At 41.1% G+C, this 144,179-nt stretch overlaps 2 protein-coding genes across 6 annotated transcripts; both read right to left on the bottom strand.

Moving 5' to 3' along the window:
• Nucleotides 1-46,425: 46,425 nt before the first annotated feature.
• Nucleotides 46,426-69,462, bottom strand: PARVG (parvin gamma). Its single transcript, XM_080635317.1, has 13 exons — nucleotides 69,230-69,462; nucleotides 65,509-65,610; nucleotides 64,960-65,024; nucleotides 61,899-62,001; nucleotides 60,741-60,881; nucleotides 60,197-60,312; nucleotides 58,152-58,207; nucleotides 57,219-57,241; nucleotides 55,221-55,282; nucleotides 55,037-55,105; nucleotides 53,634-53,735; nucleotides 49,808-49,880; nucleotides 46,426-47,966 (listed from the first exon to the last, which is right to left on the bottom strand). The coding sequence occupies exons 2-13, from the start codon at nucleotides 65,585-65,587 to the stop codon at nucleotides 47,887-47,889; spliced, it is 969 nt and encodes a 322-aa protein (XP_080491443.1). The 5' UTR covers nucleotides 65,588-65,610; nucleotides 69,230-69,462; the 3' UTR covers nucleotides 46,426-47,886.
• A 1,862-nt stretch (nucleotides 69,463-71,324) lies between these two features.
• PARVB (parvin beta) lies at nucleotides 71,325-138,195 on the bottom strand. Of its 5 annotated transcripts, none has more exons than XM_080639198.1 (13): nucleotides 137,991-138,195; nucleotides 112,445-112,534; nucleotides 109,649-109,719; nucleotides 101,060-101,162; nucleotides 97,672-97,812; nucleotides 96,705-96,820; nucleotides 91,085-91,143; nucleotides 89,303-89,322; nucleotides 87,389-87,450; nucleotides 85,658-85,726; nucleotides 83,341-83,442; nucleotides 80,051-80,123; nucleotides 71,325-77,830 (listed from the first exon to the last, which is right to left on the bottom strand). In XM_080639198.1, the coding sequence occupies exons 1-13, from the start codon at nucleotides 138,103-138,105 to the stop codon at nucleotides 77,802-77,804; spliced, it is 1,050 nt and encodes a 349-aa protein (XP_080495324.1). In that variant the 5' UTR covers nucleotides 138,106-138,195; the 3' UTR covers nucleotides 71,325-77,801. The 5 variants fall into 5 exon arrangements, with proteins under 5 accessions (XP_080495324.1, XP_080495323.1, XP_080495326.1 ...); XM_080639197.1 differs by having other exon boundaries at nucleotides 71,325-74,905; XM_080639200.1 differs by lacking the exon at nucleotides 137,991-138,195 and adding an exon at nucleotides 121,065-121,156 and having other exon boundaries at nucleotides 71,325-74,905.
• Nucleotides 138,196-144,179: the final 5,984 nt, after the last annotated feature.

Raw genomic sequence — 144,179 nt, 5'->3', positions numbered from 1 at the left:
TCCTGCTTTCAAAACTAGAACTTCCCTGTGGTAGGGTTTGGATTTTATTACAGCGCTCTACAATTGCCACCTTGGCTCCTACCAAAGTGGTCTTCAGATCTCCAACCCGGGCTAAGACCTTCATGTCTGTTTGCTCAGGGTGACCCTCTCAGTGCCCCTCTGTGCTGAGCAGCTGCACTTGTTTTTTTCTTTTTAGCATGTATCTGGTGAAGCTGAAGGAAACCTTTTCCTTTCTAGATTACACAGCAATTCTGTGATGTGGGGCAGCGCTAGGGCTTGTTGCCCAACTGCAAACCAAAAAAATGGAAGCAACTCTCATTAAGGGCTACAGACTACAGATAAACTTAATCTATGTTGTTACTCCCTCAACATGTCACTCCCTTTCCAAACACTATGGTGGACTTGCGATAGCTTTTTATTCTTTCTTTAAGTTTCTCAATAGAAAATTGCTTTTCTTTCTTCATAGGGCTGGTTCTTCTTGGCAAACCCAGCCACTGTGTTAGAGTTCCTTACTCTAGAGCTCCGCTACTCAATTCCCTTTCCTTCCTCCTGTCTTGGCTCTCCAGGACGTGGCACTTCCTGCAGCTTATTATGGCCTCTAGACAAACAGGTAAACTTTTCACGCAGAAATTTTTCTTTTATAGTGAAAGGAAGTACTCTTACAAGGAGTGTGTTGAATGTATTTCATTTCTTTTTGAAGTTACACACTTTAGTGTAGCCTTTGTAGAAGGGAGGGGGAAAGATCAATAAATAAACTAAACCATAAAGACATCTTTACCAGAGTCAATGGGATGAAGGGGAAATGGCACTGAGGAGGCCATGAGATTATCTGCGCTCAGTGTTCATTGGTCTACCAGCACAGAGTCATAGAATAGTTAGGGTTGGAAAGGACCCTAAAATAATCTTACTAAGCCTTGCACAGAAATTGGGGAACATTGTATCACAGGTCAGGCACATTGCTTAAAGCCTCAGCTCCTGGAAGCATGGGAGTAGAATTTAAATTTTAATATCTTAGAAGAAAGAAAAAAAAACCAACCCACCAAACCCCCCCCACAACCAACCCTGGTTGCTAAGAAAATAGCACACATCTAAGTGTGCTCTGAGAAGACATGAAATGCAAGTGCAAAGCATAGAAAGAAAAAAACCAGTTCTGCTTCCCAAATTAGGCTGTTTAGCCAACTAGAATACATCAGCATCATACAATTAATTAGTTTTTCTTGTGAGACTAGCAGTGTAATGCAATTAGCATTAATTTGGAAAGGAGTAAGGAAATGGCTCACCATGATCACGCATAAAGGACAAATTACTCATACAGGCAGAGTCTCTGGCTATAAGTAATCCAGTCACAAGTGTGAGATGCAGAGTAGCATGGCTAACACTGAAAAGAAAATTTAAATTGGATTTGAAGTTAGCTGACTTAAAGTCAGCATCAATCTTGAAGTGGCAAAGGCATTTAGGGCTGGATAGTAAAGTCAACTGAATGTAACAGAAGATAATTTGGATGAAATTACTTTGTATGGAGGGGATGAAATTAGAAAGCAGGGGTAAGTCTGTGCAGGAAGAGGTGGTGTCAAGCACTGTGGTTCAAACAGGCACAGATAGAAAAGAAATAGCAGCTGTCACAGTGAAGAGGCACTGGCTATGACCAGAAAGACAAATGGTGCCGCCATTTACCTAGAGAAATTTCCCTAGCACCAGTGTTACTGAAAGTGAATTAATGTTGTTTATATATTACCATTTTTTTCAAGAATTCCTTTGAATCTGATGAACAAATCTTAAAGGCAGGGACCAGACCTTTCCAACACCAACCAGAAGAAAAGCGTACTTTGAAGTTGTGTTATAGACCCTTTCCCCTGACAATTTACGCAAAACTTACTGCAAAGGCACCAGATGAAAATTTACCTGATGATATTGGATAAGGAACAGTTTTCTCTTTTGAGTATGTCTTCACATAAATATAAGTGACTGATAAGTCATTTTCATTTTTTATGCCTTTTAATTTTTTTTTCTTTATATGTTCTGTATCTGAACAAATTACTCCCTCAATTTGTAAACCATCTCACGCAGTGTTTTTTCTAACAATACAGGACATCAAATGCTTTGACCTTGTCAAATCATAGAAACTAGGTAGGGGTGGAGTGGAATGACTTGGATGGCATGCCTGCAGCGCATGCCAAGATGCTTGGAACCCAAGAGATGGCTCTAAATAAGTAAGTGGCATCCTTCCCCCAAGCAGGATATAAAACAAAGTTATCAGAAAAAGGGGACTGTAATCTTGATTTGCCTGGATTCTGGGACTTGCTGTATATGGTCCAGCTCAAAGCCAAAATTAACATCTTTAGCTTAAAAACAAGGCCATTTTAAAGGCTTAATATCTGAGCAAAATTCAGATATATTTAAAAAGTTCAATTGAACTATCACTTTGAAAAAAACAAACAACAAAAAACCCCACCCAACAAAATAAGAACACAACCAGCCAGTAATATTCTAGCTCTGGCATCCTAAAAAATATTAGGCCTAAAAAATGTAATTCTAATTATATAGGCCTTTCTAATCACTCTGCTGTGAAACTTGTAGGATTTACAATTTCCCAAGTCAAGAAAATTAATGATTTGTTCCTTTACAAAATGCATGGAGTGCCAGCCCTCAGAAAAACACTCAAGATTAATCTCTAACTCCAGCAGCCCAGGAGAAACCAGATGTTGAAATCAAGTGGATGCAAGTATAAATGATGCAAAGTAGCTTATATTCAACAGACCCATATAAAGGCTTCGAGAAACAGTCAGCATTTCTAAATCTTGGCCTTAGACCAGTGATCACTAAACAAAAAAAACCAAACGAAACCAGAACACAAATCCCTACAATGCAGGTACTGATAGGGCTATTGTTTTTTTGGATGAAACAGAAAAATCAATTCCTGTATTCTTGTGTTAGTTGAGATCCCTGAGCAACCTTTCTAAATTAGGACTGTCCAGCTTTCTGCTTTGCCTCCAATTTGAGCCTTTGCTCTCTCCACTACCCATTGGGAATCACTTAATATGATTGCAATTTTGAAAAGTCCCTTTGCTTCCTGTCCTTAATCTGATATAGCATTGCAGCAAATCAGTATATATCACATCTGTTAAATGCAAGGTATTCAAGTGCAACACATACAGGCTTTAGGAGTTTCAGATCCTGTGGAAGAAACATACTGAAAACCATCATCATATAAGCAAGTAAAACTGCAGACCCAGACTTATTTGAGCAACAATAAAAAGGGATCCATTTATTGCACTCCTTTGATATTGAAGTACACATTTTTCAAAAGGCATCTAAATTAATGCCTCCAAAATCAAGCACAATTATTTGGTGCAAACAAAGCACTTCAACACCTAGCTAAATGGTACACAGAGTTGTTTATAGAGGTAGAGTTCACATAGGGAAAATGTATTCACAGTACTGACTCCTCTTTGAAAATGTCAAGGTACTGTCCTAAAGCTCTAGAGACAAAGCTTCAGCCACTGTATAGTGTCAGCTTCAAAAATGAGGCTGTGAGGAATTTCTGTTTTCACAACTTATCATCCACATCAATTACTTCTAACTTAAAACCACAAGTCACAGAACAAAGACAAGGCTTTACAATGCAGTGCTTTCAGTTCAAAACATCCTAATAATATGGGGGTAAAGAGGTCCCTCTTCCTAGCCATGACCTTTTTCTTATAGTTCAATATAAAAAACTTCAAAAGTTTGAAGAATCGTAGTATTCTTGCTCTGGTGTTACTCTACAGAGCATAATTTCCACTATTCTTATTCTTCATTGTACTCCTGAATTGCTAGGGGTAGTTTCTTCTATCAGAATTGATAGTGGCTCATTGTCTTCCCTAAAGATATGGCAACTTATAACAGCAGAAAGCTTAGCCATTCATAAAGGCAGAATTAGAAAAAGAATTATTGAAAATCCCTTTAAGTCCAAATCCTAGTGAATCATATTTGTATAACAAAATACTAGAAGAAGGTAATTCTCATTCCTTGTCATCTCATAAATTTTCCTGTCATCCTATAAAATGTTTCTACAACACGATTATTTTGGTGAGCAAGCCAACAACTATAACTATGGAAATTAGATGGGATTTTGTCAGCCACAAAACACTGGTATTATTTAGGTGTATGAAAATACAGCTTATCAGAACAGCATGGTCAGATACAGCTACCCCAACTTCCCTGGAAGGAACCATGAGATGTTGAACATATTGAGTGCACTAGCAAGTCGGAATAGAGGATGCTTTATAACTCCATCATATGACTAGGAACTATAATCTTAATTATTCAGTAGTTAAAGTGGGACCAGCCAGCTGTATACACTCCATCCTACACTATAGCATGGGCTGCTGTTGTAACATGCCTCCAGCATCTGACGCAGCTCCAGTTTTTTCACTCATAAGAATTGCTAGCAGTGATGTAGATGGGTGTAGAGTAAGGGTTTAAGCATTTAAATAAATATGGGAGCTACACAAAACCAACATTTCTAAAGAAATTTTTTTAATGGCTTTGCAAAGGGAGTTTGCCAATAAAAAGCCTATCTGCTGAAAGATTTACTGGGGGAAAAAATATCACTGTTAAGTGATTAGCAGAAGAAAAGGCAATAAAATGGATGCTAAAAATGTAAACATTATTTAATTAAAACAAAGTTTGAGAGGGTGCTATGCACTGTTTAGGATTAGCTACACAGATTCCTTCAGAACAAATATGTAGCTTAAGAGGAGTGAGCTTGTTCATATATTCAATCTCTGAAGAACAATTTAATGCAATTTTGTAACAGAAGCCTTCTTGCATTTCTTCCTTTCTGAATAATAAACCAGATAATGAGTATTTAAATCTATTTCAAAGTTGAATAGTATGAAGAAGTGTCCCCTCTAATGATCCATTGCCTCTCCGTGAGAGGCATCCCTGCTCAGCAGTCTCACGCTGATTCACATTTCAGACACTGCTGTCTGTCCCAAGCTCACTTAAAGGTCACACTTGGACTCTAAGGATGCAATTTAAAACTTAGCTGAGCTCTGAAAATAACCTTTCATCTTTAATGATGTCTTATAATCTCCCTGCAAAATACTAATAATTCGTAAGCCTTGTTGTAGTAATTGTGTTTACCCAAAACTATAGGTCTTAAAGTATTGAAATGCTGGGGTTTAGATCCTGATGACCAAACCCCTATGAAAGCACATTAATTTTCATTTAACTGATATATTTATTTTAACTCTCCACACAAGTTCCCCTGCCATTTAGAGCCAAGGAAAGAAGGAAAACAGAAGCTGCTACTCCAGCCAGCCTTCCTCCCTCTTCTCTCTTCTAGATTTATTTCTCTCTTTCTTCTTTCAGAAAAGGTCTCCTGTGACGGATCACATCAACTCAGTGTGGCAGAAAACAGCAGCTGCAGACAAATTCAAATAGCAGGAAGACTATGATAATGTCATGCATTAAAAGGGTCATATTGTTACTGAGAATTTGCCATACCATTTTTATATATCCTTACATACTGATAATTAAGACACTTTGGATACCCATTTGCCATGAAAATAGAAGTAACTCTTGGCTGCTATAATGGTGGCCAGAAGAAATAAAATGCAACAGAGCTATAAGAAAATGGTCTGGGTCCCAGATGTCTGTCATGAAATGGAGTAAACCTGTACCCTTATGTAGTTCTCAATAACATCTGGTGTTTTTTCTAAATGCCATGTCTTGGACTGCATTATTCCAAGAGAATCTTGACATTCACCTGAATGGGGGAAAAAAAAAAAAAAAAAGAAAAAAAGAAAGAAAAACCAACAGCCCCAAAAAAGCATCTGATATTTACCCAAAAGAAAAATTAGGATAATCCAAATGCTCAAAATCTCGGGGGAAGAATCAGAAGTTTTCAAATATTTATTTGTAATCTCCCGACTTCTAAACACCCAGCATTTTCTAGGTGCTCAAGGCTGAAAATTTCGTTACTGCATTTTTTTCAGCCTTTTCTGCTTCATGTTCAGCTAAACGACAGTTATCTAGAACACACTAAACAGAGCAGTTGGGGGTGGTTTAGTGTAAAGCAATAGATTACAGAAGGTTACATAGAGTATGGAATAGGGAAGAGAAATAGTTTTGATGTAATTTTTCCTGTAGAGTAAAATCCAGGCTAAAAAAGGAGTTAAAGAATCTCCTTTTCCATTTCCAGGGAGACAAAGGCATCCAGAGGACCCACACACAGACAGTAAGGAAGCAGGGTGGGATTCTTATCTAACATCAAGATCTGTATCTACACTCCTTTGACAGGTAACGCAGAGAAATCAGTGGTTACAGGCTGGGGTGTACTGGCACCATTTTGGATGCCTGCAGCAGGCAGAGATGCATTTACTGCAGAAGCCTCCTTTCTATCCTTTTGCTGTAATGGGAATCTGAGTAGTTCATAGGGGTACATACTTAGGGTACTTAACCTAGCTGAGATCCTACCTATAGAGGTTTCCAGGGTCTGAAGACTAGTTGTCCAGTTCCTGGAAGGTACTTCTACAAACTACATGTTTTAGGAAAGGGTAGCCAAATCTATCTGAAAACCTAAAATCCCCAACATATGGGCTATTCCATCAAAATAGCATGCGCTTCCCGGAATATAGAAACCATGCAACCCAAATTGTTTCTGATTTTTTCCTCCAGTCATCCCAGAAGAGTTATTAACATACATAAGGATCACTAATCACCAACAGGATTTCGTTTGTCTTCATTTTTATTTTTTTAAGCAAGCTCTGATAAGCTGCACTGTAAAAAGAAGTCCAGATCTTTAGATTCCAGGGACATGATTACAACCCTGACCTTATTTGACAGAGATCACTTCTGGAAAGGATACGATCAGTCCACGTCTTCAAGCACACTTGCTCTTTAAATAAAGTTTGCAAAATTTCTCTGAAATTTTCCATCAGGATTTATCAATTCAGAACTGGGGGCAAAAGCAGACAAACACCATCACTCAGCTGCAGCTGAAAATAAGACAGATGTTCCATGCAGGATTTCCCACCTCTCTTTTTTAAGTTACTACATAAAATCTAATCACACTGTGTAGTTGCTGCAATGTGCACAACATTCATCACTGAAGTTTTCATTAGTTAAAATTCATTCTCATCAGTAAAAACACAGATGGCTCCTAAAAGCTGCTACTTCTCTACCAAACTGTCCTATCCATCTTCACCACACGCTTTTGCAGGCACTTAACAGAATATTTATAAAATCTGGGCTCCTTTTTGGTGCAATGCTGAACATTTTTAAGTATATGCTGTCATTTCATCAGCTGCAGGACCACAGTGAGTTTGATTCAAGGGATGGTGTCATTGGGGTTTTTGAGATCTTACACATCTGAGCAGCATATATAAAAGCCATTAGTAATCCCTGTAAATCAATTCACCAGCAGCATTGGTCAGTGTATAATGAAGAGTCATTTGCTCACTTAGTCTTCCAAATAGGAAATATTACTGCATTTAATGAAATGTCTAAAATTTGTAGTTCTGATACAGTGGGTTTGACAGTTTGCAAAAATTTGCATTACCACCACTTTCTCTGCAAGCTACATTGGAGAAAATTATTTCTGTAGGGGTTTTCCCTACCTGCCTGAGTGGACAGGTTGCTCCATGGGGCTGGCACAGAAGGTGCTGAGTGAGGCACAAATACATGAGCTCCACAATTTCACTTTTCATGGACTCCATTGCAAATGTGCACTCTGCTTTTCTGCAGATGTCTAGTAATGAGGTAAGCACTCACAATACCAGCAGCTGGGTGACTGGCAGCAGAGTGACACAGCTACTAATGAAATACTTGAAAAGGCCATTATTCTTACAGAACTTGGGACAATTAGAGTGGAAAACTGAGACTGAGTCATTCATACACTGATATATTTATACAAATGAGATTTACCTATCTATATGGTCTGCTTCTACCAGCTGCTTTTGTTAAAGGTGGATTGGGTACCAGACTGAAAGAAGATTGTCTTAGTGAGAAATGATGTGCAGAGTAATTAATACTTTTTTCCTTATTTGCTTACAAAATATGTTCACATAAACAAGCATTCTCTCCCTTTTGTTTTTATGCTCATATACGCTCTCATTCCTATTTCCCATCTAAAATATTAATTTCTTCAAGAACTTGTAGCTATAAAACAGTACGCTAACATTCATCAAAAGTTCTCAAAAGAACTACTGATCAGACAAAATTATCCCTGCTTGCACGCAAATTAGCATCAGAATGATAAATATGGGTTAGCCTGAATGTGCTGGTCCAGCAAAGCATAAATAGCTAAAAGGTCTTAATTTGACATCACCCAGATTGCCTCTGTACCTTGTGGTACATCAGCAACAGTCGTGATGCCATCCACATCCTAGGAGTCGAAGTTTAATAGAAGAGCAAAGGGCTGCACTTTGGAAGTGGGTTTCCTTTTCACCAAAACACACATATTCTTCATCTTTCAAGAAAGAAAGTTATAATGAAAAAAAAGCAGTGCAGATTCTAATATGTAATGGGGGGCAAAAGTATTTCAGCAAAATTTCCTCATCACAAAAACAGGCATAGAGGAGAACTTCACTACAAAACTTACTGAAAATATGTTAGCCTTACTATTCTCCCCTCTTCAGTCACATTTCTCCATTAAGCATAATGAAAAATCTTGCAGACCAGGTGCTCTAATGAAAATGGGAGCTTATGAATATAATATAAGATACTGAATATACCGCAAGCAGCAAACCTTTAAAAAAAAAAATCTTCCTTTGTCTCCATGATAAATGATTTCTACTCACAATTGCACTGATACACTAAGTACTAGGCTGCTAAGCATAATACGTGGCACGTATAGCACTGCAACTTAGCTCTGGGTCTGGGTAAAGAGGATGTAGCATCGTTGATTTCAAAAGAAATTTTTCAAGGTTGCCTTTCATCTTACATCCTTGCATCAAAATTAAATAGTAGACTGGTTCTAAAAAATAAGCCACTTCAAAAACAAAACTCTGTTCAGTAGGCCAGAGGCACAGTTATCAACCTGCTGAGATTATCAGAAGCACTAGAAAATCCTACAGAGGCACCCTAACCTATAAAAGTTTGATCAAAATGCCACTGTGGCACCAGAGTGTGAATGGCATTGGCAACTTCCAAATCCTCAGTTTCATGAAGATGCCTGTGAACATGTCCAACTCATTTCTGTAAAACTACATATGCGCTACCAGTTAAGTGTGTACAGGGCCATAACAGCATGTTGTCCAGCTATCCACTGGGAATATCGGCATGTGTGTGAAATACTCACATAGATGCTTAATGAACAGATCTCGTCATTGTTGGAACTGGATGATCTTAAGGTCCTTTCCAACCCAAACTATTCTATGATTCTATGATTCTATGTACCATACCAGAAATGACCAAACCTTTAGAAATATCTTTGTTATGCAAAGGAACCTGAAATCAGATATTTCGACATACAGACCACTCACCAAGTTTTGCCAGCCACTACTATGGTATAGCATGTTCTCTGATGGCTACTCACAATTCATATTCTACAACTGATTACCTAAGTCACTGGGTATTATTTCTCCTCTCAGCAAGCTTTCAAAATGGTTAATTGGCATTTATAGAAGAAATATTTTGGGAACCATTGAGTTGCCTGGATATTTGATGGGAAATACTTTTTTGCACAAACACAAATAATTTCTACAAACTCTAGAAATTAAATCGATTAAAAAGAAAAAATAGTTTCAAAACTAACAAGTCAGTATGTCATATTGTCTTTATTTGTTTTCAGGTAATAATGATATTCTATTAAAAATAACAGCATGAACAACAAGTATAAGAATCATAGAAATTGACATCAGAGTTGCGGGAGAAAGTGAACCAAAATTGGAGAGAGAGGGTGCACTGAAAAAATTATTATTCCAAGAAGAATTTGTTTAATACACGGTTCTACACCTATAATGAAAAAAATAAAAAACCCGAAACCAAACCAAACAATGGAACAAAATTCCCAAACATGCATCTTGATTCTTCCTTGCTTTTCTTTCCCCTGTGACTTCAAAAAATATCTTCTTAGTTTGAACAGTAATTTCATCCAAATAGATGCTGTGCTTCAACCAAAGCTGATGAAAAGTGTTAAGCCACACTGGGCTTTATAAAGTCAGAAAAGAAACTCATTAAGGATTAAATTCTGCTGGCAATCCATCATGCTGCCTTCAAGGGAATTTTGAATTGAGGTATTAGACTTTGGGAATACATCTTTCTACCCATTCGCACAGTGTCATTTTTCAGCTCCCAATAGAAGAAGTTACCCAATGCCTGTTATGCTTCTAGAAGGAGGAAGTCCCCCATCTCAGATATCAGAGTATAGCTGTTGAAAGCCATCGTCCTTGCTTAGGCACAAATCAGTATGTGTGACCTTCAACACATTCCCTTGATTACAAGAGGAACCAAGTGCCTTGACACTCGATGAAACCCCCCTCACTCATACTGGGAATGAAATCACTTTAAAAGCCATGACTTTGGGGTTATCAGTACTTCAGCTCTTTTGCTGCAAAGTGCGACTGACTGCACACTGTTCAAGACAGCATCTAAATAGATAAAAAAGAAATCAGGAGAAAGATAATACCAGAAACCCAACCAAAAATGCTGCAAAAAAAGCAGAATGTGCAATTTACCTCACTTCAGAAGGAATGAATAGCAGAGCTGGGAATTGAAAGCAGAAATCATATCTTCTGGCATTAATTTTGAGAATATCTGTATCCAGCAATACCTTTCCCAAATGAGAATTAATAGAAAAGAAGCTGTTTGATTTCTTCTTTCTCCTAAGGAAAATCTCACTGTAAACAAGATGATAAAGTAAGGCAGGATCTAATCAGGACTGAGACAACGGCTGGCAAGGCTATCAATCTTGATGCTCCAAGAGTTCTTCAAGGGCTCAAGGGAAGGGATTTACTCCCCAGTCCATGAGTCTCTCTCAAAGGCTAGCTTTGCCCAGAAGTTGCAGTAATTGGACAAAATACATCCCTAAGGTAGCTGGGAGGGGTTATTCAAGCGTGGGTGGCAGGCAGTGATTTAGCTTCAGCAATAGCTGATGTAGCTGGGCTTCAAATCCACACTGATCTTCCCAGAAAAAAAAAAAAAAAATCATTAAAAAAGCTTCAATGAAAAAAACAAGTTTAGGTTAAAAGAAAAGATGGAGAGGATGTCCACAATCAGTTTAAGACAATCTGAGTTTTGTTGAGGTTAGAGCCATTCTGCATCTTACAACAGCAAAGAGTCTAGAATTATGACTACAGAAGTCCTTAACTCATTTGATGTTCAAGCAGAATTGCTTTATCAGTTATGTTATGATCTTACTACAACAAAACTGCATCTGCCAATTTTTACACAACTAATCAAGTCTGGAATAAATCAAGCCACAGTCTGACTTCTTTTGCATTGAAACCTCTGTATAACGCATGGACCTTCTCGTATGTAACCTCTATAGCTCCTGCAAAAAGAAACATCCACACTGCGTCAGCATCCAGACATTTTAAAATGCTTTTGGTTCTTCCTCTGGAGCCTGTTTTTCCCAAGAAAGCCTCGCAGTCAGGACCTATTTTTACGACAACCTGTTCTTTTTTATTTTAATTACTTGGAATATGTTGGGGTTTGGTTTTTTTCCCTATGTATTTACAATCACTTGCAAAAGTGACTATAGTTGTTTCTCATATGACTATATTTTATGATATTTTTCAGACTTACATACCTCCTTTTCAGAAAGCTCAGCAGCTTTACAGACTACGGGTCATCCACAGATTTAGATGCAAAAGATGTGAATTCTCTTACTGTGCTTCAAGTTAACCACAGTAGGATAGAAAGATTTTGCTATGGAAAGGTGGACATAAAAGAGTGCAGAGATTTCACTGGCAACAAGATATTATGCTATAGTAGATGAATAGACTCAGGTATTTAGAGAAAATAGATAGGGTGCCCAGCTCAAGAAACAATCAGTTTCTTCATCTTTAAAAATTTTAGACCTACTACAAAATAAAACCAGCTGACAACACCACTAAACTGCTTCCTTGTTGGAGGTGTCACCACCAATAAGAAAAAGAGGAGACACTTAGAGTGCTACATGTCCAGTGAGACAACTTTCCCTACATATTGCTGAGAAGGTGGCAGCACAAACCATTACACAAGGGGAGCATGGCTCTTTTCAGAAGCACAGCCAGCACTATTAGATATGAAAGTATGGACAGTCCAAGCCATGGCAGGCCCAGTCTAATGATTTGCAATGAGAAGCTCTACAATACCAACAGAGGCCTTTGTTCAGGAAGGATGAGGAATCTGGGCTAGGCACATTTTCAAGAATAAGGCAAGTTCTGGAAAATATCTGGTAACGATACTCAAAAAAAAAAAAAAAAAAAAGGCAAAAGCATTCAAAGAGATACAGTACTGTGTTTTCCGTTTACGTTTCCACTGCTAAATGGTAATGAATGGGAATAGGTCAATGGTGGTGGATTGGTGTGGATCACAGCCAACTTGGAGGAATAAGGAACTACAAAGAGTGGCCAACAGCAAAATTTAAAAAGAGAAAGAAAGAAAATCTGTGCATTTGAGATGAATAACATGCCTGATCCCACAGAGGAGACAGATGGGAACATTCCCAGAAAAGCAAAGAGGAAAGCGTTACAGCTAAAACTGAAGCAAAGAACACAATGAAATTTGCACTTGAGAGATAACAAGATGTCATTCCCACATGTAAAATAAGAGGCACCAACTGAAAAGAGTAGCAACTCTGAGAAAGCAGAGGCAAGTTGGCAGTAGTAGAGTCAGCGGTAACAGAATAATATCTCAAATTAGTTTTTTACATTCCTGATCAGATGGGGAGATAATGGACAGGTGTCAAGGAAACTGAACTTTATTTTTTAGAAAGAGGTAGTAGGAACTAGAACAAACCAGGCTAGAAACAAAAAAAAAAAAAAAATCAAGAAAAACACTGTGTCTCTACAAACTTCACCACAGATTCTGGCAGAAGCCCGAGTGGAAATGCTTTTATAGCCAGCGAGTAATCTGAGTGTGTGACAAAAATTCCTACTACATGATGCTGACTGAAGGACATAAAAACTGTTAGAGGGTAAAATTTGATCTCTAGCTGTGAAGAGAACCTCAATTAGAGCAAGAAGATAGACACTAATATACAATTGAGTCTGGAAAAAAGTACATATTCTGAATAAGACGATGAAAGAAGACGCGTCAAAATTAAATCTGATAATGCTTAAGAGACAAATTATAATTAAGGATGCAGGAAAGCCTATGTGGGACTTGCTACACTGGGCTAGAGGTCAAAAATAGGTCCTGATCCCAGCTTGATCTATGATGCTTGAGGGATCACACATGTCAACCTTCTGCTCTTTGCCTTGTTTCATTTATTTGCCAGCAAACTCCCTGGGGCCAGTGCTGTTCCTCACACTCCACAGGCAGCATACCTCCGTTAGAGATCCAGAACATCCTTACTTGTGTCACATAAAAGTGATGAAATCCACAGGCAGTAGGGCATAAAATAAAGCAATTAGTGACTAGGGGAAAATCCTAGAAATATTTTTTATTGAAGGGCAAAAATAAGCACTGCTGTGCCATGGGAGAAAGTAATAAAGGCTGTAGATGTTATCACAGCACATGCTGCCTCCATAGTGAGCTGTGGTAATTGTCTGGGGCAGTGCTGACAACAGAAGAGAGGAGTCAAATTCAGAAGAGCATGGGAGGATTAGCAACACCAGCAGACAGAGGCTGCATAATGTACAGCAATATTCACATATTCACATATTGGGGGAAATGCCAGATGTGGTTTTAGGCTACCCATTTATTCAGAAAAAATGCTCTGAATACTTCTTGACATAGGTGAGTATTTCATGCAAACTTTTCGCAATGTTGTACCAGTGGATGCAAAGCTCTTAAAGAATTATAGAATAGTTTGGACTGGAAGGGATCTTAAAGCTCATGTAGTTCCAGCCCCCTGCTGCAGGCAAAGACAGCTTCCACAAAACCAGGTTGCTCAAAGCCCCATCCAACCCAGCCTTGAACACTGCCGGGGATGAGGGAGCCAGAACTTCTCTGGATTATTATTAGATTCATTATTAAATTATTATTTCATTATTATTAACACTGTATTTCTCTTTTCCAGCCAGCCAGATATAACCCATAACCTTTCCTCTTTAGACCAGTATTCCCCACCCTTTCTTTATTCTTTTTTTTTAATTATGCACTTTCAATCACTTTATAGTAATCTTCTTACAAAATAAAATTAACATGGCATGAGCAAACAAAGCAGAACAAATGCCCTTTAGAACATGTGAGCATTAGTAAAATAATTTTCAGTTAGCTAGAGAAAAAAAGGCAGGTAGATGACATTTTATGTATTCCCTCTGTAAGCTGTAGCACTGTATAGAGTGAGCCAAGCTCACTTTAAAGGAGTTACCTTAGATTTTGCAAGCCCTCCACCAGCAGGGTGCACAGCATGGGGTAGTTCCCCTGCCAGCAGCAAAAATCCCAATTACTTCATTCAGACTACAAGGAGATAAACTGCCTTTTTGCCAGTGGTCTGAGTTAACACCTGGTTAAACTCAGCAGTTACAGGATATTTATTTTTGCTTTTAGTGTGAGCAATTATAGGTGAACAGTTGAGCAAGTGATGAGATAATTTGCCGAGTTAGTGGAAGCAAGAGGCTGGCAATCCCCACTGATGCTGAGGAGGAGTTTCCTTGCTGTTCACAAGCAGTGGGAAAAGTTTCCTCTCAATTCAGCAGCTGGAGCTGACCGTGCTCTTAATGAAAGCTTGTCACCTCTGGGTTACACTGCATTAGGACTCAACACACGCCCAAACTCCATTGTGCAAAACCCTACATACTCTCAAAAGCAAGAAGTAACTTGCAATAATTTTTGAGTGTTAATTTTAATCAAAATAGAGTCTTCAAACTACACCTGCACTTTTCCTTTCAGATCCATGCTAAAACCCCATGTTCCTTCTGGTCTCTGGTGTTCACCGGTCCTTTTCAGCCCCAGTGACAGAGATGGAAGCAGGCACTTAGCCCACACGGGAGTGTGCAGGGATCAGACTGCACTTCTTCTATCACACCTGCACAATTTCTCTGTTTCAGGCTGAATTACTGAAGTTTTCCTGTTTCTTACAGAAAATTTGTCAAATCGTTTGCCCAGTATTTTTAAAAGCTTTGTGTTCCTGGGGAGGGCTCAAAGCATATTCAGTCATCCCTAGCAAACTTTAACCAGTATAAGCACATTAGAATAACATCCTATTTAAAACAGGAAAAAGGGACATAAACTACAGATACAGCTCAGAAAAAAAAAAAAAAAAAGAATAATGTTGAAACCATCATTAACATGATAGCATGTTGGCTGATGTTATAAAATAGTGTTGTCACATTTTGAAGTGTTTGCTCATCCCGGGCTGTCCTATTAAGGATGAGAAATTAAGAAGTTGGAGAAAAATCTAATGAAAGCTGCTAATGTAGAAAGCTCAGCTGTACAGGAAATCCTACCAGCTCTAGCCCTTGTATCATCTCCTCGGGAGGGAGCAAAAAGTTGACCTTATAGTGACACGGAGTGTTCTGAAAGAGTAAAAAAGCCCTTACAGAGAAAAATTTATGTCACAGATTAGAGACTAAATATAGAAAGGGTCAGGTTGTCAAGGAAGTTCAGTAAAATATCCTTTTGTGGAGACCAGCTCATCTCCTGTGCAAGTGAAATGAGAAAGGCTGATAGGTAATTTTGGTGAGCAAGGGTGAAGTGAGTGCACGACTGCCAACCTGAAGATCAGAGGTCTTACCTAGCATGTGGGTATTTTCTACCTTTTTTAGTTATCAGGATTTTAGATCTCATGTCTCTAGCTCAGAGAAGCCAAGGGTTGCTTCTTTCTCTCCCCATATTTTATTTTTTGTTTTAAATATATTTTATTTCTACCTTGCCACAACCTGTTTTAATACCATGATAGACCTTAAGTCCTTCAGGGGAGGTTCCTGTATTAAACAAACTAGTCTAATGTTAAACTGCATAAGCATAGAGAATCACTCTGAGTTGCCTTCCCACATGTAAGAGGCTTGATGAACTGTGCTTTTGTATGTTAATTGTGCCTGACTGTTGAACACGGTGGTTTTGTTTAAAAAAAAATTAGCACACAATCTTCGGCATCTTGCACATTTCAGTATTCCCCTCCCCCACAACCAGTTTTATCTCTCATTGACCTTATGGGAATTCCCCCACATCACTCCCATAAATCTCTGAAATTATGACAACATTATAGTACAATGGCATGTAGAAATCACAGCTTCATCCACAGCCTTATTGTAGCAATCATAGCATGTTCACAAAGTTAAAAATACTCCTTGTTATAGTCTAAATATAAGAAAGAGAGAAAGAGGAGAGATAAATCATCTCATTTTGTAGCCCAGGAACCAAAGCTCCAGGACATTCAGAAACAGCCCCCTGGAGCCAGTTAACATTTTTAACAGTCTTCAAACAAGACTCAGTCTTATGCGACAAAATACAAAAAAAATGCAGTCCGATTTTTAGACATTTTTGCCTCACTGAAACTAAACCACTCACAGAGTCCCTGAGCTGAGCATCACATCATGCACCTTTTTTCTCCCTCAGCCTTATCCAGTATGTTAACTTCAAAGTGGTTTCCCCAGTATTTGGCATAGCTGGAATTATTGGGATCACACAAAGTTTAGATCCCATATTCTACAGTAGCCTTCAGTGGGCCATGAGGAACTACTAGAAGAAACAATGAAATAAAAATCTCTGCCTTAAACCTTTTTCCTTCTGCTTTTCACTTCTCATTTTCAACAGGTCTGTTAATTTGCCCAGGTTCATCTATCAGTCCTTTGGTCTTCAAATCAGCACAAGGTCCAAGTTTATCTCTGTTTTTATCCCTCTTCAACAAAGCAGAGAGATACATATTTTACATTCATCTTTTGCTTGGACCCTGCAGGTCTCAATACCTTCAGAATGTGTTAAGCAAGCAATAAGGGTTTAACTCTTCCTTATTAATGACAGAGAGTTGATAGAAGATGATGACTAGTAAATAAATACATGACAAAAATTCCTTCTCTCTTTATCAATATGAGAGATGATGATGCCTGACTTGCCTTATTAAAATGCTTTCCCTAACACACAAAATCATTGAACATAAAGCACTGGAGAATAAGCTTCTGGACTGCTTTTTGAATGTGACAAGAATAATTATGTTCTTTAACATAACTCAGGGTGGGGAGTTGAGGCGGGGAACATTGCTTTGCCATGTAAAGTTTTGAAAAATTGTGTTACTGAGAAATCACCGAGCTTCCATGATGTCACATAGTTTTAAGGATGATATTATGAATTTTCAGAGGTGATTCCAGTATTTGGCCATGCCTTTGCTCCTCCAGCAAAATATTATATAAACTTGGCTAATAATATATCTCTGAATGCAATAACTTCAACATTATTTTAGAGAGAGACTTTGACAGCTACATTCCCTAAGTGTATTATTTACACTTTGTTTACTCTTTCATAGGCTTGCAAAGGAAAAATCCGGCTTGCCTACCTGGGTGTCTTCTCCGAAGTGCAAAGCGTTGCATAGTAACACAGGGAGCTGAGACAGCATGACTAGGAATGCAGGCACATAAGGATGCTGGAAGGGTCTCCAGCATCATCAAGGCTGTTGCTGCAGGTAATGGTATAAATAATTCTGTAGCTGACTAACCTCTATTTCAAGAATAGTTGCTCCCCCACTATCCTTATAGGAAAGTTACTTCAAAATCTTATCTTTCTGGCAGCTGGATATGTTCTAATTTTCAGCCAGAGTACTTGTATAGCTAACAAACACCTACTATTTTTTGCATTACTCCTCTGTAAGTGCAAAGACTTCTATTACATCCTGCTGCCGGCTACTCTTCCATCCCCAGACTGATAAATGCTCCCAACTTCATGACAACAGCAAATTCCACTAATGCATTCTTAATTTTCTGCCTGCGTTACTGAATAAAATGTTAAATAAATAATTGCAAAAGCAAAAAATGAAGTCCAAGTAGCACGTTTTCTGTCAAAAGAGCCTGATACCTCCCCACTCCTGCTCTCTCCAGCCCACCACCCCAAGAACATACCCAGATTGCCTTCCCCCTTTCACCTGTGTGCCAGTCTTTAACGCCCATTTGCGTCCCGGGGGTTCTTCCCCAGCAGTGAAATTACACAAAATTGCTCAGTGTTATACAAGTATTTTTGAGCAACCACTGACTCCATTGCACAATTTTGCTGATAAACTGTAATAGCTTTGGAAAGAATGTACCTTTGGCATTGCAAGGTATCTTTTCTCAAGTCCAAACCATTCCTCAGAGATAAATAGCTCCATGTGCCTGCATGCATTCCTTCCACAAACCAAGAAATCAGAGGCTCTTTCAAGTGTCACTGATTACATACATATCCATCGGTCAGAGATCATATTATACCTTTAGTTTCAGGAATGTCATCAACTAGCTACCTAGCAACCATGAAAATACAGGGTCAGGTAATTTGAGCTAATCAAACACACAATCAGTTGATTAGCTCCAATTTATTTGGAGTTTGATTTCTTAATTTTGCAGCCACCTGTTCTCATGGAGATTTCAATGCTCCTCAGGTTCCTCAACAAGAAATAGTTCAGCTAATATAGCTGAATTTTGCATAAATACCTAGCTCTCAGGAATTAAGATCTGTACTGCTCATTACATATACAGGAAGAAGAGAAGAATAAGAAAATCCATGCGCATCTCACAGGAAACCCTCTTGGAGGAACTTCAATACAGTAAACGCTGCAGCAGCACATGATGTTCCTTTGCCTACTGAGTAGAAAATGTTCAACAGTCTACTTTTTCAATCAGTAATTTCTCATCACCTGCACTTGACCAGTTAGAAAAAACAAAGGGCTGTATTTATGAATTTGCTTACATGATTTGCACTCAGAAGGAAACACTGGTTTAGTTTTGTTTGAACATTCCTTATTGTTGCCTGTCTTTCCAACAGAATTAATACATGATTTCTGCAGATAAAAATTCAGAGCTACAGCAGTGAAGTAAAAATGTGCAAAGAAGCCACAGAAGCATTAGAAGGTTGAGATTCTTTGTCCCCTTTTCAAGCACTTGAAAATGTGATCAATTCAAACTATGCATGGTCAAATATACTGCCAAAAACTAAACAAAATTCCACAGTTGCAGTTCCAAATACTGCACAATTCCCCCTCTAATATGTTAAGGTCTTAAAATAAAAGGAGATCATACAGAAGAGTTTTGGCTCATATCTATACAGGTTTCTGAAAATCATTACACTGAAAGTAATTAAGATGTTTTGGGCATATATGCAGGTGCAGTATAACAATTCTAGGCAGCACTGCTCAATCCTGTGAAGGAAAACAAAAACCCTCACAAAACCCACAATGTACATTCCTTTCAAAGATCGAGCAAGTTTTAAACATTATTTCATAGAGAAAGCAGCAACAATTCATAGGTCGTTAGAGAGAAAATGCTATCAAACACAACCTTGTATGCAGAACTTCCAGAGCTAACCCTGGAAATGCACAATGATCTGGGATATGGTTGCTTATCTACAAGGTTTGGATGGTGGCTCCATAACATGCAGTGATGAAGACCCAATTGCACAGACTGCCACTGAGCTCTGTATTGTCTTTCAGCAACAAAGTCACCTGGGTGAGGAAGGATGGATGTTTCATTGCACCAAAGTCACTCGAAGGATTCAGCTGCAACATCCTGGTGAGTCTCTGCTGGAATGTGCAAACTGCAACAGAGCCAGGTCAAGCTAAAAGCACAGCATTAGCGTGGCACTTGTCTCAGCATTAGACATTAAACAATCACATCATCCTGGGTGAGGCTGGATGTCTTGAGTAAATATATATAAGAGTTTTATCCTGTGCAAATCAAGCCATTTTCCTCTTACTTCTTTCTTGAGAACTGCAAAATCATTTTGGCTGAATCTTTCCCACAGGGCTGAGAGAGGAACTGACATCAGCCTTGGGAACCATCAACTGCAGCCTCACAAGGCTGTGGCTGGCCCAAAACAGAGCCTGCAGAGGCATGATGACAGATTTACGTACAAGTGGTACTACTTGCTAGATGGGGTCCTTGGGTGACATGGTCTAGTGTCAGGTGTCGCTGCTCAAGGCAGGGGGTTTGGAACTAGATGATCTTTAAGGTCCTTTAAGGCTCTTTCCAGCCAAAACCATCCTATGACTCTATGAGTTAATGTATATACCCTAAAATACATTAAAATAATATTTTAGTTCATGGTTCTTGATTTTTAAAATGCATTAATGCATTATTCAAAATACATTATCTTCAAGTACTGACTTCTCACAATGAGTAATGAACACACACACGCAAAAAAATCCACATTTATGACACCTTTAGGACCAAAGTACACTGGACCTTGAAATAACTGTGATGTTTGCACAGCAAAGGAACAGAAACACATACGGTTTTAAAAGGGACTGTGTTTTGACCCAAAAAGAAATTATGCACTTTGAGAAAAGCACACTCTAACAGCTCCCAAATATAAAGGCTTCTCTACGAAAAAATAATGAGACCCCAATTCTTTCTTCAAATACCCAATAAAGCTGTTCAGCAGTGTAGTAATAGAAGCTGCTTTTGTGTCATAATCACAGGCAGGTGTGTGCAGTGGCTTGTGGAAGCAGAAAGCTGAGCCAGGGTGTCAGAGAAACAACTCAGCCTAAAACCCCCATTCACGCTGTTACCTGGAAGGAAAAAATGTCCATCTTCCCTGAAACACCACATCTAACCTCCAGACACAAAGTGAAGTTTGGTGGAGACAGAGTCCCTCTTGGGACACCCCTCACCTCTCTCAAAAGCTCTCAAAGCCCCAGAGCAAGTAATGAAAGAAGAGACAGTTCCTAAGGTTAACAACAGCAAAAAATTGAACTTTACTGTTTGTGAAGTACTTTTAAGTGTCTGAGGGCATCATCCAGCTAGTGCTGGATTATCTCTAAAATGGAGGTACCACTACCACTCCAGGCAGCCTCCTGCTTATTTACACTTTCATTAAAAAGAAGGTTAGGAAAGGGATAAAGAAATATAAATATTTTCTGACTTCCTGCCAGTTAAACACATGAGGATATTTCAAATAAATTTTTGGAAAAGAATTCCTGCAATATTGTGGGAGGACTTGAAGGAAGATGACTGCTACCCTTGATTTCATTTCAGGAAAAACATATGCTAAACTGTAGGAATTAATTTTCCCAGCTAATATTTTGACATTTCTACAATATGGTCAAATTAAAATGATAATAACTGTGTTTGGCTTGTTTATCCTGCATGGTGTCTGAATGTATACTGGCAGGGGGGGAGTGTGTGTACATTAATTAGTGATAATTTGCATGAGATGAAAGCATCAGTTGTGTAGAAGTCATGAGGTACATCTCAGAATCTTCTTAACAGCCTGATTTTTATTCATTCGGATTAATCAACAGTTGTGTGTGTGTCACTAAGACACTGACTGAAAGAATAGTAACTCCATCTGTGTCCAGACTTACATGAACTCACTTTGGTGGTGGTGCACACAAACTTGCATTTGATGAGGAAACACGGACCCACACCCTTAGAGCATCTATAGCTCAGTAAAGGGAGCTAACCCTTAAAGGCAGGCTGTGCTCCAAAGATGTGGCTATTTCACCCACTTGTGCAGAATATCCACATCGTTTCACCAAAGAAAGCATATTTTGTTGTAATTTCTGTCCTTGCAAATACAGACCTGGGTATGAAAATCAAACAGTACATAGATTTGTTGTAGATTACAAGCTTCTTTAAATGCATGCATAAAATCACCAGTCTCTATCTCCATTGTTGACCCAGGTGGAATGGTGCAATGGCTCCAGGCCAGAGTTCAAGCTGGTGTTAACACTGGTCTTTCATACAGGATTATTTCAAACAGCTCTGGCTGTTTTCCCCTGCTTGATTTATTGATTCAGCAAGCGTCATCTCTGCTAAGGGCGTACCCTCTCATCCTTACTCATGCAAATAACACATGATTCCAGTGGTTTAATTAAAAATAAGTTCACAGATTAGAAGAGAAAATCATAACAGGACAAAACAACTGCCCAAAATATCTCCATAAGCACAGTTCCTTCTGAAGCATTCAAAAATGCTGACGTATATACTCAAAACTAATTCAAACATTATGGAAAAACAGTATCTCAGTCATGTTCCCTAATTCAAGAGAAGCTGCTTGGCTTCTCTAGAGGGCTGCTGAAGTGGCATGCTTTTGACTTTAGATCCTACAGGTCTGACTGGTAAGAGGCACTATCTGTCCTCTTCTGCACAGATATACGTACAACATCTTGAAGAGATTATCACCTTTTCTTAGGAAATTCTCAGGTCTGGCTGTCAGGCTTTATCAGACACATTTTAAAAGCTATTTTAAAAAGAAACATACAAAACCAAGGCCAATCCCAACATCTTCCAAAATAGCAACCCTACCCTTGACCAACACGGTCTGTTTTCTATTTAGTCTTACCCAATAGTCAAGGTTTTGTATATCAGCATGACTGGATGAAAGTTATAATCAGATTCCTGTTCTGGAATCTGATTACAAGTAAAGATTGTACTACTGTCCTGGGTTCAGCAGCAGCAGTCAGTTTTTCTCCTTCTTAGTAGCTGGTGCAGCACTGTGGTTTTGACTTTCGGCCTGGGAATAATACTGATAAAGCCGATGTTTTCAGTTGCTGGTCAGAATGTTTACTCTGACCAAGGACTTTGTGAGTCTCATGCTCTGCCAGGGAGGAGGGGAAGCCGGGAGGAAGCAGGTACAGGACACCTGACCCAAACTAGCCAAAGAGGTATTCCATACCACAGCACGTCATGGCCCTGGGATATAACTGTGAGTTTCCCAGAAGGGCACGCTCTCTGCTCTGTCGGGCTCATTTTTGGCTGGTGGTATCGTATTCTCTTCCCTTGTTATTTCCCTTATCATTATTATTATTGGTGGCAGCAGTAGTGATTTGTGTTATACCTTAGTTACTGGACTGTTTTTATCTCAACCCGTGGGAGTTACATTCTTTAAATTCTCCTCCCCATCCCTCTGTGTGGGGGGTGGGGAGAGTAGAAACTGCGTGGATGACTTGCCGACTGGCTTAAACCACGACAACTACTTACAAAACTAATTTTACCTCACAGCCAGCTACTCATTATTAAGTTGAGACTAAACGTCATAAATATGGTGTGTAACTTACTTTCTTCAGCAGCTTTGGTCCCACAGGGCCAAACAGATATGCAGCAGTAACAAAAATGAGTTTCCATTATTGACACTAGAAGACACACCTCTGACAGCCCAGCATTTGCTGATGAAGTGAATGTCATATTTTACCAAGCAGCTTGTAGACCTTTTAAATACTATGCATATGCCAGATTAAACCAAAAGAAGCAGCAGGAATTAAATTCTTCAAGTACTGAATTATGTCTCCTGACTGCCAGCCAGCTGCTGCTTATTTTCAGATTAATAGGCAGTATGGCAATCCTCAGACATCCAACCTCATGTGAAAACCAAAGGAAGCAAAGTTTGTCCAGCGGGTCACCGGAGGAAACATGCTGTGAGTTTTATTTCCTTGGGTTTTTTTGCAAGCAGCTTAAAGATATTATACTCTTTGCTGATGAATTCAGAAGACAAATACATTTTCAGCCATCATTCCATACCTTTTCATACCATACAAAAAGCTGCAGCATGTTATAACCACTCTAAGTTAAACATACACTGAGAAACAAAAAGTTGTTCAGATCATCACAGACATCACAAATAAGATTTTAAACTGGCAACTGGCAATTAAATTCTTATAACACATTTTGATATACAGTCTGCCTGAACCTAAATGATCCACAAAGACTTGGAAGCATGATAATTGCAATGTTTTATCTCATGTGATCTTAAATATGCCTTATGTTTTCTAATTTATGCTCAACCCTTTTTTAAAACCTACTAAAGCATCATGTGAGGGCATGAACACTGGTGGATGCATGTCAAGGTTTACTCTTTTTAAAACTTTTGACAACAGTATTTCTTGAGAATGGCAAACGTTTTCTTCTTCAACAGACCATTTAGCAACGTCTTAGCAGAGAACTAACTATAGCCAGGTGTCGTGGTTTAAGCCCCGGCTGTAAATTAGAACCACGCAGTCTACTTCCCCCCCCACACTCCCCAGAGGGATGGGGAGGAGAATCGAAAGAATGTAACTCCCACGGGTTGAGATAAGAACAGTCCAGTAACTCAGGTATAACACAAATCACTACTGCTGCCACCAATAATAATAATGATAAGGGAAATAACAAGGGAAGAGAATATGATACCGCTCGCAAGAAAAGAGCCCGACCGAAAAGAGAACGTGCCCTTCCAGGTAGCTCCCAGTTACATCCCCGGGCATGACGTGCTGTGGTATGGAATACCTCTTTGGCTAGTTTGGGTCAGGCGTCCTGTCCCTGCTTCCTCCCGGCCCCTCCTCCTCCCTGGCAGAGCATGAGACTCACAAAATCCTTGGTCAGTCTAAACATCGGTGTTATCAGCTCTGTTCCGAGGCTGAAAGTCAAAAACACAGTGCTGCAACAGCTACTAAGAAGGAGAAAAACTGACTGCTACTGCTGAACCCAGGACACCAGGACAGTAAATTCAAATTTTTTACATTCCATAAAGTTAAAAGCAAGTGTTAAATCCAGGTCATGCCTTAAAATGTATTCTTTCAGTTCAATATCATGTGATTCAGTGTCTCAGGTAGATCTCCTTGATCGTATACAGTCTGAATTAACTTTCATTAAGAAACTGCTTTCAGTATTTTCCATATTTCCTTGAGTTAACACTTTCCTACCTTGATGATAGTCTTATGTCTAGTGCTTAAAAAGAAATATCAGGAGATATGATCTTTCTCCTGCATTGTCTTTTGATAGTGTGACTTTTAAGTGACTCCAAGCCATTTTAAAAGCTGCGCTACCCACAGACAGCTGGGGTGAAGGAGATTTTTAAACTTGGTCAAAGCCTTTTAATAGTCATTATCTCAAATCATTGAAGAGCTGGTCCAGGCACATTTTAGGTCAGTGTCTCAATGCTTTGACTCCTGCCAGAATTCATGGAAAACTACTTCGGTATTTCAAATCCCACCATATCTGAGCCCTCTTTCAGCCCTGGGTGGGCTGATGGGCAGAGCACCCAGATTGCTCTGTGGCATTTTGCTTTCTGGGGCTCCCATCTGTTAGTGGCAGCTCAAAGAGGTGCAGCCCCATCCCTGAGCTCGCCAGCTCCTGACACCAAAGGAATGGCCAGGCAGGGACCAAGAAGCAGTTGGCAGAAACTCAGCCAGGGTCCAAGTGGCCAGGTACAGGATTTGTATGAGATGTGTGAGCATTAGGATCAGAGAGAGCAAAGGCAAAGGAAATGAAAGAGCCATCACACAACCCTCTGAGAAGCAATCAAACAAACTAATTCCTCTGGGAAAGTGGCTGAGCATTTGTGCCAGCACAGCATCTTCTGAATCTGTCAGACCCAAAGACTCTAGGGAATGGGAGAGATGCTTGGCAGCAGGCTCAGAGCATCCAAAGCAAGGCAGTGCTAAAAGGGGCTTGTTCACTGTCTGCGCCGCAGGTAAACTTGGTCACAGAGAGCAGAACAGGGTAGGAAACTGTTCAAAGGAACATAAGAACTGTTGGAAAACACACTAACATCTAAAGCTTTCTTTTTTTTTCTTTTTTTCATTATGAGCAGCAGCTAACTAATATTATTTGCTTTAAATCTAGTAGTGTAAGGAAGCAGATCTGGTAACCTCCACCTGAGTTGAGTAGTCCTTATGCCTATGTAGCCCCAGTGAAATTAATTGTTCTTTTCAGATAACAGCATAATTGTCTATGTAGGAAAGCCAGAATCAAAATCTCAGGGATTTTCAAACACCGTACATGGGCACACAGTCTCTGGCCTGGCATTAAAAGTAAAAAGAGAGAAAAAAAAAAAAGGGAGAAACAGTGACATTAATGAGAAAATGTGTTTGTTTGTTTGTCACAAACAACATAATCAAAGGAGAAGGAAGAAGGCAACTGCTGACACGTCTTAGCTGCATTACAAGGTAAAAAATGCCTGGCAGCCAAATATTGCATTGTGACAGTTAAAGCAGTAATTGTCTTTATCTACCCCCCAGGAAAAAATCCATTTGCCTTAAGGAATGCAGCAATCATAGAAGATGTTGATATGATAATGAAATGGTAAGAATTACCAAGACGGCAGACCAACCTGCAGACAAAGTTAATACTTTGTCTCTAATTGGAAAGCTAAATAATGCTATATAGTCATGAAGCTCTGCAACTTAAACAAAGCTACATGTTGTGAATATTCTCTGATAACAATTGCTGACAAAGGGGCAGCAGAAGTTCACAGAAGCACACACTTTCTCTGTATTAGATGCATTTCATCACAGAAAATTAGATGAGTCAATATCTAATTTGGTATTTAATATACCATTTGAACATTATAAAGTAAACGGATGATGGCATTCAGGGATGATAGTGGTGTATGAAAGCAAAAATTACTTGTAGCAGAATGCTGCTAATTTGCACATCGTTAATCTTCTGGCCTTTTATTTCAATGCATAATAACAGTAGTCTCTCCCCATACCTCAGCAACAGCTGAATAACGGTTCTGTACTGTAAACTCACACTATGCATTCAATTCTCTAGGAGACAGGGCTGATAGTACCAGCTATTATTGAAATTGCTTAGTATTGCCTGCATAGATCCAGGCTTGTGATTGCTTACAGAAGTGTGCCTTGCCTCAGCCATCTAAACGGGTTTTGGGTGTCTTCCTTAAAGGAGTTTTTTGTGGAGGCTTGGGTTTTCTTTTTTTCGTATTAAGATCTTGAGAGAAGATAATTTATACTTTGGGCTTGTGGATGGGAAATGTGTTTTTCTCTGCTAATCTTTTTGGAAAATCACTACTTTCTGTGTTACAGTCGCAGCTTGAACAGGGCAGAAGGTCCTTCTTCATGATTGCATACTGTTCTTGCCATCAGTAGGACAGCAATGATGTCAGAGCTAAAAAATTACCAAAGGCTCTGCCTCATTGCACCCCAGGAAGTTTCCAGGGTTGAGTAGCCAACACCTGCACTGTCTGCTTGATGCCAACAAGCTCATTTCCACCTTGGGAAGGCTTTACACAGAGAAGCCAGGCTATGTAGGTCCTGAATGTGAAGTTTGGGATCTGTAGCCTGGGGTGGGCTAGGTAGGAATGAGACAGCCCTTGGGAAGGCAGAAACAGACCAAAATAGGGACAAGTGGGAAGCAACAGCAGAGGGGAGTCACCCACTGGGGAAGAAGCTCATGAAGTTCAACAAAGCGAAGTGCAAGGTCCTACTGGGTCAGAGCAGTCCCAGGCACAGCTACAGGTTGGGCAGAGAAGAGATTCAGAGCAGCCCTGCAGAGAAAGACTTGGGGGTGTTGGTCGATGAAAAAATGAACATGAGCCGGCTTCAGTGTGCGCTCGCAGCCCAGAAAGCCAACTGTATCCTGGGCTGCATCAAGAGGAGCGTGACCAGCAGGTCGAAGGAAGTGATCCTGCCCCTCTACTCTGCTCTCGTGAGACCTCACTTGGAGTATTGTGTGCAGTTCTGGTGTCCTCAACATAAAAAGGACACGGAACTGTTGGAACAAGTCCAGAGGAGGGCCACGAGGATGATCAGGGGACTGCAGCACCTCCCCTGTGAAGACAGGCTGAGAAAGTTGGGGCTGTCCAGACTGGAGAGGAGAAGGCTGCGTGGAGACCTCATAGCAGCCTTCCAGTATCTGAAGGGGGCCTATAAAGATGTTGGGGAGGGACTCTTCATCAGGGACTGTAGCGATAGGACAAGGGGTAATGGGGCTCAAACTTAAACAGGGGAAGTTCAGGTTAGATACAAGGAAATTCTTTACTGAGAGGGTGGTGAGGCACTGGAATGTGTTGCCCAGGGAAGTTGTGAATGCTCCATCCCTGGCAGTGTTCAAGGCCAGTTTGAAAGGATCTTAGGTGACATGGTCTAGTGTGAGGCATCCCTACCCATGGCAGGGGGATTGTAACTAGATGATCTTAAGGTCCTTTCCAACCCAAAACATTCCATGGTTCTAAGACTCACACATGGGTGCATACTAGACCGTGATTCCCTCCAGCACAGGGGGGGAAACATAAGTCCCAGGCTTACTGTTTTCTGGTGAGCATACCTCATCCCTTACTAGTTTTGTTTCATACAGAGTGAGCCACCTGCCACCACTACCCTTTGTTACCTCTGCATCATTAGCCCTAGTGTTCTCTTTGGACTGGCAGCCATGCTGGTGGTCCACATCAGCATCACACTGAGGTTGCACGAAGGAAACAGCTTCATTCTCTTTCCCACAACCTCAGGTAATACACAGAAACATACTAAAAATAATATTATAGAAGTCAAAGAAGCAGGCAGCCAGCAGCTGAGGTGCTTAAAACTGAAGGCATGGGAGGGGATCTGAATTCATCTCCCTTACACATATATGTGAAGATGCAGTCTTATAACATGTGCTCACATGCAGGTTTTCTACAGGGTGCCTCTGAAGTCCTCCATATGCAGAAGACCCCTCACAGACAGCCCTCCTCCTTCTGCTGCCACTGCTCCTACCTCTATTTACTGCCTGCTGCTCTCAGCTTCTTCTACAACCAGATAAATTAGCTTTCATATGGAGTCCCTGTAACATTATTGCCAATGGCGCTGTATCTGTTTTTAAATAGCCTCTACCCAGTGAATGAATAATAAAATTAATATACATACACAGTAACCTGTCCTCTGACTCGATGTATTGGAAAGGCCAGAATCTATATATTGAAGGCAGAAATATACTGTTCTGATCAGGCAATCCTCTCTCCCAACAAATGCACCAGAGACACTTGCAGAGTAACTTCTTTTGCTGAAGTTCTACAGCAGAGGGGGAAATGTTTACATGGTGATGATAGCCTTTCTGTAGTTTGTACACAAACCCCAGCATGTTAATTGAGCCAGGTTTCTAAATGATGACACTCCCTGACTTTGAAGCTTTAAGAGTTTTTGTTCTTAAACCCAGTTTAGTGCATATGTTGCTCTCCCCAGTAAGTTCCAGCATTCTGACCAACGCTGCTACTTCTCATGAAGAGTCTTTACTAATTTGATTTTGAAGTAATTTCTGATTTTATGGGTAAAATTTAAATGAGAAACTCTCAGGACAGAAGAAAAATAATATTATCACACTTCCTAACAAAACAACAACACAAGAAGGCAGCATATCTTGATGTCTCCATCAAAGGATGCTCGTCATCCTTCAGCACAAGTTTCTGATACTCAGACTCTCTTCTGTGCCTCAGGTGACCACAGACTTTGTGTAAAGGCAATCAAGGAAAAGAACAGTTAAATGCAACTATTAAAACAGAAGTCAAAATGCCTTAACTTCCTCCCTAGCTGAATATCACTGTTCATTTTGAATGTCTGTAACCTAACACACCCCACCTGTTCAAAAATTTCACTACACCTTTTTGGAAAAAAAAACCACATTAATTTTATATATAGAATATCAATTTAATGTATTTTTAAACACATACGTATAAAATATGTAGAATGTGTTGTGTAAAATACAAACATGCACGCATAAACAGAATCATAGAATTGTTTGAGTTGGAAAGGACCTTAAAGATCATCTAGTTCTAACATCCCTGCCACAGGCAAATAAAGAAATAAAAATCCATGTTCCATCACACACAAATTACCTTAAAAGTATGCCATGGATTTAGGGTCATGTTCATCCCAACGTGATCACCTAAATTACTTTCACGATTCACTGAACAGACTGTCATGCTGACCACAAGTGCCTGAGATTTCTATCAATCGCTACAGTGCTGAGGAGACCCTAAGAATTTAAGGGAAGAAAAGACCCCAAAGTCATCTTCTGATGCCTGGGGCTCCCAGTTTGGAATTTGTGAGATTGTAGTGATATTTGTCAGTATTCCAAAATTTTGTTCATTTTTCCAAGACATTTCTACACAACATTAAGTTAGAACAGAGAGCTAAACCAAGGTATTGTTCCTGTGGCGCACTTATAAATACTCAATTCCATAAGACAGTAGATTCAGAAGGCACTCCAGAGGATTGTCCTCGTTAAGACGTAAGACATCATAGTGGAAATATGCCTTTGCTGCTGAAGTGATTTCCCTGGATTTCAACTGAGTATACGCCAACCAGTTGGAAGAGTTCCCATAGCATGGCAGTGAAGTGTTTGAGGCATGTGAAGTTGTGCTTTAGCACATGTTCCTGCTTAAATATACTCAAAACAGAGGCTTTTTGGAGATGGAGAGAGAGCATTATTAGTAAGTACAGTGATGGTACGTAACCATCATTTGTTGAATACCAGCAATACCTTTCACTCTTACACAAGTTATAGTAAAATTAGAAAACTACAAACAAAAAAAAGTTAATTGAATATAAATAGTTTCTGATATTATCTGGAAAATCTCTCCCAAAAGTCAGAAGTAACAACTCAAACTACTAAGACTTCTGAAGACCTATCAGTTAATCCATTTTACAAGAGAAACAAACTGAAGTACTTGGTTTTTTTCACTATTTTACTGAAACTAGTAAAGGAAGCAGACAGAACTTGGCCCCTAAGCCCTTAAGAGACAGCAGGCTTTGAGAAAGGCCTTTTATTATATCTTTCTTACTACAGAGGCTGAGCACCACAGAAAACAGGACCAGACAGGCAGAATCCTCAAGTAATCGGCTTTGATTTCATTTGGATCCTTTTCACTTCTGCCTCTGCTAACGCTGTAGTCAATAAGTGTGGAAGTCTGGTTTAAACAGATATTAGAGAAAATGCCTATTTGTATGAGAAATTTGATGAAGTATGAAGATTAGTTCAGCTATAAGAGGTGATTGCAACTCCAGCACATTTCAAGTTCACTGCCAGGGTGATTGCTCTCTATAGAACAGATATATTCTGCTGTTGAACTAACAAAAGAAAAACAGGATAAAAATGAGTAAAGGATTAAGCCACTGTAAGGCCTTAAGGTATCTTACAACAATCCACTTCAAAATCCCATTTCCAGCTAAATTAGCCGTAATTTCATAATTAAACAGTCTGTCTGAAAATGTCATTAAAAAGAAACATTCCCCTAAACCCCCCCTTTTTTTTTTACTGTCTTTCTAACACTCCCATCATTTCTCCTTCATGTATGGGTTCTTCTCCATTGGCTGGCTGGTGACAGTAACAGCAGGATTTGAATTTTTTTCCTGCTGTGCAAAGTCTTTATCACTATGTCCATGTGCAAATTCAACCTACCCGACCAGCTTGTGTACCACAAGAGGCTGTCTGTCTTTCATTGCACACCCCAAACCTCTCTCTTGGGTATCAGTGGGTGCAATACATAAATATTCAACAGCTCTCTTGGATCTGGATTGCAACATGCCACCGATGACAGTTCTATCACATCTTCAGAGCAATTCTTTTCCCATGATGTAACTTCATATTTCCAATTACTCTTCACTGTTCTGAGAATTCACGTTTTATAGCTTGTCACCTCTCAGACATCTCACTTGAAGTACAAAGTCTCCTGTGACAATGAAATAGCAGCCACAAAGTTTTGGAGGAAAAGGCAAGAGCAAGCTAAACTCATGACAGGTTTGGTTTGTTAAGAAAAATCCAGCTAGCTAAATGTGTTGGGCTTGACCCAAGAAAACCTAAAAAGCATGTAAAGGAACATTAAATATAAACACTGGAGAACTGCAAAGTTGGCTATTACTGGAGGAAGTGAAATGGAATCAAGCAAAAGAAAATTTCAGTATAATATCAAATTTAAACAGAGTAATGGTGCAATTTGCCCCATAGAATGGCCCTGCCCCACTGACACAAACATCTAGCAGAGGGCAGCTCAACAGGCTGCATCAGGAAACAATTCTGTCATGGTAGGAGATAATATTTATATATATATGTGTGTGCGTGTATATATTTGGGGGGATGTTGTATAATTTTATTCTGTAGTGAAATCTTCTAAGCAGCCACATTTAAAGGTGAAAAGCCCTGGAATAAGCTCAGTAAGTAGCAGGTAGGTGTTCTCAACATCTCTTTAAAAAAAGTTGGGTAGGGTAACTCAGGGTAATTCAGTGTAACTTGAATAAAAGGCAGAGGGAGAAGTAAGTACAATTACCCTTTGTCTTCAACAGGTTGCTTATAAATAATATTTGTGGAGGCATGGTTAGCAAGCAAAGGTCATGTTCCCATGCCTGAGCTTAATTAAGCACAGATTCTGTGAAAGTGAGAAAAAACACCAGTTGTGTACAGTTGCCAGCAGTGGAAAAACCCTGGAAGTTAACCAATAGAGATAGAAGACCAGCTGGCCAACCTTGTAGCTAAAAATTGTCTATAAAGTAGGAACAGAGACCTTGAGAGGAGGATGTGTATGTGAACAGGGGAAAACACCGAAATGCACCTGGAATGTACCCAAAACTGTGTATATCAACCAATCACTACGGGAAGCTGTGTGTACGTGGCAGTTTGACACTATATATACCCATTATTTGAGCACAATAAACGGATCACTTTTATCAATCATATTGATTGTGCATGTGTTCCCTCCGTGCGCGACGACAAATATTGGTATAATATTCATGACTTACCTTATGGAAAAACTGTGCAGGTCAGTGAGCTGCCATTTCTGAAGCACTTTCGGGAGCTTGGCAGTGGCTAGCCACTCTGGGGAGTCCTCCATCCTTGCCATTTGGATACAGAAAACAGAGACTTAAATGGGAGCAAGTGAATACACTTGTAATAGAAGAGGAAAATGCATATGGCAATGAGCCAACGAAGTCTCAGCAAAGCCCAGGGAAGCAGTGACTGCTGTAGCATGGCTGGGAAATTGGCTTCACGCTACACCAGCAGGAACAAACTCTCTGAAGCTGCCATGGGCCTCAGAAAAAGTAGTGTATTGCTGTGTAATTAATAGAAGTAGCTTTCCTTCCACATGGAGGATTTGGACTGGTAGAAGGAGTTTTTTGAGAACCCAGGAGTCCTCTGGCAGCAAAACATGCCAAAGGAAGAGATTCTACAATCCCTTGCTGGTGGTAACTTGTTCTCTGGGACTTCTCCCTCTGTTCAGCAAGGTATTGAGCCATATTCCACATTCTTTGTCCATGTGGGTCTGGGAAATAGGTATGCAGATTAAAAGTGCTTTTTCTGTTACTCTATAATATGGTAACCCAAACAAAAGAAAGCCTAACACAGAGCAATCAGACTGCACATTCCTCACACTTCATTATCCCACGTTCACTTGCAGCAGCTACTGTTCAGCATCAACTGTCCCTTATTAGCCCAAACTGTGGCCACCCCTTTATTGTTGACTTTCTTGGGCAGGTAGTCCTTGCTGATCAGCCTCACTCCATTAGGGATGCTCCAGCAGCCGTGTAAGTACCATCTGTCCCAGGACACAGTGGAGACTGATCTGGTGATTCATTTGTTGACAAAAACCAATGAGTCGGTTGATTTCTTTCATTTGTTCAGAAAAGCCCCTAAAAAGTATGATTTGAGCAAGCTGTGAGTAAAAATGACAGCTTAGAGCATAGAGTCATTTGCTTTCCAGCCCATGAGACCTTGGGCCACCAGCACACCACTAGAAGAAGGTCTCCCATGTTTCTGCCCGCTTGTTTCCATTCTGTGCTACACAAGTATATCTGCAGTTGTATTAACCATGGTCCCGGAGAGTGACCTTGGTGTAGCTGATGTGGGCCTACTTTGCTGCCTGATGCAATTAGCTCTTCTGCCTCAATCCTACAGAAGAATAAGGAAATAAAGAGAAACACTAATAAGCACTAGCTATAGTACCTTGTCAAAAGTATAGTCTTTCAGCACCATTAACCCACCTAGAAAGCAGTTCACCTTCAGGCTGGGAGGAGACTCAGACCAAGTGCCTCAGCACTAAGCTTCAACACCAGTCAATCTGAGGACTGTAGACCCACACAAGAGAAAATTAGGACTCTGTGTACTACCTGGCTCTTTGGCACTACCTGTGTTACCACAGGGTCTGCCCTTCACATGTGTGCAAAGTGAAGGAAGTTGGCGTTTCCATCACACAGCTGTTTTTCACCAGAAGCTTTTATTTTTTTAAATGAGGAACAGTCACACCTGAGCCACATTTTTCCTGCCTGTCCTTCTCCCACCACCCTTCTCTGCTGGAGCACTAGGTTTTTATATTGTCAAGCTGCAAGAGCCTGAAAGTCCAGTAGAAACAGTAAACCCCCCACACCCCTAACCCTCTGCCTCCTTTCCCTGCTTTGAAGCCATTCAGCAGTGCCACTCACCGTGCTGGACTGCTCAGTTCAGATATGTGCATCCAGACAAGACCCTTGCTTTTGTCTCCTCGAAGCTACAGCCCCCTTTCCTCTTCCTGAAGCTGCAGGCTGTGCCGTTCCTCACATCGTGTAAGCAGTGACACAGGCCAGGGTGAATTCACTTGGAGGATGTACACCAGAGAGGTACAGCTTTAGGCTCTCGCAAAGGCCTGTCTATGCACAGTTCCAGGGCTAAGATCAAGCACCCTATGCCTAATACAGACAGCAACACAAATAAGTCCTTCCAGCAAATTATTTTATGTACCATTACATGAGGATTGTCACTTAAAAATAAAGGCAGAAATTCTCACATAGTCCTTTCACATTGTCTCATCATGTTCACCCTATAGCACCTATAGCATCTACAGCAATCTCCATATCAGGAAGTTTGAATTATCATACCGAGTCTAAACCTAGCATCCATAACTTGCTCAGCATGTATTAAACTGGGTTGCTGCACCAATCCTCACTGGTGCTTTTCTTGATTTATAGCACATTTCTCTGTTACTTCACTCCCTGGTGTGAATGTTAAAACATGGTGTTTTGTTTCAGTCTTTTAAATCCTAGCTGCTCAGTACTGACAAGACACAAAATCTCAGCCTTTCACCTGTAAAGATTTCTTTAGCAAAGCTGCAAGCTACAAAGCTACCATTGCCCATCTTAACCATTCTCTTGCATGATTTTTTGATGATTAGCTATCTTTAGAATATTTATAAAGCTGTTTCATTTACCAAGTCCATTTCCCTCAGGCAAAGAAATGTTAAGAGAGAGACCGGATGAAAGCAGAGGAACAGAAACCTTTGTTCTAGTGGCACGGCAGCACCTGGGCTTGAAACACCGCTGTGGGAGGGACCATTCTCCCTTTAAAATACTAACAAAGGCACAAAGGAGGCACGGTGCCTCTCTCCAGTCCCACAAAAGTTCAGGGAGAACTTCAGGATGACAGCAGCCATGTCAGTAATCTCCCTTTTTGCATCCCCACTTCTCTTTTTTTCCCCCTGCCCCAGCCACTCCTTAGTACCAGAGAGTGAAAGACAAGGCAAAGCCAGGCAAAATTAAAAAGCCTGTAGCCAGATTCTGCATCTCAGTGTATTTACTGACATGGTGTAGGATTAGATGCACAGCTTAAAGGAGTGTGTGTGCAGGGAACCAAATCCCAGAAAAAAAGGAAAAAATTGCACATAAATATCTTTCTAATGGCATTAGACTGTGAGCGGCAAAGAGAGGTCAGCAGCTCCTGTCCCCTCCACACCTTTTTATTTCCTTTTTAAAAGTGTAGCAAGCCAGTGGAGTACCCTTTGAAAGCAGATAAGCCTGGCTATTTCTATTAGGAACTGCTGGGAGCAAGTTGCTAATGCTATTATTTTTCTAGACCCATTATCTGGGATTTGCCCTCAGTTGCCCCCCACTCTACTTGAGGCAATTGTTGAAGAATTTTATTAAAAAATAAAAAAAAAAAAAATTACCACATCAAAGGCTTTTTTTTGAGAGAGAGAGAATACAAAGGTGCCACCATCACAATGGCTCTCCCCATGGTAACTATCAGGAATATACCTCAGACACTGGAATCCGGAACACAGAAGAAAGGCTGGAAGTGTGACCACGGTGCCCTAAAAATAATAATCTTCATACACGAACAGCCTCAATCAGCTTGCATAGATTTCGCAGTATTTCCAACCTTATGAATTTGCCAGGCTTGAAAACATTTATCTCAGCAGGTTGCAGAGCTTTCCGCTTCTGCCTTTATTACATATAATTGGACTGTCTTAATTTCTTGTTTGGAAACGGCTGTTTTCATAGGCATCCACTGCTGCTTTGAAAGATTCATGATGTCTCATGTGCCAGTGCACAAGCCGTCTCATCACTGAAGGGTAGGAGGAGATTCAACCCAAATACAGCTGTCCTCCGAGTGTCTAACACTGAGTCACTGTAAAGCAACTCTGCTAAGAGATATTGTTTTACATTAGTGCTTCATTCTTTTTCTCTGTAAATAAAAAGGGGATCTCTGCCTTGATTTGCAATCATGGAGAGATGTGGATTTGCAACTAAACACAATCTTTACAGCAAACTTCGTATATCTGCCCCACTCTCAAGAAAAATTAATTAAGTATGAGTTTGTTCAGATTCTCATTTCACATATCAGAAAATTATTACTGAAATTTCTTATTTACTGGATTATTCACAATTCATTCATTATATTCATTTAGGCACTTTGAAATGAATTTTGTTCAGAATTTAGCATGCAGAAAGCCAGATGAGCACATATACTCACACCCTGCATACACAGCGTCAGACACTACAGATACCCAATGAAAGAGCATTTTAAAATGAAAAATAAAAGAGCCTAAAAAGAAGTTGTTTGATATGTTTGTGTGCACCCATCAAGACTCCTGAGATGATGGATGTTCCCAACCTTGTGTTCCATAAAAACTCATGTTCTGCCCAGATAAACCCCCCCGCCACTGGCTCACCATACTCTACAATCAGATGCATGGCAGCTGTGTGTGATGTTCTGAAATGGTTTCACATTCACCATGCTCCAGCAAATGCCTTCACCACTGCCCAGCCTCGGGAAAAGTGCAAGACTTGGCAGACACTTGCTGCAGAGCCAAACAAGTGCTGGCTCGTGTGCCAAAGGCAGAGACTTCTGGAAAAGCCAGAATTAAAAGAACTGAAAAATAAACCAAGAAGAAACTAAGCAGCAGTAACTTTAAGAGGAGGGAGCTGCAAGGGTTTTATCCCATGTCTCTGAAGCAGTGGAGCTGCTCCCTGGCGTAGGTGAATGTTGTCAAGCACTGGGCTGAGCTTGGTGTATTCCCTATGAGCAGACCCAACATTAGTTGCACTCCTCCATGAACACGCACTCCCTGTTAGAAATGAGCCTGCTTATGTGAGGAAGATGACAACAGCCGCTCAGGGAGGTGCTTGGTCGGAGAGCAGGGGAAGGAGAGCTGCTTCCCAGGGCTGCCTCCACCAGCCCCCCACAAAGACCACCTTTCATCTGTTCCTGAGTCAGGAAACAACACCAGGTCATCTCAGCCAAAACTGAGCGAGGATTTGGGCAGCCCAAGGGACATGCTAACCATGGTCATAGCTCTGCAGCCACTCTTGCCCCACTGCCCCTCCTGTTCCTCCATCTTCACCCACAGCTGGGCCCACAGGGAGCCCCCATAGCAGCGTCATCTCCCCAGAGCCACCTTCCTCCCCACAGGAGTGGTGCCTGGGGCTGTGATGGCACACTTTCCTTAGAGACCATAGCCAGCCATACCAGCCTGCAGCCTATGGCAGCCCCGCACCACCACTGCTCAGAAGGGCATGAGGGTCACCTGATCCAGAAACAGTGGCTTTCCTTGCTATGATAGCAATCTAGTTTGCAAAGCATCTTCTTTTAAGAAAAAAACAACAAAAAAACCCCACCTCATTAGAGGGCACCAGGCCAAAGCAATCGTTAAAACGCATCCTCATGGAAAGATAAATATGAAATTAAACTTACAGCAATTGGATTACTAGCGCTGTCAAATCAATGAAAGAATAATATTGGAGAGGAGCATACCTCCAGCTATTAGTTAATTTTCCAGTACACTAAGTCAGGCTACTAGCTGATGGATTTTTCCATATTTAAATCAATCAGTTAAAAACCAAACCCCTTCCTTGCAAAGTATGGGTTGTCCACACCAATTTCTCCAAAGATAAAGCAGGATTTCCATAAACAGTTTGCTTCAGCTCCCCAATAGGCAATTAATTCTGAAACCACTAATACTGGATTTGCTTCCACGCTCAGATAAGAGGAAATCTGTAATATCGGAAAGTAATAAGGAAATATCCTTGTTTGTGTTCAGATACCCTTTGCTACATGCAAATCTGACTACATATGTGAAGAGGCTGCCACTGAAAAGTCAGCATAATGTCTGCAGTCAATCAAAAATAGCTTAGGTTGGATGAGGCCTTGGGTGGCATGGTTTAGTGTGGAGTGTCCCTGCCCACGGCATGGGGGTTGGAACTAGATGATCTCAAGGTCCTTTCCAACCCTAACTATTCTATGATTCTATGATTCTATGAGCAAAATTGAAGTGAACATTTCATGCAGCTACTAAGATTGCAAAGGAGCCTTTCTTGATTGGACTGGCTCCAGGCCAGCAACAAATCAGTTTTCTAGAGCCATCACGTTTATAATAGATTTTATTCCAGAGAAAAGTTGTGAACAGGAGGTGGATAACCTCCAATACGCATGTCCATAGTTCTCACCATAACAGGTCAGCACCCGGGTGCCCACGCTCATCCCACTCTTGCTTCCATTTGCATCTCACAGGTGGACTCTGTCACTGTCACAAGCACTCTGCGATGTTCCTGCTCAGCTTGGGAGCTGCTCTGGAAGGCGTCCAGGCAACATCCTCACGAACGGCAGACTACATATTTTGAAAAGGCTTTTCCGAAATGTTCTAATTTGGCTTAACTCCCACTGAATTCACAGTTAAATCTACGGTGGGCGACGTGAGAAAAAAACAGCCATGGGATCCACAAAGCACAGATTTTGGACAGTGTCAATGCCTGCTCTGAGTGCAGGGGGTAGGAGGGAAGGCACTGCCTGCCCCAGTGCACACTCCACCTCTTCTCACATACAGTTACCTCTGAGAGACCTTCTTCTCTTCTGTCCTCAGTTCTGTGTGGTCACTTGCTCCTGTGCAAAGCTGCCTGTTTATTACCACTGTTATGTGCTGGCAGCATTTCTTACCCAGTTTCTGTAGAAATAAACTCACAAGGAGCAAGGCAGTGAGAAGTCAGAGAACAGAGATATTTCCAGTGTGCTCAGTAGGGTTGTTTGCTGATGGATTTGATATACCTGATTACCAATCCTTTGAAAAACTTTTTTGGAAGTACTGGCTGCCCACCAGTATGTCCCCAAAAAGATGTCATGAGCATAATACAGACGTGACAGCTTCTATTCAGTAAGGCCCCAGCAAAGAGTCAGCTCTGAGAACCCCTTTCTCAGGCTCTGCACCAGCAAAAGCTGTACAGGATTAGGACCTTAGTAGTTGGCATAAGCTGACATTAAAACAGACTGTTCAGCCTGCTGGTCACTAAGCCCTTTGCTCTAAGGGACCCAAACTTGAAGGCTCCCAACCATCCAGCTTGCTCCTGCTGGGTCAAGGTTTGGGCAGGTTTCTTGCCTATATTACCATGTCCTCTTTGCCGTCACCACCTCCATTGATGGTAAAACATGAAGAACTGTGACACTGCTGAGAAAACACAATTCTTCCCTGTGCACCTTCCAGCTTCTCCCTTCAGGCCCATCCAAGTCTCTTCCTCCTCCAGGCTACCTGTGCCCCCTTATTCTCCAGGTGACACATTCCCCTTTCTTGCAGCCCTTAAGTCTATTTCCCTTGCTGCTCACATCTGTCATGGGGTCTTTGCTGCTCTTCACAGGTTGTATCCTCATAGGGATGCTGATCACCTCCCCTCACTCACAGAATTGTAGACTCTGGGCAGTTTCATTCTCCCTGGAAACCCTGAGAAATGGAAATGACCATGGCAAAGAGGCACATAAAATGGTAGCCCTCTCACCCTACTGAGGGCATTGGCAGCTCCACTGGTGGTAACAAGAAGTGGCAGTCAGGCTGAGCAAGAGAAAACTTGCAAACCATGATTAATAACAAAGTCATAATAAAACCATGCCAGCTGGCAACAGCATCGTCTGTCAGCAGGCTGGATTTGCAGGGAGGGAACCTGCTGTCATCCTTGAAAAATTCAGAGGCCTGTAGGAGTTGTGTATAGCGAGGACACCAGCACACCTCCTCCTTCCTGCACCCTTGTCCTAGCACACAAGTCTTATTTTGCACCTACAGTCAAGTCACAACATCTGACGCAGTGCTGGCCACCAATTTGGCTAAGATACTGACTGGACTAGTGGTCTGCGAAAATACGAAACATGAGGGTTTAGGGCTTACGCTGTAGAACTTAGTAATATTATTATTGACTCTTGTCCTTGGTTTGGTACATACGGATTCACAGAAGACACACCTTGGCAAATGGGTTTTACATGCAAGATGTGCTACAAGAGAATGAAACGTGAAACATGCAGAGTGATTCACAGCTACAGATGTGGTATTTTTTTAAAGAAAAAGTCCATTTTAAAGACTTTAGCACCCCTTGGAATCCCATACACCCTCAGTCTGCAGGACATGTTTCTCCCATTCCAAAATAAAGAAATTATTTCAAAAAGAATATTAAAAAGAGAATGAAAAGATCATTTTAGACCAACTGGAAGGAGATCGTGGCTTTGGAATATGAATCAATTTTATGGATTTAAGATTGTTTTTTCTACTCACACACTCGAGACTCCTCTCTCCACTTCTGCTCAAGAGAACTAGCAGTGACACAACTTCTAGTGCTTTTTTTTATTATTTAAGAAACTTTTGGTATAGCAGATGACATAAAATGTGTTAGCTGCCTACTTCTGCAGAGATGCGCAGTGATCTTCAGTAACATGCTATGAGCTGAGTTAAATTGTCTGCCAAAAGCAAGCAAACTTTTCTAGACAATCTGTTATTTGAGACACAGCAACCAGTAGAGCCTGTTGTACCATCTGCTCTGTATAAAGTGCATGGTACATGTTTTACATGGTTTCTAAACTTAGCAGTGAGCCAGCGTCAACATTTCTACAGTGGGGATCCCCTATCAGAAATTCTATCAACAGTTCTTGCCCTTTTGGCTTCATGTCCAAGATCCTAGAAAACCTCTTTCCCTATAGACTTCATTGCACTTCCAGATGCTCTACATTGTCAAGAGAACTTAAAGTCTTTTCAAAGCACATCTTGCTGATGATCTCATGAGTAACTTCAAAGACTAAGAAAGTACTGAGATCAAAACTGTGGCTCTTCAAGTTCCATAACACTACTAGGATACAAGTCTTACAGGTATTTGCATATAGAAATTACATGTTTACATTTCTTTTACCAAAGACACACTGGTTTGGAAGAGTCTTGGTGTGAAAGCTATAACAAAAAGTCTCCAAGCTTCACCTTAGGAGATGTCCAGCCTTCTGTTACCGTTTGCTATTGTTGAAAGCCATCATCATGACAACATTTTTTACACAGAAGTATGTGCACAAGACCTGCAGAGTGCACAGAGAGCAAATCTGAGGTGTCACAATCATGAGGTGTGTCCTTCACATACCTAATTCTACTTGCACGCTGCAAACCTGACACGTCCAGGAGAAGTTACACTCTATACACAACCATACAGCAGAGGGCACAGTCCCACCAGAGCCGGCTGAGAGACTGGTACCCTGAAATCCCACGCACAACCACAGAAAATCCCAGTGTACAACAGCTGCGTCAGAGGAGTCTGATCTGCTGGAGTTCTCAAACATTCAGAAATTGCCAAAACCTCCCTATTCAACATTTTACTGCCAAAAAGGGAACACATCCAGAAAACTAGAATCACGCACACACACATATGTATATCCTAGCTGTGTTGCATCAAAAGGTAAAATGAGGATGGAAAAACTAACTCAGTACTGTGACCTGGATGTATTTCTCCATCCCTAACATACTAGGTCAGTCAAACACTGTCTTCTGTCTTTGATATTTTTTTCCTGTTGGAGGAACAATAAAGGAATTCTTCCTGCATACCACTGAGGAACATTTTAAATTCTTATACACAGTAGCCAGCTGGTGTTTCCAGATTTTTTTCACAGCTTTTTTGCATTGCAAATATGACTTCTTTAGAGGATACCTTCCCAGTGACACCACAGCAGCTCTGAGAACAGAGTGGTGAAGGAGCAGGTGCTATTTGATCACCTGGGCCAGCACAAGAGGGAGGAAAACTGGGAGGCAAGGGTTCAGAATGACAAAGTATGAAATATGCAGGGGGAAGAACATATAGAAAAGTCAGCTTCTAGAAGAAGGCTGTAAATTGAGGTTGACTCATTTTTTGCATAATTTTAGTTGGTGCATCTGTATAATACCCTGTCAAAATACACAGATCTGCTTCCACTAGGACTTTGTTATATTGCTGTTAGAGTATCAGAACTTAGTGTGGTCCAGACTGTCTAAACTCTTTGCTATTTCATAACAGAATTACATTCTTTAGATGCATTTTTGGTCATATCATATACTTGCAATAGTATTTCTGGTAAAAACATCCATGACAAGAAACTTCCTTGAAACTTGTTGCTTTTTTACTTTTTGGGACAAACTGGCCCCATCAACCCTCTGGACATCTCACTGAAAGTATACTCTGCAGTTTACAATCCTGAGACACACATGCCTTGGCATGAAAGTGATGATTGAATGTAATGGATGACCTTTTTTCATTGCAAGAAAATGCTTCCCCGGTGAGAAAACGAGGTTTTAGACACATCCCAGTCCCTCCCCATCCCCCCTCCAAAAAAAAAAAAAACAATGAAAAAACCATATTTTCATTACACCAGAGGCATTTCAGCTCATACATTTCAAATTCCCATTTAACATCATTGGCACAAATTCTCAGTTTGCTTCCATTTCCCAAAAGAAATTATAGCACTCAACTGCTGTGGAGCAAGGATACTGGGGAGGGACTCTTCATCAGGTACTGTAGTGATAGGACAAGGGGTAACGGGTTCAAACTTAAACAGGGAAAGTTTAGATTGGATATAAGGAAGAAATTCTTTACTGAGAGGGTGGTGAGGCACTGGAATGGGTTGCCCAGGGAGGTTGTGAATGCTCCATCCTTGGCGGTGTTCAAGGCCAGGTTGGCCGAGGCCTTGGGTGGCATGGTTTAGTGTGGGGTATCCCTGCCCATGGCAGGGGGGTTGGAACTAGATGATCTTAAGGTCCTTTCCAACCCTAACTATTCTATGATTCTATGTGCTCCCTATAGCATGAGGACAAGCCCAGCACAGACTGCAGCTCTCTATAGGAGGTAAAGCTTGATGGGCACCTTGCACACAAGTGTACGGGAGAGCATGAAGCACCTGAACTACAACTCTCCAGCATCTCATGACAGCAAGATTTTAAGGACCCAAATTTTGGTAGTTCCTAGTCAAGTGTTGATTTTATCTACAGATAAAATTAATCAGATTTTGACCAAGCTCCTCACTTTTCCTCAAATATTTATCTGCAACTTCATATTATTTTATTGTCTGTTGTTGAGGTGTGTGAAATTTGTTAAACACAGCTTGAGAAATAGCACTAGTGGATAAAATCCTTAGAAACTTCCATTTTAGCTAGCAGCTGGCGTAGAAAGGCTTAGGGGACTCCAGTTGTAATAGAATGACATGGGGGAAAAGGCTTAGAAATGTGGAGGTGCTAAGGAGAAAAGCCAGTGCACTCATGCACTTTGTTCAAATCAAAACGCCAAAGACGGAGGTGGTTTGTTGTGGGTTTTTTTGGTCACTTGTTGTTTTGTATGTTTTCATTTTGAAGTTTTAGAAAGTACAACTGGCTGATGGAGAAGATGGGACAACAGAGATGTTCCAGTCCAGAGTACCGCTCTCTTGATTTTGCTATTTTTAGCCTCAAAACTCCTCTCTCCATATCTTATTCTTTATGTCCTGCACACCTGGTCACCATCCTAGAAAATTCTGAATAGCACAGGAAACCCATCTGTCTGCACAGCAAGCAGAAGGGCTCATATACTCTATTCTGTTCTCTCCAAAGTAACACTTTAATCTATTCTTTATTATATTAATTGACTAGGAGAAAAAAAAATCACGTGTAAAAACCAACAAAGGTTTTTATTCTTTGGGGAAATTTTAGCAGCCTGTAAGAGAAAGAACAGCAAGATCCCTTCACACAGGCACAAACACACACACGCCCTTTTTGCTCCTGGGGAGGAAGAATTTGAATTAGCTGCTTTCATGATTTGAAAGCCTAATTGCCAAAGAGACTTTTGGAAGCAACTGTGCGGATGTCTCCTTGCAAGAAGCAACACAATATAAACCATAGGAATAAAAATGAGAAGAAATAAACCGGCAGATAGTAAGAACAGGCACCATCACAGAGGAGTACAGGTGCTGCTCCCACTCGTCAAGTGCATTTGGGGGCTGCTAGCATTCTCCATCTGGACTTCAACTGCCCCATTTCCAGAGAGGCACACCATAAGGTCCCAGCTAGAGGGCTGCAGCCACACGAGGGTGTGAAAAAAAGGGCAGTGTAAGCCAACAGGAGGTAGCTTCTGAGGGAAAGGGGTTTTGATGGCAGGGACACATCTCCAGTTTGCCTTCCCAGGCTTTACAGCCAGTACCTGTCTTGGACTCTTGATCCCATTACCAAAAATTTCTGGGCATCTGCTGCTTCCCTTACAGTCATTGTGGTAACTGCCCCTTCCAGCTGTGCTCCTCTCCACAAACCTTTGCCACTGACCTCTAGAAAGATCTTTATATTTAAAAGGCCATGTATTTCGGAAGGACAGGACAATGGAAAGATGACAGCAAGCAGGAGTTAGAAACACTGAAGATCTCTTCTATATCCTGGATGTTGCCTTGCCACAAAGCCACCATACCACTTACCTTTGAGACATGGATAACAACAAAAGCTCCTGTAGGACTCTTCTCTGGCTCAGGAGTTCTTGGACCACTTACGGGTTATTTAAAAGATAAACAGACAGAATTTTCTTCCTAAGAAACAGAGTATGACACAGTCCATCAAGGACTTCGTTGGAAAATTGGACAGTTATCCCAGTTAAGCTTGCATACTTATCTATGGAGCACGATAGAAAAAAAATAAACAACAAAAACACCACCTTAATAGTCCATCATGCTGTTCCACCACAAAAGGCTTAGTATCTCAGATTTAAACATGAAAATTGTAAACTTAATTATGTGTCAATGAACAGGCTCCCATAGAGAGAGCTTCTTTTATTCAAAATTTCATAGCGAATTTACCAGCTTAAACAGTAAGCAGCTTTGGTTTTGATTTGCTTACACTTGCAAGAGAAAAAGGGAAATACGTTATCTTGATGTAATGGAAAAGTAACATCTGATAACAGTAGTATATATATCTTTTTTTCTCCATTTTCATTAGGTTTGAATACTCTTTTCAGCTCTGTCTCTTTATATTTATTATTAAAACTATGCCAAGTCTGTGACTACATCTCAAATGTAAACAGTGCATTCGTATACTCTACTCCAGTTTATGGAGTGCGTGCTGTATGACGGATTATTAAAACTGTGTAATATGTTTTCAGAATCAAACACAGTCTCTTTATCAAAGTGTTCAGAAACATCAAGTGTTTTATAAACAGCAGCATAAAAAACAGATTAAAACATTCATTTTTGGTCTCACTGTATGTGTGATTCAAGCACATTAGCTGTTATTTTTTTCCCTTGTATGTTTTTGAAAGAATGACCTGCTTGTAACAAGTTTAGGCAAGCCAGTTTGGGGAAGGGAATATGAGCTTTTCTTTTACTAAATAGCAAGAACTAGACTTCCCCTGCCAAGAATCTGCAGAAGTACAGGCACTGAATTTACTTATGCTGGAGTGGACAACAAAACTCAGAAAACACAGAATAAAACCAGCTGTTTCCTTAAGCAGTAATAACCATCTAACCAGGGCGGTACCAGCTAACCCCCCACCACTGATGTTTTCACAGGCTTCTAGGTTATACCTAAAGTCATGCACTGGAGATGCCATCTGTTCACCAATACAAGGGAAGAGATTCAGGTTGGCTTCCAAGGTAGAAAAGGCCATGCTGTTACTATATCACCACCAAATGCCCTTTTACCCCCTCACCCCTGCTCTCCACAACCCACATCCCAGTTTTATCTGTTCAATAATGATTTATTCTACAATCTGCTTGCCATGTTACAGCAACAGCAGCAGGGATCTGTGAAGCAAGAACACACTTCTCATGTCTCCTGTTCGACTGTTTGATGTCCATTAAGGAATAAAGCAAGACACATATGGAGACTTGCACATGTAAAAGACAAGTATTCTTTATTTAAATCGTTCAAAACAGCACACACAACCAACATCTGCTAGGGAAGCAAGCTGATCTTGCAGCACACTGGCACCACACATTGGATTTTTCTCTGTAAAAACATAACAAGGTAATCATTGGTGCAAAAAGGATAAGGCTTTGGCAGTCTGCAGAATCCTTTCCTCCAGCAGCTGTGCAGTATTACCATTATCAAAGGCAGGACTTGAAGACTTATCAGCATTGCTATCTAAGGATCTTTCTTAGGCCATGTAATCTTCAGGTAGACACAACAAATTCTCATCTGTAAATGTCAGCCCTCGCACTAGGCAAGCTTTGGTTTCCCATTAACACACAGATGGAGGATCAGATCAGAGATCTAATGCCAGAGTCACTGATGACAGGAAATTAAATAAGTTTAGATGGAAGCCAAAATAATATCAAAACATTTTTTTATTAGATCTCAAGCTTTATGCAACACAAACATGACATAATTTTAAGGTCGAGGAAATATATGGAGGTTTTGAAGGAGTTCTGATTTAAAACCCCCAACAATGACTGAGGGTGACAGCTAACATAAATTGTGACTAGCCTCACTGCATCCAGCTGGGATACTTGAGGACAGTTGCTGAACAAATTCAGCCAAGAGTCTCAGAGGGGTTTCAGAGTCCCTGCAGCATGAGTATGCTGTCAGAAGCGGCAGAAGCTGAGAGTTTCATTACTCCCACCCATGATGGCCTCAGCTGCAGAGGAAGACAACATCTATCTATCTCTTATTGGAGAGAAAGCATGGTCGTGTTAGCCACTTCTACAATATGCTTGACACTGGAACTGGCATTCCTGCTACTCAGACATTACACTGGGGCTGCAACAGGCTGGGGCTGGCCACAGTTCAGCATTAGCATGGCAAGGAAACAAGGACGTCTTTCTACAGCTGTGCAGGAGACCTCTCTGTTACAGCACAGTGTCATGCCAGCATGTTGTTCTGAGTCCCTTCTCCGTATTTAAGCAGGCAGACGGTGGAACTTTATCAGACACTTGGTAAGTTCAGCTTTCATCTCTGCTACCTGTGCATATGGCATCCTCTTGTCTGAGAAAGCTGACCATCTGTCTAAAGAAGATTGTGAACTTGAATTTCAAGTGTGTCTGCAGTTTTCGTCTTCCCAGAGGTGTCATGGTGGCTCTTTCCACTCTCTAGTTTCTAGAGTAACTCAAGCAGGAAAAGGGGGAGGTTGCAATTACAGCTTCCAAATTCACCTCCAGAAGCAAAGATTGCAAAGCCTAGAATGCACTTCTTTTCAGCGTTAAAGGGGCTCAGACAGAACAGGAGACAGGGCCTGTAGCAAGAGCTACAGTCACAGAATTACACAGTATACTGGCCCTGGACACACACATACTTAGTTACTCAGGCCTATGTGAAAACTTGCATAATACATACTTGCATATACAATGTTAATACAGCAAGTGTCAGACACAAGTGCATGCACATAAACAGTGGCAAACAGAGCTGGGAATCCAAAAATCTGATCATGAAATGATAGCGAAAAAAAAAAAAAAAAAAAACAACAAAAACCAAAGCCCAAGCTCTTGGCCTTGCTCCTCATGTTTCCTTGGATTTGTATTTGGAATACAAGCAATACAGAATTCTCATTGTAGTCTTCATATCTCCGTTCACGATATCTGTGGATACACAAACCAGAAACAACAAAACCAGATGGGAACCATTAGCAATCCCTGGAATATAAACAGACTGCAATTGCCAAAGACAATCTTCCACCTTTCTTCAGTTATAAACTTAGACAATCTAATTGTAACAAGAAGCAAACCAGGAACTACAAAGCTAGAAAAATTATTCATTAAATGAACTTAAGCAGAAGTTCATTTCACTGCATTGTTTTTTGTTGGAAGACAGGATAAAAAATGCATAGTAAGAAATAATTCTTCACTAGCGGAGAACAGATTGGATCATTTAGGGCTTTACAATTTTATTTTTGAAAGATTCCTGTATGGCAAGAATCATATTGGGAATTAGTTGATACTTTATTTTTCGGTTGTAACATTTCCATTATGTTTCACTGCCATTGGCCGTGTTCTTTTTCACATTTAGTTTTCAGCTTTCATGTTCTCGGCTAAATAAACTGCTCTTGTATTTAATAATTGCAATGGAAGAAGGTAACTGATTTTGAGGTTCTACTGTTCTTACAGTGCTGTAAATCACTGGGAGAAAGACTAATAATGAAACACTAGTAAAGTCTAAATAGTGTAGCTGTAATAATTACCCCTAAATCATACTAAATTCAATCACTAGCTGAGGATTTTCCCAGTGAAGCTAAAGGATCTGCAGGTGCTCGCACCAGTATTTCTTTTACTGATCAACTCTGTGTTTGAGGCAATGCAGAATAGCCAGAGGGAAGGAAAGAAAGCATAGGTTTATCTCTCTTCATACAAAAGGTGGATCTCAGCATGGAGATCTGAGCTCATGCAGATTACTCTTTTCAAAGTTAACATAAATAGCTTTCCAAACTCCTAGCTCTATGCAATATGGCAAAAAGCCTACAATTCATGCATGCCCATCGTACAAATTGCCGACATCACCAAGGCATTAGTGGAAAAAGAAAATAAAAGAAAAAACAAAAATTCTATCTTTCCCTTTCCATGAAGCCATGGGTTATGTACTAAACACATGCACCCACTTGGTCCTAAATAAGTAAAAGGAAAGAGACAATGTTTTCTATTTTTAGTAAAGATTTTATTTCTTTAGTCAACAACAAGCTTTTGAGCTTGATGAAGGAATGATGGGGTGAGGTCATGTGCCCTGCAAAGCGTCAGGCTAAGCAGTCACAGCACCATCCATTAACATAACCATGTGTCTCATCTCACCAGGAGCTGGTCAAAAATTTGTCTTTGGACCATTTTTTACATTGGAAAATTAGACGCATCCAAAAGAAGCACGCATGCACATTGAATTAGTGATGAAAACATTCACTTGGATGCAGGAGATCAAGACTCAGCTCCCAGGTCTGAACTAGGCACAATAGCAACTTAAAACCTATGAATTTCACAGTCAGGAGACTGGCGCATGAGCTCTTCTGGGTTTGAAAAGTGTGATCAGTGTTTCTGACTTTCAGGACATATTCTGCAAGGTATCTGCTCATATGAAATGAGCTTGGTTTTAGTGCACTGTCTTATGAAATAGAAAAATAACTTCCCGTCCAGCGCAGCTGCTGTAATTTCCCTAGGAGCTGCCACTGTTTAAAATCTTCAACAAATACTGACTGACTAAATAGTTTAAGTTTAGTGTAAAATTACTAAACCTGTAACAGTCAACATTTTTAGTATAGAAATATTGTTGGAAAATGATTCTCAGATCTATTACAATTCATTCTGAATGAGGAGCTATGGGCAGCCATAGAATGAAACGTGTCGGTGTCGCACTGCAGAATCTACTTTCTTCAATTCCCCTACCTTTTGCCTAGATATTAGCAATTCTATTCCAGACAAGTTTGCATGTCATGACTCACCTTCAGAGTTCACTGAAAAATTCAGAAGGCCTCCATCTGCCAGCAGGTCCAATGCAAGGTTAACGTTGTGAAGCTGTTGATGGGAGAAAGAGAGAAAGATCAATATAACAGAAAATATTTTTCACCCAGCAATGCAGTGGCCAGGAGGTTTTAAAAAGTATTTTTTTAGTAGCTGAAGATACTGATTCATAAATATGTACTCATATCCGTCTCCTTAGTTTTGATGGAGTGCTCTTCACAATATCTAGCAATTATCATATAAAATTGGATGTGAAATCTTGTCTCCTACAAAATGTATCCCATGAGATGGGCAAAGGAATCCATTTATTTAAAAATAGACCTTGCATGTGAAAGTCTTGTGTTAATGGATGTTTCCATGGGGAAAACAGGATAGATTCATAACAGAATATAATAGATGCATGGAATTTATTTCTATTTCTTTAACAATGCTCATATGTTTTCCATATTTGGTACAAACAAAAAACACATAAGGAAAAAGTTCTCTTTATTTAATTCAAAGTTACAAAGACTGCAAATCTTCTGATCAGCTAATATTTGTGAGCTAAAAGTTTATGCTTTAATACATAAAGATGTCTATACACAGTAAAAACGGTGATGATATCCTTAATATTACTCATGAGAAATTAAGCACACATCTATGACGGAAGGCTGGGGGGTGGTTCTGATTTTTCCTTGCTGGTTGTTCTGTACTTTCCCCACATAAAAGCAGCATCACACATACATGCAGTAGTCATGAATGATTTTTTTTAAGTAATATTACATCCCATTACTACCTTCTAGCAGCTTAAGAGTAGTTGTTTACTTGGATGGTAATTAGGAAGCTCCCTTCTTCTAATCATAGAATCATCTAGGTTGGAAAAGACCCTTAAGATTTTCAAGGCCAATTGTCATCCCAGGACTGACAAGTCCATCACTAAACCATGTCCCTAAATGCCACATCTACGCATCTTTTAAATACCCCCAGTGCCTGAACAAACTTCAAATTGTCTCTTCATACATTCCTTAGGCTACTGAGCAATTTATCCTTTGGGAGGCATGCCATAACTACTGCTGTGCTGTTGCCTATTATCTTTTGACAATAAGCACATGGGTCCCCCAAGCATAAGCCAAGCAAAACTGTGTGCTCTCAAGTGAAGCAATAGATCTATTTTTCACCTGGTTGTATGGCTTACAAGAGACTGAGATTTGTCAGTTTGGACTCAGGCTTATTTTCTTCCTCTGATAGTCAGCAGCCAGGTGAGCTTAAGCTCATACAGTTCTACATAATTTTCTGATTGGAATGAATTAATCAAATGTTTCATTAATGAACCAACACAGGTAAAAGGGGCACATTTCCCTCTCTGTAATGTGTGTGACATTTGCAAGGAACAACACGCAGATTTCAAATTAAATCTTCAGACAGAAATACTGATAATCACCAAAGAAAGAAAACCTAGAAAAGTAAGTTGTTTCATCCACCTGTGCTTCCAGACTCAGAAGAGCTGGACAATTCTGTAGGATTTACAAGTGGACAGAGGTCAGGACTTTTAGGGTTTTTCAGCTCTGGGCCTCTTTTGGCAAAAGTACCAAGTTCACACAGTTTTGATGAGCAGAGGGGCCCTCCATCATCATCATCTTCATTTCCTGACTGTGCAAAGTTCACCCTTAACTTCAGCCTGACCTATTCTGTGAAGATACTCTTTGTCTCAGAATACACATCTTTCTATACACAGGAGTGCCCAGAGATGGATTTCCTTTACAATTACTTGTAAACCTAATTTTTTGGTGATAAACATTGAAAAACTCTGCAACAAACCTACCCACACACTGCTGTCTTCTCACAGTTGTAGGTGAGTCACCTCCTGGATTTCTGCACCTGCTTTCCTCACCCCTCCTGTCCCTCTAATGTGGGCTGCTGTCCTCCTTATTTCTTGTTTCTGTTTCCTCCTCAGAATCACTGCTTCCATCCCAGTTTCCCCTCTTTGTGATTCCTGAAGTGTACACACCAGCTTTCAACCACAAGCTTTCAGCTTGAATGAAAAGTTGATGTGCTGCACCGATCACAACAGTGCGTGTGGTTGTCACCATTTTTATAACACAAGTGACATGTTTTAAATCTCAGGAAAAGTTTCATTTTCATACTTTACAGTACCAATTAATGTCTAAAATGACAGGGAGTTAGAAAGCCCAGGGGAATTGAAAGACGTATTTTGTGTACAAATGACAGTTGAACTACGGTCGCTCAATATTTTTAGTTACACTGTCATCTCATTTTTCATCTTGCAATGAACATCAGAGGAGAAACAAATGGCAAACTGTTCAACAATAAGTCCAGTACTTGGAAGTAACTTTGCTAAAATGAAATTACTAGGACATACAGAATTGTACTGAACCAGTATCCAACCCCATTATATTTTTCTCTGAGGCCAATGACCAGCATGTGCAGGTTAAGAACTATGAAGTCAGGGCTCTGATCTGTACGTGAAATTTAGGAGTATCTCATTTCTTGAAAAAGATCCGTGAGGTTTGAAAAGAGCTGAACCAAAAATTTTCTATGAAATTTTAAATTAAAAAAAAATTCCTCTATATAAAGTTAATGGAAATATTAAAAAAATTATTTCTAAGTCAATAGACCAGAGCAAAAACATTTGAAAAGTGAGTGGAAGAGGCAAAAGGGAAGAAAAACAACTGCAGGGAAATGCTTTGATTTTGTTTGATTCAACCCTTCAAAATAAATTTTCCCTGTTCTTAGATTTGAAAAACTCTGGATTTTCCTAATACCTTAAACACTCAACTGACAGCAACGGATTTTGACAGAATTTGAACGTAGGTCTCAGGCAACTGTGCTTTCAAATGCTTTGATGAAAAACTCCACAGGTGTATTTATATATTAATACAGGACCTTGAGAATTTTCATTACAAATAAACATTGCCCAGGAAGATTAACTGCAGGGAGGCTGGGAATCAGATGAAAGTCTTGTCTGTGCAGGAAAGCTATAATGCAAACCACGCCAGAGGAGAGATTCTCTTCTCTGGCAGTTCTCAAGCAAAAAGGATCTGACACATTTCACCTTCACAGATCTACCTGAATACAACCCAGGAAAAATAGGTTTCAAGATTTTCAGAGCTATTCAGTGACCACATGAAAAATCTCTGCCTGCAGTGGACACAATTTGAAAATACCCGAAATATTTCAAAATAGATAACATCCCAGATCTGTGGTGGGGGTATTTGGCATCTGGCTGATGTCAGCTTGTTCTTTTAAAGCAATGAAAAAGGTGTCAACCTCTACTCTGGCTGGGTAGGTTACAGCTCCCAGCCTTGGGAAAGGAAAAGATGTAAACTCTTGAGAGCTTCCGAAGCACAAAGGGGGCCCTCAAAATGTTCTGTTCATGTCTTGATTAAGGTATATTTTTAGGATAGCCTAAGGAAACCTATAGAGATCCAGTTCTGCTATGCAAGGGGTGTCATCCACTTAAAAATGTTGTTTACAGGATAGACTTGTAACAGACAGCATACCAAGTCCTCACCCTCTGTATTTCACTAGAAGGCTTCAGAAGCATGCCCCTGCCAAAAAAATGCAAGTAACAATAGTTTGCCTCCCGTGAGATAACAACTAACTTTGAAGAAGATATTGACCTGTTCTAAGGTATTTTAACATGCAGCGCATATGTTTGTACTGTCCCAAACCACTATCCTGCAAATGCTAAATGCTTAAGACTTCACATGCAGCAGCAGCAATTTAGAGCTCTTGTTTAACTGACATACAGAAGCACTAAATAGACGTTTGAAGCTTCAAGCTCTAAGCAACTAAATAACAACCTACCATCTCCATGCTGCTGGCTGGAGTCAAGAAGAAATGCCTTAAATTCAGAAAGTAACCCTCCAGTTGTCCAATTAACAGAAGCAGGATAACTCCATCTGCAAACTAGATGAAGAATGATCTTAATACTATTTATTACGTTGGCTTTTAGCAAGTTACTTCGATAAATGCCATTCTAGCAATAAAGGAATTTAAATGGTACTCTGGCAAGCAGACAGCCCAATGACTCAGCTCTCTCAACCTCTTCTGTAGTGAACTTCGCATTTAGTTACATAAGGCTCCCAAGTTCATGTTAGTGAAAATATGACCTTGTAAAAAGACAGCTATTAAAACAAACTATTCCAGATGTAAAGAGACTACGGACAACCACAAGCGACAAATGTGTAAGTATAAATAAAAGAAAATCGTGCCCACTGCCTGAGATTTCACAGAATCACAGAATCATTAGGGTTGGAAGGGACCTCTGGAGATCATCTGGTCCAACCCACATGCCAAGGCACAGCCACCTAGAGCAGGTTGCACAGGAACGTGGCCAGGTGAGTTTTGAATGTCTCCAGGGAGGGAGACTCCACAACCCCCTGGGCAGCCTGTAAGCGTTTGTTATGACAAAACACTTGTGAAACTTCCTTTCTCACAGTTACCCACCAGAAAAACCCAGAAGAGCATGAGAGCACAGCTCTGCTTTTCATCCGCATGGCATAAGTGGCAGGGACTGCACCTGCACCAAGGTTTTCAACTCTTGGAGTAAAGCAAGGTCAGTGAGCTGATTTCTGCATGCGTGTCTGCAGAAGCAGGGAATGAAAAAGCCGCGAGGAACACCCCTGAGCTCATCTCCCATCGCTCACTAGCTCCCTGGAGAGGTGCAGGGAGGATGCTGCAGCTCCCCGGCTCTGCATGAGCTGCCGTCCACCCTCCCTGGAGGCAGCAGCAGTGGAGGAAGACAGCAGAGGTGCAGTTGTGCCCCTCTTTATCAGCACTCAGGGCGGTTTATCCCGAGTCAGAGGATGGGACTTTGTAATGCAGTGAAAATCAGGCCTTCCTACCGTGAAGCAAATCCAGCATTAAAAATCACTAAGCACCAGCAATCAGCTTGGCTTTCAGTTTAATTGTCAGAACACCTTTATTTCCATCCTGACACAAAGAGTACCCACAGGAGTTGAGCAGACTCTCAAAATTACCCTCCATAGCATTACAAAGGCACCACTCAATACAAAGTTATATTTTTTCATTACTCATTACCTTTAGAAACTTCAGAGACTGAAGCCTGATATCTCAACCTGAAGCTAGAAATAATTGTTATGTTGCCATGTTTCAAATTACTACCGCAAAAGGGAGGAATCCTAATGGTGAGAGTAAACACTGACAGCTGACAAAACATGGTTAACATGCAGCTTAGAGCAGGCTACCTGAGAGCTGATGTCTTTCACATTTAGTCCTAATTTTCCAACATGCTGGTTGACAAATTGCAATAATACCTAAAGAAAACAGAATGGGGAGAGAGGGTGGAAGAAAAGATAACTTCTTTTTTGGTGTTGAAAAAAAATACGGTTTACTTTACAAATTTTGATGTCTATTAAAAAAGTAAATTACCTTTTTTACAGCATCCAATTTATCTGGAGCACAGCTAAATAATTCATCAAAGGCATCATCTTCTGTATCAAAACAACATCAATTGTCATTATTTGGAATACCTGTCAGATCAGAGATTTAAAGTGGCTCCAGAAGGTTCACACCTTATAAGTCAAGGAGGAAGAGAGCCACAGGGAGATGGGGAAAATTCCTGCTTTTGTATTTCTCAGAGGACAGGGTGAGTGGCTTCCCTTCAGCCTGACTACATCAGAGACACAATTTACTTCATTCACCTCTGTAATTTTTGCCTGTAGAGGTTCTCAAGATTTGTGCTGCCACCAGCCTGAGCAATGGCTAAGTTCCACTTCTCTACAGTTTACCTCTTTTTCTGTTTTGTTTTTTTTTTTTAAACCCTGAACCTCTGGGATAAAATACTGCAAGCTGAGTAGAACAGCTACACATTTTAACATAAACATCAGTCTCATCAAATTTGCAGCAAACCAGCCCCCTTCCTTCAAAAAAACACAAACTTGATATTGGGTTTGGAGACACTGCCCTTCCACTGCAAATTCACAGACCTCAAAAATAACCAGTGCTGCCATCCAGTTTAAAAGCAGGCACTGAGCCAGCGTCAGCAGTGCTGCGACAGAGAACTAGCACGAGTTTAAGGATTTCCAAGGAAATGGGATTCATTGAAATCCTTGTGCATGCCCACCCTCACCTCCATTTTCTGCCCAGGTTCAGGAAGAACAGGACACATCTCTTCACGATAACCTGGCCACAAGACTGCTCTGCTTCAAGCATGAATAAGGTATTCAAAACATCCTTAAAAATCAAGGGCACTCTGGCAGCATAACTAAATGGAGAACTAGTTTCAACAGTACACAAAAGTGAAGGCAGCTTTGCTTAAGGAAGATTCCTCCCAGAAGCCAGCAACAGAGAAGCCTCTGCCGCAAAAAGGTTTCCTCTGGTTTCTTCATTCTCCCTGTTAGGGGGCTGCGCAGGAGCAACGTTAGGGAATAGGTGAATCCATCAAACAAATCACTGAGCAACAGTCTGAAACCTTCAACAGTCTTGCAAACTAGAGAGCCCTCTTCTGGATCCACGCTTTGGGATTTCTTTCTGTTAAGCAAGCTGTGTCAAAAATGGAGAGAGGGAACATTTTGAAGAGTGAATTTCAGATTTCTCTTCACAGCAGAATCAGCTTACTGTAAGAAACACCTAATTACAGAGGGTTTTTTTCATAATTACAGCTCACATTAGAGACCACTCAGTGGAATAAATGATAAATATGTACTAAATGAGACAGTTTGCACCTCTGCAAAGGATGAAAATGCTAACATAAAGGGCACAGCAGAGAATTAAAACAGTTGCCTTGATCCACTGGGGATGCAACGTGCTTCCTTGCAGCAAGGAAGAGTAGCTCACATGGAAGCCTGAAGCAGTGCCCCAACCTTCTGCTGGCTCTGCCCAGATGGACATTTTTCACCTCAAGTATTTCACAGCCCTCGAAAGCCCTAAGGATAAAAACTCTGGGGATGTTGGCTTTACTGAGTTGCCATCCATAGTCAAGTACCAGTAGACTTCAGAATTTCATTTGCAAACTACAGAAAGGAAACTACATTGAAAGTGGTAGCAACAAGACACACAATTCTCAAGACATTATGCTCGTAAATAGTTCCAACAGTGAATGAGGTCAACGTGTAAATCCAAGACATACTTTGCCCCCCAGCCAGGTCTTCTCTGTTGGATCATCAACCGACTGTTTCATTTCTTGTCTCACCTCCCATCTGTTGTCTGTAGTCCTGGGCAAAGTGACCACCCAATTTCTGAACTATGTTGTGTTGATATGAACAGACATTAACAGAAGACATTTGGAAAAAAAAACACTAGGAGAAATTCATGAATCTCTATTAACTGTAGTGGCAGCAATACTGATTTTATCTGAGAAATGATCAGAATGTGGTATAGAATAGCACATAACAGTAAAACACTGAATTTGGCAATGCCTGTACTTACTTGGCTGTGCTTCTAAATTCTCCCTAGAAGTGCAATAAAAAGCAAGAATTAGAAAAAGCATTCAGCAGAACTAATCTTTTTCACAAGCAAAGCTTATCTGGGCCATCAGCTGTCTTGTAAAGCAGGAGATACAGTACAAAGTGCCATTAGCTTTATGTCAGAGTAACTTTCTAACATTTTTAAGTACACTGTATAACTGTGCAGACTCTTGGAAGTATATGAGATTTTAACTGGCCCACAAACCAATGAACACTTATTTTATAAGCCAAACCCATAATATTCTCTTCCACTATGCTGCTCATGATAGTAGAATTTGAAGATGTTCTATCATATAACTATTCTATGATTCTATGATTCTATATAAAAGATAGTAGGCAAATCCATTTCTAGCTCTTGAAATTACATCCATACTTTCTCAACATATAAATAGGATACTGCTACTTGACTCCTTTAATAATGACAGTACCTTTCAAACTCAGCAAGCTCAGTCTTTTCTTTCACAGTAAAATAAGAACAGAACTGCCTCCTTTATCTTTATTTAATGACACCATAGCAACAAAATAAAAGTAGATTTAAACCACTGTGGCTTCAGAAAATTTCCAGTTTAGTCTGGGACAGGTAATTTTACAGTACTGGATTTTTATTATTATATTCCATGGTTATGACAAACAGCCTCAGAAATGATCATACACATTATTTCAGGTTATTTTATATAAAGAGTAAAGAAGGGCATTATACCATAATATCAAATCTGAAAAGGGAAAGAAACGAAAAAAGGAAAGAAATCAGAGAAACAGTTTGCATACATATGCACACCTGGGTTTATGGTTTTTGTCATCATCACAATCCCCAGCTATTTTTTATAAAGGGGAAAAAAACCACAGTATTTCCTTTCTGATTGACAATGTAAAAAACAGATATATCCCCTCTTACTTGTTCTCTGTGATATTTTCCACTGCATTTGCTGTCTTTAATCCTTTGGCGGTGTTCTGTTGAAAGGACAATAAATACTTTTGGGTTTGTTACACAAAAAACCCCCACCCTGTAACCATTAATGAGGCTTTCATGACCTGTTTGCTGCCTTAAATGATTACCAGAGGGCATTTATTCAAGAAGTCCAGTACAATCTCTACAGGCAGTTTGAGAGGTTGCTGCTCCCTTCTGCTCTCTTTACTCTTCAAACATACATTACTTACTTCCCCATAAGAGGAAGCCAAAGGAGAGGTACATGGTTACTCAGCTGGTGAAGTTCAGAGGCTGGCATGTTCGCCTGGAGTCTTGATTATACTATATTATATAAAGGAAATCACTGCCTGCACAAAGCAGCTTGATGCATTTCTCAGTTTTGCAGGACTGGAGGTGGTCATCTCTGCTTTATAATCACCTCACACCATGGCCTGCAACCCATAGATGAATCCCCCCTGCAGAGGTTTGGTGGGTTGCTCAGATTTAGGATGGCAATTCTTACTATTTTTGAAGCCATGTGGGATATCTGCTTAAGTTCTTGCATGTTTTTTCCTGTATATAGATCTTAGTACTCCACATAGCATCAAAAGAACAGCTTCAATCCAGCTGTCACTCTAAAGAGACAGCAGAGGATGGGCAAGCATACTGCTTTATTCAGACACCTGGCACACATCTCATCATAGAAAAGTCTTTGGTTTTCACTGCTTTCTCAGGCAGTGAAAAACATTCTCTGTTTACATGCTGAGCCAACTCCTTTGTGTCAACTCATCGCTGAAGAAGAGGGCACCCAGCCCCACCAGAGCAAGACAGGTCCTTCCTGCAGGCACACGTTGCAGAAAGGCCAGGCCTTCTCTGGTCTGCCTTGGGTTTTCTCAACATTTCCCCCTTCCAGCCTTTGTCCCCTCTTCTGAGCTGTGCCTTTAGGAGCTTTCCTCATTTTTGACCTAATGACTACCTTTCCCATCAAGGGCATTGATTTCTTCTTACGGGGGATCAGCTCACTACCATAACCCTGTTATTTCCATTACCCCTTCTCTGTCTCAGGGTGAACAGCCCTTTCCGATGCTGCAGTTTCACAGCAGCATCTGCTGAGGCACCCTCAGGCCCATAAGGCACGAGATGGAGGGCTGGGTTGTCACAGATCAAACCCACACGACAGGAGCATGGGCAGCTCCAAATTCACCATTTGGAGTCCCATTAGATATCAGAGAGACCACTTCTCTGCTGAAATGCTCAGCTGGGTTGGGGCCACAACAGCTACCTTCGCAGAACCAAGCCCTAGAAGAAGCTGTCCCTTCAGGACACATTTAAACCTCCTGAAGTGACACAGGTAACTCAAAGGCATGCTTCATTTCAGTTCCAGTTATGATCAGCTCCAAAGAGGGAACAGTGCTAGGTCATGCCATACAGACCATGCACTTGGCTCACAACACCAATGATTTACAAACCCTCTGTTAAAATTGTAACACATTTTTGCAATTATATCCCAAATTGAGGAATATCTGATGTTCTCCTAAAGTCCCAGAGTTGACTTTAAGAAACTAAATAGAGGAAGAAAACACGTAGATCTCAGCTTGTAGAGAAAAATACCAAAATGTGACCCCAATTGAAGGGGAGTAAACACCTCCTTCCCCAAAAGAAATAAGCCCTCAGCATTATATCAGTACCATGACTTACGAGTGCAGGCTTCTATTTTAAAACACTTAGAGATACTAACAGCAGAATTTGTTATTTTTCCTTTTTTTACAGAGATCAACAGCTGTTTTCTGTTTGGATCACTCCTTTGATCAAGGAGAAAAACCAGCATAGTATTTCTAACCTTTTAAAGAGACAGCATCTGAACTGAGAACATTATAGTCTAGACCAACAAACTCTGACATTAAAAGGCACAGTTCACAGAATACAAATATCTTTTTCACAGCTACACATACATTTCTCCCTAATTCTAAGCAAATTAGTCTTGCTAGAAGGTCTCTAGGATCTACTGTAACAAATATTGACACTATAATTACCTCAACGGTGATTGTTTCCACTTGAACATTTGGAGGCATGGCCAGGTTGGGTTCGAAGTGCTTTGCTATTGCAACCAGAAGATGCAGTGTGCTCACTAAGTCCTTTGTCAAGATAGCTATTCCATGTAAAGAAAGAAAACAACGGTTAGCGTGCAAACCAAGTAATATCATAAATTCACTTTAAAGTCATAAATTCTCCCTGTGCAGAGGATCCCAAAGTCAGAGAGGGCTATAACACAGGTGAGACATCAGACTGCAGTTTCTGTAATACCACAATTCAGCAATAACACACCTTAAAAGTCCTTTTTGTGAGACATACACACAAATGATGAGGAGTATGAAGTGGTCCACAAGCCACACACTTAGAGGATGTGGCTCGCATGATCCAGTCAGGGTCACTTAGTCCTGTCTCACTTTTGATTCAACTAGCAATTGAAAACAGGTTATTTAATCAGTGTTCTGCCACCCCTTTGCCTCATAGCAGCCATACAGCAGAGGAAGCCCTGTTGTGGATGATTTTCTCCAATTTCACTTCTGCACCTACATTCCACACTCCATTTCAGCTGGCTTTTTTCCAGTTGCAAACACTTAGCCACAGCTTCCAGAATCACAGAGAGTTTCTGTCGCTGCTTTTTTTCTGTTAATGCGATCTTGTCAACATCCAGCTTGAGAGATCCAAGGTTTTCTTTGACAGAGTCCAAAGGAAGGAGAAGGATGTATTTTAACACCACCATAAGGAAAAAAAAGAAAAAAAAAAAAAAAAAAAAAAAAGAAACATAAAATGACAGCAAAGCACACGAATTCTCATTTTAAGTTTTCAATACCACAGACCCACATCCTGTGCTTTCTGAAAGCCTCAATAAAATCAGTGAAACTCTGAAAAAGGGAGAGGACTCAAGTTATTACTTGCCCCCATCTTAGCACTCCATGTTCCTCCTTTTCCTAGTAGAAGCTACAGGAATCCAATGAGTGCATCTTTCCTGTAAATGGTGTACACAGGCAACATCAACTCACATATATAGAAGAGATCCCAGCTTGTTGCTCAGGCAAGTAAACTGTGAAAATAAGCCAATCCTGCTCATGCTGCTGCCCTCAGCTTTAGTGAAAAAGAGATATGATTTCAAAGACATTCCCAAAAAAAGTGAAAGAGGGAAGAAAAACGAAGTAGGAACAAGAGATATGGAGAAACAGAAATAGAACAACAGGCTGCTCCTAGGTCCCGTTTTTATGCAAGCACTCCATACTGTAGAGAGCCTATTAGATTTCCATCTGTTCCCATTCCAACCCAGTGCTTTAAGACCTACTTTTTCCTTCTTTAAAAAAAAAAAAAAAAAAATAGAAGGAAAACATATAAATTATAGTGCTGATTCCATCCAATGCTTCTGGTAGCATCAGAAATCACCTTTGTGCTCCTGGTTTATGAAGCCCTCCTTCCCTTTAGAAGCACTGTAATTTCACACTTCAAAGTTAACCTTTCTATTATGTTAACTAGCAGGTAAAAAGACTTTCTTAGAAGAAATATAATTACATAAACCAATAGTGGATCATCAGGCATTTGTTCAGAATTGCAATTATCAGAGATGGCTCCCAGTGGACTGCTTTCTCCATTAGCGAGAAGTAAGACGCCAGCAGATTGCAATTTGTGAGGTTCATTCTCTGATCTAGAAGTAACTCCACGATGTGTTCCAGAACAGCAGCTTACCCAAGAGATGATGAAGTACCAGCCCATCATACAGATCTTCTTCCAGACTTTTAACTACTATGTGTTCCTCTTTCAGAGTTGTGTTAATCCAGTCAATCAATAACTGTGAAGGAAAACAAAGTAGCTGGCAATTATATTCTTGTTGTTTAGAGTACAGCACTCAGTGCTATATTGTGTTTCACCTTTCTCATTAGTCCTTTATCTTACACTTTGGTTTGATTACAACCTCCACTTCCTTTGTGCTTTTTGATTGTTTTTTAAAGGGAAACGAAGTATCAGTTCTCCCTAATTTTCAAGTGAAATAGACATCTCACAAATTCCTATGAATTTTGTAGAAACAGTTATACAGGTGGAGAGACAGATCCTACTCCCACTTCCATCAGGAAAGAGGCTGCAGAGCACTTTTCCCAACCCCTGCCTTCATTAGACGTCACAGAATTCACACAAATTCAACAGTCAAACAAAAGTTTGTAAGAAAAGTGGCTTCACTTATTCTCTTCATTGTTTCTTGTAGTCATTCGTGTTACTAGCACTGCTTTCTTCCCTCTCCTATTTTTTTTTCTTTCTGCAATTTTGTCCTAATCTGTCTCCAAATACTTTTTTTTTGGAAAAAGCATTTTGTTTACTTCACTTTCTTATGTGGCAGTCTTCCTATCACCCTTTTCAATATCCTTCCTGCCTTTGCAAGGGGAAGCTGCTTGGGAAGCCAAGGGCTATCTACATCTGGAAAGGAATCACCTTCCCGGTTACATCCCTTGCCTCTGCAGCCCCTTCCTTTTGCACTGTGCTCCTATGTGGAAGACTGAAGGAGCTCCTCTGCGCTTCTCCAAGCACGTGTTTTATCCATGTGTCAATAGAAACGGAAGGTGACCTGCTGAAGCAGAACTGAAAAGCAGTAGCCACAGCCAGCTGTTAACAAGAACCTTTCAGAAAAGGGATGGGTATTGCTTGTATTTCTATTATTGCTACAAGTGAGTGTCTGGAGTTTGTTGTGTGGGTAATATCCTTCTCACTCACCGTAAACAGAGGCGAAAATTCACAGCAGACCTCTGTAATTTAGCCAACATTAACAAAAATGTAAAAAGCAATTTGGAAACATAAAATACCTCTGAGAAGCTTGAAACCGCACAAGAAACAAACAAGGCCTGGCATGGCACTTGCCTGAACTGAGAAGCTGTCAAAGTGTTTGGAATATACTTTCTCAGCTGAGAAGTAACAAGAATTTTCTAGAGCAGGAAAGCCATGCTTCTTAACTAACGCTGCTTAACAGGTTAAGACCTATTGACACTTTAGATGTGTAAGTGATAGAGGGGTACCACAAATGTAATGGCATAACCAGATGGAAGTTGGAAAAGCAGAAAGCACTGCTGAGTATACACCTATGAGATCACTCGTTTACTGTCTTGGCTTTAAACAGCCACATCCACAGCCTGCAGCTCACACAACTTGGCTTTCAGTTCAGTTGTTGGGGCCCCACTCAGCTGCAGAGCAGAGTGTTGTGCCTAAAAAAGTTTCCTACTGGCCTTCAAATGCAACTATCTTCTATTTTAGCTACAGTTCAATACTTACAGTAACCACAGCAATCCATTTTGCATTCCTTAATTCCCCAAAGCTACCTCAAAACAAAAGTGCAGTGGAACAGCGTCTTTCTCCCAAGCAAGTTTCTTTTCTTCCCTTTACCCTTCCCTTGAAGATACCTCCCTGTCCTCCCCCATCCCAATCTCTTCTCTGGATGAGTAATGAACTCTTTATATTAAGAAGGCAACCAGTGGCACCAATGGCCATCCAGAGGACTTCGTTTCTTGAGACCCAATTTCCACCTCCTCGTCATCCAAAGAAAAAAAATGAGACAGTGAAGAACATTGTTTCAGGAGTCTCTTGACAGGAAACGGATTAAGCACTGAAGCTCACAGAAATCTTCATAAACTGAGGAAAGCTCTCCATTTTTGGCAGATACAAATTTAGTATCTCTGTAGGCAACATAATTGCATTTTGCAGCACCTCCTTTCAGACTTTCTCTTTTGTATAAAAACATTGTGAAAGGTTGACACAAAAATCAAATCTTTTTCATCAAATGTGCACAAAGGTTTAAGAAAACATAATCAAGAAATGCACATATTTATGGATGTATGAATGCCACAATATACACACACCAGCAAATAGCCTAAGCTGGTTTACATCATATTTATAACAATTCTAATATCTCCGTAACACAAGAAGTGCTGGTCTCATAAGAGATATGCCACTTTTCTTCCAGGAAATATCAGTATGCTAGCCTTCCCCTGGGCTGTACCATTAGAGACACATGGTGATTGAATACACAGGGGAGATTTTCCAAAATAAAATGCTTTCCTGTGAAATAGGATTCATTCTTCACAGTTACCTCAAGCAGACAACACACTATACAACAACTTGAAAGCTTTTCTCCTGAATTCTTGGTGACTTGGACATCCGTCATCCCTTTTCCCTCTGCTCTACGCTATCCTTGTCACGCTGCATCGCAGCCGAGCCAGCTGCCACTGGAGGTAGAAGACAGAAGACTAATGCAAATCAGCACAGCAATCCTAAAACTTGTTATCATGGGATCAGGGTAGCAAACTTGCAAGTATCTACACATCTCTTTAGTCACAGTAAATGCTGATATAGGGTTGCTTTCAGTCACAGTTCCAGCTGGATTCTTATTGCTATTACACTATAATTACAATGAAGTATCGACTGGGTACTTCCAGTGTGGCTCACATCCCAGGTTAGGAGAGGTATCATATAAGATAAAACTCAGGTTTTAAATCTACACTCCACTTTACACACAGCAGTGACCACTCTTGGCTGATGCAGGCATTTGTAGCTTGGTTCTGTATGGTCCCAGCCATCCTGGCATTGTGGTTAAGCTGAAGCTCTGGTTTACTTGTGTGGAGCCCAAGTGCCAAAAGCAGAGCTCATCCCCATCCATAAAGAGTGGGGGACGGAGACCAAACAGCTGTGTAATTTACAGGGTTTAGCATTAACACGACAGGTTAAAACTTAAGGTGAGTGTTAAACAATACAGTAAAAGAAATGGTACCAGTTTTAATTCTTCCAGTTTGGGATTGTTGCTTGAGGTTGGTTTTATGAATTTCTTCTTCTCACCTATGAAAGGAAGCAAACAAGATCCATTACAATTTTCAAGTATGACTAATGTGAGTTTGCTGTAAAATCAGCTATCAGTTTAGTATTACCCAGTATTGCTACTTGCCATATGTAGCAACACTGACATTTTTTAACTTCTGAATGAGAAAATGGTATATGTTGGAAACTATGCTTCAATGTAATTCAAATAAGTAAGATCTACACAGATCTTACTATATTCTGGAAAGAGGAAAACAAACTTGGTCAGATCTTTATACGTGAAATTTAAATTTCAGCTAAAGAACCAGCTAAAATTTGTGTTGCTCCTTCAAGATTTGCCTCTAGAGAATCAGCAGCCAAAGAACACACACAGATCTTACTTGCTGCTTATAAAACCATGGGACTGCTGCTGAAAATACACAGTCCATTTGTACTGTGTATTTTCTGTTTGTTTCTTCAGGTCATTCTTTGGACTTTTTTCTGTCCTAGTTCATAAAGTACGTACCTTGAGCAATGATGTTCTCAGCTAGGAACTGATCAACTGCAGCAGGCTGTGTAAACGCATTTAAGAAGTCTGGATCCATTGTTTTTTCTCACTCACGATAAACTGGTAAAAATTATGGGGAAAAGGAACATGAGTAAAGGCATGTAAAGATCAAAATTGATGCTAAGAATAAAATAAACTGAAGGGGTTTTTTTTGTTACTATTTCATCACTGGTGGATTGTTTTAAAAGAAAAAGTCTGAAAATGTATTGAAATGTGTGTAAAGAAAAAAGAAGTTAAAAAGACTTTTTCCTGTTAATCATCAAAAAGCCTCAACAGTCCTAAAACTTGCCTTAATTCTTTCTAATTCTGTTTCATCTGAATTAGATTAGTAAAACCCTATTTCAACTGAAGTTAACAAGCTTTCACTTCCAAGGTATCAATGGATATCTGCTATGAAAATAACCAATACTTAAGAAGTATTAAATGAAGAATACAGTAGGTAAGTTACTGAGACAAGCTTATAAACACAAGCAGTTCCCTTTATTAGACCATCTGGTAGAGCTGTGGGGAAATATGGCATATTTCTGGATAGACAACCCCATCTTCATGTTAGGTGAAGTTGCATGGCTTATTAAAGGTTATTTTATTTTAAACACAGACTGCGGAATGACTTTCCTTCCCAACCCACATGTCCTCAAATGAAAGTAGAATGACAATACAGAATACAACAGTGAAAATACATTGTCAACAAACCCAAAACTGTGGTTGAGGTTTTGCAGACCAGCTAGGAGTTGTGTTGGAGGACAGCAGAAGCCAGAGAAAGTAAAGAGGCCACTGTAGGAGAAGGAAGGCTGACTCTTCTTGTTCTTTTTTAACAGAATATGAGATGCTCCTTGTTAGAGGTGCCTATAGGAGACGACTCCTACTGTATACCCAAGATGCCCGTATTAGCAGCCCTGCCTCTCAAGGCTCCCTGACTTGCATTTTTCAGTCAGAATATTGATAGAAAATAGCAATTGGATACTTTTGCACATCAATCTGGCAAAACAAATTAGGCATGAAATTCCCAGCAAGCCACCAGGAGAAAGGGTCACAAGAGAATTGGTTTCATTATGGTGGCTGCAAAACTGAAAGCTCTCTCTAAAAAGGTTCTTGGTAAAATTGAGGAGAATGAAGTCATTTAGTGCCTAAGGAACAGCTGCACTATCTGAGATTAAACTACCCAAATGAAACTAACTGAAAGAGAAAAGTTAATTAATACAGAGCAATCTAAGGACAACTTACTTTGAAATTAGGTTTCTGACAGCTGTTGCACCTTAGGAAGTCCTCCTCGTAAGTCTTCTGTAATTGTCTGCGGAAACCACTGCTTACACTAACTCAGCTTTGATTTTACACTAACTCAACTTGTACATCTCTTACTTCCTTTGACTATTTACACATCTAAGTGATCTGTACTGCCTGCCACATCCTTGGTCTCTTTTTGGCCAAGGAATCCAAACATCAGAAGCCGCTCTTTAAATTAAAGTTTGGAGGCCTGTAAGAAAAGACCTGAAATTAATAATTTGCAATTGCATAAGGTAATATCCTCTAAGGCCTCAGAACTGTGTGTCCTACTCAGTCTGAGTGTTAAAATTGCTATACTGGGGGACCTTGTCTAGTATCCAGTCCCTTACAGCAGAAAATTAGGATGAAAAAAAACCCATGAAGAGAGCAAGCATATACAGATACTTTCCTGAAACTCTTCAATAGCCTGCAGTCCAGCCTTCCTACATTAAAATTGGGATCCTAGTATTAAGAAGCTGTCAACATATTTACTTCCTATGAACTTCCCATTCACCCTTTGAATATGTGTATCACCATTCAGCAGCGAGGAGCCAAAGATTGTGACTTTACCTTGCATGAAGCACTACCAACTTGTTGCTTGCTCTAACATGCCACCTTCCAGCTTTCCCTGAAGGTCCCTAGTATGCACAGTGCAAAGGAGAAAACTGACTCACATTCTTCATGTCACTATGTTACTACTTCAAGTTATATGTCTGCATGGAGTAGCAGATATGTATGTCTACACCTTCACAGTCACTTCTTGCCAAACCTGAGGAAGCAAAGACTTCATCTCAGTTGTCCTTCACAGGGAAACCAATCCGTAATACCTTTGATCTTCCTGGGTGCCCCCTTCTGAACAATCTCCAGTGCCATCACAGCCTTTGGTGAAGTGCTAGGAATCAGACCTGCTCAGATTTACAGAGGTGCACCACCGTATTCACAATGTTGTTCTCAGTTCCTCTCCTCCTAATTCCTAATGCTATTTGCTTTTTTGATCTGCCGAGCACAGAGCTGACACTTTAATGTAACTATCTATTATATCCCCAAGATCTTATTCCTAAAACAACACCACACCACTCAAAGCCCATCATTTACCTGTAGAGCTAGTATTGATTCCCCCCCATGTGTTTTACCTCACATTTATTGACACTGATTTCCTACAGCCATTTCAGAGCCTGAGAACTGCAGTTCCTTAGCATTTAATAGACTCGTTGCTTATTACTAATAATTAGCATTTGCAAGCAGTCCTTCATGTGGCAAGCTGCATTACTGCGAGGCTTGGTCCTAGACAGCAGCCTTTCAAAGAGTAATATACAGAAGAGATCATAGTAGGAGACAACCGCTTGAATACATTTTGTAGAGGCATTTCATGATGACATTTTTAAATAAAAGTGGGGTTTAATTATTGATTATTCAAATGAAACTAGAGATTTAGATTACACATTGGGAAAAAATTTCTCACAATGAGGGTGTCGAGGCCCTGGCACAGGCTGCCCAGAAAAGCTGTGGCTACCCCATCCCTGGCAGTGTTCAAGGCCAGGCTGGATGGGGCTTTGAGCAACCTGGTCAAGTAGAAGGTGTCCCTGCCCATGGCAGGGGGTTGGAAGTAGACGGTCTTCAAGCTTCTTCCAACTCAAACCAGTCTATGATTCTATGAAATAGCATAATTTGGTCCTCGTTATCTGAGAACATCATAGATCAACAGGCTTGTCTATTTTAAAGTCAAGAGGTGTTTTATTTCTCCTGTACTGCCTAAGGCAGTCAACAAGTGAATTTTTCTCAGATCAAGAGCTAGACTGTTGCACAATGTTGCAATGGCACAACTACCAAAGAAACAACCAATTCTTTAGTTGCATCAGCTCAACTTCTACTACTTCACACAGTCTGGCTCCCAGATATCCCTGATAAACAATATAAAGCATTAATAAGCTACCAGTGGTCTCTGGTGCACAAATTAGCTGAAGAATATACACAAAGCACTTACCGGTGTTACCAAATCGTTTCAACTGTTTTATTTCCTGTTTGAAAAGACAAAAGCCTTACTCCGTATTAGCTCAAACACACTTCCTAGGAGTTTTCTAACTAGATCGCACAAAGGACGGAACAAAAATTAAGTGGGAATATTAATAGTAATAGCTGTAATATAGTACTAATCTCTGCCTTCAGAAAACTATCATTTAAAAAAGGGGAAAAAAAAAAAGGAGAATACATAAGTTTAAAACTTACTTTTACTTCCCAGTTTAGTACTAGACCTTTCAAGAGCTATTTTGGCTCCTTAGCATCAGAAGGGATGTTGTTTTAGCAAGATACACAAAGGAAATACACATGGACACTGAAAGTCTTACAGTTAAATATATATATAAATAGATATAATTTAAAAAGAAGCACCCCAAAGAGTCCATTTTCCCAAACTTACTATTCTCTCCTTCGGTAATTCTCAGAAACTCTTCTAAGATCTTGTCCCAGCAGGTGTGATGAAATTTATGGGGAGAGGGGACTGCTTCCCAGGCTTGCAGTGTCCCGCACCAAAGGTGCAGGCTTCCATGCAGGGCAGTGTGACGTATGCAGAGTACGCGAGAGGGAAGTTGTGCTGCCCGGTACTGACTGCTGCTAAAACGAAACCACGCTTCTAACAGGAACTTAATTGTCTATGTGCTAGGTCCCTGCTGGAGGCTAAAATAAACAGAAATACAAATGCAGGAAACATGCAACCCTGCAACTCCTGAAATACCAGAAAGTATTAGAAAGATACGATCATTCTTCCATGGTGCTGTGTGGCATGACCATTTGCTAGTCTGCATCTGGGGCAACTCACAGTGTGCTTTTCCTTGCATATAAAAATAGAATGCCAACAACAGACAAAATCATGGTGCTACAATACACCTTTTACTCATGGTCCTTTGAGTCCTTTATAAAGCACGTCAGCACTACTCTACCTACTTGGTAGAAGGAGAAACTTAGGCAGAAGAAGATTAATTCATTTGTCCCTAGAGAATTAGCCACACCAGGGCCCAGAACTTTAATCTGAGACAAGAGTTATCTCCACTAGGCAGTGCTGCTGTTCTTCCTTCCCTTTTCCAGCTCTGATTAAAGTGGGAAACCTCCCTACACCCACCAATTTTCCTGGATGTTTCCTTCCGGCACCACATACATTCATTAACCCTGTCAGAAATCAAATGCAATTCTGCAGTCCTCCATGAAATCCCTGAATGAGACAGTAGGCAGGCACACTAATTAATCTGGTCTGGTTTAATGCTGTTAAGGGACTACTGTGTTTAGCTCCATGCCACAAACAAGAATGGATGAGCTAAACTGCGTAAGATAAGTGGGTTGAAGAGAGATTCCCAGCTGCCATGAATTCTTAGTAATTGATAACTTAAACCCAAAATCCTTAATGAAAGGGAAAATTTAATTGTATTTTCTAAGCGGGCAGCAAATAGAACTAGACATCAAATTAGCAAAGACTCAGTGTACCTTCTTACCTATGCAGAAGTAAAGCAGCCTAGAAATGTAGTAAGTAACAAAAACAAAAGGAAGGTATAGTTGGAGATGCTATAGGGAACTCTGGACAAATCCAGTTTCTAATCAGCAGAGGGTGGAGGAAGAATTAAATGTTGGGAAATACATCTGTAATTTCTAGGTCTCTTCCCATTTCAACTGGCAACACAAAGGACTTCTTTCTTCAAAGCCTCATTCACAATACAGTGAACCAGTGCTAAAAAAAACCAAGTCTGAAACACACATGGATAAGCACCTTTTTTCCTCTGAGAAATGATGCTGCTACCAGTGCATGTTGTATCCAGTCTTTTGTAGAATTAATAAATTCTCTACCAGAGTTGCATTTGATTTCATGCCCTTCTCCCCCACCTGTCTTTCTGTACATTCCCACTGCACACCTCACGCGTGCACACACACACCTGGCCCTCATGGAAATAGCCACTGAAGAACAATTCAAGGAATCGACAGCACTCCCACCAATAACAACTTCTGATAATGCACTTTCCTGCTTCTCCACACGGCCTTGCTTTATTGGAGAGTTCTCCCCATACCAGACAAAAGGGAAGCACACAAATGGAGACATTTTCACTATCACTACAGATTTACTTGCACTTCTGGCTTCCCCAGTGCTCTGTAGGCACATATGGGACTAGTTGTGGCATGTCAGGCTTCGCTCCTGTGCTGCTGCGGAAGAACTGGGCCTTAAGTCTTCTAACAGTATCAGAGTGTTAATTCAGTTACTTTTCTCTTGTAGAAGGCAAAAGGTAAATAACGTCATCGGGTCCATCTGCCAAATAAAAAGGTAGAGCTCATCTGTGTCTGCCTGTACAATCTTATCACCTTATCACCTGCCAGAAATCCAAGATCACTGCTTTGCTAGGTCTTCAGAGATCATTATACATCTAGAATCCTTGATGAAAAAGATGGCTATAGTTCACCTTTCAAAAGTTCTTCACACAGACATGTCCATTTAGTAAAAAAAGGAGATGGAGAAAGCCAAGTGATCATTATTTATTTGAATAAATAGCACAACTGTCACAAACCATGCATAACACTCCTGCTGTGATTTTTAGTAAACATAGCATTGCATTGTAACTTGCTTACAGTACACAACTCTTGTCATATGCTAGAGACATCCAGCTTTGTGACAAGTCCAGAATTTTATCTGCAAGGCTGGTTTTTAGTAGTTAGAAATCCAGAGTAAACACTGCTAAAAACAGTAGAAAAGACTCATAAAAAATACATTAACACTGAAAGCACTGCTGTGTGGGGAAGAGGGGTCAGAGATCATATAAAGTTTTAAACTGATTTTAAAATATCTGCCACTGTTTGTTTTTCATCTTGAAAAATAGGATGGAGCTGAGGAGTATCTGGCCTTCTCCTGTGGCAATACAGCTCAGTGTAACTGAGTATGTCGAGGAGATACACCTAGAAGGCAAGCTGTACAGGGTGGAAAGGACAGACATTCATTATGTACTTACAAATCTGGAAGCTTTAATGCCACAGAGATTCGACATTCCAGATGAACTCAACACGATTCAGAACTACCCTCCTGGCACCCAGGAACATAGCTAAAACTCTAGCAGCACAAAGAGTTTATGAATAACATTTTTAACAATGACTTATTTTTTTGAGAGGCAAAGAACTAAGTATCATGAATATGTAACAGAAAGGCATGACAAAAGCAGGTGTTTAGAGAAGCTTTACCTACGTTGTTCTTCCTGCAAACTGGACTGATTGGGATGAAGCTCAAGTTCAGTTAAATCCACCCTGCTTGCAATCTGGTTAGCAATAAATACAGCATCTATGCCGGCTAGACAGCAAGGAGCCAAGGAATGAAAAATGTATTTCCCCTGTACAACATTTACCAACAGACTTAAAAACATAACAAAACAGGGTATGACACCTGCCCCCAAGCTGTTCAGGGCATCAAGCCTGCAGTCTTGATTGACAGATATTAATGTAAGGAATGCTAATAGGAACACATGCCCCAGATTGTACAGGAGGGCCTCAGGTTTCTGCAAAGTGACCAGAAACACATAATTGAACAAAACAGAAGCTATTTTAAAATGTTCACATCTGCTCACATGCAGAAGACACCAGCTGCATAATACCATCTCAGAAATATTCATTCCCCCTCCCAAAGCCAAACTGCTTTTATCAATCTCCTCTTACTCCGTTTGCTTTTGATATTAATATTGTTTGCAATTTAAAAAACTAGATTCTCTGAAGGTATATCGAGCTACTCAGATAATACAAGCAGCACTGGCACTTCCACATCACCTGAAGGAAAGTGGGTGGAATAAGAAGTTCTTTAGCAGGCTTGTTTTCCACAAGTAACACTGCATTGAACTAAAAGTCTGACCTTTCAGTTCAATCACCTTCCAGCCTCATGATACCCCTGTTTTACAGCATGAAAGGTTAGAACAATTTCATTAACTCGCCAGGAGAGCTGACCCACCAGGCCTTAGTGCCTCTGAAACTCTCCTTTGTAATAATTGCTAGTGTCATGGTAAAGTCTAGTGGCCCCATCTGAAATTCAAGTCCAATTGTTCTAGGCTCTGTAAAAATTGCAAGAGGTCAGCTCCTTTCTAAAGCACAAACAAGCAATAATTCCTCACAGAACCTTACAGATTCAGATAAGATATGATTCTTTCATGGAAATAAAGGGCAACTTCCTTCCATCTTTGTTTTGGAGGTGTGATGGGAGGTGACCCAAATCATTCAAATACTACTCAGAACCCCAAAATATGAAACAAAGATGCAGAAGCCCATTTCTCTCTGAGATTAAAAGAAAATGTTTAAAGAGGTAAGGAGAAAATCCCGATTTTTAAATTATACCATTTAAATAGCACCTTTCCTCTTGAACTCAGAAGGGTAAATAAAGTTTAGTGTAAAAAATCAATTTTTAAGGAAAGAAGATGTCTATTTACAACAGGTCTTCAGTGAGCTCCTGGAGAAGAGCAATACTACCTGCTTCCTCTTTGGAGCACTCTGTCTAATGCTTCACACAAAATGATGGCTGCCCATAAAAGAATAGTTACTGCTGTGATACATAAAAGCAGTAGTCAAATCTGTCCCCTGTGCACTCCACACTATTATAAGTGTATTCCACAAATAATTTACTCTGGAAATGACAATCCCATTTCCTTAGCAAAGCTTTCCTCAAAACTCTGTTCAAGACGACTCATGTTCCAGCACAGCCCTCTTGCAAGCAATGCTGTACCTACCACATCAGCCAGGAAAAGCTCTACAAATGAAACCTGCAAAGTACTATAAGGTAACTAGAGTCTACCGGGTAAATCTAGCAATCCTTTTTTAAAACAGAGTCCCACTAAAATCCGTAACACCTTAAAAGACTGCAGGACTAGGCCAGAGCCTAGCACAGTATTTCTTGGGATGGCACAGGGCAACTTGATGAAATTAGTTTGAAGCGTAACTGGTCACTGAAGAGTTTCACATTTAAGTGCTAACCATTGGGTTGCCTCTTGCAATAGTCCAGTGCAATCCCTAAGTACAAGCAAACTCTTATTTATATAGAAATTCAGGTTTTCTCTTTAGGAAAGAAAATACATAAAACTCTGCTTATAACAGCCTGAGCCCCAGATCTGTACAGCTGCCAATAACTCCAAAAGGAATGAATCTGAGCCTTTAACTCAGCTTCATAAACTAAAGTCCGCCTTTAAACTGTCAAGCTCATTATTCCCTGTGTTCGTTTCAGAAAGGATCGTGGGCAAAATGCATTAATCCAGCCGATGCCTATTTGACCAGCTCCTGACAGACCTGATTGAAGCTATGTGTTTAACTGGAAACAGTGGCTCTAGCAACCAATTTTCTCCTAGAAGGTATATGAAATGAAAAATAGACATCAAAAGATTAGCTGGTCATTCCACTGAAAGACTTACTCTGTGTAAACACTGAATGGAAGTAACACTGAGTAGCATGAGATTAACACAAAAACTGAAGCTTTTGCCACTAGCTTCAGATAGTGCCTATAATTCCCCTCAGCCCCACCCACTCAACAGAACATAAAAAACATTATTTAACAGAAAAGGCTCAGCTTCTAAATAAATTCTGATGCTGATTTTCTATCGCTAACACTTAAGCCCGAAAAATCATCAAATGCCAGCTGCAACCAAGGACTATGCAAAAGAAATTCTATTGTAGAATCAAAGAGGCTCCAGCCATGAGAAAGGCCTCATGTTTTCCCTGCTTATTAAAGTAGTTAGTGGTATATTTCCTTTATCAAAAGAACATTTGTTGATCATTACAAACAACAGACCCAGCAGTATCTTCTGGTAAAAGTACGAAATATCTACACATTTTCAAGTGACTTAGAGAATACACATGCATTATTTTTAGTGGGATTGTTATATAAACAGCTACAGACAGACCACATCAACTGTAGAAAGAATGCATGAAGTATAGCATAAGGCACAACGGGAGTGTGCAGAGGGTGTGTTTATTGTAATTTCTGCCTAAGGCTGGAAGGATGAAGACCTCAGCAGCTTCCACGGTCATTCAATGTTCTTGTACTTTGTGAACAGGTTGTATAGAACCCTGAGGGTAGACTTCAGATCCAAGTTGACAACATCTGTGAAAGAAAAGGAGAAGTCCTTAGTTTGCTTTTTGTTTTCCCTCGTTTGTCCTCAAAGGAACAAAAGTCCCCTCTGAGCCAGTGGGATCAGCAACAAAATACCCCACAGAGTTCTGATCTCCCCAAGGCAAGCTTTTTAAATGCCCCCTATGATGCACTTTTAAACAGCTTCATGATAACACAGTCACAGCTAACTTCTCTGCAAAATGGAAAAAAGGTAATTCCCTTCCTCATCTAAAATTGACTACAAAGAAAGAATACTTCTGTCTGGGATCTGGGATAAAGACTTTGGGAAATACTACTGATGACTTCACTGGCCACAGAAGAAGCAAGCAAGTAGCCACACACATGATATGAGATGCTGAACCTTACATATCCACAACTCTGCAATGATACAGCCCACAAGTAAACAAAGCCTGAATTCTCTTAGCAGACTCAAAGCTTTCTATTATCTAATACCCCTTCTTACCATCCTAGGCGAGGGAACAGGTCTAGAACAGTTCTCAACAAAAAGCTTTTCTGTTAGCACCTCCCAACCCTTTGCATATGATAAAATGCCAGGAAATACCACAGACATGTAATCCTATGGGAGGAGGCACAGCACAAAGAAGGCTAACAAGGTAGAAATAAAGGTTGGATGTAACATGGAACAAAGATGAAGGCGGAAGCAAAACACAGACAGTAAACAATACATATGGAAGCAGAAGTAAGGAAGAACAGATAATTTAAAAAATCATTCAAGGAACTAGGAATACAAAAACACTTAGACTGAATACAATCAATGTGAGATCCAGGGGAAACACCTACTGCCTGTTTTGAAGAATCACTGCCAGGACCTCTCCTCCCTTCCCCTCCCGCCCCATGCTGGATAACACTTTAATACCTACACTTCACTGGTATTTTCAGTAACATTTCAAACTTTCCTTTCTACCCTTTTCCCTGTATTATTCTACATATTTCATTCATGACTTTGTATTTTGCATTTGCAGAAGAATCTTCTCCTGCTCCAAAGAAAGGAAAGATCCTAACTGCTGTGAAGTAGTACACCCTGAAAAAGAGAGGTCTTACCTCAATAACTGAAATATGAAACACATTCCTAATTTTTACAGGTATCATAGAAAGTTGCTTATTACCATAGCATTCTCAGTAAGGGAACAGTCAGAATTAGCATTGATTCCTCTGTACCATGATCACTTCCCTCAGAAATGGGTTTAAAATGTAAATTTAGCCAGGGGAAACAACACTTTACAACCACCATGCATTTCTAAAGCTGGCAAATCAAGGCAAATACCTGGAGAAGAGCCAACTACCAGCAGACATGACCCACTGATGGCGGCAGTCCCTTCTGTTTGCTAAACAATTAAACAAGAGAGTGCTGACTCTATGAAAATGCAAAAAAAAAAAAAAAAAAAAAAAAGAAAAAAAAAAAAAAAGGCCTAAAAAGCTCTATAGTGGTTAGAGATTTGTAGTGTGTATTTGCTCCATTCCTCCCAAATGGTTTTCTTTTCCCCACGCCACCCATTTTCAGCCACCATAACCTCCATCTCAGCTGACACGGCATGAAGCAGCATGATCAAGTTTTGCAAGGTTCAGTTCCTGCCTCTGGCTGACTTCAGTTCAGAGGTAGGAACTGCCTATGCTATCGACCAAGATCAAGGTGCCAGTGGAGAAAATTAGAAATCTGGAGGGTAGAGCAGAAATATTGTTGGAAGCCAGAAGCACAGCCAGGAAACCAAGGGCACGTCCCAAGGAGAGAGCAGCCAAGAGTCCCAGAGTAAGGGATAAGGGCACCAGAAAGAGCATAAGCAGGGGCTGGAAGGGACCCCAGACCTGCAGCACTGTCAGGAGGAGGTACCTTCCATCTGCCCTCATTCAGGCATTTAAGGCTGACTGACTCCTACTAATCTCCACCAGCAATATGAGCTAGGTACCTGCTGCCAATCACACCATGTGATTACACTGAGGAATGAGAGATATGGGAGGCGCCATCACTAAAAGAAGGAATGGACTCACCTCTTTTACTTGGCAGTGTAATGATACATCAGAAGGGTCGAAAGAAACTCCTGTGGTCACATAGTCTGATCTCATGTAAAACACAGTTCTGAGAGAACTTTACCTTGGAAATCCTGTACTGAGGCTATGAACTAACCTATGGTTGAATTAAAATATAAGCTTAACATTGCATGGTTTTGTTTTTTTCTTTTTAAATCTTACACTGATGGAAATTCCACCTCCATCCCTTGACAGTTCAGACAGATGATTAATTACCTTCACTGCTGCAAAAGTTACACTATAATTCTAGTTCAACATTTTCCTAACTTTCAGATCTTGTTATGCCTTTGTTTGCTGCATTAAAGAGTACAGTAGAGTGAGATGCATCCTCCCTGTGTGGGTGATTACAGTGATCCTTATTGATCAGTGTCTAACAGGCATTCCCAGGAATAAGCATATTCTCAGCCTCCTGTTTCTTATTTTAAGATCAAAGCATGCACATTACCAACAACAACTAATAAAACGTCCACTGAAAGTGGCCATAAAGCATCAAAATAGTTTAAAATATTCCATTGATCTAAAACATTCACACTCCATAACCCCATTAGAGGCTAGTAAATTAATCCACTACAACATACTTCTGCTGCAATAATTCAGCATCAAGTTCCACTCCTGGCTCAATCTACTCAATTGAGCTAGAAGAACAAAGAGGAGCTGTCCTGTCTGCTCCTATTTTTGTTTGTCACCTGTACAAAGACACACTAAGATATTAAACAAGACCTCTTTCCTGCAAGCACTGCAAAAAGCATGGGCTATAGAAATAAAAATTGTGATGTTATGCTCTAGACAATGTTTTACATGAAAATCTCACAGGTAATTGAAGAGGCATTTACTACCCAATTCATGGATTCACGTAACAGGTTTTCCAGCCTATTTAGGAACAAACAATAAATCAGCATTAACATGGCATTAACAGTGTATACTATACACAAACTTTTTGCAGAGCATCAGAGTCTATCACAGAATCATAATATCATGGAATAGTTAGGGTTGGAAAGGACCTTAAGATCATCTAGTTCCAATCTCCCTAAACCACCTCACACTAAACCACGTCACACAAGTCTTTGTCCAACCTGGTCTTGAACATCGCCAGGGATGGAGCATTCACAACTTCCTTGGGTAACCCATCCCAATGCCTCACCACCCTCACAGTAAAGAACTTCTTCCTTATACCCAATCTAAACTTCACCTGTTTAAGTTTAACCCATTACCCCTTGTCCTGTCATGACAGTCCCCAATGAAGAGTCCCTCCCTTATAGCCCCCATTCAGGTGCTGAAAGGCTGCTATGAGGTCTCCACGCAGCCTTCGCTTTTCAAGGCTGAAGAGCCCCAACTTTCTCAGCCTATCTTCACATGGGAGGTGCTCCAGTCCCCTGATCATCCTCGTGGCCCTCCTCTGGACTTGTTCCAACAGTTCCATGTCCTTTTTATGTTGAGGACACCAGAACTGTACACAATACTCCAAGTGAGGTCTCACGAGAGCAGAGTAGAGGGGCATGAAAATTATGATAAAATTAACTGCTGTTCTAAGAAACATGTATTATATGACTGTACTGACTGTCAAGATCCAGAGGATTCGATGAAACTATGGTGACAAGCAAAGCCCAAAATGTTACTGTCCTCTCTACAGGAGCAGCTTTCTAAGAGCAACAGTCAACTGTATAGGCAATTTCAGTCACTCAGCCAGCACACAAGCATGCTCACTCCCACAGCTGTGAACTACTGCTGCCAGGAATGGGTACAAACACAGAAGAGGAAGAAATACACACAAGAGACTGTACATCCTGCAGCAGGTAAAAGTGAAAATGAATGTTCTATGAGCTAATTTCGCTATCCAACTTCTACTAATAATTAAATTTATAATCAACAAAACACTTAAACATATTCTGCTGCTTACTGAATCTACACACCTTCTTGGGAGCAAACAGATCTGCTACAGTGTTCTACCACTCATGATAGCATTAGGATATGAGATAGCCTTATGGGAAGGTAGTCTGCTCTGGTAGATCAACCGATAAAAACAAAACAACTAGAGAATTCTTCTCTCTCAAAACAGACTTATCTAGCTTACTTGGTCTCCTACTGCAATCTCTTTAACCCTTCCACTCAAAAAAATGCCATTTTCTGATTGTGCACTCATATTTCTCCAGTTTCCCTGTCTTTCTCACATACCTACTGTGACTCACCTCCAATACTCAGAACACTCCTTTACCTTCTCAAGTTAGTGTCTTGTTTCACTGAATTCTTCAGGAGTAATTTTCAACCCCAAATTTAAAAGAACAACACTGACAAGATACATATGCATTTAATATTGACTTTTGCCCTTTTTCCCCCACTACAACCATCTCCACTATTTGTTAATCTATTTATTATCACCACTTTGTCTCATATTAAGTCAAAATTAACATTTCTTGGGTGTTTCTCATTTTTTTTGTTCTGTGTAAGCCTCTAACACATATGTAGTTTGTAACATCAGGAATAAAAATTGCTCGTTTAGCAGTCACAAAGTTTTAATTCCTCTTTTTATCCTTAGTGCTTGCAATAATGCAGACCTCATCTTTAATTAATTCGAAGTTCAGAGACTTTAAAGGAAAAAAATCAGGTTTTATACTTTTCTGCTCTGACTCCAAAGTTCACATAAATCAAGCAGAGGATTTGCTACAGGTTCTCTTAAAAAATACCAAACCAATCCAAAATAAAAGCCAAAAGCCTTTCATTTATCTGCCACTTTTATGTGATCACAAGGGTCCAAGCCAGTGCTAACTGTAAGAATTACAGATCATGAAACATGTCCTGCTTGGACTGTTACTGAGAATACCAGCAGAATTTATAACATAGCACTGAACAAACAGCTCTTGGGCTATGCACTAAAGATAGATGTGCGTACCTGAGTGAATCTACTCCAGATAAGAAACACAGGTAAGGATATACCCCAGACATAGACAATGAATCCTTTGGAAAACTATCAAGAAGCGCATTTACAGCTCTACTTTGTGGCACTACTGCTACTGTCTTTGAACGGAATTGAACTTCAAATGCACCTGCTATTATGTTTTTATATACAGTTTGAAGCCACATGCATGTCCATACCTTCAGGACGAGCTTTTGGTTTCTTCAGTCCTCCATCTTGCATCAGCTCAAAAGCAAAGGAAACATTATGGACCTGAAACAGGTAAAGTGCTTAGAATCTCAAAGTTATAAAGGAATTAAAAGCCTTTAATCAAATTTTAAAAATGTTTTATTCTCTCTGAACTTGACATAGAGAATGATAATTCTATTTAAATCAATATTAAACATTTACATGTTTAAGCACAGCAGAAAGTACACACGAGAGACTAAGAAATGAGAAAGCTTGTATCACTGCAGGGTAAATACTCACCTTTTGATACAAAGGAAGTAATTTAAGATTTCTAATTTCAGCTGCAAAAATGTGACTGGGTACCACATGAACCACGAAACCCCATTAGGCCCTGGTCTCTGTCTCTGTGGCAGAGGCTAGAGAGCTCCCAGTAACAACTACAACACAGCTGCATTTTCTTGAGTTTTTGCAGCCTGAGCCCAAGACCAACATTTCCGACTACAAGGCAAGAGATCACTCGCCATCAACATTCTGTTACATTCCAACAAGGAATGTCACCAAACAGCATTAGTCTTTTCTGCACCATTATCAGCTGCATATCAAGCGACATCAATATCACATGATCAAGAAGCCAGGCTGCTTGTTGCATCACCTTATGGTAATCCCTTAGTCTCTTGGTTCTTTGACTTCCTCTACTTGAAAACAGAGATGAAAGTCAAAATAAGGTTCTTGAATGAAGCAAATGCTTCAACAAATGCTTGGTGGTGACAGTCCCCTACAGTGAACTTGAAAAACCAGCGAGGTACGACTACAGAAAGAGCTTCCTGAGCAAGCCACCAAGGATAACATATGAACATGAAGTCAGAAGAGAGAAAATGGACAAAAAGGAAAAATGCAAGGAAGTCTTCTTTTAGTCTCTCCTTTAAGAAGAGAACACTATGGATTAAAGAGATGTGCACAGCAGCTTTCTCATCCAGGCTTACCAAAAATTAAGCAAGATAATGTCAATTATGAATTCTGTTCATTTTTGTTACTGCAGATGGCAGTTCTGGAGATACATAATAAGGGGGAGAGATTTAATTAAAGCTACTCATCTTGAAAATCTGGGAGTTACACATATAAAGCTCCCCTACAACATGGAAGAAAGGCCCCTTCTACTGGCACTCATTGCTCAGGACTTTATTCATCTCTTTTTACATGCTACAGTTCCTTCTCATTCATTGTGAGAAAACCAGTCACTTTCAAGATGAAAATATTTTTTCCTTTCCCCAAAACACAGAGTGTGCCTCTCTTTCTCTGATTTACAAACCCTCCATCCTCAAGGCAGAGTCTCCACACAACATTAACCACACATTACTTCAGGAACAATAATCTTTACTAATTATAATCTTTATTAACTTAAACTGTTAACAACAAAATCGTAAAAGAACAGATTCTGGCTACAACTCAGCATCCTGCATTTCTACAAGGGAGAAAATTCAAGATACTAGGATAAAAAAGAAAGCTTGTACAAGACATAACCATCTTCCCACTGCTCTAGCAAGTTCCTGTACAGTATACAACTCATCCTACCCACAAACTTATCACCTAAAGAAGCCCCCCTTACTGAAGGGTAATTTCCTGTCTTCAGAGAAACCCTTTAAGCTCCGTAATAGCAACTAGTAACCTGAGGAAATCAACAAACCCTATATTGCCTATAGCACCAGCAGGCTCAGCACATTAGCCTGGGTTTGAATCCGTGCTCATTTGCCAGTATGATTCACCCTGGGTTATTGCACTGATGATGAAGTCCCATCTCTCACAGAGTGCACCTTTGCTAAGGGGTGCTTGACAGCAACAATTTGTGCTGAACTCACTATGAAAGAAACATCATTTTAAACAGTCCTTGCTTTACAAAGTATTTGATCTTTTAACTTGTGCCAATGCTTCCATTCCTGACCTAGCCATCACCTGCTCTAGCTTAGCCAACACAATACCAGCATCCTCTTCACTGCAAAACCTGGCAGAATAAAAAGCAGGAGCAGATACATTACTCCAGGGTCAGTGTATTCTGACTACCAGGCACTGAATATACACAGCTGTGTGCACATGTACAGGAACCACTAAAGAAAGAGGCAAACTTTTAGTTACAACAATAAAATATGTTAAGCACTCTTCTCATTGTAAACCCTAGGAAGGACACAGGAAAATGGAGCAAGTGTGGGACTAAAAGATAGAGACCTATTTTGTCTCCTTCCATTTCTAGTACCCTGATTATGAGTCAGACAATCTAAGACTGCAAAGAATCCACTCTTCTCAAAACTCGTTTTGTTTGAGACACTTGTTAGGCAGTCAGTCACTCTTTATCAAACAGAAAGAAATATCCAGGAAAGAAAAACTAGAAAGGACATTCTCTCAAAAGTTAGCCAGCAATGTTGGCAATAATCATGCCAGGAACTGGACACAGAAACAGATGTCTGTGTTCACAAATACACTTCAGACAGGCAATTTTTTTTGCATGCTCCATCCATGGCAGGATTAGGGCAACCATCTTGGCTTTACATCAGCTCCAAACATATTACTTGTAAACACTCAGCATATAGTTTCTAACCCCAGATCAGCCAAAGATCACGGCCCAGGTACCACCTCTTCTACTACAGTATCTCATTTAGGTAGCAAGTAATGATATTTATTCACTTGGTTTATAGAAACGTCAAATAAACTACAGAAAAAGAATTAAAGGGCATTAGGCAACTGATACAAATGAGATAAGGGGTCAGCTTTTAGGCATGACATTCTGTGACCTTGGGAAGAAGTTCTATTTCTCTGTCAATCCCAGTGAACAGGATGCAGCTAAAGCAGAGCTTCCTCACCTTTTGCCATTCTTGCCTATTTATATGGTACATACTAAGCAAAGCCAAGCCTCAGCTCTGCTGTCGAGCACAGTAAGGCATCCCTGCACATAAAAACACTTCAGGCAGTACTACAATTTAATAAATCACTTTGATTATGCAAAGTACTGTACAGTACAAAACACTTATTACTGATTTATTCATTTTGGATATTCATGAGCTTTGTGTCTTTTAATGCTAGTAACAGAATACCCTTCCTCCTTAACTGTAGCGAATTTACCCATTCATTTCACAAGCAACTTTTATGGTATTAACTATCAAGTGTCACAGCCAGTGCATCTTTGCTACAGCTCCTGAAGAGAAGAATATACCAGGTTCTGATTTGCTGGGCACAAAGAGAAAGGACACAATGACTGGAAAACATCATCTGGTAACAAAGCAAAAAGAATATAACCTGAGTTTCTACCCACCTTTTGGTCAAAACTTTCAGGTGTTAAGTAGAAGTTGTGAAGTGGAACAAAATAGTCTTCAAGGAGACCCATGAGCAAAACCAAGTAAACACCATCTGCAAACTAAAAAGAAATACTGATGATATTTTTAGGTGAAAGCATCTGTTTTCAAATAAGCATTCATAAACAAGCAGAACAAAGAATGCTTGGCCCAAATTATGTACTTTGATTTCTACCACTGTTGTTTGCTAGCACAGAAGTGTAAGGTGGCTCAGGAGTCACAGCAAGGAATTGACAGCAAGTGTGACGAGCAATTAGGGCCTTGTTTCATCTGCTCCCTGAATTCACCTATACCCTTGTAATCACCAGTGCAGCTAAGCAAGCTAAATTAGTCTTTTCTTGAGAGCTTGTTAATATAGCTGCTTTCTTAACAGGTCTTTAAAGAAAAGGAAAAACACAGGATACAAGGCTTTCTCCCTACATCTGGTAGCATTATTTCCCTACTCTAATTTCCTGAGCAGAACAAGGAAGCCCATCAGCTATTGCTATATCATTAACCCATGCAAGATCATGTGCAAAAGACTATTTAAATTACTTATATACACTGAATAGCTCTAAGCAGAAATTAAAAGCAATTCACCTGGGAGATATCTATCATTTCTACTCCTTAGTTGTGCAGAGTATTTGGTCTTAATAGGCAGGGACTGAGAACAAGATCTTCTTTATCTCCAGCCAGTCACCTATTTAGTAAGCTACTGAATACTTTAGGGTAAGGTTAGAGTATGTACGTCCTTGCTTTTTCTCACATTAATTTGATTTGCTTGAAGAATCTTGCCAACTTTACTACAGTATTTAACTTAGCTTTTTTCAATTAAAACAAAACCAAACACACACACACCACGAAAAAAAAGAAAAAAAAAGGGTCCTGGGAAACATGTTTGCACATTATATACACCCAGTCCTCTCCTAAATCATGTGTATTGGACATTCGAATCTCTGCCCCTAATCAGAGCTTGAAATTAAGTCTTCTCTGTCACATATAAGAAGTTTAACTTCACAAAGTAATTTTCTTCCCAAGTCAAAATAGGTTTTCACAGTTTCAGTAAATACTAAATAATATACTAAATACTTTCAGCAATGATATTCAGTATTCCTACCAAACAGGAGCACTACTTACTGGCTAATGTTATGTATCCCTAACAGACTTTTCACTTGTGTCCCTGATATAGTGCATGTGACATCCTCCAACCTTTTAAAAACAAACTGTTTGGATACTTCTCAGCATTAAACAATTTCCTGTGACATATCAGACCCAGTCCCCTTTATTTCAGCAAAGCTATAAAAAAGCAGTGAATGACTGGTATTAAACTAGGCCAGGACCAAACCAATTCCTCATACTTCTGGTATAATTCTCTAGATGCCATGCTTATTTTCTTGTTGGGACAGTAAGATAACCATCTCTCCACAATTCAGTGAACTCTGGGAAGGGTACCTGCTTCTGCTTAGCCAAGCCCATCCCTGAAAATTGCTTTATTTTATCTATAAAGTGAAAACTACCCCACTGACACTGAAATTCACACTTACTTAAGGTTTCCAAACACATTCGGTACCCAGTTCTGTGCTACAGGCAGAGAACTCCTCAGAGCAGAAGGAGGTGGTTGACAGTCACCTCCACTAGCTTTAAACAAACTAACCTGGATACCACTGGCAGGCAAACCACTGTAGTACAGGAGCTCTAGTTAATCTACACTGCTGAGCAGCAAACACAGGGCATGTGCTCACAAAATAGCAGGGTAAAGAGGTGGACATGAAGGCCTTTGTTGCAACAGCAAAATTGTTTCTAGTCCCACTTTAATGTGATCAAAGCTATCCCTGATATCTCTATGATGAACTGCACAGTGCAGTCCACACTCCTCCTGAGAGCCCCAGGCAACCAGCTATTAAGAGCTTATACCAGCTCATCCTGAACCCTCACCAATAGTAAAGACACAATCCACCATCAACCCATAACTATAGCAACTGCTTTGCAGCACTCCACTTTGATGGAAGAGATAAGCTGCCCTAAAATCCAGCCATATTCTACAGTCATTAATATGACCCTATTAAATAACCAAGAATTTCACCTTGTAATACAAATCAGTAACAATATGAAGTATGTGTAAACAAGGGGAAAAGAGGCAAGCGCTAGTGAATGTCATTGCTACTTAAAAGACAGACCCTTGACCCATAAATTAATATGCCCAAAGATTAACAGTTTCATAACACGGCTTTATGGACAGAGTGCCTATCATTGCAATTTATACAGTTACATTATATACAAAAACCCAAAGTCTCTTACCTGAGTTTCTAACTCTGTTACTTCCAAATTCAGTTTATTCAAGTGTTTGTTCACAAAGGTGATCAGAGACTATAAAAGCAAACATCAGAACCAGTGATGTTAGACACAACAGTCAGTGCCTATGTGAAAGAGTTAACATAATCTTCTAAGACTTTTTTTTAGCTTAATAAATACGCATGTGTGGTATTTGCTTTTGCACAGGTAAGTACATAAAACTGAAACCAACCCATTCAGTCTTCTTTGTTGCACCATACGGCAATAGTCACCAGATGGTGCTATTACATACAGCTTACTAGTTATTTTTCCTAGCGAATAAAGCACACTTGAGTCACATGGGAAAAAGCTGTGATGACATTAGCTCTCTTATAGGTTGTTTGTGAAGATGAAGCAAGCAGTAGGTGCATTTACTTTCCAAACTAATCTCTTCAGGTTATTGGAGAAGATCCACTGCCAGAGAGCAAGGCATCAGCAGCACTAAGCTAAAGCTCCCAAGAGAAGATGCCAGGAGTACACTGTTCCGCATAGACCTCTGCTCCTGGAGTGATGTGTGCATATCAATTAGCAAATTACAGTCAGAATGTAACCCAAGTCTGGCATTTCTATTCCCACAGAAAGCAGACCTGCAAGATCCTGCTACTATGAGCCAGATACATGCAGATGTACTTCGTGAAGCACAGCAGTCTGCCAGCCTGCTTACAACACTTCCAAAAGGGACACAGAGTTGGATGTCAGAACTTTATTGCATGTACAGAGCTAACTTCAGTCTCTATCAACTTTAAAAACACTATTCTAGAAGATGTTTCAGATTGGAAAGATAAAGATCTTCCAGACACTTCAAAGCATTATTTTAAATGCTTACATCCTCTGTTTCACAGCAAAGTGAAGGGACAAATTACAGGACTGATCTTTGTATACTACTAATAGCACAAGAGCCAGGTTGGAACTAGGTGATGGAACAAAGTGGAGTTTCCCCATTATGTGTTCTCTAAAATTAGCACAAGCTGGCAGAGGTCAACAGCTACTTTACCTCTCCACTCTGCCTAGCACAAAGGGCAATTCAAGAATATGTCTGAATAGGTGTGCTTTGCAATGATGGACAAGAGGCCAGAGAATCGTATGAATTAGTGTTAGGTAGAAAAGCCCTGGGACAAAATAACTTCTTCTGTAAAAGCTTTGTATTTATCAAACTTATTTATGGGTGAATCACATTTTAAGGAACTGTGGAAAATATCTTCCAGTTGTGGAAGACCATCTTTAGAACAAGAATGAGCTGAAACGCAAACAGCAAGTGCTTCTTGGGGAGACTGAGGCTGAACATGAATGCACAATTGGCTACTGTTGAGCCTGGTCACCACTGCCTGTTGCTCATTAGCATATAGCTCAGCCCTTCCTCCCTGGAGGACAGCGCTTGGGATATAAATGTGTGTATCCAGTCAGAATGATCTGTACCACTGTGAATACTTTGCACAGTAGTCTTTTCTAACCTGCATAATTTTGATTGAATCAAGCAGCACTACCTAGAAAAGCTTTGGCCAACAAACCAGAGTAATGAGACAAGCCTGAGCAAAGCAAATGAATCCAGGTATCAGCTGGCTTTGAAAAAGTGATCTCTGGGGAATAAACACCCTCTTCACTATTTCAGAGTCCTCTTTTCCAGATCTTTCTGGTTATCTTTCCAAAAGCATAAGCAAAAAAGCAGTATAGAAAATAAAAGTGTGGGGTTTTTTTTACCTTTTTGACTACGCTGAGTTTGTCTGGTGCATGATCAAAAAGTGTGTCAAAGGCATCACGCTCTGGGTTTAGGGAAAAAAATAAATAAATCAATGCACCTCCAACAGCCAAGTATGGAAAGCAGGTTATGTGTTCCAAGCTTAAAGGTCTTTCTCAGAAAGCCATGTAACAGAGACTCAAGCTAAAAATTATCACCCTATATTGGTGTCTAGCCAGAGCAAACTCTCCTAGGGACTTTAGAGGTAACTGGAAATAAACATATTATTAACTGACTTCCCTTTTCTACCATTCAAAATTGGTACACAATATAGGCAGGTGGAAGAAAACTTAAAATGAAACACAATTTTTGACTATGTCCCAATCCTAACTTAAACAATGGAGCCACTGAAACATCACCTGGGTTTGGTGCACTACAGCTGCAGTGATAGCTATGGTTGCATCCACTACTCTGCGTCAAAATCAGATATTAATTTTGTTAATTTCAAATTACTGGTAATACCCATGACTTTCGTAAAGCTTAACACTAAACACAAGTGACATCCAATTCAGCAGTGTATGAAAAGCAGAGCTTATATAACGATTTAAATTAAATTTGGACCTTCAAGGCTTTATATAACAGTATCTAACCCAATCTAAAATCTATTAAATTGACTATATTAGTGCAACATTTCACATTGTGGCAGCTTTAGGCTGACTAAAATTTTCCCTTTTTTTTCCCTTTTTTCATCCAGTAAAACAATAAAAAATTAGAAATCAACCATTTGCAGTTGCATTAAAAAAAACAAAACAAAACAAACAAAACCCTACATAAAAAATGCTGGAAAAGTGTGTGGGCTTTAAGATGTTAAAATTTTCAACATAGTTTTTAACAATTTTTCCATGTTTTAATTCTTTTAATTTATAGAACACATTTGGATAGTTTTCTATTGTTAAATAAACAAGCATATTTATTATCCAGATTCCTTTGGTATCTGAAGATATGTTATTTAGCCCTTGTAGCCCCCTGACATTACTTACTTTCTAATTACCTTATTATTTATTAATGTAGATACTCTGCAAGAGGGAAAATGGTTCATATATTATAACTGGGTAATAGTGTAACTAAGTGACTTGTTCTTCGTCACACAGTCTTTTACCGGAGCCCACATCTCTTAATGCTGCTAATAAAACTAAATGCAAAAAGAGAAGTCACTTGGCAGCAACACCAAAAAGACCATGGTTTTTGTTTAGAAGATGAGATCTGTTGTTGGTAAGGTCTAAACTCTAAAATCTAGTGAACATGGAGGAGATATGATGCTCCATGCAAAAGAATTAGAGAGAGCTGACTGGTCACTGAAAGTGGACAGATAAACAGAGTTTTCTTAGACCTCGTACCATACATCTTTGTTTCAGTAATTTTCACGTATTCACATCCCTGGTGGTGTTCAAGTCCAGGTTGGACAGAGCCTTGGGTGACATGGTTTAGTGTGAGGTGTCCCTGCCCATGGCAGGGGGGTTGGAACTAGATGATCTTAAGGTCCTTTCCAACCCTAACTATTCTATGATTCCATACATAAATTAAACAGTGTCATTATGGAGAAGGTGTACTCTGATTCCTGGGTGTTGTAAAGATTTTTACTTGAAATCCACTAACAACAGTACTAGGAAATAATTCCATATGTAGCATTTTCTCTATCACTTACTTACAAAGTAGAGCAAATCAATAGAGACCAGTCTAAAGAGCACACGTTCTATACTGGATGATCCAGTTCTACCCATTATGCTCCAGATCTGTGTGGATAATGAAACCTGTGTCCCCGCAATACACTCCAGCCCCTTGGAATTGCTCAATCTATTGTCTTGATCTGCTGATGGAAAACAGACAAGATTTCTGTGCCTGACATAAATTAAAAAATTCAGTCAACTGTTACTTACCAAATCTTCCCATCATCATCCTGCAAGTCAGAGCATTCAAAAATATTGTGTTAGTTCATGAATAATCACTTTGAAAAGACAAGATTGTGGACTTAACAGGCCTTTTCCTGCAGGATGCCGAGGGCTAACCACTCCTACCAAGTCAGGAGACTGAGCATGTCGCAGACCAGACCCAACGTGCTGCCGGAATGTCCCCAGCAGACCACCAGTGATGTCAGGGAAATACATTTGAAATTAATGGAAATGGGTAATTATGTTTTACACACAATTGTGATTTCTTACACATAACTAGTTTTATGATGAAGAGTGAATGAACAAATGTACTTCAGTATAGCTTCCACAAATACAGCCATCACATGCTACAACACAGCTTAGAAGGAACAATGCTATCTCACTTTAATCTGTTTTCTCTGAAGAAAGAAAACATACATCTGGGTATTATGTAAATAAAACTGCTACATATGAATTATATACACAGCCAATGACATCACCAGACATATCAGATGTTTATCAGCTGGGAATCAGGCCCTGATTTGCAGAGGGGAATCTGAAAGTATTCAATGTTGGATTCTGCTGATCCTTGCATTTTCTGTAGCTATACTTTATCTGGGTATGCAACACATTAAAGAGTAAACCCTTCATATTATGTAATATTAAATAACTTCATAAAAACATGTACAAGCACACATGCAAATCTGTAAACATCTTTCTTGCTAAAAAATGTCTAAACCCCACTCCGCAGATTACATCTTACAAACCACATCTGAGGGAGAGGACAAGCTAACTACACTGTTCAAGAGCATAGGAGTAAGTGGAGAAATTCTGGTCCACAGACCTGAGGCAGAGCTCTGATCCAACAAAAACCACTATGAGATCTTTAATGTCCACACAGAGATGTTATGATCTCATTTCTGAGTGTTTCCATCTGAATGATCTTCCCCACTGAGTTAGCCACATGGTACTTCATTTATCTTCAAAGTCATGGAAAGCTGAGCCAACTCTACAGGGAGCCAATACACTGATAAACTGAAGGAGAGCGCATGTAAGCTGCCCTCTTAGAAGAGTTGCCTTCAGGCCATGCGAAGGAAAATCTCAGCTTTTATTTGCAGCCAAAGTGCATGTCTAGCCTTCTCCCCATAACACAGACTGTAAAAACATGAAGCAAAGTAATCTGTTTCAAAAACTGGAGAGGTAAGAGGTTTTTTATTTATTTTTGCGATCTTTAGTTCCGAGGTACTACAGAAAACAGAGACCACCTCTCCTTACAGTTTTAGCAGGGTATCACTTCAGTTTTGAGAGGTATTTCAAAGAATTGTCTTTTATCAAACTAATTCTTCCGCAAAATATCAACATTAAGACCTTCACTTCAGAGAGGCAACAGCATCAGACAGAAATTGGTGAAGTGTCCCTGCCCATGGCAGGGGAGTTGGAACTAGATGATCTTAAGGTCCTTTCCAACCCAAATCATTCTGTAATTCTGTGATTCCATATATGGCTACCTCCAGAAGGCGAGGAGGGGGAAAAAGGCCCACAAAGGCCACTTTCAATGAATTATTCAGTTAAAAGTTTCTGTAACAAAAGAATGCCAAGAAGACACTTTTCTCTTTTGTAATATATTTCCAGAGACCAAGTTATTTCTATATAGTTAAAAAAGCACCACATTAAGGGAATTTGTTAATTTAGCAAGGGCTGGGGGAAGATTAAATGTCTCTTATGTCTTCATAAACGGTCTCACATCATGCACCACAGACACACTACAAAGCTAATGTGTTTTGTGCTTACTCTGTTGTAGTCGTCAGCTCCTCTGTAACGTGAGTGGTCTGAAGGAGGCCTTCGCGTTTCTGGAAAGGAATATGGAGTTAGAAACTGAGACGGCATTAGTAATGGAAAAGCTCATTAGCAGCTCTGCATCATTCAGCATCTTTCAGAATCCCAGAGGGGAAAACTGGACAAAGCATGCTCACTAAGTTTTGTAGAGGCAGAGATGAAACAGCTGACATAGGAGGGCTCACTCACAGAACAGTGGCATTTATCAGGCTGACAGCCAAATGGATGTTTGGGAAATGTGTGCACGTATATATATTTGCAGCCAAGAAACTCACTAACAATTCTGCTCCTGAGACCAGAGTCAACATCATGCCTGGAACACAAATTAAAGAGAGTTTGTCAGCCCTGTCTTAAATTCCCCAAGGGGATTAGTTTCTGTGATGGTGTCAACTGACAGTCTGACACAATTGGCAGCCTGGCTCTCCAGAGAGGCCTGGGGCTGAAATAACACCCACGGTTGCCCCCCATGCCAGGGTTCTGGTGTGCTGGCAGAGCTCTCCAGGCATGAGGGCAGCCCTCCTAAAGCAAGCATGCTCTTGAGGCCACCAGCCACATGCCTGTCAGGAACATATCCACTAAGAAAAGGTAGGGAGCATAACAATCCAAACTGGTGATTTCACAAAGGGTTTTCTCTCCTTGGGATAATTTCTGCATGAATAAGGAAACTCCTGGCCAATATAAAGTTAGCATGCAGTGAGACTCAGTTTCAAACCATCTTTATAGCAGCTTCTTTAGCTCTGTTAAGACACAGCCCCTTGAGATGGGGTCAAGTGTTTCTGAGCTTCTCCACAGTTTTGGAGACATGGCATGTGCCTCCTGGAGGATGGAACTGCTTTTACTCAAGTCAAAAACTCTCTTTAACATCTCTATGGGTCCCCTTCATACTACTACTTTCCAAAACTACGGGACACAGCTTTACGCCTGAATGAAAGAATTTCTTTCCTCCCTTCTCTGCATTCAAAAAGCTAAGACTAAGGGTTCATATCTCAGCAGCCATCTAGGAACCAGGTCTGTCAGAATGACTTACAGCAGGGCTAATAAAGCTGTTAGCTCAGGTAAGCAGGGAAACCATCCCCGCCAGGCACAAGCTCCATACACGTATGCCATCTCAATCGTTTTCACCAGCTGAACCCCAAACAAGAACTTACTAGGGAGAACAGCCTTGAAAAGAAACATATCCTTCCCCAGAAGCAATCTAAGAAATAAAAACTGAAATCTAAAAACCAGTAAGAAGAACTCCTGCTCTTCCACCCCCTACTCAACAAATGAAGACAGAGCTGCTTTCTCAAGCCACCTCCCAGGGAGCCTGGCTGAAAGCACTGTGGGAGCTGTTGTCTCCCATCCCTGTGCTGTTAACAGCTCTGTGCCTGAGCTGGGACTTGTGCTGGCTACTGTCAGCTGGTCACGTCTTCACAGCCCCTTACTTCCCTATCATGCATACATCTCATCCTGCTCCCCTGAGGGAGCCACGGGAACAGCGCCAGAAAGTTTGGTAAGACAAGCCAGGATGACAGCATGGATGTTAAAAAGAGGAAGCATCTGACAGGACAGTATTTTCTTGCATACAAAACAACATTGTCTTTATTCCATCCCACCACACTACAGGTTTCTGGACCTTCCAGGCACTGTGTACCCCAGGAAGAAGATGCTATAAACTGTGAACAAAAACTCAGTAAGTGGTGACTAGTGAATAATGCCTCCAAAACCCTAATAAGAAAGAGGAATGCATGCCAACACTGACTCCCCAATAGGTGCAAATGGCAGCATTTCTGTGTAGCCCCCTCTGAGGCAGCTGAGCAGGCTGCTCACGCAGCAAGCCTAGGTCCCTTGGCCTTGCAATCCAAAAGCAAATGTCATTCTTTGATAAAAATTTGATTCCTTACACCACTGCTACCAGACACATTTATGCTTCATCTTGCCTTGCCTCTGACCTTTCAGTCTGCAACTGAGACTAAAAAGGAATTACTGTAATAATACCTCACATCTCCCAGCAGCAACAAGGTGGGACATGCTGCCATTTTAATAATGAGGAGGAGGAAAGCTAAGTGCAAAAGATAGCAATTCCTGAGCCCTGTAAAAATAACCAATAGTGAACCCTAAGAACAATTTTTACACTTACTCCTGAGAATGTTTTTGTTTTCCTGAATTAGGGTATTTGTTCACCATGCAAGTTTATGTTTCAAATATCAGGCAGTAGTTAGTTGGAAGAAAAATCTCAGGATTTTCAGTTCTCACTGGAAGCACGCACTGAAACCACAGAGTTCCTCTCCTCCCTGCCCTCAGTAAAGAGGACTGGAACAACAGGCACATGCTGAGTGACACCAGTATTAAAACATGTATCATCTTAGATGCTTAACTCAGCACTTGGAGTAGCTATTAACAGTTTCTTAATTAGAAGATCCATCTAACCCTTGCTCTGCCAGAATACTTCATGTATAACTTGGACGTGAAGGGTTTTGTAACCTTTTGGGTTACAAAATTTTCTATTTCACACAAAAAACAACAAGAAAAACAATTCTGGACATGGATTTCAAAAAGGTTTGAAAATAACTAGGTTTCAGGAACCCTACATTTGCAAGGGCCTACCTCATGGTGTCCATTATAAAATAACATAAACAAAAGTGGGAGTTAGTCTTGCAGTTGTTCTGGGTAATACTGGCAGACAGATAGATAGGTAAAGGTTCTTCCTGGCAAGGAAGATAAAGCAGAATGTCCTCTCCAAACAACTTAACTATTTTTAATTAAAATATAGCACCTCAGGAAAGTCTCGGTCTGTCAAGATGCTAAAGAAAAGGAAGAATTTAAGGGAAGGGCAGAATAACCATCAGTCTGTGGAGATCTTGATAAATATTTTCCATGTAGTACAGTGCTGTCATAATATTCATATATATATGAATATATTAATATTTGTATTACCTGGCTTTATGGAGCAGAACACTAAAAATTAGAGAAGGAAAAGCGCACACTTACCCAAGCTAATAAGGTGTTCTGCTGGGGCTATGGAAATGCACACAACTTGGCTAAGCAGTAACATGCTCAAACAGTATGACCCTCTTATTTTCATAGTGGAAGCACAGCCTTTCTGGGCAAGAAGCACCTTGTGCATCTGCACAGCCTGAGGACAGCTCAACAAAGTTGATAATGATAATCATAAGTGCCAAAGTCATCCATGAAAGTGAGATTTAACTAGTTTAGAAAATTTCAGTGTGGGTGTGCTTTTCACAATACTCCCACAATATCTTGCAAGGTTTTCTTGATGCTTCTGCAAAGCTTACAAAGCAGTCATTTAACAAACTGTTGATTAATCCCCTTAAACACATACTGAAGCAAGAAGAGGCATTTAAACTAAAACCTCTCAGAACAGACACCTTATGTTAATCTGATGCAGTCTGACAGAATCCTAATCATTATTGGGATCTGTAATAAGAGATCATTTAACAGTGAATTGATAATAATAATAATCTTCTTAATAGTTTTCTTACTTGGATATGGAACAATATTAACCTCATTACCATTCTTCTGTTTGTCACTAGTAAAACAAAGGCTAAATAAAATCCATTTAAAGAGATCTGTTACTGAACTAGCATGTAATTTTAGACTAGACAACGAACGCTGAACTACAAAAATTCAATTTACCAAATTGTAAGGCCAAGTTATTGTTCCAGAAGAAACATGCTTCAAGTTTATACTGTGCTTGGTTTCCATTTAAATAAGCAAAGCTGAAGAGTTGCAAGCTTTTCCTACCAGTGGGATAGGGGGACTGAAACAAGCCTCCTCTTGCATGCAGCCAGCTGAGGTAGGCTCACAGCCAGCAGTTGCCAAACTATCTCCAGGACTCCAGCCTCGAGGTCCAAGAGCAAGAGCTTACAGGCCCTTGAGCTTAAATTAACTCTCATTGTACCATTGCTCTGACATCTTCAGGCACTCCCTTGGAGACACAGGTGTTGCTCTTTTTCTCTTTCCCTAGTTTCTATCACCCTTTACTTCATCCTGTCTTCACCTCAGCCTTGTCTAGTCTCAAGATGCAGGGACTCTGGTGAACCAGATGCTCTCAGTAGGTGCCTTCTCTATATGCTTCCAACAGGAAAAGATGTTAAAACACCTTTTCCACAGCCTTCCCTCTGATACAGAGGTGGAGGGTCATGGAGCTTCTACTAAGGACAAGGAAAGGGAAGCTCTACCTCTTTACCTAAGGTTTTTTTCTGACTTATCAGTTACAGAGGACATGTCACTACTGGGCAGAAGGACATTTCTAGCATCAGGGTGTCAGAGGACTGTTGATCACCTTATATTTGCATTTTCTTCCTTACTTTTCCAAGACAGTCAAAAGAAATTTAAAAATAAATTAGTCTCCTGTTTACATTCATGTTACTTTATACCTAACTCACTGTTCTCAACATGAAAGAATTACAGCAACCTGAAAACAGTTCAAAATCACCTCTCAAAGATAACACATGCATTCATTGTGAGCCAGGGACTATTCATCAATTACACATTTACATCACACTCTGTACCTCTAGAGCATTCAGGCAGGCAGCCTGGCAAACACATTCAAATGGAAAGCAAATGAGGCTTGCCTAATCAACCGCAGCGCTACCACATCTTGTAAGGGGATCCACATTTGCAAAATGGAGTCCCAGATCACTTCTCTTTCCTGTTCTTGAAAGGAAACCTACTGCAGCCTGACAGCTCTAACAGTAAATGGCATGTACAGAAAGCACTTCCACAGCCTGCTGCCAGCTGAGCCTGCCTTGCAACAGCAGCACTAAGCATCACAGCAAACAGTCATGGCATGATCAGGGTGCCAGCTGGAACAGCTCTGCCTGGTGTTTCAACAGCTGTTGAGAGGAGCTGGGTTCACATGCTACAGATCATACTGCACAGGAGCTTCAGCTGGAATAAAAGGCAACATAAAAAGCAAGAGTACACATGCTCCAAAAGTACAGTCTTTGTAGAGTGAAAGGAAATGGTCAACAACAAGCAGAGAAAGGAACAACTAGAGCAATATCTAAGGCAGGAGGCAAGAACTCAGGATGCCTTGGGTCTGATGTCCATATCTAAGGAAAGCTAACAAAAACACAAGGCTGTGAAAGAAATGATGAAAGTTTATTAGCCTGCCAAGGAAAACAACATGTCAAAGTCTACATGATAAGTCACTGGGGAAAACCATCAGTAACAGGCTTCCCAGACTAGGGAGATTCTACATGCTGAAACTCCTTTCCCTGCTGTTTGTGGTTCAATGGCTTCTCTACAAAAAATGCATGGTCAAAATCATTTAATTAAGTGCCAGAAATTGCAGACACAACTCCCTCTTCAACAAAATCCCATCACGTATTTTTAGCTTGATATTGCAGTAGCAAATGGTGGTCCCAAAAATACTCAAGATATAGTGTTCTGGGGACACATACGCACACCAAAAATGCATTCCTAGGACTGGCACTCACTGAATAACTGGGACACGAATTTTCTAAATTACAAGAGATCTGGGGAATGGATGAGAGCAGCCCAGTAACGCAAAAACAGAGTAAGATTCAATGATTGTTCTGATCCATTTTTCTTCTGAACTCATACTCACCCGCACGACTACCACTTGTACAGACACGTGTTCAGGCAGTCGAATGGGAGCCCGGAAATGCATTGCCAAAGCTACCAGAAGATGAAGAATGGAAATCAGATTCTTGCCATGGATTGCTGCAGGGGACAAGGAAAACAAAGCAAATAAAAGAATACTGAGGCCTTATTTTAAACAGCTCTGGGAAAAAGGCAGGAAAGGCAGTGAAAAATGCCTTTGGTGAACAGTCTTTTTTTTTTTTTCTTTATCCTTCTTCCTCTTTTTCCTATATTAACAAAGCCTCCTCTATAATTTTACAGGTAGCAAAGCTGAGATTCAACCTTCCTCTTAGGTTACACGCCTAACTTACAAGTCCAAATGCTTCAGCTCCCTCTTTAGTCAATGAAGATGGGCAGACCCAACCACTTGCTTTCCACTGCACTGGAGAATACTGGAGTATACTGCTTTTAGCAGACTTCCAAAGTGTTAGGACAAGCTCTCCTGGCTGTAAGAGATGAACCCCCCTCACTACCTAGGTAAAGGCATTTCTCAAATTCCATTCTCACTTTTGGACTGTAACATACTTGAACAGGCTGTCAGAAGCTGCATCCTCCAGCAGCATGCAGGATCCTTTTATTCACACTGTGGTGGCCTGAAGGATTAGACCACCCTCTAGTACTCGAATGACTAACATATTTCTCATATCTGTAGGGATTCAAACTCAGGGAGCAAACAAAAAACTTTCTAGTGAAAGCATATCCTTAAAGAAACAAATTACTTTTCCATTATAGCCACGTCCATCTGTCCTTAAACAAAGACCACAGAAGAAGGCACCAGTTACAGTCCATACATGGGTGTGGTAACACCCTCTATGCAAATAAACAAATACTTTGAGAGAACACACTGCATCACAGAGAATATGATCAACCTATTGATTATCATACCCTCCTTGCCTGTGAAGCTGAGACAGAAAGCATAACAGAGCCCTTACAGTCAACGTTCCACTTGATTGTCCAGCCATGGGGTCGGAGTAAATCGTGGACAGCTTCCAGGACTGTCTGCAACTTTTGTTTCTGACCAATTTCAGATTGCGTCACTTCTGCCACATTGAGTTTACGGTCGGCCAATTTTTCTGTATTCATAAAAAAGCATAACAAGAAGAACATGCAAAATCTGATTAAACAAAGGCTTGGGTGGGAATAACAAGCACAGAGCACTGGGCAGAGCTGGGCTCTGCTATAAATTTTCCAAGCAAATGATTTTCCTCAGAAAGCAGAATAGCTGAAAGCGAGCCTTTCATCAAAGTGTGTCAATTCCAATAAAACCTCTGATAGAAAACTAGTAAGGTCTGGCAGAACATGCTCATCCATCAGGTGTTAAAAATATATAGCAACTTTCAGACAGGCACCAAGTCAGTAACAGTATTTATCGTACCACCCGTTTTCTTTGCCTGCTGAAAAGCATTTGGCACAACACAGCCTCCTCTACACAAGGAATCTGCACAAGTTTAATGGACTTTTCTGAAAAAAAAAAAAAAAAAAGCTAATTAAGGACAAAAAGGAGGAAATATTGTGTGAACATGTACTTCAGCCTTGTAACATTTATTTCAGGTTAGCTGAAGGTATGAATTTAAGCTAAAGCAAACTTTGCCTCCTCAAACCATCAAGAGTCATAGACTCACATGACCCACAGATTTGTACTGGCTTAGTGGAACTAATTTAAAGAAAGAAGTATGTTGGCACAATCTTGTCATGGTGTTATGACATTGTCACATCAGGGTTGATTATTTCCAAAACTGAACTAATGCAGGAAATTTTGTAAAATGCCATTTCTAAAATCTGAATTCTGTTTCTGTAATGTAATTTTTTTTGCCAAAGTCGTTCTTCTCTCCCTCTGCACTGTGGCCCTTGCCAAAGACACAAGAACTGAATTTCTCAAAAAAAAAAAAAAAAAAAAAAAAAAAGGAAGAAGAAAGAGAGCTGAGGTAGGTGGGGTAGAGGCCTCCAGCCACCACAGCAATGGGAACAGCTGATCTCTTTTCTCTCTTTGCCCTGGGGAGAAAAAAAAAGGCCAAACTCACTCTGTTGCTGGGAGTAGGAGGTCAGGACTGGTTGAACTTACTCCAATTATATAATACTGGTCCAGACTTTGGAGCAAAAAAACCCCTCAGACTACAGCAAAACTGTTTTCACAAAATGGGATGGGCATCAACTCTAAAGATTCTTCCAGAAACATTTCAGACTTGTCAAAATCCATTATTCCAATAATGGAACTATTTCTGCTCCTAAATTCAAGAATAGTGTCTTCTGGACCTTTTACCTAGTTGAAGAAGACATATATATCCATTTTTTTAAAAATGACAAATACTGAAGTACTTTAATAATTCAAACAGAACAGATTTGCAAGTTATTAACTCCCAAATACTTTGACCATTTTGACTGTTTCTATCGATCTACAGTAGGAAATTTTTATCCATGTCTCAATAGTATTAATGGGAAAAACTTTCATTAGCCAAGATGTCTCCGGGTCTTTCTTAAACTGACTACCAAATCATGCAACTATTATTGTAAATTATTTCAGATGTTTTAAAAAAACTGTACAAGGTTCATTTCCTGGTCATGTGTTATGGCTATTCTGAGCCCAGGTTAGCTGTCAGTCAGCAAGCAGAAATCTTCCTTCCACCCTGCCATCATGTGTGTCAAGACACTCCAGTCTCTCTGAGTGGCACTACTTGCACCTCGATAAAATGAACTAAACAAGAAGCTCCACCTCAATCAGTCAGAAAGCCATTTCCTCATCTCTTACTCCAAATTGCTTCAAAATAATCCCACTGACAAGCTGATCAAGTCAAATCTTCTTGAAACACACAAGGAATGCTATTACTTGAAGTTTAACAACTCTACTTCATTTGTCTTGCCTGCAGGCAACAGAAGACTTGCACAACAGAGGGCTGACTTAATTCTAAGGCCTCAAGCACCAGGAGCACCACCACAAGCATGAAGACAGCAGAATAATGATAGATTCAGTTATGTAAGTCTTGCTGAAGAAACCAAGACACTATTGAAGAACAACACAAGACTGCGGCCTAGTTGTGATAGTTTCAGGTCAGGGGAGAATCATTTGCTCTCCAGAGGCCCAACAGGAAGAAAATGAGGAAAAGCCATTCCAGCTGGAGTCTCAGGCTGCAAAAGCTGGAGTCTCAGGTTGCAAAATGTTCATGCCCACCTTTCCACCTGCAAGATATCTCAAGTCCAACTGAGCTACAGATGTATGTATGTACAACTCCTTCACAGGGAGCATAAGAAAGCAGTGAAAGCTGTGAAAAATGGCTACAGTGAAATGCACAACTGATGTTGAAACAGCAGTGTCTACGTGTTAAGAAGTACAACTGTACTCACACAAATACTCCTCAGCTAAAATTAACTCTACACCCCTGCTCCCCACCATGTCTGGAGGGTCCCAGCTGCCGTCTGACCACACAGTGTTAAAAACACTCTTGTTTTATTCCTCAAGTTACTTTTGAGGAGTTTCAATTGTGCACAAAGTTAAGTGCTGTTAACCAATTTTAAGTTTGTGAATGTTCACCAAAACACTCCAAATCATTTTTTAAGGTGCATATGCAGAAAATTCAGTAAGCAGCATCTGTTAGCACCAGTGGAATTACCACCACTAGGTCCTCTTGCCCCACACTCTGACACAAACATCCCACATTCCAGCCCACTCTTGAAATTACGTCATAAATAAACTGAGAGCAGTCTGACTGTCTCCAAGACAGAGTGTGGAATTACAATGGCACTTGAAGCTTCAAGTCTCTCTGCTTACTAAAAGCACCCCCATAAATCACTGCATCATCATAAGGTTTTCTCTATTGTGCTTCTTGCATGAACACACATATTGCAAAGATGTAAGGGGGTTACAAAATCACAATTGCTTAACTATGTATATCCTTTCATGAATCATTTGTACGTAAGTGCCTGCTGCCATGCATTCGCTTTTTCATATTTATTCCCTTAAAAGTAATTGTCTCAGGACCTCAAAAAAGCTCTCAGCCCAAAAGCTTTCAGAAGCAAATTATGCAGACAAAATGTTGGACCACATGGCTTCTTCTTGGTTCCCCACTGTAAACACAAATCTCTTCACCTTTTTTCTGCCATCTCTTCATCTTTTTTCAGCTGTCTGGACTATACTCAGTCCATGAAAAAGAATACCTAGGAATCATCTGGATTTCCTCCCCTTTCAGCAGACAGCCTGAGAAGAATAGACAGAGAAGCTGACGCTGTAGCTATCAGTGAAACGAACTATACTTGGTAAGATGGCAAGTTACTGCACAGACCTGCTGTCTTCAGTCTTTGAGGCCACCTTCTCTTGTGTGAACTCACCTAGCAGCTTTTGCAGCACCTGCCCATCATAAAGGTCCTCTTCAAGCTGTTTGACAATGATTCTCTCCTCCACCAGCACATCATTAATCCAGTCAATTAGAACCTGAAAATACAGAAAGAGGAGGCAAATGTCTAAAAGCCATTGAAATGTGTTCCTTCCATTCAAAGCAGTAATGAGGAATATAAAATAGAGCCAGAGTAACAATACTGTTGCATTTCCAAACTACAGAGAAATAACACAAAGAGATGCTTTTGCTCTATTGGTTTTAATTCGGGTCTTGAAGCATGGCAATTTTAATGCCCTCTATTTTTCCTCATTAAAATGTCTCCAGACTGCACCAATTCTAAAGCAAGCAGCAACTAACAGCTCTACAACAGTAACATTTGCTAGTATCTACGTTCTCTAGGTCTTACCTGTTTTACACGAGCTATAGACCTGCCAATAGATGTTCCATGCTCCCACCACGACCTCTAGCCTGAATGGACGTGAGTGGGGTCCCAGAAAGAAGAGCTTCAAAAGGGAAAAGACTGAATGCTCCTAGTAACAGGAGTTAAACAGACCCATTAGCTAGATCCCTGCCATTAGCAACAAGATAAGGCATTTACCTTAAACTATTGCAAAATATGGAAGTCTGGAATTAAAATTTTGGTCAAGTGGGCCTGATAACCATTCAACAACATATACAGTAGTCCCCATATGCTGACTACTGTAGCTATAAAGATCAATCACCTGTAAAACAGGAATGAATATAAAGAACCTTTAAAAAAAAAAGGAACTGAATTAAGTTTTCCAGGTGCCAAAGATAATAATTTCCAAACAGTTACAGGAAAAACAGCCTTGACTGTTTGAAGTTGGCATTAATGCTTTCCTCCAATTTATTATTTGGAAAATCAACTTACTTCCACAAAAATACTATTGTTCTGTGTTAAATCCTGCTAAATCCTTGTTTCTGTAAGAGTAATGCAATCACGGACATGCAAAATCCATTCATTAGAGCTACCTGAAGCAATAAGCCTCGTTTAAAAATTCTACATTTTTAATTTCATATAAATTTGTGGATTCTTTAAATTCACTTTCTGATTAGATCCCACACTTCTGCCTCTTATCAGCAGTCATGATGACTATGAAAGTTTGAGGGGTTTAATATATAAGAGATTGTGAAACAAAAGCAAATAAAGAAAATATAGATGGGCTAGCACACCCACCTTGGCAATCCTATGAAACACAAGCATTTGAATATGTTGGTCACAAGGGCATTTAGGTAATTCAGCCTGGCTACTGAGGTTCATTGAATACACAAACCTCAAGTAAGTTTTGCTAGGCTTAGTGTCCACAAAGCAGTTTACAAACCAAACATGAAATAATACAGCTTCATGTACCTGTAATCTGTATCTTCAGTACTTCCATAAGCATGCTGAAAATGTGCAGGGCTGAAACTCTGCTCTAAAAATAGTGTAAGTAAGTGGAAAATTTTAACTGGGAAATATGGCAAGTCATGGAAAGTAAGGATCAGTATCAACACTCATGTATGTAAATCACTTTTGCCCTATACACTGCTGAGAGGAATTAAAAATCTCAATAATAAAAATTACTCCTCTAAAGAGCTTTCTTTCAAAATAAAGCTTTTCTGATAAGTTATTCACCAGTCAGTACCAGCTACTTGTATCAAAATTGGTCTTCCCTAGAGCAGGCAAAGGCACAGTGCCCCTGGAAACCATCTTGCTTCTGTGCCACACAGGCTGATAGATGATAGATAGATAGACAGATAGATAGATAGATAGATAGATCACATGGGCAGACAAAAATGTCAAGACAATTGCTCTTCCTGCATTTCATCCTCTAGCAGTTCTCAGGATGCCTATTCAGAAGCCTCTGGACCAGCTAAACTCCCCCTGCCCAGTCATTCTCCTCTAGGTTTAAAGCTAGGGTTTTCCAAAAATTGCAACATGTCAGCTATCATCTGGCATAGGGCATCAAACCTTTGGGATTCCTTTGAAAACCCAAACCAAAATTAGCTCATCAGAATTATATCCAGCAGAAGTTAAATGCAAGAAGATGCAGCCTAAATAAAAACAGTCAACAGAGCTCTGCTCTGAAGGTGGGAACAGAGAGAAAACTCCAATCAGCTATTCTTGTCTCTTTCAATCCGTTTCACGGGACAGAAGGATGTTTATGGTGAAGGGCTGGAGAGAGACATTAGACAAGTAAGTGAAGGATTCCCACAGCTGTAAGACAATGAGAAAAGGGATACCATCTTTCACCTTGAAAACTGTTCACCTGTGATACAGAAAAGTGAGTCTCTAAGGTGACTGCCCAATTCCAAAATTATACAAGTTTGACACACACAGACACCAACAGAAAAACAACTGAAGAAATCAAAGTCATAGAAGATTTAGGCCTTCCAAGAGAATTACAGAGCAGACTTCCAAAAATTATCTGAAGTTCATCTGAAATAATAATTTTATAATCAGATTCCACTATAGTCCCTCTAGGAAGAGGCCTGATTTCCAGAAATCCTCAGAAACTTTGTTAAAGGAAGACTCAGGATGCTAAACTGTGTCTAAAAACAAAATACGTTTGAAATCATTAACAGACATTCTATTTTGTCTGTCCTGCGCTGAACGGCATTGAAGTCAGAATCTAGAAAATGCCAAGGAATTATAAAGAAAAATCTGGAAGTACCTTCTAATGTAGGAGCCAACATCCCACTTCCAAGAATGTAGATGTACAGGAATCACAAAGAGGCTTTGGGTACAGGGCATTAAAAAAGGAAATACTTACACTATGTGTTACTTAAATGTTTCAGAGAAATTTAGCAGTGAAAGAATTTGAGGAAAAAAAAGACAAAACATAAAAGAGATACAAATTAAACCAGGTCTAGCCACAGTTATTTTATTATTTTAATAGTTCAGTACCTGAGTGAAAGAAAAATATCCCAAAGAACATTCTAGCTTTTCAGTACTCAGACTACAACTCTAGCTCTGCTAGAAAAGATTAATTTGAGATTTATATTTAAAAAATAAATAAAATTCAAGTGGGTTTTGTTTTGTAGGGTTTTTTCTTAACAGCCCTTGAAGACTGACAAGTGCTGTAATTAAAAAACAACCAGCCAAACCTCCAAAATCTGCTGTCCCATCTCGTGATTTCTCGATTATGTCTTAACTAGGAGCCTGGAAAAATCTTTCTGCACACGATTTTTATCTTTTTGGTTTTTCATTTTACAAGGGAACTAAAGAACCGTAATGCTTATTGAAATGACAAACATGTAGAAATACTCTCTGACTCTCTACTCACAGAAAGTCAGCTCTCTGATTCTTTGTAGTTGCCCCTTCAGGCAAAGACTGAAGTAGAAAATATTCAATTACCTGAATGGCTAAAAAAATTAAACAGCTTGATACAGGCACAGAGTACCTGGGAGAAGCAGACAAGTTGCATAGAGCTCTTCCTGTGCATGAAAATAAACCTGACTTCAACCTGCCCATTCTCACATTCCTGTCTTCATTCCTTTAGTTCTGTGCCTGCACTTCATACATCTGCAGTTCAATATTGCCTTTTAAGGTTGGGCTACATTTGCTGCATTAAATAACAGGTGTAAAAAACAATGGAGGACTGAGGAAGTGCTCTACTGCAAAGCCTGTTCTCCCAGTTCCAGCCCTAATACCATGCCTCTCCTTACACACAATGGCTGGTGAAGCTACCACAAGAGATCACATGTAGCTAAAAATCTTCAGTGTACCTGAGACTTGTTCAGTGCTTGAGACTACAAAGCATCATGCAGGTACATGGAAATGTTTGTTACATTACATAATTTGTCATATATTTCATAAAAAGCTGCTTTTCTTTGTATTTTCTATGCTTTTCTATAGTATTGGGGATTAGCAGCATCATTTTAAAACTTTAATACAATATCCCCATGTCCCCAAAAACACACCTGTCCTTTCAAGCATATCCATCCATACTCACATAAAACATCTCTGAATTGTGTCAAATGCTCAGACGCATGCATTTGTAGTTGTAAAAATTCCAGTGGTGTTTTAAATTCTGACACATCGATTTATCATATCACTTTTAGGGCAAACGTATATGTCTGCTTAAATCAGCCATGTTGCATTATTAAACGCTGAGCTGAAAACTGAAATTCACCATAAGGCAGACAGCTGAAACAAAAGAGTGCTAGAAATCTTGAAGGAAAGATGAGTCTGTCTGTCCAACTTTTTTTTAGTTCATGCAACATGGGCTTTTACATCAAACTTCCCCAGCTCAGTGAAGGGATTTTGTTCTGCTTCCATGTTAGTGAGGCACATTCAAAGTTAACCTGCAGAGTTCAAAGGTGTAATGACCCCAGAGTCACCATTATACAGTAATGAAAAAAATGAAAAACAAAATACATGAACACATCTGGCTCAATGGGAAAACAGGAAGCTCAGTCACCAAAAGCAGCAAAGAAAGAAAACCCTGATTTCCATGACCTTTTTACTCCTGACTTCTGGGAGAATTAGGAAGCAGAGATCAAAGGTATGAAAGCTTAACTGGCTTCAGGGTTGAGCATGGAAATTAATATTAAAGATTCATAATTCAGCCTAGAATCTATTGACTAAGCACAACGCACTGGCAGCCTGTAAACAAAGAGAAGGCAAAAGCAGACCACGGAGCATTTAGGAAGCACACTTTCACATTGAAACCTTACCAAAAGGACAGTGGCTTTATTTTGGTTTCCTCTTTACCAGTGAATTTAAAAAAGCCATAAAATTAAACATGCAAAAAGGTAATAATTTCTACGACAGTGAATGACTTTACTACAAAATGAGAATGTTTATGCATTTCAGGCAGTATCTAGACCAGCAGTGTTTGGATCTGCATTAAGTTTAGATGAGGCTTTAAAAGCAAAGTTGTTGCAGTGTCACCTGATCTTACAGAAGTCCCTACAGGGAGGGAAAGCATCTTGCAACTATGACTTGCTCCCTTTTCTAAGGCAAGGTGCTTTCAGATGGGACCCAACTCCTGCAAGCTGCTGTTCTAAAATTTTTGATTCAATTAGTAAAAGCTCTTCCTCATACTTTTCCTACCAAAATACATTAGAAAACCCTAGGAAATCTGCCACTTCTGTGAAATGTTAAAATATATTTTCAAAGTCTCTAGCTAAATTCCTACAGCCTATTAACACTAATTATATTTAGGATGACAACCAGCAATGAAGCTTTTGAAACTTTTACCTGTCAGCCATATCTGAACCATAAAGGGGGGGAAAACATTCCTTCCACCTACAATACACCTTCCAATACACAAAGAAACATACATGAACAATCAGGAAAGGACACATAGATCAGTCTCCTTTTGTTGTTATTAAGTATTCAAAAGACAGCTAGAAGGAATCCCAAACACTTTAAAATTACTGACATGAACCAACCAAGGAACTTTATATATTAATGGAAACTGAATTTTACACAGATTCACACTAACATATAGACTAGAAACCTGACTCTGAAGTATAAAAGAAGCAGCAATAAATCACAAGACACTTCTGTATCCAGTCACAAAAGAGCCCAAATAATTCAAATGCCTACTTTAAGTAAGTTGTCCACTTGTCACTTAGCAAATATTGGGCAATGAGTGAAAGAAGCTCACACATTTCAGACATCAGAAATAGAGATTTTATGAGTAAATTATTTAGATAGATAGATAGAAAGATAGATAAAATGATAACTCATCTCTTTTTCCCTGATCTGAATTTTCACTTTAGGTCTGCTTGGCTATGTACCAAACTGTGTTTGCTTACACACAGAGCAGGAGAAGTGAGGAAAAAAAGGCTTCTAGCTACAGGGGTAACTTAGTTGAACACTTCATATTGACAAATTGTGGCCAACTATTTTTAGAATACCATCAGTGATGATAAAAATCAACACTCTGAGGCATAACTCTAGTTCCTAATGATGTTCATGTGTGTAAGAGGACTTAAAGCACATATTTTAGCATTCCAAACTAAGCAGCCTTCAACAAAGGAATTCACCGTATATTTGATTTCATAAGAGTGAGAAATGAGGCTTTTTATTATTTGGGATTTCTTTTCCTGTTGGTCCCTCCATATTATCACAATGCTACACAATCTGTCACTCCAGAGTTACAACAGCTCTTTCAAAATCACTCTGAAACACTCACACAAGCTTGCACTGATCAATCACTATGCATAGAATTCCTATGGCATGAGGCTAACTGAAATTAAAACAACATTTTGTGGAGACAAAGAGATATTCAAGCAGCGTCAGCAACAGATATCTCTGCTTCTGCTTTGCACTGGCATCCATTTACCCAACTGCATATGACTGACAGAACAGAAACACTCAAAATCAATGACTGCAAACCACTGGCACATCTGACTCTGGCGTTTGAAGAGTTTTGGGCTGGCACCAATGAAACTAAGTCATACTGCCAAATTTCAAAAGCATGAGGCTCTGCTGCTGCTATTGAGACATTCCTCTCCGAGGGGAGAGAACCAGTTTGAACTATAAAAACCTCCTTCTATTCAGCTCCTCACTCCTTCCTAGTCCATGGAGATCTTTCATTTCAAGCTCTGTGGGGCAGACAGTCTTTTCTGCTGGCTGCTGCTGTATTAGCACAGCTAATTCTCATCCAGCACTGGGGCTCTTGGAAAATGTCATTAACCACTGAACAACAGAAAAGAAGGCACAAATTGCTCAATTTTTTTGCATTATCCAAACTCTGTGGCATAAAATAGGTTTTGCCAACATAATTCAAACCTCTCCTGCCTTACAGATTCACACCAACAGAGTGTTAAATATTTCTCTAGCTGAATCTCTGTAAAAACTCTCAGCTGCTGAGAGGTATGCATATGATTAGCAATTACCTGAATTACATAATTTCCAAGTAGGAACTCTGCAGAATATGTCTCTTCTTTGAGGATGATCCCAAGGAAACAAACTCCAGTTACATGCTGTTCCCTACCCCATCTGCTCCACTTCAATTGATAATACCTTTCTCTTCATGAAAGTGCAAACTGATGTAGCGAACCAGGGCCTGATTCTGCACCTTAAGCACTTGGACACATTCTCAAGTGCTGCTCTTGCCTCAGTTTTTCTTCCTCCTGAATTTTTTCAGGTTTTTAAACTGGAAATTATAACCTTGCTACACTATGACACCAAGGGAAGACCCACTAACTCACACTAAATTTGATAGCAAAATTCTCAACTTAAGCACAGTTCTAGTATCAGTATCAAGTCCAGATGTACCTAGAGTGCATCTGGTTCCTTCACTGCAATAACTCTAGTTCAGATGAATTATTTATGATAATATCGCTGTTCCTCTAGCAAAGAAACCACAATGCATTTTGAAAGAGCGGTGGAAGACCATTATACCTTCTGAGAGAATTAACGGATTTAGGTGCTAACAAAGAAAGAACATGCAAATTCACTTAATTTAAAACCACAATGTATTCCAGGTAAATTAGAATAACAAAGAAATATGAGCACAGCTCCTTGCTGAAGTTAGTTTTATGTGGTTTTGTAATCCTAAACATGTTACTACAGTGTTGATAACAGATCAAAGGGCTTGTTTTAAAGATGTACCAGGTGAGCAGTATTGCTGAGGTCTTGTGTGAATCATAGACGTGTGCAGCCAGGGTGCACAAGGTTTCTTGAAAGCAATGTGCCATAGCCCAACCCCTCTCTGGAGACAGTATACACTACCCAAAGTTTTCAGGCCCGTCCAGCTGCACTGTTGTTTCTAACAAAAATACGTTTTAAAAATAATTTAAAAATAATAAAGAGGAAGTGTAGAGAGAAGTATAACACAAGCACAAACACTTCTTGGAAAGTGATCACATTTGTTCAGAATTGCCATCCCTTTTCTTCCTGCTCAAGTTTTCACTATGTTAACCTCAAAAACATACTGCATAAAAAAGGTTCTCCTAAACACTAGTCCCTCAAGATCAAATTCTTCATTATACCTCGCAGAAACTACAAGGACTGCTGAGGCAGGAAGCCACACTTCACATCAGCACAGCTGGAACACCATTATCAACACCTTGAATGTGTGTCTCCAGCAGCAATACAGATTCAGGACAATCTGCACACAGGTAAACCAAGGACTTCTCTTTACAAAAAACCCACAACAGAATACAGGGCAAAAAGAATCTCAGTGCCAACTTTCCTGTAACACCAGAGATCTCCTCGTTGTCCCATACCCTTCCCCTTGCTCATTTCAGTCTCGTTCCTTCTTCTCCTGAAATCTCACCGATGCTTTCCAAAGCTCCTTCCCTGTTTTCATCAACCGAAGGAACCTAAGTTAATGTGCAGTGACTGCAGGTAGATTCAAGCTAAGCACTGATCCTCACTGCGATAATCACAAGGACATAAAGGGACAATGGAGCTTTACTCTGTAACTACCATGAGCACTCTAATATTCTGCCTTTTCTTGTTACACTTGTTACTTTCAGCCTTATCTTGTTGATGATCTCAGTTTTCATAGACACACTTCATAGCAAGTTGTAATTCCTCAACTGCATTCTTGGTAACCAGCTTCTAAATGACTCTGGCTCACTAGTTTTGAAGAAGGATAAAACAGTGATTTCTTACCTTGATCAGCTCTTTGAACTTGGGGTCTTCTTTCGAGTTAGGATCAATCATAGTGCGTTCCTCATTCTCCTCTGTTCAAGTAAAATGGGAAACTTTAGTGAGACCCGCTTCAAATGTACACTGCTGAAATACTGCAACAATTCCTAATAAAGTGGCCTGTCAGCTGATCAAAAGATTGCAGTGCTTAGTCATCATCTTAGCAAGGGATGTTCAAAGTGTTAAACATTTTTAAAGTTACATAGAAAGATAACTTCCCTAAAATGAGACTGTTTCCACTGAACTTCCTCAGCTCAGACCCTACTGAATGCAGAATACTTCAGGAAAATTATTGTCCTTTATACCCTGTGGGGCATGTTCATATTAACACACCAAAAAGTGCAGTCAACTGCTTTTCTCCTTCTCCTCAATTTGTATTTAATTTCTATTTGAAAATACCTGTCCCAAATTGCACCATCATGAATCTTATGGCACTACACTCAGTGCAACTGGTAAGACTTTGGCAGACAGTCTGTGCCTCTGCCCTCTGCTTTCCCTGAAACTTCCACATGCAACCCTGAGTGCATGAATTCTTTAGCCTCTGGTTAAGCTGTAGAACTAAAATTACCCCAGTTTATATCAGCTGTACTTGTGCATAGGGGATGAACACAAAATAAATCTCAGGTGTAACGTCTTCTATTTCTTCTGTTGCTGGGAGATGAAGAGATGTGAGAAATGCTCTCCAATGGCCAACAGAACAACCGCAAGAGGCATGAATATAAAGATTAATTTTTAGAAGTGATGATTTGATACAGACTTGTTGATAGCAAAATCAACTTGAGCTCAGTAAGGCTAACAATCAAACAGCCTTCGGCATAACTACCTTCACAACAGCACACACAGACATGTGCATCATGTACATGCTTATATGCTACCACGGATATGGATATCAGAAGCACATGGAGCAAGTCTCGTATTTTAAATTCTGGTGCTTGCTTTCAAGGAGCAGACCTCTGCCTACACCCTTCTTTTTAGCTCCTTCAGTAGCCAAGTGGTAGCTGTGATCTAAGTTAGATCTGCTCCTTTCAGTGTAAAGCAAACCCTAGCTGTTACACAACAGGAGCATACAGATGTGTGACAGTGTCACAGCTACACGAGGAGATCCACATCACTTAAGCTAAAATAGTTACACATAAATCTTATGGATTCAATAGGAATCCTATTTTCCTGTTGTTTCTCAATTCCTTCCAGCATGACAACAAAGGAGGAGTTTAGGTATGACCATTGGTCAGGTCATTGCCACACTGCAGAGAGGAACCCTTTAAAAACCTGACAATGACCAAACTACAGTGACTTCCTATTGCAGTGCTAGACTTCACTGCTGTCAGATGGGAAACATGACACTTGCACATCCTAGACACAAGACAGACTATACCATCTAACTGGTTACCTTAGACTTCACTGAATTTGGGTTCAGGCCAGGGCCCCTTTATTAAAAAAATAAGACCCTGCTATCTGAATATACTTGACAAATTTCCAAAACCTATGAAAAATGTGAATTCTTTTGCTATTTTATTTTCCTTTACTTCCTCATTACTGCCTAGCATGAGTCAGGCAGTCTAATTGTAAGGAATTAACACCCACTACATACCCAAAATACACTAACAAACCCTGAATAAGATTTGACCCATAATGTTCTTCACCAAAGAACTTTGCTTAAGGTTCACCGGTAGTCATGTCTTTTCATGAGAGGCGTTTAGGAGTGGTCCTGCATCCTCTAAAGTCATACATAGCTTTAGCGGCATCCAGAAGGTATAACTGGAAACATTCCTGATCCATACAATCAATACTTTGCCCACTTCCCAGAAGAACTTTGCATTTCCTACCCATTCTCTAATGAGAAAATCTAAATGACTCTTCTTGATTTTAATTTACTGTTTCATTATTTGTCTTCATGACAGCCTGCTTCAACTAATTCCAGGAAAGAAATGTTTTATTCCAACAATATTTAAACACTTTTTATTATTCAAACATGCTGTTGCTCTTATAGGGACACAGAGAGATGGAGAGAATAGGAATTTGAATATTTACCATCTTTCTATAAAGCACTGCTTATTTTACATACTTCTATCCTCATTACATCTAATTACTGTTTTCAGCAGCCTAAGTGCTCATCTGTTCATCCAATATCAGGTCCCATTTTGCTTCACTGTCACTTACAAAGTGACAGCAGTAACCCAAGTAGGAACATGTTCAGCGTAGTATGTGCATTGAGACAAGGCACTCTCAGGAACCACAACACACACTTCTACAGGCTTTCTGTGGGTTGGTCCTTCTGTACTTCAGTTCCCTATCTAAAGAGCGAGAGAAAAGACATCACTTCCTCCCTCAAGAAGGATGTCTAAGATGCACTTGGCCAATGGGTCAATGGAACTGAAGAAAATATTAAGCAGAAAAATTCAGCGGTATTTTCCGCCTAATTCTTTGCAAAATTTATATCTACTTTCAGCGTGATCACAGAAGAACTCAGGTTCTCTGTCAATTCATTGAACAAGTCAATTTTCCATAAACTACCCATAAACTTTCCCATAAACTAGATTATGTGTATCTGCATAGCTGGCACTGCTCTTTAAATTTCACTTTAGACCTTTCTAATTTCTAGTCTATATGTAACATGCAACAGTTCTCAATTCTCACGTCAAATTCTCACAGTTTGAACTCAGAAACCTACATTCAACAGTTAAACAGAAGATATGAGGGTCACAGTGGCCACCTTCATTAACAATCGCTTAGTCGAGCTCTGTAGCATGAATACTTTACCTAATAGTGTGTCTTCTGGATGAATGTCCACGGTGCTTGGGTTCATTGGTGCATTGATAGCATTTTTACCTTCTTCTTGGAGGTCACTCACTAAACAGAGGGGAGAAAAAACAAAAACAAAAACAAACCAAAACAAAACAAAGAAAAACTGTAATAAATGCAAAGTTGGCAGATATGTAGGGGTTGAAGAGGGTATTCATAATATGGTAGAGCCATTCATCTGGTAAATCCATTTCAAAATGGGACCATAGTTGGTGGAATTAAGAACCGCAGCCACGGTGGAAAAAAAATCAAAGTAACATCCTTTTATAGCTTCTTATTAAACCAAGGTACCATGTAACAGGCTTGAAATATTTTGCAAGAAACCCAATCCTGTGGTAAAAGCAACCTCAGAGTGCTTGTTTCTCCAAAAGGGAGGGGGATGAGCTTTGTCTACAGGACGGCCCAGATCTATAGCAGACAGCAAACTGTAAAAACAAACTTCTTTTCTGATAACATGACCCCCAGGCATCACTACCTTTTCCAGGTGCAGAACACCAGGAACTGCAATATGCTACTGGCCTCATTAAAAGCCTCAGAGAATCAAAGCGAGACCTACCAAATAAAGATGAAAATGTATTTAATTCTAGCATTGCCACTGACTAAAAACAGATGTGGCATGATCTGGTGAACACAAATCTGAAATTTGTGATTTCAAGCTCTTATCTTAAACCTACAACTCTCATTTGGGGAAGTCAGTAAAGTACCCTTCATCAATAAAATGCGTATTAAAATACTTCCCTATGTCCTGCCACATGGGAGCAACTAAACTTGAGGACAAGTACTGAATAACTCTTCAGTATCTTCACAGAGTTTGTCAGTAAGAAAAGCACTAGCAATTCTATAACACTTTAACACTCTCCAAGGCACATCTCCCCATAAACTCTGATAACAATTATTTGTCATAAACTAAGCTATTGAAATACGTGCCTTTAAAACAGGAGATACAAAGACACTGTGACATCTATTCAGTGACAGTTCTGTGCTAGTGTGGGCTAAGATCATTTTTGGTATTGCAGTCTTCTTTGGGAGAGGTCCAAGTCCCATACTCTTTTCAGGGAAAACCAAAGATTTCCAAATAAATAAGGTCTGTTAGACAAACTTTTCTGGGGCAAGAAAAGAAGGAACAGTTAACTAATAGGCACAGTATGCCAACAAGCACTTCTTTCAAGAACAGTCACTATTCCCCTTTCCCACTGGAAAATCAAACCACAGGCTAATCATTTGCATGCAGTCTGCAAATGTAACAAAATCTGCACCAGTACTTGCTTTTTTCCTATCATAGAATCATATCCTGCTTGATAGAAGAGAAGACACAGAGATCCCACTGCCCCAGAGGAGGACAAGGAAGCAGAATAAACCACAGTCCCCACTCCTCACACGGATACTTGAAACAGGTGCTTAAAACAAGTTAGCACATTTCTTAATTGCAGTTCCAAGATGTTAATTAATTCTGGTTCACAGCATTAAATTGAACATGACTTAAATCCTCACAAGCAGCAAACAACAGTCTTGTATTTTGAGACCTTATGGCTTAGGAACCACGTTAGAGCAGCTGGTTACAGCTACTATGGCACAAAGCCTGGGGGAAAAGGGGCTGCCAGCAGTAAGTGCAGCACTCTTTCTGTATTGTGTTCGCATGCAAAGAGAAGGTAACAGAACAGCACTCTCAAATACAATGTCTACAGGCTGAGATTTAACGCCCTTAATAAATGGAGTTATTAAAGAAACTCTTAATTACTCCTTTTAAGCACTCATTCTCATTTTCTTGGAAAACTCTCCAAACAAAAGTCAGGGAGCTAAGAGGCCTCATGCAAAGACCAAACAAGCTCTAATGACGTGCCTTACCCAGTCTGTTTCCATTACGCACCACTAGAGCTTTCCCACTGGAGCAGCTCCTATACTGTGATGCCAAAGGGAATACGTCCACCAGGAGGCACAAGAAAAATAATTTGGAAACTGGAGACTGCAAATAAGATATTTTAAACCCTGCTAGGACTATAAAATGGGGCCCAAATTCACTTAAATCAGACCCCTTTTGGAAGTACCGGCTTTGTTTCTAGATTTAACTCTCATTTCATTATCATAGCATTGCTGTCATTTGGGGAATGCCAAGCGTTCAATAAGGTCAGGGCATAGCTGTTCCTAATGTCTGCAATTGCAGAAGAGAGCTGCTAAGCTCTTCTGGGCAGTGAATACATGGTACTCTCTTCAGTGTAAGCTATGTAAATAAAATGCTGCATATGTTTCAAGCGAGAATACTTTTAAATGCAGCTAAACTAGTTTTATTCCCCAAAAGTCAATGAAGATTACATTATTGCTCCTTTTTCTTCTAATATAAAAATGAACTCTACCCTTCCTAACACAAACACCTTGTTTCTGAGCAATTTACTAAGCTAGAAGAAAAAAATAATACAAATTTGTGTATTAAGCCCCCATCCCTCACAACATGAAGAGCCAGATAAACCCCTACACTTCAGATCCATTCTGGCTAGGCCAGATCCTGCAGGACCAAAACATCCTCTGCTATGGCTAGCAACAAGACACAGTTATTTCAGCAGAAAGCCCCCCACAAACCTTGCTGCCCAGGGACAGCCCTGCCTACAAAGAGCCTGTACACCATGTCCTAGGCAGACAGCTTATGAAGAGATCTTGCTACAAACATAATGCTTCCTACCTCCTTTTTTGCGCCTCTTACACAGGAGCCCTGCCATCCTGGCCCCAGCAGCACAGACAAGTCCCAGATGGGTCGTCTGAACACTGTAGGAGTGGCAGCAACTGGATAAGGGGCTACCACCTCGGGACTGCCAGACCTGCATTAATTCGGGCACGGTGACACAGGAGGAGGCACTAAGATAGCCTTCCAGCTGCTAGGTGCGGGGGGGCCAGGAGGGAGGACAGAGCACTTGGCCGTGCACTCCCCGCCAGGAATCCTTCCCTATCCTTGCTGGTTCTGCAGATAGCCAGTTGCCTTGCTTGGCCGGCTGCTGGCCCCCTAAGAGCAGGCACCTCAAAGATGACATTCTCTGTTCAAGGAGCTTCCTGAGAAACTCATCCGTACCCACTGGACAAAGCACAGTTCGGTTCCCCACCCCGACAGTCTGCCCAGGAACACACAGGTTCAAAGATCAACAGCCAGCAGAAGTAGGGAAGCAAATGCACTTAGGAACAGAAATTTGCCAGGGTGTTCCCAACACCTGCAGCACTCCAGAAGTCTTTCAATGCTGTGCTTGAACAAATGCTGAGGACTTTTTATCCTGCTCACTTCCCCCAGCATTTACTTATCACTGTTGAGCAAAGAAACAGAAGCAGGAAAAGGAAACCAAGTCGCAACACTGGAAAAAAACAGAGAAAACACAATAAGCAAGTGGAGACAGTTAAAAATAATAGGATGGAGCAACAGGGTAAAACCTGATAGGTGTTTCAATGAAAACTTACAACAAAGAACAGCATTCAGACTGTGCTTTCACAAACCCAAAGGTACTCAAAAGATTATGGATATTAATCAATTGGCAAACACCAAGCTCGACTTGCTGTAAAGACTTACGCCAGATCCCCACATCAAATGAGCCATCCATGCAGGAGGGCATTCTACCAGTAGAGCAGCGCTGTGCATGCACAACAGGTGATAGCCATGGCAGGTTCCACATAAGACATTACTGCCTGCTCTTCACCTGCCCGTTCCCAAGTTTCCTTCTTTCCCCACAGAAAACACCTTCCCCTGTTGTGTTGCAATTGTTCTTTTCTCTCCAAATAAGAATTGTGTAAAACATCTTCCTCTAAAGCCTGATTGTTTCATTTCGTACATTGGTCAGAGTAAACTTGCAGTAGAGGAAGACATGAAGGGGTAGGAAACTGAATACAGGCTATCTGAACATCATCATGATGACACTGAATATCATCACTTAGTCCAGACTGGTCCCCAGCAGAACCTTCCCTTTATCTGTTGCCCCTGGCCAGTTTGTTTGCTCCCAGCGGTACACCACGCCAGGGCAAAGGTCTCCCTCAGATATGCCAGCAGAACTAGTATGAGCAGCCTCATCATCCAGGAAATTCTCTCCTGATCATGGAAAGAGTTTACCCCCACCCTGACCCACAACGGACTCTGCTAAATGGTTACAGCTTTAATGTAAAACTTGTCAATGGTCTAAATGACTCAGCTGTGAATTTACACAGGACAAACCAGGTGTAACTACAGGCACAGAGGGATGATGCCTTGGAAAGGTATCTGGCAGAATTAGCTATGATTTCTCCCAGATGTCTGCTAGAGCCTCCCTCCATTCTGGCTGCAAGTCTCTTCTTGGAGCCAATCCCCAATTAACAGGCAGCACTAGTCCTCTGAACCATTTCAGTACCCCATCCACCAGCACCATCAAAATCCAAATGTAACATGGGATGGGCAAGAGGCCAAAGCATTCAGCAAAACCCCTGAGCATTTCCCTAAACCAGAAATTAAAATTCATGAGGAGAAGGTCACTTCTCTCCTGGTCCCCAGGAAAGCAGCAAAGGTTCCTGGCAGCCCTCCAGTGTTTTTAACAATCTTCTGGCAGTGTCAGCAGTCAACATGATTTAGACACATTGGAAGCTGTGCTGGCCTTTCAAACAAATTAATACAATGAGCCAATCACATACACATGTGCTCTACAGCACTACATCTGTAAGCCAGGCAGGCTGTCTTGTGCATGGGATTATAGACAAACTGCACAGAACAGGAGCAATCAGCTGCAGAAAGCTGGAAGTGCCACCAGAGCTGTCAAGGATCTCCCACAAGACAGGAAATGGCCTTTAAATTCAGCAGGAGTGCGATAAAAAGAAGAGATGTCCCCACTGTCTCCTTTTTATAAGAAAGACAGCTGTCAACAATTTCATCCTTTCTACCTTCACTCTTAATGATTTTAGTGTATTTTAAAAGATATCAACAACAGCACAGTTGGTGTCTTAAGTCTTTACCATTCACTGCCTTGTTATTAAAAAACTGACTGCAAGCCTCTGCCTCATAAAAAAACAGATGGTAAATGCTACTTAATTTTAGCTGTAGTTATTTCTGACTGCAAGGCTGAATACCATCCCACGGAAAGCAGCAGCTGTTGTGACGCTCATCACGGGTTTCTGGATATGGTGCTTTCCTTCACATTCAGCCAGCGCCGAGCTGGCTCTGCAGCACTGCCTGACCACAACTTTTACATGATGCACTTTCATCTTGTGATGAAACCCTAACTTTAAAGCTGTTAAGACAGCTCTGTAAGCCTTGGCTCCATTACAGATGATTTGTTCAAGTAACTTTGTCATCCTCTTGGATCAGAGCAGCATACACACGGGAAATGTGCAATGATCCCATAACTCAAACTGCACGGGAAGCTCTCTTCCTGCCCCCAATGTCTCACTGCTTCCCCAGTTTCCTTGCTCTTCCCAGAGGCAAAACTGTGACCAGCTGCACTTTTTCAGACAGTGACTCACCTACCTGCAACTCTTATCCTAAGAGCTCAGATAAACATGTGCAAAATAGAAAGTCCACATTCAAGATCACTTCTACACCATTCAGACCAGTGACACAGCCCTCATTCACTCACACATCAGGTAAGATGTGGCCACAGGACAAATCCCCCTGATGAAGCTGCCGACCCTTGCATAGAAGATTCACCATCTGCTGGAGCTCACACTTTCCACAGAAGGTGTCAGACCAGAAGGCAATGGGTTCCTGGTGGGTAAAGACCCTTCAGTGTCTATCTCTTAACTTGTTCCTCTCTTTGCCTGTCACAGACTAATACATGCAGCCATGCACACACAGGATTTTCCCCTGACATCTAAAACTCTTTCACAAAAAGTCATCTTCAAAATTGTAGCCTTCTAGGAACATTAAAAAAAAAAAAAAAAAAGTTTTACAAAACATGGCATTTTCAAAAAAAAAACCTTGTACTTAAAGATTTCAAAACCATCCCTAAACATAATGCATGCTGGTACACTGAGACTTTTTGTCTCTTTTCTAGAGACAAACCACACACACAACTCACAACTCTGCTACTGCATTACTAATCGCTTAACATTTACAAAAGGCTCTGAGATCTTTTGACAGAGACTGCAGGAGAAAGACAAAGCCTCCATTAATTATAATAGAGAATTAATGGTCCTAGGCAAATCAAATGCAAAGACTTGACCAGATCCACATAAAGGTTCTGTATCAAGGGACTGCATTCAGAGCAGAACTGTGGTAATAAAGGAAATTATTTATGTGTCTCAGTAGGGAGACAAGGCAATCACAATGGCCAAGCTCTGCCACTCAAAGAAATGGAAAAACCTAAAAAGGGAGAAAAGTAAACCTAAAGGCAACTTTTAGGAAAAGGCTGCAATAATGCTTTTAATTTAGTTGCAAAGAGAAGGCCACGCTTGCTTATACAGATTTGTTAAACCTACACAGATGATAAGTCTATTCTGTGACTGCCAGAACAGAGATCTCCAATTTATTCTTGCCAGGGGTAAAATTTGTATGTAGTGTGGTAGCGGCATGCTCAATACTTGAGCCAGTTGGAAATGTTTCTGAGAAGTTGGAGCTTGCTTTGTTTGTGAGGGTGAATTACTGCTTTCAGATTTCCACCCATGAAAGGTCTTATCTTACTATCAAGTTGTTTGGGGGGAGATGGGGGTGTGAAAAATGGATCCGCATTTTTTGGTAGGTGACACCTGTGTTGAGATAGCCAGTATCAATATGGCTACAGCTGACCTGGCCAATGCATGCCCATGTGCCAGTCCTCCTGATAAAAGCAGGGGTGTGCTGGGGCAGAATGGGAACAGGCAGAGATGCAGCAGCTTGGGAGAGAGGAGCACTAACAGACCACAGCAGCCGCGAGTGGCTGTTAACATCACCAGCACTGGCAACGGAACACCGAACCAAACAAAATGAGACTCTCTAATTACTAAGTAGAGAGATCAGTATTGGCAACTGAACACCAAACCAAACAAAACGAGACTCTGTAATTACTAAGCAGAGAGACCTTTAGCCACTTACGTGGGTTCAATTCAGCAAGAAACCAAACCCTGAAAAAAGCAAGCTGCTATGTGCTGAACCAGTTTTCTGCTCCAGGTCCTTGTGAGTACAGGAGCTGCCAAGGACGAAGAAGGATCCTGTCCTCACCCAGCCACTGCCACACTGGGCAAGCCTGACCTTGATCAGTCATCCATGGACAATACAACAGGCAGCAAAGCAGTTATGCTGTTGGAATAACTGAACAGATAGAGTACCCCTGTGGTATCGAGCTGGCTCTGATAGCAACTGACAAAGTCACAGCTGACCCACAGCTGCCTGGGCATAAACAGTGATAAAAGCCAAGGTGAGACCACAGTACTAACACAGAGAAATTGTATTTAACATTCAGGTCTTCTTTCCAGCTACCACACTAATCCCATTCAAGCCTCACAGCTACCAAAGAACCAGACCAGAATTCATCTCAGCATTTGCTCCTCTTCTGCAACGGGTCTGACACCCACTTAGCAATACTTAGCTAGGAATCCTTCGAAATAAGTTCTGCAAGGCAGAAAAGAAAGATGCAGACTTTAACAGAAGCATACAATGAGCTATGGATCTAAAATTAAAAGTCAAACTTCATCACTTCACTGTAAATCCCTGTTTCTCATTTCTTTCGTTATTGTCTTAAGGCATAGATATATAGCTGTTTCCATCAAGCAAACATCCATGACATCAGCAAAGGGATACTCCAGAGTTCACCTCCATCCCTAGCAGCCACTCATCCTTCCATTTTGCTGGCACTAGTGGTTGCAGAAGCCACATTATGGCAGAGAGACCAGATAAGAAAGGAAAAAAATATAAAGATAGTTTTCACTGTGTAAACACACAAACACTAACGCTGGCCAACACCACCACACCATCCCTACCCCCAAAAAAAACCCACTCAACCAACAGAAATAAGAGTGTGGATAAGAATGGTGGTTTAAAGTATGCATAAAATTAGAACTACAAAGGTGAGGTTTTCAAGTATAGAAAAGCCACCCAGTAGGACACTGAACATGCACACTGACCTACTGACCCATCAGCTCTGCTTCAGTCTCCCTACACTGACCTTACAATGGCGATCCCAGAGCTTTGAAAATAGCACATTTTTTAATCCCCTTTCTTCATGCCTGAGGATATTTTTAAGCAGCTCCCAACAAATAGTTCTGACATTTTGTCCTCCCTGCCTGAAACAGAAAAATGCTCCCCTTCGTGCAGATGAGCAAGGAGAAGTCAGCTCATAATATGCTGCAGCATTTCAGTATGCACGCTGGTTGGTACAGCTTACAGTAACACATAACTGAGCTGATTTCCGTCCCTCCATCGACTTCCTTCCATCTCCTTCTCATGGTTTGACACTTCATTTGTTAGTACCCAAATTAAACCCCCTTAGTTAACTGCTCGAGCAGTTTTACCTGCTTCAGCTTACTGCTCTCCCCATATCCTTCACCCCTTTTCCAAAGGCATGAAAAGGTTAACCACCACCACCAAAAGCAGTCTACTGTGTAAACATGAAAACACGTGATGTTGCTTGTTCTTCTGAACATGTCAAGAGAAGTATAAGTGTAACAGACTCACTTCTGAAGGCAGTGATGGCAGGTGAGTGCAAGAAGTAACAGACACCGTCTTCTCCAGCTGACAGTACAGAGCTCAACAAACTTCACACAAATGGAAAGGAGCTATGACTTGCAATTCCAAAAAAGCAATGCTTTTGCTTGTGCAACATGACTCTACAGAAAGAATAAGCCAAGATAAATGATTGTGCAAACCACAAAAAGTGCACATGCCTAATTGCTGGAGTTGCCCAAATGTCACCTAGAAACACAAGGAAACCCCTGAAAAACATTTATCTATAGCAACTGTATTTGTAACATACATGTTGAGGGTTTGCTAATAAATACTAGTTTTCAGTTCAACAGAGCACAGGACCAGTGGAGGGACAAGTTCCAGACTAGGAGCTTTAACCTAAACACTCAACACACAGTGTTCAGAGTACCATATACTGAGGTTGCTTGTGCCCAGCTCTGTCTTTCCTGTGTCGTACCTGCATCCAGGGCAGTAAAGCAGTGTACTGAAAGTAAACTGAAATACCTCACTATACAAGCAGACGATGCAAATTACAAAGAATTTTTCTCAATGGTTTCCAAACAAGTCATATGTGGAAAATTATATTACTTGTTGCTTTGAGCACCAGAGGAGCCTGCCAAGACAAGCACTTCAGTGATAAGCACTACAGACCTCACTGTAAAAGAAAGTCTCATAGCCCGTGGTCAGATAAAAGCCAGTCCACAGGGGAAGGGGAAGGTACAGCGAAGATAGCAGCTGCCATAAAAGCATTCAGATGTTTAACTCTGCCAGGTTTAAGTAAGAAATAGGCATCACCATGTCCTAACAGAACTGCTGAAGGCCATTTAGGAAGAGTGGAGCCCAGGCCTGACTGCTATTCCAGTCCAGTCTCCCAAACACAGCCCTCAAGGGATAACAAAACACAATCATAAAACAACAGCCAGCCCAAGAATCAAAACACTTCCAAAGCACAAGAAAATGTCACGTTTCACCACGTACCAGAAAGACCTGCAGCTATTACTATGCTTACTTAGTCAGCACGCCAAAATTTTACACGATATGCAGGTCTAGCCTTTTGTGGTCTCTTTTAAAGCCTTTGCACATACCAGGTCCTATGACCTAGACAAGGTGGTGTTTCAGTGGGGCTAGACATCTCAAAACTTTCAAGCTCAGCTTCTGGTCAATCCCAAAATAGCTTTTTTACTACACAGCCTTTTCAACTCACTCTCACTAAAGCAGCAGCCATAGCAGTGGCCACCCAGCGAAATCCATGCTTTTCTCCTCACTAAAAGGTTAGACAGGCAAAAAAGGCAGAAAAAAAAAAATGTTCTTTTGCTAGTACTTGAGTTCACAGTCTGTAAAAGGGCCCTGATGAGAAGCGCAGTTCCACTGCACACCCTTGTATTCACATGCTCATAAATCATTAAACCACAGACTTCATGCTGTTTAAGAAATCCCCTTATTCCAGCCTTTGAAGGGTCTAAGCTGCCAGGGAGCCATGTAAGATCATTTGTTACTACAGGGTGGAAAGGGCCTCAGGAGGTCTCTAGCTGGACCTCCTCCTCAAAGCAGGGTCAGCTCTGAGATCAGACCAGGTTGCTTAGGGCTTTATCATGCCTTGTCTTAAGACCTCCAAGAATGGAGGCTGCACAAACTCTCCAGGCATCCTGTCCCACTGCTTCATAGTGCCCAGCACAGAAAGGTTTCTCCCTTTGTACAGACTGAACCTCCTGTGTTTCAGTTTATACCTGTTGTCTCTCTTCTACTATGCACGATGCTGAAGAACCTGGCTCCATCTTCTCAATAATATCCTCATATGTATCAGCAGACTGCTTATTAAAGATCTCCCTGAAGCAGTCTCTTCCATAAGATGAACAACCCAGATCCCTCAGGTCTCCTTACAGACCTGGCCCATTGCTAAATGTGCTCCAGTTTAGCCATCTCTTTCCTATACTTAGGAGCCCAAAACTGGAGACAGCGCATCAGTTGGAGTCTAAGGAGTGCTGAGTAGAAGGGGATTATCACTTTTCTCAATCTACTGGCTTCGTGCCTATTATCCAGCCCAGGATACCAGTCCAGTTGGTCTTCTTCATAGCAATGGCACACTGCTGGCAGTTGCCCACCAGGGTCCCCCGGGGCCTTTTTCAGCAGACCTGCCTCCCAGACAGGCAGTCTCCATCCTGTATCATTGCAGAGGGCTCTTCTTTCCTGAGTGCAGGACTTCTCACTTGTTCTTGCTGGATTTCAGAAGGCTCCTGTCAGCCCATTTCTCCTGCCTATGTCCCCCTGCCCTCAAGTGTCACTTGCATACTGTACGAAAATGCACTCCACCACCTCCTCCAGGTCATCGATGCAGATGTTAAACAGGACACATCTCAGGACAGACCACAAGGCAAAGGGCATAAGAGCAGCACCATAGGCAGCTGTGAGGATCTTTTCCCCCTTTCTTTTTGCACAGGGATTAGTTACTCCATTTGTGCTCTTCCAATGGAATAGATATGAAATCCTCCACACTTCCAATACAGCTCCACAGAATCATGTGGCCAGGTATGGTGTGACGCAGCAAATAACTCAGCCTCCCTGGAACAACAGGGCCCAACTCCTGTGCATTCAGTATGAAAGTGGAATTCCCTGGTTTCAAATTAATTTTGTTTTCATTCTTGGAGAAACCTTTTATCAACCACTAGATCAACAGCACATTTGTTTAACAAATGGAAGCACCCAGTGAGGATGTCTCTACCACAATTCTGGGCAGTATGGCATCTGCACATAATGCCACACATGGTAAGAAAAATAACTCACTAAAAATTACAATTTGTTTTACCACTTTGTCCACAAAAAAGAAAATCCATGTGTTCCCTGTTGGTTAAAGAGCCGACAGAAAAGGGCTTTTTAACCAGGTGCTGAACTAGCTTGGCAAATGTTAGTATCTGTGATCTGCTTGTTAACATACAAATGACAGGAATCAAGGGATCAGAAATAAACAGTTGGAAATACAGTATAAAACAAACACCTTAAATGTCAGAGTCATAGCTTGGTCAAGCATAGCTCCCTAGCCTTCTTGTTGCTCTTAATACTGATGTCAGCAGAGCAACAGCCACCACAGGTTAGTTTTTTAAACTAACTGATACAAAGCCAAATGATACTGAGGATCCAAAGTGATAATTTAACCTATGGCCTGTCACTGTGTTAATGCAGCTATACCTGCAGTGCTGCAGTTAGCAGGGCTCATTAAAAGAGCTTTTAATTACATTTGAAAGAGTGGAAGGGATAAAACCAGGCTGGGTAGAGAAAACTTGGGGGCAGCACACCAATGTTTAACGGACACTGTGCTAGCAAGGTCCTTCAGTATGATGTCTCAGTGGAGGTAGGGGATGGAGATCCAAGCAACAGCACAGACATAAGGGCTATTGTTGTGTTAGAAACCATAGAAGCAACTGAAAGTGGTCATGTCATGAGAGTGATTACTAGGCCTTGAGCAACCTGGTCTAGTGGGAGGTCTCCCTGCTCACGGCAGGGGCGTTGGACCTAGATGATCTTAAAGTCCTTTCCAACCCAAACCATTCTATGATTCTATGATTCTAGGTAGAAATTAGGGCTTCTTCTCCCAAAAAGACAGCAGGATCAATAGCCCAACCAAAGTGCATCTACACCAATGCACATAAGCATGGGCAACAATCAGGAGGAGCTGGAATCCATTTTGCAGCAGGAAAACTAGGACAGAGCTGCCATCACAGAAACATGGTGGGGTAACTTGCACAACTGGAATGCTACAACAGATAGCTACGAACCCTTCAGAAAGGACAGGCAAAGAAGGAGAGGTAGCGGGGTAGTCCTGTATGCCAGGGAGTCTTTTGATGGTCTAGAGCTTAATGACTATTACGACAGGGTTGAATGTTTATGGGTAAGTTTAAGGGGAAGGCCAACAAGGCAGATATCACAGTGGGAGTCTGTTATAGACTACCCAACCAGGATGAAGAGGCAGACAAAATATTCTACAAGCAGCTGAGAGAAGTCTCATGATACCTAACCCTCGTTCTCGTGGGGGACTTCAACTTAGCAGATGTCTGCTGGAAATACAATACAGCAGAGAGGAAACAGTCTGGGAGTTTCCTGAAGTCTGTGGAAGTTAACTTCCTGTCACAGCTGGCGAGTGAGCCAACTAGGGAGGGCGCCCCGCTGGACATGTTCTTTGTGAACAGAAAAGTACTCATGAGTCTGGAGGCCGTCTTGGGCACAGCAATAATGCCATAATAAGAGATTTAGATTCCTGGAGAAGTAAGAGAAGCGTCAGCAGAACTGCTACCTTGGATTTCCACAGAGCAGACTTTGGCCTGTTTAGAAGCCTGGTTGACAGAGTCCCTTGGGAGACACTCCTGAAGGGCAAAGGAGTCCAGAAAGGCTGAACATTCTTCAAGAAGGAGGTTTTAGAGGTGAAGGAGCAGGACATCCCCATGTGCTGAAAGACGAGGCAACGGGGAAGAACACCAGCCTGGCTGAACAGAGAGCTTTGACTGGAACTCATTAAAAAAAAGAGCGTTTATGACCTTTGGAAGAAGGGGCAGGCAACTCAGGAGCACTACAAGGATGTCATGAGGTTATGCAGGGAGAAAATTAGAACAGCCAAAGCCCAACTAGAACTTAATCTGGCTACTGGCGTAGAAGACAATAAAAAATGTTTCTAGAAATACATTAGCAACAACACACAGGCTAAGGAGAATCTCCATCCTTTATTGGATGCAGAAGAAACATAGTGACAAAGGAGGAGGAGAAGGCTGAGGTATGTAATACCTTCTTTGCCTCAGTCTTTAACAATATGACCAGCTCTTCTCTGGGTACCCAGCCTGTAAACTGGAAGACAGGAATGAGGAGCAGAATGAAGCCCCCATAATTCAAGGGGAAACAGTTAATGACCTGCTACACCAGTTAAACACACAGAAGCCTATGGGGCAGGATGGAATCCACAGAATGGTGCTGACTGCATAAATGTTGTCCTGGGTTCAGCAGTAGCAGTCATTTTTTCTCCTTCTTAGTAGCTGGTGCCGTGCTGTGTTTTTGATTTTCAGCCTGGGAACAAGGCTGATAACACCGATGTTTTTTGTTGTTGCAAAGTGATTTTTACTCTGACCAAGGACTTTCTGAGTCTCACACTCTGCCAGGGAGATAGGGAAGCCAGGAGGAAGCAGAGGCAGGACACCTGACCCAAACTAGCCAAAGAGGTATTCCATACCACAGCACGTCATGCCCAGTATATAAACTGGGGGCAGTTACCCGGAAGGGCTAGATCGCTGCTCGGGGCAGGCTGGGTACTGGTCAGTGGGTGGTGAGCAGTTGTATTCTCTTCCCTTATTATTTCCCTTATCATTATTATTATTGGTGGTAGCAGCAGTGATTTGTGTTATACCTTAGTTACTGGGCTGCTCTTATCTCAACCCGTGGGACTTACATTCTTTCGATTCTCCTCCCCATCCCTCTGGGAGCTGGGGAGGAAGAAGGTGGGGGGAGGAGTGAGTGAGCGGCTACGTGGTTCTGAGTTACTGGCTGGGCTTAAACCACGACAAATGCCTACCAAGCCACTTTCAATCATTTCTCAGCAGTCCTGGCTAACCAGGGAGGTCCCAGTTGACTGGAAATTAGCAAATGTGGTGCCCATCTACAAGAAGGGACAGAGGAAGGATCCAGGGAACTATGGGCCTGTCAGTCTGACCCTGGTGCTGAAGGAGGTAATGGAGCAGATCATCTTGAATGCTGTCACACAGCACATACAGGAAAACCAGGTATGAGGCCCAGTCAGCATGGGTTTATGAAATCCAGGTCCTGCTTAATTAACCTGATCTCCTTCTATGACAAGGTGGACAAGGGGAAGGCTGTACACGCTAATAAAGTCTTTAACACTGTTTCCCCCAGCACTCTCCTGGAGAAGCTGGCTCCTCCTGGCTTGGATGGGTGTACTCGTCCCTTGGTTAAAAACTGGCTGGATGGCCAAGCCCAAAGAGTGGTGGTGAATGGAGTTAACTCCAGTTGGCAACCAGTCACAAGTGGTGTTCCCCAGGGCTCAGTACTGGGGCCAGTTCTGTTTAATATCTTTATCAATGATCTGGACGATGGGATCGAGTGCACCCTCGGCAAGTTTGCAGATGACACCAAGTTGGGTAGAAGTGTTGATCTGCTGGAGGGAAGGAAGACTCTGCAGAGGGATCTGGATAGGCTGGATCAATGGGCTGTGGCCAGTGGCATTAGGTTCAACAAGGCAAAGTGTCGGATCCTGCATTTGGGTCACAACCCCATGCAACGCTATAGGCTTGGGGAAGAGTAGCTGGAAAGCAGCTTTGAGGAAAAGGACCTGGCGGTGCTGATTGATGGAGCTGCACATGAGCCAGATTATACCCAGGTGGCCAGAAGGCCAATGGCATCCTAGCCTGTATCAGAAACAGTGTGGGCAGCAGGGGCAGGGCAGCAATCATTCCCCTGTACTCAGCACTGGTGAGGCTGTTCCTCAAATACTGTGTTTGGTTCAGTTCTGGGCCCCTCACTACATGAGAGATATTGAGGTGCTGGAGCAGGAGAGAAGGGCAACGAAGCTGGTGAGGGGTCTAGAGCACAAGCTGTATGAGGAGCGACTGAGGGAACTGGGGTTCTGGAGAAGAGAAGGCTCCAGGGGACCTTATTATTCTCTACAGCTACCTGAAAGGAGATTGTAATGAGGTGGATGTTGGTTTCTTCTCCCAAGTAATAAGCAATACGACAAAAGGAAATGGTCTCAAATTGCACCATCTGAGGTTTAGATTGGCCATTAGGAAAAATGTCTTCACCTAAAAGGGTTGTCAAGCACTGGAACAGGCTGCCCAGGGAAGTGGTTGAGTCCCCATCCCTGGAAATATGTAAAAGATCTGCAGATGTGGCACTTAGGGACATGAATTAATGGTGGACTTGGCACTGCTGGGTTAACGGTTGGACTTGATCTTAAAGGTCTTTTCCAACCTAAACAATTCTATGATTCTAATTATGGATTCAAGATCCCTGTCAGACCAAACTCAGAACGGATCCAAGATACATCTATAGTGTTAGCTTCTTGCAGCCTGTCTAACTTTCCAATGGAACCAATTTACTGTAACAATACTGGGAGCCATGCACAGAGAAAAAGGCAAACAATAATCCCAAGGGACAATTTTATAACCCTACTCCAGGGAAGATATATTAAGCAGAAACTGCAAGCCTATATGCCCTGATACTTTCTCATATTCTACAATTTCTGAAGAATATCCTGTCATTTTTGCAAAGCCTGTAAATCCATCTGCTGAACGAGGCAAGCCAGAGCACAACAACACTATTCTATTTTAAAATGACAGAAGTGTCTGCATCTGTTTAATAACACACATGCGTACATCTGCCAAATAGACGTAGTGGAAAAGACACTTTCTGAGGATGACACATTTTTCTATTTAAAGAGAGTAAAAAAGACACCGTGCCTCTATAGGGACACCAGAATAGCTCTCCTCCTCATCCAGCTCTCACATTCTCCTTCCTTACTCCGAATAAATTGTATATGCAGCCATCTCAGCTAATTAAAACTTAACAATAAGTCCATATGGCAGCTATAATGGAAAATACACTTTTTCTTTTTTCAGTGGATTTATGGTTCAGCCACTCAAAGAAGTACTAAAGAAGGAACCGGATGCCAGGAGCCAGAACAGCTTGCTTGTTTTATAACCAACGTGGAGCATATATTGAAAAGAGATTTTACAAGAGTTCATATATGATCACCAGACAGGTCTTGGGGATCATAAAGCAGCCTTTTTTAACTTCCAAAAAAAATCACTAAGAGGCAGAAACTGAATTCCCAAAGATCCTATTGCTCACCACTAACAAACTCAAAACCAGAATCCCATCCCACGGCTTCCCGTCTCAGCTTAAGGGCTCCAGAGAGGGGTCTGTAGCGGATGCATAGAAACAAATCGTGTGTACAGGATTTATAATTAGAAGTTTTGTTGTGTGGTTATATGTTCCTCCACAAGGAAGTGACAGTGATTTAAGGGCCCAAGGAGTACAGAGCCACTGCTCTCAGCCAGTACATGTTGCCAGGTGTGCATGTTCTCTCCACATCTGGTTTTCAGAGCAAGACTTGACTGGATTCAAATTACAAAACCCTGTAACCACATATGTTAGCCATAATACTTTTCCAGCTAAACTAGACATACACAACAGAAGTAATGAATTTGGGGTTGCAGCCTTCTACTTGGCCAACAGGAGAGTACTGAGCAGTATATGGTTCACCCTGGAGAGATGACTCGGCCACTGACCTGTTAGTTGTGCAACACAGAGGTTCCTGTTCTCACTTCCCCTCCATACTCAGCCCACCCCAAAAACGGGGGTCACTGTCACTCACACAAGAGCTGCTGGTTTTGATACCCCCCAACAGAGGGCTGTACAGAATAAAGCACCTGGACATCATGACAGCTGATCAGAACAGAGCTTGTGCCATCAGTTACGTCCAGAAACTGATGTAGATCAGACCTTTCTCTGAAACAACCTGGCTGACTTTCAAGTCGCTGCCTTCTGCAACAAAATGCCCAGATCCTGTTAGTTCAAAGAATCCAGAGGTTTGCTGAAGTCACAATTGCTGTAATGGGCAAAGGTCAGCACAAGCAGAAACCTTTGGGAAACAAGGTTTCCCTTCCTTCTTTTTTGCCAGACTCCACATCTGAAATTACTGTGAGGAGTTTGAGGGCTGGCCCTCAGCCTGCTGCTGAAGTGAAAACCTTGCCCCACCAGAATAAGAACACAGACAGACTGAAAATGCTGAAAGGAAACAAGACTCCAAGGTTAGGAAGGCACATGCACAGAGCCTTCTGCATTAGCAGCAGTAACAAAGGTGACAAGGATCACAAACAATTGATATTATAGCTGAATACATATATATAGTAGAAAACTCCTTTTTCATATATATATCTAATATATATATATATAGCAGAAAACTCCTCTTTATGATACATGCAAGTGTCTCTGTATGATCGTATGCCCCCTTCAAGCCATCACATCTCAGAAACCCTGACACAGACAACCTCTCGGGTGCATATCTGCAGGTCAAGATTTCTCATGATGCCCAAGAGATTTGTACACTCGACTCCCATTGAAAACCAACAGCAATTTGCCATCAGAATCCCTCATGAGCAGCTTTGAAGTACCAGCAACACTGGCCCTTCCACAGCTACAACTAGAATCTCCTCAGCTGTGCCCATGACACTTTCATGTACAAGGTGTACACACTAAAATTCTTTCCCAGTTGAACAGCAAACCTGTAACTGCTGAAACACCAAATCCTGCAACTAGCAGACTGCCTCATGCTGGTCTTGCCACAGACCACATTACTCTGGATCCCTGAGTAATACGGTGTTCTGACACGCTTTCACAATGGAAAGAGCTTGCCAGCTAATCTGCCAAATCTCCTGATATCAAAGCATGATCCAGTGCACTGGAAGACTCCAGCAGCTTCACCTGGTTTTGGATCAGCTGGCCTGTAACAATTCTTGAAGTACATACTGTTACATGCATAACTATACTAAATCTTCTGGACTCCTATATTGCTGACATGCAAATCAGTAGGACGCATTTGTAATAATAAAGAGATCTAAATATCACAACTCTTAAAAACACAAGTATTTAAGTCAATATGATTAGATGCATTTATGATAATGCATTGCAGAACACCATCTGATTTCCCTGCACAGATCCACCAGTGTGACCAAGAACTCTCCCTTCACACCATTCAGCACAGAGCATCTGCACAGACTTTGCATAAAGTTGTCACTTTGCAGCTCCCCCTATTTCTCCCAGGTCCACAGGCAGCCCTCCGTCCATCAAAGTCTCACCAGGATCACCCACACGCTCCTCAAAACAGAAACAGCCAGACGCCTGCTTCTGGAAGTCTCTCCCAAGATGTGAGCATTAATAACCCCTTATAAGAAACAAAAACAGATACCGTTTAACAATGGCTTTTAAGTAAGTGTAGACTTCAAGGAGAAAAGATGTCGCTTTCCAAATCCTTGCATTAGTATTTTTAAGAAATTCAAAATTTAGTTTTGGAAAATCAGAAACGTTGATAACCACCTTGCTAAGGTTTTATGATGGAACATTAACAGTGTTCTTACAATAAATCTTACGTTAATGAATGCAACTCTGAAAATAGAACAGCTTTAAAACGTCTGATTTTCTTAAGTAAAAGCAAGTCACTTTTTTCAATCCACAACTGAAGAGCTACAGAGCTATTTCACACATCTTGCTGCATCCCATCTGGAAGAAAACTTTCAGCTGTAATTCAAAACTCTATTGTCTCAACAAGAGACAGCGCCTAAAGCTGCACTGGAGGAACCATCCTAGCCTCACTGCAGTTACAGGAATAAAATAAGGGGTTTATGACACCATTAAAAGGATCACTCTTGTGCACGCAAAGATAATTTTGGTTGAGACATTGACGCAAACTATACCCACGGTACAGCTTTTGCCCAAATAGAACACAGTTACAGAACCCGAACAGGCACTACTCTAGCAAGACTGAAACCAGACCTGGTCAGAAGTATGTGTGAGCCCTACAGGAGAAACTCAGCAATCATGCTACACAGGTTCCAAATGGAAATTTAGGTCTCTCTCTCCTTAAATTAGTAGTAAAAATAATAAATTAAACCTGAATTTGCATATGTCTGCACAGTCTTTCTAGGGATATATACACATATCCACAACAGTATGCAGCTTTGACAAAATTATATGCAAATTCCTCTCTTAAAAGCAAGTAATTCTGCTTAACCAACACCTAAGTCATCTTCTGTAGGGATACTGCAGCAGCAATAGCCCATTACAATGCACAGACACACTTCCCTAGCCAGCTATCTTCTCAGACTGCAGCAAATGTATTTGTGTGAACCAGGACCACAGTATCAGACCCTACACACTTTGTATTTGTCTCTCTATCTGACTAATTCACTGCCACATATTAAGAGCATGGAAAGTAAGCTAGGCTGGGGGTGAGCTCCTACACCAGTCTATTGAAAGGAAGTGCCTTAAAAATATATTATCAGGTCAGGAGACAGTAAGAAGCAACCAGTTGAAGCTTATCCCATATAGCACTTCACGGATCTGCTAGAGGCAGATTTGCTCATGAAGTTTCCTGTTGGGTCAGAAATACCGCAAGCCTAGCCAGCACTCTGCAAGTTAACTGGCACTTCACCACCAGTCAGAAATGCAGACATGCCTCAGGACAAAAGCTAGAATGCAGGCACCACATCAGTAGAACACCTCCATCCTGAGCTTTCTAGGCACCAAGTGATGCCAAACCCCAGTTCTTCCACTACAGAGAGGTTAAAGCAATTATTCCACCAGCACCAGTTCATAAAGTAGGATATATGGGCACAGCCAGAATGAAACGCAGTGTGCAGTAGTCAGGAATGGTTGTGACTGGGACAAAAATCCTGGGCAAGAATAATGCTACCAACATCAGTGATCCCTGGAAGGTGAATTGATTGGGCTAAGGATGCCTTACCACCTTACATCTTTTTAGGATCTATCAAACAGGCATCTGTCAGCATCATTTTAAAGCTAAATATACTTGTTAGAAGTCCCAGGCAGCCACTAGAAAGTGAGTAAAGCAAAGGCACAGCACACAGACACAGAGAAGTTCAATTTTTTGCAGTCTGTTTACAGTGATACACCCCTGGAGACTGCGTAACAGACAGCATTAAAAAGATTTTAAGTTTTCAGTATACCATATTCAAATGAAAAATGAGATCCATTTTCTAAGCAAGCCCAATTCTCCCACCCTGTTGCATTCAAGGGGATGTCTTACAGACTTGAGATGTGCTCATCAATACAACGGCAATGAAGTAGATCTGGTTTTGAACCTCTTTTCCCTCCAGAGAGCAACTACCCACACAAGCAGCCCCATGAGTTTCAAAGGAATGATAAAGAAACAGTTTCCTCCATTTTAATTCTGCTGTTGAGCTTATTTCCCCATATTCTTCCCTCCAGAAAGCTAAAGTGGATCAGGCAGCAAGAGCAGTCCCACCTGAACAATCTGGAGATGAGTTTTAGCATGTGTAGAGCTGTGAGAAATGGGCAGATTATGCAGCACCTTTGGCTAAGGCTCCTGGTACTAGAGACAACTCAGGAGACAGTTTCGTTCCCTGAATTGTCACTGGTTTGCCAGATGACACTTCCCCACCCTCCAACTTTTCCCTCTCCAAAACAGCCAACAACTGCCACCTACCTATGGCAGAAAAACCTTGCCATTTAGTGAAACACGCATCCACCAAGCTATTGACCAAACAGGCAAGCCCACAGGCAAATGCAGCAGTAAACTTTTCACAGCCATGCTGAGACACACACCCCAAGATCAATACTTTAACTTCCTCGACATGAGTAAAACCTTTATATTATTCTGCTGCTGTTGCAATAATTCTGCCCTCTGCAGCACTGTCATATCTCTTTTCTTCCCCCGCCTATTGATTTCATCAGGCACAATAAATCTGGAGCAGCTTCCTCACCCCTATGCCCACTCCAAATCATGTCAAGGGAAACAACGCTAAGTCTGTTGTATTTCTCTCACTGACTCCTCCATATAGGCTATATATAAACACACACATGCACAGATACAATAATACATTTATTTAGCCAAACACCTGCTGCCCGGATCTTTCATGTAGTGTGTTACGATGAAAAGAAAACAAAGCTTTGCAAGCAGACTTGAAGCAAAGCTTGCAGCAAACCCCCTCCATTATTTCAGTACAAAGACCAACAGGAAAGGGGAGATATTTTTTTTTAAGTTCCTTTTACAGAGGGCGATGAAACACAGCACTATCTGAAACAGCATCTTTTATATCTTTTACATCTTTTACAGGGTCTGAAAAGAAGCTAAAGGATCATCTAGCTTACTAATTGTACCCCGCTGTGGGCTTTGCCAGCATGCCAATAGTTTCCTAAGGTATTTAAAGCGAATTCTGAAGTTCCTGAAGAGGTGCAATAAGTTTATTAATCACATTACTACTGCGGCACGTCTTGAAAGCACAAGATATAGGAAGACAGAGCTGTGTCACAGTAACATCAGGAAAACTTAGATTTTTGCAGATTTCCACATAGCCTAATAGCAGGGTGAGGAGTAAAAACCAAGTGGTCACACCAGCACTGGAACTGACACATCCTGCTTTTTTAAGGATGTGTGTCATGACTGATTGTAAGATTAAGAATGTTCATCTCCATACAGCGCTCTCCACATGGTCAGGTCCTTTCTCTGGCTGCATCCCTCCCAAGTGGGGTCTCTAGTAGTATGTAAGGGTTAACCTCATCTGCAGGTTTTCCTGCTGTGGGACTCCACTAAGGTCTTTCTATACTCATTGGTGACTCATTTTGACACAATCTGTAGTCATTTAATCATCCTTAAGACTGGCAGTTTTCCCTTAGGGGCACTTTTAGCCAAACTGTTAAAAATATTCCTGCAAAGGAAGAGGAAGGGAGGAGCCAAACAGACAGTGAGATCACCCACCCCATACTTCCATAGGAAACCAGGGTAAAAACGGCTTCCCCATGAACAACAGTGGCTGCTATTTCTTTTATGTCAGGACTGCCTAGTATGTCAGTTCAGCCATAAAAATTCAGAAACATAAACATAAGGCGTAATAGTGTAAAGCAGAGGTTTGAGGTACAAATTCAAAGGCTTTGTCAGTTGGAAGCCTTCTACAGGTTTTCCTAAAACTTGCAGAATTGGACTTAAAACATAGATGAAATTGACCTAAGGTCTTAACCTTACAAAGAACAGTGTCATTACATGCTGCTAAAGCAAGAGCAGCAGCAAAGTTGCTTATATGATACAGTAAATACTTCAAATACTGCCACAGGGACTCATCACCAGCACACCTAGGAACCTTATTTATCCTCCCTTAACACAGTGAGGGTATGAGCTTACACTGGGCCACCTTGACAAGCCTGATGAACACTCCCAATACAGGCTCTCTAAAATTAGATCGCAGTGTGTTAGAAATAAATAAATAAATAAATAAATTTAAATTTAGTTGCTTAACTAGAGTGCGTTAACTGTGCTTAACTGTTATCTAAAGTGCTTAACTGTTGTGGGTTGGTAGCCACACATTGTAGCTATTTATGAAATGGCTGCCACCCCTGATTAAAAGAAGAAAACTGTAAGTAACAAACGAAAACTTTTTCACTATCATTATAAAGATCTTTGAGCTGTGTGTTGCCGATGTTGAGCACAAAGATGAAAAGAATATATATAACTGGATTACAGCTCTTGCACAGACCAGGATAAGGTGGTTATATGAATACAGCTGGGATGGTGATAGCAGGCCTGTATTTACATAACGCAAAAGAAAGGCAGTGGAAGCAAGGAGTACATATAAAGAACCCTCCGGCTTACTTGCTTTCCCTACCGTCAGAGGCAGAGGAAGCAAGACCGATTTTTGGTTGTGGCAAATCAGCAGTCAGCATTTCCATTTGCTGTTGTGGAGAGCTGCTGATGGACAGGGCAGCATTTACTCCGGGAAGATCACTCTGACCTCTGCTGGTCCCCGTAGAGAAAGCCCGCAGAAACTGCCTGAAAGGAAAGAGGGAGGGAAGGAACGCCGCAAGCACACAGGAAAAGTTGCCCACATGGCTCCTATATGGTCTATCAACTCAGTCAGGGAACGCCACTCACATAAAGCTTCCAATTTACTTCTGCTTCACGCTCACACGCAGAGATGTAGTTTCTAGCCCTGAAATTTGCTCCTGTGGCTGCCCAGGTCTTACCCACAAGCCATGGACCTGCCTCTCTCCCCCATGACACAGACCTCACCACACTACCTCACCATGGCTTAGCCGTTGGCCCCCTCCAGTTTGACAGCCGTGGTCTGGTGAGCCTGCATTTGGGAGCTACCCCATTGAGAAAGTGCGAAATGTAAAGAGTAATATGCTGATTCCCCTTACAAGGAGGGCCTCAGCCTGTAACACCCAATGGGTTGCTCCACAGGCTTGCAGACCGTCTTCCTTCCTTCACATTTTCAGGCTGGAAGGAATACTCACACTAAAAGCCCCACCACATGTTTTAGTCTCCTCCCCATCGCACTGACAGAAGCACGACTGTCATGCTTTACAGCCACAGCAGTGGTTCCCCACTAAGTGCAGAAGGCAGTAACCACAGCAGGCCCTTCCATCACCAAGAAGAGCTGTGGCCACCAGAGTAGGTAAAATTAACATGCAAACTCAGCAAAACCGGAGGGTGGTTGTTGCTGAAAGCGGTCACCCCCAAAACATCACCTAGCAATGACCACATTTCTCATTTAAGAAGGGACAATGCCAACCTGCTTAAGCTTAGAAGCCACCATTGAATGAAATGCACACTTGTGGAGCATGTGGTCGGAGATGAGCTTTCTCCACCATCTTGCTTCAGAAGCAAATGAGATCATCAGGAAGGCACGACCGCTTCTGCTGCTCCTCAGCAGAACCACGTCAGAGAAATGTGATTAAAAATAGATGATAAAGGAAATACCAGTAGGCCACACCAAAACAGCCAGAAGAAGGAAAGGGAAGCAATTTCCCAGAACAAGGTTTGGAGGACAAATATTTTATTTTTAAATATTAAAAAGCTACCTTGTAAATGTTGCTGGCAATACCCAATGCGGATAAAACATGCTCGCTCAACAGCCAGCTGAAAGGAGGCTGGAAGTCGAATTTCATCCCTACACTGTACCCAGCAGACACTAAAACAAAACCAAGGCCAGTTTTAACGAGGCAGTTCGTCAAAATTGCATTAAATCTTACAGCAAGGGCACCAAGATTTCCTGCTGGCAGACTGGGGATAACACAGAGGAAAGTTTCTCTACAGAAGCCAGTACCTGGTCAGTTTGGGAAGGAGAAGAGGACAAGAGTACACCAGCGTCGGAGGAGACAACACTCGGGAGAAAGGTACACTTTGTGCATACAGGGATGGACCGTCTTTATCAAGTCTAGCAGCAAGACACTGCCTCCCTATCTACAACAACAAAAGAGTCGTGTTGCTTGGGACTAAACAGTGCTATCTCCACACAGCCTCCTGTGCAAGCGGGCTGCTGTGAGAACGCCTTGTGCACGCACACGCATGAGAAGGCCAGCCCAAGGCGTCTGCCCCACTCAGCAGCAGGCATGGGTGCCAGAGGGGCTGAGCACCCCAACATGGGACAGGTGCCCGTCCACTGAAGCTGAGGGAGCTTCTCCAGGCTTCCCACACCAAAGAGGGAGACCAACACTGGTTGGCACCAGTGGTGACAACCCAAATAAATACCCAGTGCAAATGTGCCTACATGAAATTCTGGCGCTCGAGGGCTAGGTGATTTTGCGTTTGGTTATGAAAAGCACTCCGGCAAAGTTTAAAGCCCATGGATGAAGCGGGCCTTGAATGAAACACCGGTGGATTTAATCGTTCCCTCGTGGCTTCCTCAACTCTCAACTGGAAGAAAAACGACACCCGCAGCCTCCTTGGTCACCAGGAATTTATTTCACAGCAGACAGCGGCCTCGGGGGTTCCGCTCCCAGCTCCAGGCAGAGGTATGAAAGCGGAGCTGGAAAGCGGTAGTAGAAGCGGCCAAGCCTCCTGAGGCATGCCTCATGAACGGCCACCCCACACCGGCGTGCGGCGGGGCCCAGCCGCTGGCACCTCCCGGCACCCCCCCAAAAGCACAGGCACCTCACGGCAGCCCCCCCCTCCACTGCCAACCACCACCCAAGGGGCCGCCAGCGCCTCTTGGGGCTCAGCCGGGCTGAGGCAGGCGGGCGAGGCCCCGTTCCTCTCGGAGCCGCAGGCACTGCCGGTGCAGAGAGCCCGGGCTCCCCGCGGAGGGACGGGACGGGACGGGACAGGGAGCTGCAACGAGTCACGCCGGCCGGGAGCGCGTTCATCCCTCCGCGCCGCGCGGGCGGACTCACCCTCCTTGGCTTTCTTCTTCCTCGCCAGCGTCCCGCCTAGCTTGCCCAGGAACGACTCGTCTTTCTTCATCCTGTGGGGCCGCAGCGTCGGGGATCGGACGGGCGCGGCGGACATCGGCTCTGCTTATGGTCTCACTGGGGGAGCCTGCCCGAGACCTGGCCGATCCCTGTCCCGCCCGGGGCGCTGTGGCGGCGCCGAACAAAGCCCGGGAGCGGGTAAATCAGCAGGACAGCCGCGACCGAGCGAGTAGAGCCGGCAGCGGGAGGCGGGGGGTATGGGCCTGAGCCCGAGCCGCAGCCGAGGGCAGGGGGCGGGCTGGGAGCCGCTGCCGGCGGCCACAGCGCCCTGCCACGGCCGGGAAGTCCGCGGGAGGCGGGGCGGGCCGCCCCCTACCCCGGCCCCCTGTCCCGGAGGGCGGTGTGCAGGGCTAACCCGGGCCCGCGGGCCCCCAGCCGGCCTTACACGGTCCAGGTTGGACGGGGCTTTGAGCAACCTGGTTTAGTGGAAGGTATCACACAGTATCACAGTATGTTAGAGATTGGAAGGGACCTCAAAAGATCATCTAGTCCAATCCCCCTGCCGGAGCAGGAACACCTAGATGAGGTTACACAGGAATGTGTCCAGGTGGGTTTTGAATGTCTCCAGAGAAGGAGACTCCACAACCCCCCTGGGCAGCCTGTTCCAGTGTTCTGTCACCCTCACTGAGAAGCAGTTTCTTCTCAAGTTTAAGTGGAACCTCTTGTGTTCCAGTTTGTACCCATTACCCCTTGTCCATAGCAGAGAGTTGGAACTGGATGACTTTTAAGGTCTTTTCAACCCAAACCGTTCTGTGACAGACCCATGAGGGTGAAGAAAAAAACGGGCAAAGAGTATTGCTGAAAAGCAAAGCCATCGGTCCCATCACAGCCGGGACAGAGGACAAAACTCAGGGCAGACTCTTAGTGTGTGCCATTTGCTACTGCTAAGTGCTCTGCTTAGCAGTTTCTTGCTGACTGCATTGAGATTTGCTTTCTAATTTTGAGCCACACACCTCTTCTGTATGACCAGACTGCCTTCCCCTCCTGGCATGTAGCCTGTTTGGCATCTCTCTTGTGGTAAGGTTGAGAAGGGGCTCGTAGGCTCTGTTTGCCAAGCTCACGTGTACAGAGGCTCACAGGCATCTCTGAGAGGGAAGCCATCACCCCCCAGGTCTCTGAGCACTGGTGCAGCCATAAGCCTTAGTGAATGCACACAAAAATGGCCAAAACTGGAAAGTTGGTTTTGATCCCACAGAGAGAATTTCTTATTACTTATCATTTTACAGCACCCAGGAGCATGACAAGGGCTTTGTGGAATACACATTAAAAACAATCCTGAAGAGTTTATAGTATTAGGCTCTGATCCTGCAAAGTCCCATGTGCATACTTAAGCCCCTGAAGTGGTCCTATTGACTTTAATGAGACTACTGGGTACCTAAAATCATGCACAAAGCCTTTGGCCGTGCTCCTGTAAGTGGCTTCCTGTCGGTAGCCCTTGCCCCAACAAAGAACGGCATTCAAACCAAAGGAACTTGGCATAGGATCTGCACGCCCAGCGTACAGGACAGATTTTCATGCTTGACCTGACACAGAAGTAACACTACACAACACATCCAGAGCATAAAATAGCAGAGATACTTTACTAAGTGTGTCGTTTCACCAGAGATTTAACCTGAGCTAATCCCCCCTTTCACAAAGACCTACCCTTGTCCCTCACCTCCGCTGCTTGTTGCTTTTCTACAGGCACTTAGGCAATTAATCAAAATAAACCCCCAACAAACCAAAACCAAAGCCCAGCTTTCCAGTGTGACTAAGCAAGAGCCTGCAGAAGGGAAGTGGGGGGAACATAGCATATGACTATGGCTGGAAAGACCCTTTCAAATGGCTTCTATAAACTGCAGGTTATCATGGATTTACAGCTTCATATGATAATGAGTTGTTTTGAGTAGACTGTAATTCCAACTCTAAATACATCCAAGTGTGAACACTAACTTTGTTTTATTGTATTATTCTTTTAAGATGATGCTTTCAGAGGAAGGTGCCAGACTGGACTGACACGTTTTAATCCAGCTTTGCAATTATAAAGACATTACTGAAGAACAGGAGGAGTGTTGCTGCTGTCAGTGGCAAAACAGTGGTGAAGGGAAGTTCAGATGCTTTTCAAGGAGAACTACACATTTCAGGAGTGGACAATGCAGGGAACTTTAATCAAGAGCCTGTATGTAACTCACCCTGCAGTCACAGGCTAAAGGGTCCCACTGCACTCTGCAACTATCCTACTATGTCTGTTGAGAATATGATTCTATTCATGCCCTAAACTGCAAGAAAAGAAGAGCTGCACAACACTCTGCATTTCATGAGAATGTCTTTTCATTAAATGAGACAGCAGCCATCCTTCAGAATGCAGACACAAAACAGGAAGGTGTTTGAACTGGAATGTGGCTTTTGGTCCAAAGAGGAACACAGCACAGGATGCAGTTTGATTTTGCCTGAAAGAGTTTTTAAGAGACTGAGCATTTTGCATTTCTGTCATAACTGCTATTAGCAGAACATGGAAGAGTTTCTAAATCTAGATATAATGTTAATTTACCTATCTTGCAATTTTAAATTGGTATATTTTTGTATAAAATCTGTGGTGAATTTTTGTGTAAAAATATTTTGCTTTTCCCTGTTGAAAGTACTATTTGACACAATAGCTAATGAAGGATTCACGAAAATAGTGCTTGTGCACCTATTTCTCTGATTTATTTTCTTTATGCATTTGAACCATTGACTTGCCTTGTAGGCTCCATTTCTGTTGTATTTGCAAATCAACAGCAGAATGGCAGATAAACAAATACTGTTTCAAGGCATAGAACTGAGGAGTAGTGACAGGTTTGGAGCAGGACCTGCAGCTGCTTTTCATATTCACCTTTAATGGATTAAATTTCAAGTTTAAAACATTGCTCTGATCAAGCCACCTACTGCTCCAGCACAGCAAGATCTGAAGTGACCTGCAGCACTGCTGTGCATCACTGGCAAAAGCCATCAAGAACCAGGAGTGAAGTTTCTATGTTTGAATGTATGAAGTTTCTATGAAGCATTGTAGGGAGCTTCGACCAGGAGCTCATTACCAGATTAATGAGCATTATTATCCATAATTTCCTCCAGCCCCATGCTACCACTATGTTATGTGTTATCACATCGTTTGAACATCTCACAAAATAATGTATACTGTGGGTTTTAACATAATGGCCACTCTCACTGGCTATGCAAGCAGCATTAGCTGTTCTGCAAGCCATGCTTCTTGTGGTCTGCTTCACCAGCCAGGATGCTGAGTGGTAATCCTGCCCAGCTGAGCTTCTCCATTCAGGAGGCCCAGGAACACTGAACTTAAGAATGGATTTGTGACAAACAAAAATCTTGGGAAATCCCAGACAAAGCCTCTTTGAGGAAAGTATGACTCTAAAAGCACGCAAGGCAAAATTGTAACTGCATTATGCTCGAGAACTTCAGGGAACACAGCAAGCCCCAGTGTAAATTAGGGCAGTCCCTCACATCTGGCCCAAACCTGAGAGCAACATGAATTCACTCTAATTGATCATAGAATCCATCATGGAAACAAGCATAAAACTTCACTATTTTATTTGCATAAAGAACAGTAAAAAGTATTACAAAGAACATACAAACGAGGCATACCCTGGCAGTTACATTAGTGGAGCATTCTCTACATGTTCCAGATTCAAGTAGGTCTACCCCCCAGACTGGTCCAGTCCAGGGCAGTGGTGCCCACCTCTTTTTGCCGGCATACTGCAGACTACAACAGCAGCTCCAGACTGAGGAAATGACCTTTGCTGACCAGACCCCCATTCAGTCTGTGGACTATCTTAGAAGGGTGCAGAACAATTTAATAACCAATATGGCCCACATACTTAATTAAGCTCTAGTATGTAAGTGGCACTGTCCAGGATGAAAAGAACCACTTTGTCAAGTTTGGGAGCTGCACAAGCAGAGGATGATGCCAGAGATCTTTAAGGGTTCACGTAATAAATTGCTGTCCAGATAAATATGCCCTTTATTTGGAGGTCTAATTGGGGGTTTTAAGCATACTTTTGTGCTTCAAGCACTCCTTAATAGGGTATCCTGAAACTGACACAAAATCTATTTTCTCATTCCTTCCCAAAGTTTCTTCTTCCTGATTTCAGAATAAATTCCAGTAAGTGGAAATCCTGCTTAACACATTGGTTATAACCTCAACTTCCCTTCCTGTTTGCTTGGCAAACCCCAAACTTGCCAACAGCATTCAATTCTGATCAGGTTTTACTGCAGGATATGAGGAAGCATCCTCTGATCAATATTGAATGGAGCACACAGAAGGGATTTTATAAGGATCTGTCTGCACCAAATGGTTGATACATTATCAATGCAAGTTGCAGTGACCACACAGCCTTATTCCACATTGTCCCAGCTCCATATTCCTGTGTACTGAGCACTATGATATAGAATCATAGAACAGTTTGGGCTGGAAGTGACATTAAAAACCATCTAGTTCCAATCCCCCTGCCATGGGCAGGGATACCTTCCACTAGACCAGGTTGCTCAAAGCCTCGTACAACCTGGCCTTGAAGACTGCCAGGGATGGGGCAGCCACAGCTTCTGTGCGCAACCTGTTCTAGCTTCTCACCACTCTCACAAGAACTTCTTCCTAATGTCTAATCTAAATTTCCCCTCTGTCAGTTTAAAGCCATTCCCCCTTCCCCTATTCCTATATGCCCTTGTAAAAAGTCCCTCGTCAGATTTCCTGTAGGCCCCCCTTTAGGTACTGGAAGGCTGCTGTAAGGTCTCCCCAGAGCCTTATCTTCTCCAGGCTGAATATTCTCACATGCTTACTTCTTCCCTAACCATCTCAGCTTTTCTTTAAAGGTCACTGCTGCACCAGGACACTCAGGTTGTGCTTTGCTACAGAAATATTTGCGCCAGCTCATAGATAACCCTGCCTTTAAAAAGCTGCGAACTTTATGCTATGCTGATTTTGCAGTGCATAGAAAATCTGCAACGTAAAAGTGGAGCATTTTTTTCTTAATTAGACAGCACACTGCCCAGCTTTTGTGAAATAACTTCATCCCTGCAAATACTTGTTCTTTATTCCTCACAGCAAGATAAGCCTGTCTTGTGTTTGCCCATAAAGGCAATGATGATGATTATTTTTTATCAATACTGCTTCCTTAGTAGAACAAATAAATTCTATTATGGAAACAAGTGTGCTGCTCATAGCAAAGGCTTTCAGAGTGTGAGAGCTTCCTGAGGGTGGGATCAATACCAGTAACAAATCCACCTCTCACTTAAATCATTTTGAGGTTTCAGGCTATACCTAATGAATGCTTTATGTTGATTTCCTGTGCAGGAAGGAGTTCTCCCGGTGCTCTTGCTAGTAGAAAAAGTGGATTAGCATACCAAATACTTATTTTACTTTGAATACTACACTTCAACTATTCCATGTTTTACAAATGAATATTTCAGCCCTTGGAGTTGCTAATGAGATTCACAACCAGTTTGCCATCCAGATTCACAGACGGTATGAATACATGCATCTTTCACACAGTTCTGTGTCTACATATCCAAAGCTACAGCTGCCATGCTCCTCCAGTACCAGGTTTGCCAGTTAACTGTGTTGTAGCATTTAACAGCAGTAGTGCCAGTATGGCGAGTGTTGAAAAGCTGCATCACTTCTTAAGTAATTTAATTCAAATACAGCTCCTCCAGCTTTTTGGAGGAATGCCCTCAAAATCTTCCTAGAGTGCAACTTACAACCTATGAGACTTGTGTGTAAAATACAAATACTGATGGTAAAATCAACTCCTATGCAGCAGATGCAACCGGACAGAGACAAGGCACACATCGCATCCACAGAGAACAGTCCCTGCAGTTCTTTCTATATTGTAAGTTAACTTTCTATGTTGTAAATTAACAAATCGTAATCACTAAGTCAGAATAAAAATAAAGATTTAAAAAAAAGAGTAGCCTTAATTATACTGAAGAGGTGCACAGAAAGACATTCATTAGTTAAATGGCCCATTTAATTTAAGGTTATTATACATCTTTGCAAAACAAAATAATTAGTGAGGATGTCAACTGCATTCTGCTGGCACAAGCCAAATAAGACACTTTACAAGTGCAATTTCTCCATTTTCA

The sequence above is a fragment of the Psittacula echo genome, assembly GCF_963264785.1.
Source record: "Psittacula echo genome assembly, chromosome: 1".
Lineage (NCBI taxonomy): Eukaryota > Metazoa > Chordata > Aves > Psittaciformes > Psittacidae > Psittacula > Psittacula echo.
Note: the sequence above shows the minus strand (reverse complement) of the source record. Positions and strands in the feature narration are given on the sequence as shown.

Coding starts and splice junctions, on each gene's coding strand:
- PARVG (XM_080635317.1), bottom strand. CDS start 65,587: ATGGATCCAGACTTCTTAAATGCGTTTACACAGCCTGCTGCAGTTGAT. Junction 65,025..65,508: donor TGAGAACATCATTGCTCAAG/GTACGTACTTTA, acceptor TTCCTTTCATAG/GTGAGAAGAAGAAATTCATA. Junction 55,283..57,218: donor GAATTTAGAAGCACAGCCAA/GTAAGTACAGGC, acceptor GTTTTGATACAG/AAGATGATGCCTTTGATGAA.
- PARVB (XM_080639197.1), bottom strand. CDS start 138,105: ATGTCCGCCGCGCCCGTCCGATCCCCGACGCTGCGGCCCCACAGGATG. Junction 89,323..91,084: donor GAGCTGACGACTACAACAGA/GTAAGCACAAAA, acceptor TCTGACTTGCAG/GATGATGATGGGAAGATTTG. Junction 83,443..85,657: donor TAACAGAGTTAGAAACTCAG/GTAAGAGACTTT, acceptor ATTTCTTTTTAG/TTTGCAGATGGTGTTTACTT.